General features: G+C 44.3%; 1 long non-coding RNA gene across 1 annotated transcript; it reads left to right on the top strand.

Moving 5' to 3' along the window:
• The first annotated feature begins 22,649 nt into the window (after nucleotides 1-22,649).
• On the top strand, nucleotides 22,650-94,000 carry LOC122807987. The gene is made up of 2 exons (XR_006365751.1): nucleotides 22,650-22,763; nucleotides 93,771-94,000. It is a non-coding gene; the product is annotated as an uncharacterized LOC122807987 (long non-coding RNA).
• The last annotated feature ends 50,179 nt before the right edge of the window (nucleotides 94,001-144,179 follow it).

The following is a 144,179-nucleotide window of genomic DNA, read 5'->3' as shown; positions in this document are numbered from 1 at the left end:
GTGAGATATGTAACCAAGCATTAGTAGGCAATTCTATGCAAATGATTATAAGGATAGTGAATCCCAATCTTTACAGTGTAAGAGTAGAATTAGGGGAGTATTAGAGAAGTACATAGGTGACATCATGAGGGGGGGTATGTATCAAAGACTGTAAGCTTATTGGAGCAGAGTGGCATGTGTTTGCTGTGAGTTACACAGGACTGGAAGAGATGTGTCTACAGTTGTCTGAACTGAAACCCAGAAACCGAAGGCGTACACTGTGGCTACAATAAAAGTTTCTTGCAAAGATGCTTACACTGTGTGCACGCGTGTGCATGCCTGTAAACCCATGTAAGCCTGTATGCGCACTTGTGTAAGCCTGTGTAAGTCTGTGTAAGCCTGTGTGTGCAGATGTGCACCCACCTAAGCCTGTGTAAGCCTGTGAAAGGCTGTGTGTGTGCGTGTGCATTCGTGTGCATGTGTTTGCACTTGTTTGCAAGGCGCCGCCCCATGTGGAAACAGAAAAGGGAAAAGGAAGGAAAGGTAGTAGTAGGAAGTTAACCAAGGAGAACTAGCAGAGCTGCCAGGTGAAATCAATAAGAATCAGCCAATTACACAGGCAGTACACTAGCCCAGCCCAGCACTTAAAACTCTGCAAACAACATTCCCCCATGTTTTACTCAGAAACACTGCAACACTGCAGTATGCAAAGAGAAGTGAAAACTTAAAAAGCTTAACTGAGAAAAAAAATGTTAGGAGCTGTCATTGCTATTATAAGGCAACATGTGCAAGATGCTGAGGGTGGTGCCATTGCGGATGTTGCTGAGCAACACACAGTGAGGATATGGAGAAGAGTTTACAGACCCAGGGTAACCTACCAGGGGCTACATGAGCTGGAGATTGTGGAGCGCTATAGAGTGGACAGAGAGCTCCTGCAGCAAATTGTTGATCTGTGCAGGTCACGTCTCGCACACAGAACCAACAGAGGGGAACCCATCCTAGTGGAAACCAAGGTATGTGTTGGCCTAAGAATGCTAGCAACAGGTACCTACCAGAGACCAACTGGTGATATGATGGGGATTTCACAGGCATCAGCATCCAGGGTACTGCATCAGTTCCTGAATGCCATGTCAGCACATGTCGGTGATCATGTATATTTCCCCAATTCCCACAAGTATTGGCCAGCAATATGCGTCTCTTCCAGCAAATAGTGGAATACCCTGAGGTAGTGGGTGCAATTGACTCCATGCACATACACATCAAAGCACCATCCGGTGAGCAGGGTAGGACCTACACCAACCACAAGGGCTTCCACTCCATCAACTGCCAGGTCATGTGTGATGCCCAGGGCATAATACTGAATGTGTGTGCTGGCTGCCCTGGAAGCTACCACGCTTCCCATATCTGGCATCTGATGCAGCTGTACCAGACATTTGCCAATGGGGACATCCCTGACGGTCACCTAGTGGGGGATGCTGGATATGCACTGGAGCCGTGGCTGATGATACCCATCAGAAATGCACACACACCTGAACAAGAACTCCATAATGAGGCACATGCACAAACACAAAATGTAATCGAGCATGTTTTTGCGATGCTCAAGTCACGGATCCAGTGTCTGGACACATCTAGTGGAGCCTTGCAGTACTCATCAACTACATGTACCCAAATTGTCATGGCATGTGCCATGCTACACAATATGATCCTGCAAAAACAGCTGCAGCAGGAACAGCATGTGGCAGGGCCAAACAGCCCCCCACTATTGGCAAGGCCTGCACAGGCACAGTGTGACACAGAGGAGGAACAACCTGAGCCTGCCCCAGTAGGCAGAAGGAGGCGTGCCCAGTATGCCTTGGCCTTGGCAAAGAGGCAAAGCATAGCACATACACTGGCTCAGTAGGAACCCTGGAAATGATACCTCTGTCTGACTCGCACATAAAATAAAAGGGATGCCTAACTTGACACTACCTGTTTCCAAACATGTATAGGAAATGTAGTATGTGCAGCCGACATAGGCAGCCCTGCAGCACCACCGGAGGCATGATTGCTATGTTTTAAGCAATATAAAGCAGTGCTAAGCAGCATCTAACAATATTTAGTACATGTAAAAAAATTACCCGTGCTAACTAGCGCAATGTTAGGCAACGTTGAGCAATGTTGGCCAAGGTTGTGCAAAGTTGTACAAAGTTGGGAAAAGTCAGGTAAACATGCTCATATTTGCTTTACTGTTCCTTAACCAATCTGTTCTGCCCAGCATGAAAATAAAAAGCAGTGACAGGGCTCGAACGCAGGATACTGTGCACTATAGTCACAGTACTGAACCACTAAGCCATGATAGCATTTCAGTGGCACAGACACAGCAGGACAATTGTACAGTAATGCAAACACAAAGAAATGTTGTATCATGTCCCTAAAGAGGCATATGGGTATCCTCCCCCACAGGCCTATGCAGACAGAGAATATCAGGCCAGGTGGTGTGATGTGGGTTGTGTAGGCTATGAAGTCGCAACCTAATATATGTGACATTGGATGCTAGGATCTGTAGCACAGTAGTATGCCTCAAGCCAGTATGATAGGCAACAGTACAGACTGAAATGGTGTACGGTGCATAGCAGTGCAGGTATAGCAAATGTGTATAAGTGTCAGGTGAAACCCTCATCCTATGTACACCCACAGTAACAATCAAATGTGCCCCTGGGCAGAAATGTACAAAGAATAGCTGTCCTCCCCTGTATGTAGAAATGTTGATAAGTCTATGCAAAGTGTCTCATGGAAGCCCTGCAGGCACAGCATGATCCCTGTTGATCTATGACATAAAGGTGTGCCCTGCTGTAAAGATACAGCTTGACTTTCCATACACATATAGTATAAATGTCTATACCGGGCGTGCTCACACACTCCAACAAATGTAGTGGATTTCATTCAGCATCACACTGAAAGGTCATACTGGGCATGCTCACACATATAAAATGAAGCAAATGTCAGGCAACAACATAGTGAAAGGTCATACTGGGCATTCTCACACACATAAAATGAAGCAAATGTCAGGCAACAGCATACTGAAAGGTCATACTGGGCATGCTCACACACTTATGCCAAATATGGAGGTGATAATAAGGGATCTATGGACAAATGTGGATAGACATTTCTACTTCCAGAAACACATTCACAAAGTTGTCAGAAAATCACGCTATATGTTCACATAAACTGCCAAGGTCTGTGCATGTAGGTCAAAGGAGGTTCCCAGTACTCAGCAGTCATCAGACCCATCAGAGAGTACCACAACACACCTGCAATGAATCAGACTAGGCGTATTCAACAGCCAGAAAGACCACTGAAGTACCCTAACAAGAGGATTACTGGCCTCAAACAGTTGCCCCATGCAACAAGACTGAATGTAACCCAATCTGTACTCTGTTGCATACTGTCTACTCAGGAGATCTCTGCCCAACGGACAGGTCCATGTCATGGCTACACTCAGATCTGTACTGAGATACACCTCAATGGCAGTAAATATACAGACACAACTGATATTGCCAACATCCTGGCAGATAGGACCACTGTTAACTGTACCCCCTCTCACCCATGAAAGAGCACACCTCTATAATGGAAGACTGCAAAGTTGCTGTCATCACGGCTGCACAGGTAAAAAACACTCTCCGAAGCCAGTATCACAGCAGCCATGGGAACAGATAACTCCACAGGCTGTGTTCCACACAAACCACAGAAGGAACAGGCACCACACTGATGTACCATGTGCAGTCATAGCCTCACCTCATGCTTTGTGCCCATTGAATGGTGCACAGTGATGGTTATCCCACTACACAAGGGTGGAGACACCACGGACCCCAGGAAATAGCGCCCCATTAGCCTGATGAGCCCACTCTCCAAGGCCATGGAATGTATCATCATACAACATATAAACAATTACATTTGTAATCCCCAAACCCTGGACCACAACCATGTTGGGTTTGTAAAATGCAGATCATGTCACCTAAACCTGATAGATGACATTGAAGCAGTCAACAGAACCGTCGACAAGGGTAAGGTGGTTCACACAGCCTATGTTGATCCTGCCATGGATTACAACACCACCCCACACTCTGTAAATATAGATAAACCCACTAAACTAGGTATAAATTGCTATGTCACAAGATGGGTTGCCAACAGGCTTACTGATAGAACACACACTGTGAAAGTAGCAGACTCCAAGTATGACTTTGGACCAGTGATGAGTGCAGTACCACAAGGTTCAGTCCTGTGTCTTGTCCTGTTTAGTATCTACTTCCCTGAAGTAAACTTTAACATGAAAAGGCTGTAGCTACAGAAGTTACCAGAGGACTGCAAACTGGGAGCCATAACTGTAAACACTAAAGATGTGGACATCCTACAAAAGGGCCTCACTGAGACAGATGGCTGTTATCAAAGCCATGGGCTCTAGCTCAATGGCAAAAGGTGCATTGTCATCCCCTTTGTTCAAACCTCTGTACCCAAGAACTACAACATATGCAGTAGTATACTTAACAGTGAAAGCGTGACAAGGGACCTTGGGTCACAGGTGTACACTGGACACAAGTGTGATAATCACATCCCCACAGTAGTCAGGAAACCCTGCTATGTGGCACACCTCATCACAAAATGTGTCTCATGCAGGATAGAAGAGGACATTGTTCCCCACTACTCATCACTCAGTAGAACTATAATAGAGTACAACGCCACTTTTGCTATGTACCTCACAAGACAACTACAACAACTGTAAAGCCTGCAGCAATACTTCACAAAGAGCATTACCAGCCAGAAATACATGCCATACACAGACCATCTCAAAATGCTCCATCTGTACTCCCTTGCATATCACCTACTCAGATGTGTTCACTGCCTAACATACAAAGCTATATCAAACGCCGAGCTGTTGGACATGCTCCACGTAAAACACTCACAATCCCCCTGACCTTCGGACCCAAAACCATGAGTGAAATAAAAAAGGAAGAGGTGTACCCATTTACCATATGGATACCCACACCTTCAAGTTAGTGGCACAGCATGAGGCCTTGGAGACTATGCAAGTGCAACTAACATTGGGCAAAGATGCTCATCAGATTGTAACCTGCTACAGATCACCTACCTTGTCACAGGAACCTCACTAAGTATTCCTGAGAACAGTGCAAAATATAGAGGTCCTATCACACACCATTATATGAGGTGATTACAACTACCCAAACAGTGAATGTGAGAATTACTTGTGTACAACATCCTTTGCCCAATGTTTCCTAGAGTTTATAAGCTCTAACACCCTGGAACAGCTGGTCACCATGCCCACTAGAGGTGACACCAAACTGAACATGATCATCACCAACATGGGGTAACAGTGTTCCACAACAGAGATAAAGCCCTCGCTGGTAATATCAGATCATAAAGTAATCACACTGGACATCCACATCGCGCCCCCTCACCCAGTCAATGAAACCACCGTGAAGACATTTTCAAAAGAAAACCACACACATCCCAAGACAAAAGTGGAAAGTTCAAAATACCTCTTGCTGTAGGATAATGGTATACAATCTGCTGAATCAGTTACAAGAGAATCCTATGAGCATCTACAGGGATGCATGGATCGACACATCACAAATAAAACCAAGATGCACTTCTCCAAAAATAAGAAAACAATCCGGTGGTCGTTCCCCATAAACAAGCTAGACAACAGAAGGAGGAAACTAACACCTGATAGAGCCAACTTCACTAAAGGAAAGGCATCACTGATCATTATTAGGAAGAAGCAATGATTGCTCATAAAATAATTCAAGGACACTTTCAAAAGACAAATTTCCAAGGACTGTAAGAATGACAACCACAAAGCCTGTGGTAGCTATACCACACATGTAGGTGTCAACTTCCAAATATGCTGTCAGCTACTGACAAATGGCAAGGAATACACTGAACCAACTTTCATTGTCCACATCCTGGAGGACAAGTTCAGTGCAAATTTCCCCCCATCACCCCCAAAAGGGCCTGTGTCCATCACAGAAGGATGCAGAGCCCCAGACATCATGGACATGCAGGTAAGGACAGCCCTCTCCAAAGCCAAGAACACAGCATCAGTGGGAATGGATGGTATCCCAGGCTGCATCTTACACTAGGCACAAAAGGAACCACACCCTCACCTACATTCACTGGCCAGACTCAATCATACCACAGGGTATGTACCCAAAGAATGGCATACACCAACAGTCATCCAGTCCCACAAAGGGGGTGCCACAACAGAACCTAGAAACCATTGCCCTATATGTCTACTCAGCCTGGTCTACAAAGCTATTGAGTAAAATGTCATGAAACCCATAAACAGTGACATTGGGGACCTCCAGACACTAAACTCTACACACCCCCTCCTTGTTAAAGGCAGACCCTGCCACCTAAACATAGTTGACTTACTACAAACAGTTACCAAGGATATAGATGGAGGTGAAAGTAGTCCACACAGCCCACCTGGACCTCACTAAGGACTTTTTACACCATTCCCCACTCTGTCATCATGGACACACTTACCAGCCTGAACATCAACAGCTATGTCACAGGATGTGTGGCCAAGTGGCTCACAGATCAAATACACATGTTCTGAGTTGCGGGTGCCATGTCCAACTCTAAGATAGTCACAAATGGCATCCCAAAGGTCCTGGCCCTGGGACCCCGCCTGTTCAGTAGACACTGCTCAGAGGTACAGGCAAGCATGGGATGCAAATGGCTGAACAGGTTTGCAGATGACTGCTAACTGTGGTCCATAATCGACTCTATGGCTGACACACACATCCTCCAGAAGGGGATTACAGGGACAGATACCTGGTGTCAAAACAATGCCCCAAGAAGAATGGCAAAGAATGTATAGTCATCCCCTTTGGCTAAAATGAAGTGCAAACAAATTACCACATAGGTGGTACTCCAGTATGCATGGAGAAAGTCATGAAGGCCCTGGGGACACAGTTAGATAGTACACTCTTCTTTGATGATCACATGGCCAACGTGTTTAGACACTCCTTCTATGTAGCCCACCCAATGTCACCTAATGTAACCCACTTTGTCTAGTCTGATGATGTCAACAACCTACAAATATACATGTGGAAAGAAGCACTCACAGTAATGTGTGTAGCATGTCATGTAAATGTGTACTCCTGTAGTATCATAAACCAGTTAGGTAGGGTTTGAATCCTGCACTTGACAAGTGTGTGTCTGTTTGTGTGTGATCTCCTTGGAGAGGAGCAACCCTTTTGGAGAGTACTCATAGACCTTAAAAGTGGTATACTAATCTTTGTCAGGTCTGATGATGTCACCAACCTACAAATATACCTGTGGAAAAAAAGAACTCACAGTAATGTGTATAGCGCATCATGTAAACGCGTACTCCTGTAGTATCATAAACCAGTTAGGTAGAGGTTTGAATCCTGCACTTGACAAGTGTGTCTGTTTGTGTATGATCTCCTGGGAGAGGAGCAGTCTTATTGGAGAGTACTCATACACCTTAAAGGTGGTATACTAATCTTTGTCAGGTCTGATGATGTCACCAATCTACAAATATACCTATGGAAAATAGAACTCACAGTAATGCATAGCGTGTTATGTAAATGCATACTCCTGTAGTATCATAAACCCATTAGATAGAGGTTTGAATCCTGCACTTGACAAGTGTCTGTTTGTGTGTGATCTCCCTGAAGAAGAGCAACCTTTTTGGTGAGTACTCATACACCTTAAAAGTGGTATACTAATCTTTGTCAGGTCTGATGATGTCACCAATCTACAAATATACCTGTGGAAAGTAAAATTTGCAGTAATGTGTATAGCGCGTCATGTAAATGCATACTCCTGTAGTATCATAAACCAGTTAGGTAGAGGTTTGAATCCTGCATTTGACAAGTGTGTGTGTCTGTTTGTGTGTGATCTTCTTGGAGAGGAGCAACCTTTTTGGAGAGTACTCATACACCTTAAAAGTGGTATACTAATCTTTGTCAAGTCTGATGATGTCACCATCCTTCAAACATACCTGTGGAAAAGAGAACTCATAGTAATGTTTATAGCACACCGTGTTAATGTGTACTGCTCTAGTATCATGAAGTAGTTAGTTAGTGGCTTGAATCCTGCACTCGGTGAGTGTGTGTGGTACTGTTGGTCAATGTGTAGTGGGTTTTGCTTTTACTACTATATGACATGTCAGTATGCATTGCACATGTGAGGTAGCTGTGTGGCAAATACATATACGTACATGTTACCTCAATTATTGCATATGTGTGAACCCTGCTGTCTCCAAGGACACAACTGTCATCTTTGCCTGACTGTGCTGCTGCTTCCCAGACATTAGGTCACATCTTTATGTTTGTGACAAGGCAAGCCATTGCAGTGATCCCTGGCCTAGGTCATCCGTGTCACACACACTCATTACGGTTACTATTGTGTGAGTGAGGTTTTATGGCCGAGGTATATGTTAGACCGGTTCTAACGCAGCAAAGTCTGTCAATGATGGCTATTCATTATAGGTGTACAACAACCTTTGTGGATATGCATGCAAACCCCTTATTGCTTATGTGATCCACCGAGGTATTTCAAAAAACCTTAGGAAATGTGGTTATTAAAGGAGAGATGACATAACACTTGGTTGCATGTACACATCAGTACCTGCTCATCAAGTTGGTGGCTACTACCTATGTGGTACTGTGGGGATACTATGTTCTGTAAAGGTGGATGACTATGCTTAGTTTGGATAATAGCTTTACAGCATGGGTTTGACAACAGTTATCTGTCTGTATGGTACCCTTGTGGAGGATGTGTGTGTCATCTGGAGAATGCATTATAGGCCACAGTATGCATTACCAGATGTGGATGGACATATCCCTACTGTGATTGCTTGTACCTAAGAGAGCTATATGCCAGGCAGGAGTGGTCTCAGTAATGGGTGCAGGTGAATACCACTGGTTACTGGCATAGTATAGTACCTGAAGGATGCAAATTTTGCTATGTGTCCTACAGCTGTGTGTCAGTCGTGAAGACATCATCTAATGATTGGTTATGGTCAGGCTGTTGAAGTTATGTATACCACCAGAATGCAGAACAATGACAGATAGTAACAGACTCACCCACAGCACAGTGTCAAACCATGTCATACACACATGTGTTGTCAGGTTCAGAAATGTGTGTAGTACAATGCGTACTGGCCACCAATAGAAACTATGTAGTGTTACTGTGTGATACAAGGCATGTCACCCTGCCCATGTGTCCACTATGCACGTACATGCAGACAGTGCACCTCCACCATGTTCACAGATGTACACCTGTAAATCTGTGCTACACACATCCCACACATACTGTCCACTCTCTAACATATGCTGCCAATACTACACACATTAGCCAAGTGGCATGTGAGTGGACAATACACTATTTTAACTAACACTGGTGTGTACAATACTACAATGACAATCATAGCTTTAATGCATCATGCCTGCACAGCTACATCTTTAAGCATATCATTACACTCTACTGCTGACAACATGGTAACATTGCTGTACTGTTATAAAGTCACCCTGTGCATCAACACCATGGTAGCCTGTTCCTGCATCGATGTTACAGATGATAGGTGGTGGCACAGGTTTCATCCTATGCACAGGGTGTGTTGTTGGTTTGCCAGAGGCCTACAGTGAGCCAGCCAATTGACATGTATGTGTGTGTGTGTGTGTGTGTGTGTGTGTGTGTGTGTGTGTGGGGGGGGGGAGTACTGCTATGGGCCAATGTTGATGTAATGTGTGCAGGTATGTGTTAGCCCTAGGTGACTGGTTCCTGTGTGTGTGTCTGCATGCACACAGTTCCACCATGTGGCTGCCATATATGGATATTTGTGAGACAGCCACAGACTGTACCTGCCAGGCTTTACAAATCACCGTCTCTGGTCACGGATTTGGTACCTGTGCCTGGCAGGGGTGCTACTGACACTATCAGGTACTAAGCCAGACTGGATACTATCCCCAGAGGTAGATGGATGTACACTGGACCCAGGTCCCTGCTGGGATTGTCCAGATCCATGTGCGCGTGGTCTTCTAGGATGGTCTATGGACAGCCCACCCCCAGCATTGCTGGGGCTGGTACTGGCACTACGGGAGTGGCTGTGACTTGAGGGATGTCTGTGGCGACTTCCAGCTGCTGATGTTGCTGGCATACATCCACATTGACGTCTCACCTGTCCTGCACTGTCCTGACACATGGACATGACATTGTGGAGGACATCTAATGCCTCACCCCAACATCTATCCATGACCTCAGTGTAATTATGGATGGCACTTGCTAGGTCACAGATACTGTCAGCTAAAGTGTTGTTATGTGCCCTTAGTCCCTGTCTGGTGTACTGGTCCATATGTACCTGTGCCTCCATGACAGCCTGGAACATGCGTGACGTTGTCAGACCTGTGGCATGTCTGCCAGTGGCATGATGAGCAGCAGTGCTCCGTCAAGAACCCCTGGACATCTGCCTATGTGGTATCCTTCCAGACATCTGGGTATGGCTGCTGTGTTGGGATGCATGTGCCATGGATACCACACAGTCCCGGCCAATGCTTGTTGTATGCTGTCCCTCAGCTAAGGGCATCGGTGATGGATGTATTGGCAGTATGACTGTTTGCATGGATGGTATGGACACTTGTGTACTGTCGATTGGCGGCCCAACGACAGACCCTGGCAAACATGCCTGTGCCTCAACACACCTATCATCATCATCATCATCACTATTTTGCTCAGTTACATTGGTTTGCCTGCTGCATTGAACCAGCCCAAAGTCAGCACCTGTGAGAGGAAGACAGGAAACACACTTTATGACCTGTACATGATGTCTGCACACATGCACACATGAACACATGAACACATGCACACATGCACACATGAACACATGAACACATGAACACATGAACACATGCACACATGAACACATGAACACATGCACACATGCACACATGTACACATGAACACATGAACACATGCACACATGCACACATGAACACATGCACACATGCACACACACATGCACACATAAACACATATACACTCCTCACTACAACAGACACACACAGACACACACACACCACCAGCAATCCAGAACATACTCAATAGCGTGTGATGGTGGGGTACAGTATCACAAGCCAAACATTTATATCAAACATGACAGCATGCAGGACATGTGTTGCTCAACAGCATGCAGTGTGAGTGTAGACAGCCCTTGCTAATAACAGCATACATGGCTTTGATGCATGTGTGTTTTGTTCAGTGATTGGCCTCACCCTGGAACACAATGTGTACATGGACACAATACTGCTGTGCGAGTATTAACGTCTCTGCAATGTCTTGTGCACCATCACTCACAGGTTTACATACCATGGTTGGATGTGTATCAGTGTGTCACATAGATATCCATTTCTGATTAGAGCATCTGTGCCTTTAGAAGACAATTGTGGACACAGGTTTAGCACATGCATGCTATGTATACACACAGGATTAGTGGTGCATGTATACCTGATGGAATACCATTGCTCAACATAGACATTGTACAGTGGTTATGGTGAGTGTAGGATATATTGTGGATGTTCTAGTGCCATGCATGACATGGCATGCTACCACACAACTGCAACATTAAACCTCACACATACACAATGTGTGTCATGTGACCTATACACTCATTAGTATTACAAGACATGTGTGTCACATTGTATAAATGGTGATTGCTATGCAGATTGTGCATTGGTGCATATGTTTGCACACAGACAACATTGAGGTGCATAGCAATTAATGATATGTGTAGCATTGTGGCCACTGTAACTGGATGTGGTGTAGTACCATGTGACATCATCATGCAGCATCATGTGGTCACTCAAGGCTACTAATGTGTGCCAGACCGGCACATAGCATGCTGTACCTGCATGGCTACATTAACCATTTCACGCACAGTTGCTACATGAGTTTGTAAGGGGCACAGTAGGGGGCATTACCTAAGATGAATGTGTTATGTGTTGAAGAGTGTCGCACAACCACATGAGAGGACTCTACCCCTCAGGTATGTTATGTGTGCTGTGTGGATGACATTTGGGATACTGAAGTGTGACCTTACAGCGTGTGTATGAATACACCATGTGTAGCATGTTAACATGTACTGCGTATGACACAGTTGTGTGTGTTGTGTGCATGTGTATCGACTGTGCCTATCCAATGTCCATTACAGTGTTGCCACAATTGTGTGGGATGCTCTGTGTATCGCATGTGTTTGAGTCAGCTACTCACGTTACTGAGGTGTGCATAGTCTCACAGCAAACATGCACAGCATGCATTATGTGCTGGTGCGTGACGTGTACATGGCCTACACCTCACCTATGACATGCACATTTATTTAGCAATAATAAATGTAGAACACACTCACCAGCGTGGGTCTGCTGCCTTGCTGTCACACCAGAGGGACCTACAGTGGCAACAACTGTGGCATTGCTACTGTGTGTTATATTCCAAAATATTATTATTGCACAACACTAGGCACCACATCTTGTAACTACACACTACACATCTCACATAAGCATGATCTACCAATAGAGGTAACAGTATTGTACAGCTATGCCATGTTACCTGCATGCTCCATGTCAACTTGCTGGGTGGCTCCGGTCTCCATGATGATGCATGTCAGTTGTTGTTGCTGTTGTTGGCCAAGAGCCACCTGGCTCAGGAGGAGCTCCTCCACTCTGGTGAGGGGGCATGGATGGCTACCCCACCACCTGTGGCAAACTGTTGTCTACGGATATCAGATGCATGGTGCCGGACATGTCTAATTAAATTACTGCAGTGATGGAGTACCTGCTCATATGTCCAGTTATGCATGCCTATGTCATTTACCCTCCAGACAAGATATTGCCACAGTGCAGTCCACTCATGCTGGTCCTGACTGGTTCTTGAGAACAGCATGGTGTAGTGCTGAACCATGGTGTCCGTTATCACTTCATCCTCTGCTGTGCTGTATGAGGTATTATGATGGTGGGCCATTACCCTGGAAGACAAAGAAGCAATATGTGTGAGCAAGTCGAGTGGCACACTTAATATTCTAAAGTACAGATATCATTTAACTGCCATATATAGCAACCTATTGTCTGTCAAAGGATACACACTTTCAATACGACATATCACTGCTCAACCCACAACTGCCCAACAGTGCCTGGCACACTCCATATATCAAACCATGTTCTGCACAGCAACAAAGATAAACCAGTATGTAAGACTATACAACAGTATATGGCACATTGTATGTGACACAATGCACCACCTAGCCACAGCGGGTATATATCATGCTAATGCATAATGTAACATGTAATCCATTGCAATGATTGTAGGGTCCAGTCACAGTATTACCAGCATACCACACTAGTCATTGATGGCAAACCCCTGCCTAACATATGTGCTCATTTGTCAATATGGGTGGCATTCTGCTGTACTACACTATACATGTTGCTAGATAGACACCTATATCCTGTGACACACATATGACCGAGGCCATGGTACAGGCATACACACACACTCATCAGACATACATACCAGGCACAAAGGTATAGCAACACACATGACCTTTACCTGTGTACTATACAGTACTGTGTGTCAGTAGTTACAAGAACTTATGCCTGAGGTATGTCATCTGGAGCACTACGGGGAACAAACAATACAGTGGTTCCAGGACATGTATACATACACCTTACTGTGCTGTTTAGGCATACAGCTTCAGGTAGTACTACAGTTCATTCAGGGGTTGGATTCACCAGCAGTAATACTCAATAAGCATACATGTACTGCTGTAGCCTACAATAGGACAACCCAGTCGACACCAACACACTACGTCAGACTGTCTGGCATACTGCTTTTTGTGCCTAGCAATAGCATACTCATCTTTTGCTGGGATCACAGCTAGAACACTACATACCATGACAGAAACAGTTTCCCACTTAGCTATCACACATATACAGAACTCGGACAATTTCACCAACACATTCACCATCACACTCAGTCAACCTCACAAAGCAATTATTGCAACAGGTACATGTGGGTGTGTATCAGTTCGAAGGTAGGTTATAGGCTACTGGCTCTAGGACCTATAGATGTCTAGCCATACGCTACCCTGGCCTTTGACACACGGGTGATTTCATTTCAAGTGGCCCTGTCAAGCAGAGCCACAGAGGTGATTCCCAGGGTGTATTTCCCCTCTCACACACAATCATCAGGTTTATATATGATGACTGCTAATCAGGAGCTTCATTTGCTATTGATAGGTGGTGTGTGCCAGGATATGGGATGTCTCTGAGATAGGGATCTATCCATCCAGCATGTGCTGTTTATTGAGGTGACAAGCTTTATGTCCCTAGAGCATGTAGCTCGTAAGGATTGTGATCTGACTACGTGGAGCATGTCCAACAGCTCTGGGTTTCACATAGCTTTGCATGTTAGGCAGAGGTCACCTCTGGGTAGATGGTATGTGACACAGTCTAGCTGTAGTTTTGTGGGACTGTCTGCTTAGGGCATTTGTTTGAGGATGGTATTACCCTTTGTGAGGTATGTCTGTGTCCTTTCCAGTTACTGTAGATGTCTTGTGAGGTACATACCACATGGGGCATTGTACTCTATAATGGGTTTTCTGTGTGTGGAGTACAGGGGAACACTGACCTATACTTCCCTAGATGACACACCTTTTGTGATTATGTGTGCCACATAGACAGGTTACATGACTAGTGTGGCACTGTGACAATCAAAGGGGAGACTACTGTCCACCTGTGTCCCATGGTCTGTTATCACACCTTCAGTGTTAAGTAGACTACCACCTATGTGGTAGTTAATGGGTATTGAGTTTTTGAAAGGAGGGATGCCAATGCAGTGTCAACATTGAGCTTGAGTCCATGGCTTTGTCACCAGGCATCTGTTGCAGTAAATTTGACCCTGTCTCTCTCTCTCTCTCTCTCTCACTCTCTCTCTATATATGTGTGTATGTATATATATATTTATATATATATATATATATATATATATATATATATATATATATATATATATATATATATATATACACACACACACACACACACACACACACACACACACACACACACACACACACACACATACATATGAACATCCATTGGTGTACATATTGATATACATATAGGCACATATACAGTCCACCTTTCATGGTGAGAATATTGAGTATGGGAAGGTTGTGAGGTATACAGTTATGTCATAATATTGCACAGTATTGTGTGGAATGCATTAAAGGTGTTCTCAGCCCATGTAGCTTTAGCAGGCCTCACTGGCTGCAACACTGCAAACCTGATGAATCATACCCACAGCGTTCAACCACCACATGTTATATACCAGCACTGTATGCTGTCTGGTTTGCTGCACACTACAACCTATATAGGAATATGCACATAACAACCTTCAATAACATTTATGTATCCACGTTTCACAAACAGTTGCAGTGTGTCCCTTGCTCTCTGCACATGTACAGATGCTAATGTGTCTGACACAGACAGATCTCTCCGTATGTGTGTGCCATACACACACAAGGACCACACTGTTATAGGTCCATGTACCTCACGGCTGACCTGTTGTGCCTTGCTGCAACATGAACAGGTGTCACATGTGAGCACACAGTAATATTAGAGGGTGTATATATAGCTGCAAATGCTTAATTACCATACTAGCCTGGTACAGCTGTTGACAATGCTAAGCTACACGTTGATATGACTATCATGCATTTGTTACTCTGTCATATCCATGGTTATATAGCTGTATGTGCTACTCCCCCAAACAGACATTTCCCACACTACTGTACAGAACACAGATAACATGGTTCAGATGTTTGACATTTAATGCTGAACTACATATATCACAGTTATGTCCCACTGCACACAGCTACACACTACGTCCATGGCAGTAGTTATGCAAAGTATCTGTGCATAGATACATACTGCTCCCACATGTTGATGTTTCAAAGTATGTAGAGTGGTCTTCAAATACATCTACTACATGCCAGTAAATGCATATCTGTTACATACCTTCATTTTTCACTTAGCTGTCTCTTTGGCTGAATGTAATAAATTTGTTTTATGTTTTATTTTCTTTTTTTTTATTAGTATATATATATATATATATATATATATATATATTTTTTTTTTTTTTTTTTTTTTCCCCCACTGGTGTGGGTGGGGGTGTGAGTCTCTCTCTCACTCTCTGTGTCTCTGTGTGTGTGTGTGTCTCTCTCTCTCTCTCACTGTCTGCAATGGGATGATTGCATGTGTGGCCACAGGTACAGCCTGCTTTTATAGGTATTTGCACATGTGCATGTGATGGCCTCTGCACCAATTGGTGGCCACCATTTGGTAATTGCATGCAGCCTACTGTGTGGTAATTGCAGTACTCTCTGTCATAGCAACCCAATGCTATAAATTGCTATGTCAAGTAGGTGTAGCCCTTTCAGCTTTCCAGAGTGGGGCCCATGCTTATTTGCTGTGGAGACTGTTGTATAAGTCAGAAGGTTGGTATAGTTCTTATATCTGAAGCTAGGGGTGTAGCCAGTGATATAATTGTTGTACTCAGACCTGAATGTTGCCACTTCCACTACACAGTTGTCAGTGTAGAATTGTGAACTGCTATACTGTGAATATTTATTCACTCACTTTTGAACAGTTTGTGCTTTTTTTACTGTTGACATTGGCACAGGCTGCTCAAGAAAACGGTATAAATTTCTATACTGAGTATGCCTACCTGCATCCTTGGTAGACCCTGAACACACAAATTTATTGTACATTTGGGTAGTGGTGCAATAGGACAGAGAGCATTTATGTCTTAAAGTGTGAACTTTATCTTGCTTGACTTAAAGGGTTGTTGTGTACCTGTTAGTTTACCAAAGCAGGTAGTCTGTCTGTGTAGCTCCCAACTGTGGACCTATCCAGATGGTAGCCCAAGGTTAGCCTGTTATTCTTTGTGCACCACACCGGTCTTTTCAGCACTGGAACAATGGCATTGTCACAGTTGGTTGCTACCAGTACATGGCTGCATCCCTTGGCATTTCAGTGTTGTACTCCTACATAAGGGTATGCTTCTGGAACTCTTTCCAAAGCTATTTGCACAGTGTGTAACAGCAGAATAGCTGATAAGCCTGTGTATTTCTGCCTCTGCCAGACCTCTCAAACACTCAGGTACATATTTGAACAGACTCAGGGTAAAGTAGGTCAAAGTGAGGTACACCTTTACAATATTAGTAATATTAGGTTGAGACTTTGAGAGAACCAGAGCATATGGATTAATACACATTTCCTTTAGTACAAGTGGTGTCTAACTCTTACTTTTTGTCACAGTTGGGAAGTATGGCCTCTACCCTAGTCAGATATGGTAGTGTTTGTCCTGCTATAATACTGTGTTGGGGTTGTGAAGTGCTGCTGTAACATTATTTCCTGCTAGAATGGCTGGTTCTCTTTTCACTGTCATGTAATGCAATTCCACAAGAACTGCTGGTAAAGATCCACAGAACAGGATTTGTGTTATGGCATTCACTCATTCTGATGCATGATATATTGATTTCTGCACCAATTTGTTGTATGTTTATCATGGCTTAGTGGTACTTCATGCAGTCGAGTGTGTACAAGGTCTGGGGTACGAGACTGACCAAGGTATTTTATTTTGCTGCTGAGCAGAACAAGGGCCCTGACATATGAGTGACTAAGGCACTTTTAAGCAGTTGTAAGTGGGTTTGTGTGGTTTTGCGTGATGCTTAGCTAAGTGCACATAAGCTTAGCTAAGCACACACTTGCGCAAACATGCTAACTACTGCTTAAAGGTGCTTACTCCCTCTAACCCCCGCACTCATTTCTTTGAAAGAAAAGAAAATGGGGAGATGGGAAACTGTTAAAAAAAGGGGCACAAAGAGGGAAAGACAGTAGGGAAAACAGCTTTGGATGTGTAGGACGGGTGTAGGGAAGGTCCATAGCTGCCCATTTCTTTAACAGCAACAGCTGTGCATATACTAGTAATTTGAATGGAATTTTGAAACCTTCCACCCCTGAGAGAGGGGTGAGGACAACAAAGTATGTTATACTGCCAATTAAATTTCTGTTTGTGTCCAGCGGATATGTGTGCGAACTGGGCAGCTATGTATGGGGCATAATTTTTGTTTGGGTGCAGATTGCTCATTTTTTTTTTTTCTGGTGAGAGTGGAATGTGGGGTAGGGGAAGTAGGTATATTTTGGGAGGTAGGTTGGGGAGGTAAACAGACAAGACAAGACGCATACAGGGATGGAATATGACACATGGGGTGGGTGAACACCATTGACAGGGAAGGGTGTTTGGAAATCGCAAGCCCATGAGCCCAAAGATGGCAACAGTGGAACTGAGATCCTCACCCATGGACAGTCACCACTGCACCTTCACAGCCCGGGGGGGTGGCTGTGCTGGGGGCTGCATAGGAGGGGAAGGCTCACCCGTGAGTTGCGCCACTCTTGCCTCGAGCTGGTGTAGAGGATCAGCGACTGAACGCTGGATCTCTCTACGCACCACAGCCCGGACCGTTCGGAGGGTGATAGGTGGCCCTCCTCCACCCACACTTGCACGGGGGGACATCCACATCCAGGGTTACAATTGAATGTGTGTAAATAAAAATCTAATAAAAACTCAACATTTCCTCTATGTTGTACACCTCAAATAACCCTAATATATTATAATATAAATGAATAAATACATGTATAAATAAACACATAATAGATACAGTATAAAATTCACCAATGTATACATATAAGACATAACGTTAGATTTTATTTACACACATTCAATTGTATTTTAATAATGTATTTTATAGTTATGTATTTATATGTATTATAGTGGGTAATATTTAGGATGATGAATGTTTTATGTGTGGTTATTTGACATTATTAGATGTAAATTGTAAAAATAGTCATTGCTCATGAATTATTCATGAACCCTGGATGTTGATTGGTTCAGTAATTAACTTTGTATTATAAATTTACTATAATTTGGGGCATGCTCTGTCTTGATAAAGTCTCCAAATGGTTGGAGGCAAAAGCGATTGATTTACTGGATGTATCCTATTTTATTTTTATTTGTTAAATTAAAGTTCTCTTTTTTAAGCACTTCTTAGTTGCTTATTTAAAAAAAAAAAAATATATATATATATATATATATATATATATATATATATATATGGGATCCGTACTGATTCCCGAACAACAACATCACCGAATCACTATTGGCCAGGCATACTTATGAGAAAGTGCTTTTCCCCGTAAGTATGCCTGTTGTGGAGATCATACTATGGTGCAGATAAGGGAATATTCCCTTTTCCTCACTGTAGTGTGATCTCGGAGTGAGAATATTAAAGTAGGGGGGTGTGGGGGCTATGGGTTGCAGGGAGGCTTGCCTTCCTACATAAAAGTAGATTTATTTATTTATTTTTTTAATACACTTTAACGAACGCCCTTTTTCGGTGAAAGCGCTTTCGCATGTTCGGTGATTGTGGATTCGGATTATTGAACTTTCATTCAATAGTCCTAGATCTATATATCTATATATATATATATATATATATATATATATATATATATATATATATAGACACAAAACCTGAACCCCATATAAAAAAAATGTCCTCAGCTCACCGATAGATGATTCAATTACAATTAACAGTTTCTTTTGATGCTTTGTATTCTACGCCTGAGGAAGCGGTTTGAATACTGTGAAAGCATATATAATAAAAAAATCAGATTTGGTCCTACTTGGCTTAATTGTCAACTTCTGTTGGTGTTGTGTTACATTGAATCATCTATCGGTTATATATATATATAGATAGATATAGATATATAGAAAATAGGCATACACACACACACACACACACACACACACACACACACACACACACACACACACACACACACACACACACAGACACACACACACACACACACACACACACACACACACACACACACACAAACACACACACACTCGATATATAATTAATTATAGATGTGTAAGGAAGGGTGCAGGATCTCGACCCTGGAGTATGATAAATGATATATCTGGTGCCGGTTTTGGTGAATAAGTTCCATGATGAGTAGAGACATAAAAAGAGTTTCTCTACTTCTAGATATTTAATTTATTAAACAAAAGACCCACATCTCCCGTATGCTTATATTTCTGTGTTGCTGTTTTGTGTACAATTACTAAATGCTTTGATTTCAATAGTGGGATTTTTTTTTTTTGCTTGTCATAAGGCAGCTTATTATTCATAGGTTCATAGGTGTGTACTAGGCTAATGGCCCTGGAGCCTTTGCAAGCCTAGCCCATAGAAGTGCCCTGGCATTGTGAAGTAGTTAGTCTTTGTAAATGGACAAAGTGCAATGATATCAGTTACTTTATTTATTTAATGGAATGATATTATTTGTACCTTTACTCTGTCTTACATAACTAAGTGCAATAGCTGCTTCTTAAGAACGTTCCACAGTTCATTTTACTGGGCTTATTTTTTCACGTGTATGCATTGTTTGCTAGACTGTTTGGAGATTTACTAGTGAACTAGTTAGAGTTTTTTAATGGAAGTAGTGGAGTGAGATCAGGTTACTTTGTCTATCTATCTATCTACCTATCTATCTATTTATTTATTTAGTACATTAATTAGTTACTTGTTCATTCATTTGTTCATGGGGGTGTCTTCAGGCTCTTGAAATGCTGCAATGTCACTGCTGTTGTGAATGAGAGTTCTATGTTTCAATATGGTAGTCTAGTTTCTTTACTTATATGTACTTTTTAAATAACACTGAAATGCATTTGATCTTGCATGTTTGTGTTTTATGTTGAATTTGCAGTTGTTTTGTATATTAATTATTTTTATTCAGTTTCTCTATATGGTTTCTCACTTCTGATTTTCTTGAGTTTGATTTGTCTGTCTTCAGTTTTCATAGTATTATTATTATTATTTTTTATGCATAATTTAGATTATCAGTGTTAGTCTGAAGGTGTTATTTTTTGCTTAAAAGAAGATTTTTATTGGCGGATATTCTATATGTTATCTATTTATTTGTGTTTTGCAACTTTATGGTCATTTTTTGCACTGAAGTAAAGTAGAGAGCTCTCTTATTTTTATTATTTTCATATGGCAATGTGCATTTTTTTCTAGGTTGATTGGTTGATTATGATATTAACACTCAAAAGTTGTTTTCTTCTATTTGTATATGTATTTTATTTTAATTACATATATTTTGCCAAAATGATTTTATTGGGCTTGTTTTACAGTAAAGTCTGAGGGCAATTATCCCATTGTAGTCTATAGCTACATAAATCCAGTTTGGTTTGTTTATTTTTGCTTGAATGTTCAATCACCATCTACCTGTTTTGGATGAAGCAATCAAGAGGTATTTTTTTTAATATTTATAACTTGCATAATTTCTATTCCACCACACACACACACACACACACACACACACACACACACACACACACACACACACACACTTCACTTACTCCTCCCATAAATATACACTTTTTAATAGTGTACACCTGTAATATTTTACTCCTGGATGGTGACTTAAATGCTAGGCATAGCTATGTAGATCATCTTATTTGTTTTACACACACGCGCGCGCGCGCACACACACACACACACACACACACACACACACACACACACACACACACACACACACACACACACACACACACACACACGCACACATGCACACACACTAGTGCTAACAAGCCAGACTGATAGGTTAATTGGCTTATACTTGGCAAGTAATCATTAATAATGAACCAGGTACCTAGCTAAAAGAACATCTTGAATTCTTATGCAATTCAATAGTTTTCATGTCCTTTTGTCTTGAAGATAACCAAAGGGAGAATTTATGACTCCCCATCTAATTATCAAGGTTAACTTTGAGACTGGTGGAGTTGTGCTTTCTATGGTATGTAATCAGAACCTGATCAATGTGCACAGAATTCATCTGTTTGATTACATATCTGATCACCCAGTCTTATTGCCTTGTTGTTGCCATGTGTGATCATAGATACAAGAGTTTGAACAATCACTGATTTTAGGGCGATGCAGAATGTTGAATTGCATGGGATGTTTTATGGCTTAAAAAATAAGACAAAGGTCAGCACAAAGAGATTTACGTGGCTGAAGGTCAACACAAAGAGATGTAACTGAATGAGTACAAGAATGGGACTTGGGGCAAATGATATTTTCAGTTAAACTGCTCTGAAGTCTCTCAGGTTGAGTAATGCATCTAGAAAGGTACACACCAAAAGATAATGGGGGACGTTTGAGTAGAACATGGAATCTTAAAAGTGTTCATCTGTTTTTTTTTTAGTCATGTTACTTCACTTCCAGTATTCCTGTAGATATTTTTTCAAGAAAATGGTTAACCATATCAGTGTGTTTGATTATCATTTTTCTAATAGTAATTATCTACTGAATTGTTTACATATAGCTGGACTTAAATGAAGTGAGTGAACCATAGCGTTTCTGGTTTGTGCAACTTTCATCAATTACTGTTGTTTTTTTTTTTTTTGCAAAATGCTAAGAAAAAATGTAATAATCTGTTTCATTTTGTGTTTTTTCAGGATTTCATACAGGCATTAGCTGCATGGAAATCATACTACTCATACTATTGGATTGGAATTGAGTATAATGCAGGAAAAGGATGGATATGGGATGATGCAACTATTTTTCATCTCAGCATGTAAGTTATTTAACATCCAGTGTTTTCTTTTCTTGTTTATTATCAATAATCTGCTTTATATGTTTTTTTCCTTCTTCAGTACTCTATAGCAGTGGATACTTATGTCCCAATAACAAGGAAATCATTCCTACTGTCTGTTGTAGTTTCTTATTGTGCTGAACCAGGCATGTCAGTACACATTTTCTGTGTCACATGAGTTAGTGTTTGTAACAAGTTGGTGATTTGCAAAAGCTGCTGGTGGACGACATGAGAGTCAATAATGAGCCCGCTACTCCAGCATTCCTGTTTGTCACCCAATCAAAAATCCACTGATATTATAGCATATGTTGTGGTATATTAATGCTCCAAAGTACACAATACCATACAAAATAAACACAGTCTGTTGTAAAGTTAATCAAATATCTATCATGCAGACTCATATCATGTAAACACATGCACACAATGAAATAACTTTCTGTAATGGCAACAAAAGGAAAACACACACACAATACCTTCATTCATGAAAGAAACATACAAAATACCATCTTCATTTCAAAGTCTCAAAGTCTAAATATATTGTTATCCATTGTTAAATTTTACTAATGGTGCAACAATATTCATCACAATGCATTTGGATGGTACCTGTATAATAGGCACTGTAATCAAAGGATTTTTGAAGTTTAAGTTAGGGTTTATCCTCTGGCATTCATGATATCTAGCACAAAAGTTCAGTCTATTTCCTTACTACTGTCTACAAATCTTTGCTAGGATCAGTACTTTAGTCTTGGCCATGCCTAGATGTGTTTGTCTCACCACGAAGTTTCTGAATATTTGGGAGAAATAGCTGATGCACTACTTCCTTTCTGTCCTTATTTTCTCTGTACAATAAATCCGATTATATCTCAAAGAATGGGTATGAAGTTGGAACATGTTTTTTTATTTTCTTTTTCCACAGCTCTGGCCATAGTTCTTTTGCCCAAAGTAACATTTACATATTGTATCTTTTGAAAGTTTATCTAGCTTATCTATATGTCAGCCATCTACTGAGTTTCCTCATAGCCAGACTGTTGTTAGGTAAGTGACTCTGACTCCTCTCCTAACAATACTGGCTCTGGAGTCTCAGTGACTACATTTTTTCTCCTAAGAAAGGCAATTCATAGCAGTAGTCTTTAGCATCATTTTTATATATCTACTTTATGCACTTTTTCTTGCTCTATCCCTTTATAAATTTGATACGTATAACCGTTTTATCTATACGGTTCCTGCATTTTGGCTTAACAAGAATATCATTAGAGCTTTGCTGAATATTTTTTTCTTAGTATACACTTCAGTCTCATTTGTCTCCCCTTCTTTAGGTTGGTCCCTCTGTCTCAGTGTAAGCAGATATTACTCTTTCACTTTATTTTTCTCTCTAGGTCACTTTCCACATGAAAGAGCTATCTGATGAAACATTTTCTTCAGTTTTTTTATTTCTCCTTATTTACAAAAATATTTTCTCTTGAGTCTTTTCCTGCTCATATTTTCTGCCTTGCACTGAAAAAAATGGGTTTATAAGTCTGGCTAGGTAATGTTTTTTCTTCTTTTAATATATTAACAAGGTCATTCTTATTGTTTTTTTTTTTTTAATTCTTTTTATTGATTTTTAATCATATCATAACAAATCATATCCAACAACAAGACAAAAAGATATGTACAAACAGAAATTCCTTTACATACACTAACTATATACAAAGCCCATCTAAGCAGAGCCCCCAAGCAGGAGGTTTGAATGCTGTGTGATTATGTTAGTATAAATTCATACAGCATTTTCCATGCATCCCTCTGTGACGGATTTAGCCTCATGGAATACCACAAATATTTGTGAACAGAAAAATGCTTCCCAGCTATCTGTTTGAGTCCTTCCCATGAAAGAGCCGATCGATCTTTCCAATTTAGGGTGATATAGTATTTTATCAGCATAAAAGACGTTATTAGAAAATGAATATTCTTAATGTCTATGCCTACCGGGGGTATATGAAGGAGGGCGAATTACCATGAGAGCGTAGATTTTTCATAACCCATTTTTTCTAATTTGACTCTGAGGGCACACCAAAGCCTATATGAGCATTTGCAACTCCAAAAGATGTGAATGATATCTGCTTCCATCATAGGGCAAAATTGGCAAAAGGGTGGGACTTCATTGTACATCTTGTTTAGTAAAGCAGGGGTGTAGTATGCGTTATTTACTATCATAAGTTGGGTATACCTGAACTTTAGCAGAGGAATAGCTTTAGAAAATTTTTGAGTGGCTTGGGCAATGGACTTAGAGGAAATTGAGGGGTCTTGTTTTATCCAAAAATCAGAATGGATAGCTTCTTTCGAGCATCTAATTGCTGAGAGTAATTTATAGGAGTGAGAGACCATTTTTTTTTTACGAGTCAGTAGATTCCATAATACCTTACACATCTCTATTTGGGGTTCAGGAATATCAGTATCCCTCCAGAATTTGTTGCAAATGTCCTTTAGTTGTCTAATCATGATGGTGTACTTGATCGGAAGCTTAAACTTGTTTCTGATGGAAGAAATATGCTCAATCCTGCATGAGAAGAAGTCCAGAACCGTTTTAATTTTGACCAGTGGGAATGTATTCAAATTAACCAAATTCTCGTTTAGTTTAATGTTAGGATTAAGGTGTAAAGGCTGGAGAAGGTGAAAAGCAATATGTAGATCTAGAGATTTAAACAAGTTTTGTGTACATTTGATTTGGGACCATAAATCATTTTCAATTTTGTACTTTCTTTTGGCAGATATGTCTAAGAATGGTAGGGCCATGGGATTAATGGAAAGAGTTTTGATATAATTGTGATAGAGTTTGACCCAAGATGGACACCAGGCATTTAATTCCTAGGTCATTCTTATTGTTAAGATTCAACTCTTTGACATTCACTAATGCTTTGAATTCCCTAGGTTTGGAGCTTTATTTATTTATTAAGTTAGTTTATTTATTGCATTTGTTTACTGGGAAAGTCTGTCTGTGCAGGGCAACTCTTTTCAGTGGAGGCCAGTGGAAAAAAGCTGCACACAACATTACAGTGGTTACTTACATTGACAGTAACAAGTATAGTTGCAATGACAACATAGCAAACACTGTAGGAACACTAATACAAATACAAGAGTGATATGAAAATGTACAAAAGTAGTATAGAGAAATAAAATACAAAAATACAATCTAACATTATACACACATGAATTTGTTCTTAGAATTGTGCTAATATTGCAGATATTCAATGCATCTTAACTTCATTCTATTGGATTACACCCTTCAGTGAGTGATTCATTTTTGTTAGTTTTTTTAGTCTCTAGTCACTTCTATTCCTTCTTTTGCAACATGTTCATGTTGCAATAATTTATTATGTATCTTCTTTCTTCTATGGACTCTTTTCTGTAGGTTGCTATGCTATAAGCCTATGTGCTGAGATATCTATCTATCTATTATTATTATTATTATTATTATTATTTTTGAAAATGTGCAAGCTCTGCTTTGCTCTGTATCTTAGCCAAAGGTTGTGTTTTTGGGGGCTTTCTAACACTAGCTGTTGATCATTGTTGGACTTACATGCTCCTATGAACATTTCTGGTTGCATCCTTCAGATTAAGTATTAATATATCCGTAGGTTTGTTTACTTGCAAGTTTCCCACCCAATACTGTTAAGATAGTCTATGAAAAGGAATACATTATTCCAATTGCCAGCAAAAGTCATTAAAGTAAGGAAATCCTTCATTATTACCATATATATTAAATTTGGATTACAGTAAAGGTGATTATCTTTCCAAACAAAGTTTATATTTCTCCTTGAATAATAGGATATGGTTTTCTATCCCTGGGAATACAGACTGTTTTGACTGATTTCATCAATAAGAGTCACATACAAAAAATGTAACTTTATTAACCTTTTCACACTGTTTTAATCCAGTAATCCATGTATTTCCATGCCATTAATTAATACATTGAACTTAATTAATGTTTCTGTAGAATGGCATCCAAAAGGCTGACTGTATTATCCTTGCAAACAATTCATCACATTCCATATGTATGACATCAGTGATAACTTTATTTTCTCTGTTTATAATTTTCACAAGCATAACAGTGTTATCATTGTTAGTACATGACCTACCTATGTGCTTAATTTCCCCATACTTTAAACAAAATATGATTTCAGTTAATACTGCTAGCATACATCATAGATCTGTTTGCATAATTTAACACATGTTTTACACTGGTCTATAATACACAGTTTTGAATATAATTTCATTGCACAGCAATGTTTGTTACACTGCTGCAACATTATATTTGTACATAGGGTGATTTTAAAACACTTACTTTCATAAAGTGCCAGGGAAAGTCCTTCTGAAACATCTATGGCTAAGATTGCTATAATTTTATTGTTACTATTTTGATCTCCAAGATCAGTCCACGATTTAAGTAAGTATTTTAGATGACATAACTGAGATTGTACTATTTTGTTATCCAACTATGAAACCTCTGAGCTTCTATTGCTGAGGTAATACCAGCTTAGTCTAAAAACGCCTTACTTATTCATAGTCCTAATTATCAGTCCCTTCCACATTTGTGAAGGTTTCAGAAGGGTGTCCTGTGCATTTAGCTGAGAATCCAACCTCAGTCCTCTTGCTTCTATCTCTTCTGGTAAGGATACTGCTCAGATGCTACATGGAAAGTTTCAAGATCTTCATCTGTCCAACTATTTTGATATTGAAAATGTATTTGGCATTGACATAACTCTGACAATTGACACTATACCAGGTTCACAAGTCCATAAAAAATAATACCGTTTTACTGTACATTCAAAAAAAAAGTCAGTTGTACAGATACTTCTCATGCAAGCAAGTGTATATCAGGAAAGAAATACAAAATACCATCTTTCTTTCAAAGTTTCTGAGTCCAATACACAAAAGCACACAATTTCTCAAACCAGAGTCAGTAATTTCATTCGGAACAGGGATTAATGCCTGCAGTGCCTACATGTTTCATGCAGTTGTCTCCTCTCTAGTTCTAGATTTTTATTAGGAAAATGTCTATATCTTCTCATGTATAATTCTATATTTATTGCTGTTACTACAGCACACCAACCAGAACTGATGTTCCAGGTGCACAATCTTCCTCAAAAAATGCCATATTTGATATTAATTGGTAGGACTACAACCCTCTTTGTTGCACATCATCTAATTGCACAGTTAGTACCATTATCTTCACAGTGCAGAATCTTCACCACATAATGTGCAATAGCAGCTGTTTAAAGCAACAGCTCAGTGTATAGACTTTTTACACATCATTTACCTAACTTTCAAACAAATGGTTCTATGTAATGTGTTTGCTCACACTTCATTATTTTCTATAATTTTTAAGACATAATTCTAGTGAAAGACATCACACTATGTTACAATGGATCCCCTTCATAATGCTGAGTTACCATTATGTCGATTTTCATAACAGCGAGACTACATTGTTGAATGTTTAAATTCACGAACTCCAGGAACATTGTATTTTCTCACTGGGAAGTAACCACTTGGCACCATGGTGAACTTTGCCCTTTTCTCCACTGTAGTGTGATCTCAGAGTTGGTATATTTAGTTAGGGGAGTGGGGGAAGCAGCCCCCCACTTCAGTGGGTTTAATTTGCTTATGTTTTTAGTTTTATTATTGGTGGCCAAGTTGTTACTTTCCTGGTGAGAAAATATGATGCTCCAGGAGTTGATGATTTTAAACATTCGACAATGTGGTTCCGCTATTATGAAAGTCAACATAATGGTAAGTGGACGTTATGAAGTAAGTGGATGTTATGAAGTAGATCCATTACTATCCATATATATATATATATATATATATATATATATATATATATATATATATATATATATATATACATATATAGACATGAATAATCTCTGACTATATAATTTTGTATTGTCAGTATGAGGATGTTTCATTGCAGTCTGTTTCATTGCAGTAGAGTGTATTGTGCAAGCTGTCAGTCTGTCTTTTTCCCCTTTTCTCCACTGTAGTGTGACTGTGGAATTGGTATATTTCATTTTAATGGGGTGAGGGTGACTTGCCTCCCACATCAGGAGATGCATGAGGGCTTGCCCCCTGCAAAAAAATCTTTTTTTCCCCTGTTTTTATAGTGGTTCTTTATTCACCATTTTCAAAATCATACTTTCAGTAAATGGTGAACCAAAAAAGGTATTGTTGAACTTTCATAGATAAACCACGTGTGTGTGTGTGTGTGTGTGTGTGTGTGTGTGTGTGTGTGTGTGTGTGTGTGTGTGTGTGTGTGTGTGTGTGTGTATGTGTGTGTTTATGTATGTGTCTATGGTGAAGCATTGATCTATACAAGCTTCAAAACATAAGGGAGTAATTCTGGCACATAAAAAACATGCTACAGAAAAAAGAATTAAAGGAACAGAATTGCGATTGGTTAACCAAAACCCTACCACTTACTGCAGATGCACTTTGTCTGAATGGTGGCAGTGCTGTGGACAGAGTTTTTCATAAGTTAAGGTGAAGAATTAGTGTTAGGGTTAGGATAAGTAAGAATAGGCAGGGATAATGTTTAAATAGAATTGTTAGTATATTAGCTTTGTTTCTTGGAATGTAAAAAGTGGTGCAATTTTGAACAAGTTCTGATCATTGCTGGGTATTGTTTCTTAGTTTTCTCACTTGGCTAAAGGTCACCTAATGATCCTTTGCTTTAGAAGCTAGTATAAGCTTGTTGGTTGCTTATCTAGCACTGATAGTAGTTTCTTGATGATACTCTTGACATGAAGAGTTTTACCAGTACTGTAAAATTTAAGAATGTGCTTTTCCTCTTGTAGTGGTTATTAGTGTTGATGGACCAGTAGGGTGGTTTATTATTAACCTTCTCATTATACTTGCATCTGGTATGGATGGCAAAGTCTTCACATTATCAATGTGGAAAAATAACTCCTTTGTAAATCTAGATGCTGTGTCAGTGTCATGGTATTGCTATAAGTGAATATGAAAGCTCATCAGAGAGTTTGATGAGGTTAGTCTGTTTGAAATCTTTAAATTTAAAATGGAGGGCAATGTCTTTAGATACTTTGAAAGTAAATGTTACAAGTTTATTGTCCAACTTAACCAGGGAGGGAGAAACTGTAGAGCTGGTACATAAAGTGGCAATATTTGTGAGGATCAAGTCAGGAATATTTTGTTTGCTAGTAGGTTTGTTAACTATCTGCATCAGTGAATTCTTAATTATTCCTAATAAACTCTGGACATATCTAATGTCATAGGTATAGTTATTCCAGTTTACTGATGGGTATTTGAAATCTATACTTATAATGCAGATTTTGTTAATAGGGATTTCCTAAAGTACAATTTTGAAGTTCATATAATCATTGGTTAATATAGCAATAACCCACGCCTGGGTGTGGGTAATGCTGGATTTACCCACGGTTGGCGTAGTTTGGTCCCGAGGGCGAACAAAGCCAACCGTGGGTAAATCCAGCATTACCACACCCAGAAGTGGTTATTATTATACAATGACATTATTTAAGAAAAAAAATAATTACTTTTCCTAAATAATGGCATTGTATAATGCCTCCTTGCTGCCCTTCCGCAGCTGTCTGGTATTCCGCAGCAGTTCTGATGTACTGCGCATGCGTATGCCTATGCAGTACATCAGAGCTGTGGGCAAAAGCAACGGAGAAAGCAAGATCTCCATTGTTTTTTACTGTTTCGCTATGTTAAATGGGTTTAATATAGTGAGACAGCTTCAAAAAAAGCAACAGAGAATCTCCGTTGCTTATTTTAAAGCTGTCTCACTATGTTAAACCCATTTAACATAGCGAGACAGTTTTGAAAAAAACAACGGAGAAAGCCAGATCTCCGTTGCTTTTTACAAACTGTTTTGTTATGTTAAATGTGTTTAACATAGCGAGACAGCTTTAAAATTAGCAACGGAGATCTCCATTGCTTATTTTAAAGCTGTCTCGCTATGTTAAACTCATTTAACAAAGCGAGACAAGTTTAAAAAAAAAAAGCAACGGAGAAAGCAAGATCTCCTTTGCTTTTTACACACTGTGTCGTGATGTTAAAGGAGTTTAACATAGCGAGAAATCTTTAAAAAAAGCAACGGAGATCTCCGTTGCTTTTTTTAAACCTGTGTCACTATGTTAAACTCCTTTAACATAGCGAGACAGTTAGCAGGATTCACGAAGGCTTGCACGGAGTGTAAGAGACGTGCAACACTCCATGCAAGCCTCGCGATCCAGGAACAGCCCTAAGCTCCGTGTAAGAGACCAGCTAAAATGTCTCTTACACGGACTGGGCGTGGACATGCTAAATACCTCACTTGCATCCGAAAGGTATGCAAATGAGGTATATTAGCGATCCACGAAGCAGAAACCAGTCCGTGTAGGAGACGTTTTAGCTGCAGAAATGTACTCAGCTGACAACTGAGTACAGTTCTGCAAATTCCACAATGGAGCGATGTCACCTCCAAATAAAGGTTGCATATGACTCAGGCAGCATGCCAATGGCCAAATATGTGGCCATTGGCAAGATAACCCGATGCAAAAATATTAAAAATATAATTTTTTTTTCAGCGCAGCCCTGCACAAATGGGCTGCGCTGTATAAAACCACAAAAAAGAAGGTTATAAACCCATAAATGTGGGTTTCATGCAATACATGGAATGACAATGCAGGGACCAGCAGACCAAAACCAACATGGCCACCGTGTAGTGGTTGCTAAGGGGGGAAGCTGAGTCTAAGACATGTAACTAAGCATTAGTAGGCAATCTCATGTAAATGAGGGTTCGGATACTGAATCTCACAGTCACATACCAAATGAGCACAGTCTGAGTAGTGTAAGAGATACAAAAGGGGGAGGAATAGAGTAGGAGATGGGTGACATCACAGGGGGGAATGGTAGAAAGAAATGCAGTTCATTGGAGGCCAGTGTAACATGACAGATGACAGGCACAGATCAAGGAAAGAGGTGTGCCACTAGATAAGTCATGGAAAGTCAAGAAATGGAAGGTGTACACTGTTACCTACACCAAAGTTTCTTGCTGGCCGTGCATGCGCACGTGTGCACACCAGGAAGCGCGAGTAGGACAGGGTGTGCACGTGTAAGGCAGTGTGAGCATGTGGGAGCGTGTTGGGAGATGTTTAACACTGTTTGCGCGGGTGTGCGCGCATGTAAGGCAGTCTGAGTATGTTGGAGGCTGTTGGCAGATGTGTAACAGTGTTTGCGTGGGTGTACGCGCGTGTAAACCCAAATAAGTAGATTCTGAACTGTGTAAGCACGTGTGCGCGCGTGTAAGCCACTGTGAGCGTGTTTCAGATAGTATGCACGTTGCTCCCCCCTGAGGAAACAGAGAGGAAAAAGGAAGCAACAGAATTAATAGGAAGCTAGCAGGGATAACTGCTGAAGCTAGCAGGTGAAAATAATTAGAAGCAGGCAATTACACAGGCAGAATAGTAGCCCAGCCCAGCACTTAAAACTCTGCAAACAGTAGTGCAGGATGTTTCCATTAAGAGACACTGCAAGACAGGAGTAAGCTAATAGAAGTGAAAACTGAAAAAGCTTCACTCAGAGCAGAAATGTTAGGGGCTGCCATAGCTGTCATAACGAGACATAGGCGACTTGCTGAGGGTGGTGACAATGCAGATGGTGCCAGACAACCCACAGTGAGGAGACGGAGAAGAGTGCACAGGCCCAGGGTCACCTACCACGGGTTACATGAGCTGGAGATAGTGGAGCACTATAGAGTGGACAGAGAGCTCCTGCAGCAAATTGTTGAGCTGTGCAGGCCACGCCTCACACACAGAATCAACAGAGGGGAACCCATCCCAGTGGAAACCAAGGTATGTGTTGGCCTAAGAATACTAGCAACAGGTACCTTCCAGAGACCAACTGGCGATATGATGGGGATATCACAGGCATCAGCCTCCAGGGTACTACACCAGCTCCTGGATGCTATGTCAGCACATGTCGGTGATCGTGTATATTTCCCCAATGCCCGTGAGGTATTGGCCAGCAATATGCGTCTCTTCCAGCAAATAGCGGAATACCCTTTGGTACTGGGTGCAATAGACTGCACGCACATACGCATCAAAGCACCAGCTGGTGAGCGGAGTAGGGCCTACATTAACCACAAGGGCTTCCCCTCCATCAACTGCCAGGTTGTGTGTGATGCCCAGGGCATAATAATGAATGTGTGTGCTGGCTGCCCCGGGAGTTATCACGATTCACACATCTGGCATTTGACGCAGCTGTACCAGACATTTGCCAATGGGGACATCTCACACAGACACCTAGTGGGGGATGCAGGTTATGCACTGGAGCCGTGGCTGATGACACCCATCAGAAATGCACACACACCTGAACAGGAATGCCATAATGAGGCACACGCACAAACACGTAATGTAATAGAGCATGTGTTTGGGCTGCTCAAGTCACGGTTCTGGTGTCTGGACAGATCTGGTGGAGCCTTGCAGTACACACCAACTACATGTACCAAAATTATCATGGTATGTGCTATGCTACATAATATGATCTTGCGAAAACAGCTACAGCAGGACCAGCATTGGGCCGGGCCAAACAGCCCCCCACCATTGCCAAGGCCATCACAGGCAGAGCGTGACTCGGAGGAGGAACAACCTGAGCCTGCCCCAGTAGGCAGAAGGAGGCATGCCCAGTATGCCCTGGCCTTGGCAAAGAGGCAACGCATAGCACATACACTGGCTCAGTAGGAACCCTGGGAATGATACCCCTCTCTGACTCACTCATATAGTAATAAGGATGCCTAACATGACACAACCTGCTCTCAAACATGTATAGGGAGTGTAGAATGTGCATCCGACAGAGGCAGCCCTGCAGCACCACCTGAGGCATGATTGCCATGTGTTAAGCAATGTAACACCATCTAGTATATGCAAACATGAAGACCCTGCCTAACATCTCACCCTCACCAAGCATGATGCCACACTATGAAGACAAGAAGATCAAGTACAATAATTGGCTGAAGTAATGCAGTCAGTCAAAGGGGAGCCAATGTGTTACAGGCTAGGAAGATATGCAGAGTTTGACATGATGCACCACCTGCTCGGGGTGGCGTGCACCTATCATGCCATGCCCCATGGATACCGGCAAAGGCTGTCAGTACCCACAGCATGCCCTGAATAGGTAAGTCTCAAAACACAAACCCAACCTCATAGGTTCTACAAGGGATAGGAACCTAGATGTAATACTACCCCATGACAGATGTATAAACAGCAAGATGTGTGCAGTGTAAATGCACACAGTAAGGATAATGTAGATACCAGTCCTGTAATAGAGAACTGGGCAAGGCTCACATCAGCACCCTAACACTACCAGGTCACACCTCATACTGTGGTGTACAGCCGCAAAACATGGAACAAGCTACAAAAGGAGGGTGACTAGCAAGAAATGGCAAGGATAACCACACCCCCATGTTGGTACCACAACAAGAAGCAGCATGGAATATCCATGGTCAAATACCAATGGCTAAAACTGCCTCACAGTATATAGCCTGCTGCAGACCACTGTCCTAATACCAGGAACAGCACCTGGCCTATGTCGGAATACATGAATATATCAAGCCCCCCAAACCACATTATATTGCTCGACTGAAAATACCCAGACATACTAGCACCAACACAGTAGGAGAAAATTACCCAGATTCCATAAACCAAAATGCCCAGGAACAATGTACTATTCCCACAAGAGGGGTAAGCATACTGGATGTGATAATCAGCAACATGTGTACTGGATGGCAAGATGAGAAGTGTACCCCTCACTGGTAAGACCAGACCATAGAGTAATCACACTGGATATACACACCCTGACCCCAGTCCCTGGCCAGAATACCACAGTGAAAAACATGTGTAAAGTATAGGTTGCAGCCCTCAAAACCGATGTTGAATCCACAAAAGGCCCTGTGCAAGTGCAGAATATGGGACACACCACAGAACATGTTATACAGGCATTCCATGAACACAGCCAGGAATGCTTGGAGTATGCAATCACAAATAACAACAACACACAATGCCATACACGCAGGCATCTGGCATGCTGGCCTCCAGCCATTACCAAACCATGCAAGAGAATGAGGAAGTTACCACATGATAGAGCAAACATAAAAGGGAAGTAATCACTGACCAGTAGTATGGCAACAACATATGTCCACACATACAGTCCACTAAGTCCAGCACAACAAGTATAATCTATGAATCCAGAGGCAATGTGATGCCAGTACCAAGTACACAGACAACCACAACACCCCCCAATAAATACAAACATATGTGATAGATGCATACATGTATCCAAACCAGAGGTTGAGCTCCAACAACTCAGTACTGTCAACACTAGTCAGGAGGAGAAGGTAACCACATACACCACAAACCCAGTCCCACATAGACCTACCACAACTGTAAACCAAACACATAAACACAGACAAATATTCCCGGAGGCCTCAATTACAAACACACCACACCAACAGAAGCCTCCAAAGTAGATCATAAGCAACCACAACCTTCAAACATAGCACATGCAATGAATAGTATTCAAAGCTGGTGTGCCAAACAGTCACAGGCCCGAAGGAGAAACAACATGCCTGATACAGTCGTAATAGGTGTCTGTATAGGCAGACACACAGCTGTCCCACTCACCAGACTGAACAAGGGAAAGGGAAGAGTAAGCTGCTTGTAGGTTGCCACAAAATGCCACTTAACACAAGTACACAGGTCACCCCAAAGCAAGCAGAAATATGATGCACTCAATGTCCATGCTGGTGTGAATTACCTGAGATGTACCTCCCTGGTCAACATCAAATGAGACATGGATGGTCCCTCCGAGTATGTACCCCAGGGCGGGATGACACTGGCTGTGTGCAGCATCCAACCCTCACCAAGAATGATGCCACAGTACAAACACAGAATGCTCATGTTTAACAGCTGGCACAGTTACAGCTGTCAGTCCAAGAGGGTGTAATGTGTGTCTGCTTGAGATGTCAAGCATGACAAGTCATGCTTCTGTTACAGGGATGGCTGTCAGCTGTTACCCGTGTGCGTCTGGATACTGAATAAGGCCTATGCCGCCTCCATAGAGCCGTATGTAGGCAAGGCCAAAAAGACTACCCACCACCCTAGAAAACATAAGTGGTAGGAAACATAAGGGTAATGCTGACCAATGCCAGATGTGTAAACTGCAATATGCATGCCCCTGAGGCACTTCCCATTATGGAGAACATTGATGCCTGTCCAGTGACGGAAGCCTGCTGCAGGCCTAGTGATAGCACACCAGGACTACTAGGTTATACCACATACCATGTGTTATGGCCCCAACACCTGCACCAAGACATCAAAGGAGGGGGAGTATACATATGTAGCACAGACACCCATATAGCCAGGTAACTGACAATGCACAAAGCAGCGGACACCACCCATGTGCACATAACTGTAGTCAAAACTGCTGTACAGTCTGCAGCATGCGACAGACCACACTCTCACACACAAGAACCCCACCCAGACATCCGAAGACACTGGACAGTATGAATGTCCCACCAAATACCAGACAAGGTACACAAAGTACCACATAGGCGTCAAACCATTATGTATGCAAGGAGTCATCAGGGACCTAGGGACACAGGTCGACATTAATCTGTCATGTGACAGCCACAATGCCAATATGGCTATGAAGACTGTTGGTACTGGACACCGTATCATGAAAGGATTCATATCAACTTCAACAGAGGTCACTGTGCCGCTGTACTGTTCCCTTATCAGACCCATAATTTAGTACAATGACTCATATGGGATGTACCATACGTGACACCTGCAGCGGTTTGGAAGACCTCATAGTTACCCCACCAACAGGATAAAGGGTGTGAAATATATGTCATATGCTGCCTGGCTGTAGACACCACAGCTGACTGCAGTCACACACTGCCTACACAGAGGCATTGTATGTCTGTTGTACCAGGCCATGTCCAACACAGGAGTAATGGACATGCTACACCACAGGAAATCAAAGCCATTGGAGCTGTGAGAGTCACAGATGTCAACCTCAACACATAATGAAATAAGATGTGCTGGAGGGACAGATACATAACCCATAGGCTCCCCACACCCAGAAACAGGATCCCAATCCATGGTAGGCAGAGCCCCTCACTGGTACCCCTCAACAGGAATATTGCCAAGTGGATGGATGACTGCACATGTATACTGGGGGTCCCCACTGTGTCACGACCAGACAGAGGCACAGTGAAGAACCTCATAAATGGCCATAATTGAACATAGCAAGGGGTGGCGAAAGACACACACACTCTAGCTAGGCTTACTAATGGCCTAGGGTGTCTAGCCTACTATGAACCCATGAACCTATGAAGATACAAAACGTACAGGACACTATGGATAATCACAAGGCATACCCAACTGATGGTAGGAACCATGTTGGGCATCCACAGATATGCTCCGAATCACACAGATATTACAAACAACATACCAAACACACACATGTCGGTAACATACAACCTGTCAGGTGCAGTGCAAACACCCCCCCCCGAGTGCAAAATACCTATCCCAGCAGATGGTCCCCTGACATTGCAGATGCTGAGGTAACAGCCATCATCTGCAAAGCAGAACGCACAGCAGCAAAGGTATGTGATGGTGTCCTGTGCTGAGGCCAACATGGACCCCAAGAGTAATGGAATGCAAAATCACAATACTGGCCAATGTCAGCCTTACCACAGGATATGTACCCAAAGAGCAGTGTACAACAACAGTGGTCCATCACAACAAAGGTGTTGCCTGAATGGATACTCCAAACTACCACCCCAGGATCCTGACAAGCTTGTTCTGCACAGCTATGGAAAGGATCAGTATGTACCGCAGACAGAAGGCTACTGTGGACCTACTGATACTGGACCCTACACACTGTGGCTGTTGTAACTGCAGAACCAGCCCCTAAACATGTCTGACCCATTTGAAGCAGTCATTAAGGTCATTGATGAGGGCTATGTGGTCCACACAGCGTAGCTGGACCGTGCACATGCTTCTAGACAATACCATACGTGTTCAGTATGGATATGTTCACCAGCTTAAATATACACCCCTATGTCAGTAGAGGGGTTGCAAAGCAGACCAAGGACAGAACTGACATGGTCAGACATGCCACATCCATGTCACACTACAAAGCGGATATGAGTGGCATCCCACAAGGCCTGGTCTTGCCCCCCCCACCCCCGTTCTGCATACATGTCCCATAGGTATAGGCCAACATGGAAGGACTGTGACTGAGCATGTATGCAGAGGAGTACAAACAGCCCACCATATCCGACCCCCAGCTGACACAAGCAACCCACAAAAGGGCCACCTACAAACAGACAACTGTAGCCATAGCCATGTCAGCAAGCTAATCGCAGAACTGTGTATAGACAACCACTGTGGATATACAGTAAGTGCCCACAAATTACCAGACAGGTGTTAACCCATGAGGTACCTAACATGTAATGTGAGACCTGGGTACAAAAGGTGATAAATATCCTGCACTGGACAAACATGTGTCTGTAGTGTTTGCAGGAACATGTACCATATACCCACCCAAACATGAAGGCTGGCAGATGTAGATAAGGGGAACTCACTCTGGCTCTGCAGCCATCCTCCATCAGCATCACAACTGACTACAATAGCCCCTGTGGGATATACCACAGCAGACGCCTCCATCAACTGTAAAGTCCACAACAGTACCCCACCAGGGGTAGCAAAGAGCATGAACAGATGCCATGTGTTGCCTGAGTAAACACACTGCAGCCCCACACACCGCCATCCTTCCCAGCTACAGGAAAGCTGTGCCTGATGTATGAAGCCATGTCCAACCTGGAATGAATGAACATGTTGCACCTTGTACAATCTGAATGGCAGTGAGCTATGCACATGAGAGACCTGAACCCCAGCACTGACATACATAGGACAAGCTGTACAGAATGATCCATAACACAGAAGGCACCCCCACACTTCAGTAAACTCCTGGTACAGGTCAGCCAGAGTGCCACATATCAACACCCCTCAAGAAGCATCCTGATGAGGGTATGGGAGATGGTAGGCTACCCTGGGTATTACTGTTATGTCAGAGGTAGACAGAGGCACAGTATACCAACCATGACATATGTAATGGCAAACTCCAGTTACAATGTGTGTTGAAGGACAAACACACCCTGTGACTACCATCAGAAATGGCCTACGGAACATCGCTAGTGTTTGCCAATGTCCACCCATGTTGTGGAATACACTAGCAATGTTGGACGAGCCTGGTGTAGGTAGTCCATATCTGAACATATTGCAACATGGTCATATGTGCACAATTGGCCCCTACACAGTCTGTTGTGCTCACTATGAAGATGTCAAGCAGTGATAGGACTAAAGCCCAGGATACTGTCCACCACAGTGAAAGTACCGAACCAGTACACTATACGGTACTACAGTGTTAGGTCATTATGAAAGTATGTTGAGAACTGTCTGCAAAGTATCCCATGCAATTCCTGCAGGCACAGTATAATCCCTGTTGTGGCAGACACAAAGCAGTTGGCTAGTTAGTACACAACATGACACCCAGCACACAATCATAAACGTGCGATAATGTCGAAGGTCACACACACCCAAATATGTGGTGGACTTCAGAGTGCAACATATGGAAAGCTCACACTGGGCATGCTCGCACACTTTGATAAATGAGGCATATGTCAGACAACATGCCATGGAAAGGCTGAACTGGGCATGCTCACACACTTAGGCCATATCTCCGTGTAGCAGTTGGCCACACATATCTGGTATTTGTACGTGTCAGTCCAGAAACCAACCACAACACAGCAATCAGCCCAGCGCACACAGTAAATGACCACAGAGACATAAGTGATATAGTGGATCGCCGTCATATGCAAACATCTGCCACAGATACACAAGTTGGTCATAGGAACAGGGAATGCTATGGCAATAAAGACCTGCAAACAGTAGAACAGCACAACAAATATTGTGCATCCGACAATTGAACATATGGGTGTAGAGGTCAATACTAGGCTTCTTGCCCCAGGGAATGACAGCTCAGCCACAGTGTGCTTGGCATCTGCATCCCCAGGATAGTAGGCTGCCGTGCCACTGTAAAGTAGGTCACAGAAGGCAACATGTGAGGCTAGTGAGCTGTGCCTCTGTCAAGCAGGGGCACCGTGGAGGTCTCAGGGATTGAATGTGCTAAGCCACAGCCATGTTGTCGGTGTGTGCTGTGAGAGGGTTGCTGAGGATCTCTGACAGTAGGTGTCCATCAATAACAGACTGAGGGGAGCCCTATCTGCATTCTCTGGACGATTCCACTGTCAACACTGTGTTGTAATGAGTATGTGTGAATGAAGTGCCGTGCTGGAACTGTCCACAGATGTCCTCCCTCTGTGGGCTACAGCTCTGCAATGTATTAGGTCACTCTGTCTGTTGAACGGCATATATGGCCGGTGTACAGCTGACAGGTGTCTTGTTGTGGAGCAGTCATGGGTATATGTGGGATAGCATGACCAATGCAAACTGTACACATGCTCATAGGATGCAATTGTCAAGGATTATGCTGAGTGGTCAGTATAGTCCTCCAGCATGGGTCCTCTGAAGTCATCCACCCCAGTCTACAAAAGTGTAGAGTCTGCTTGTGCTAAACACAGTTTGTGTGCAGTGACAACCTTGCCTTGGGGTGGAGATGAGATATGGATGTCCAGGGAAAGGTGGGTATGGTCAGATATCAACAATGGTGGTCTACCTCTGGTGTGGAACAGTGAGTACCCATGTTGCAGATGGACAGGTGCAATATGTATTCACCTATGTGGCTGTGGTGTGTGGTTCTGCCATAGCACATGGACCCACAAATTGTAGTGGCTGTAGGGTAAAGTGGTAGAGGCCTGAGTAGTTCTCACTCACAATATGCCTGTACCTGATGTTAACAACTGGAATGGTGTATGTGAATACCTGCATATCCTGGCACTGTTCCCAGGGAAGCTAAGTGTGTGTCCTGGATGTGGGTGTGGTGTTCTGGACTGGTTGTGTTGTGTGTTACAGGTCCTGTGGTCCCAAAGCATGGTATAGAACATAACCTGCCAGTGCGATGTGCATATCTGACCCTGATGTAGGTGGCTGCAAATGCATATATATGCTATCCCCCACCTGACAGGTAGTACTACATCTACATACCTCTGTGGAAATAAAGATGTCAGCACCCTAGAAATACTACAGGTGCAGAACAGATGCCCAGAAATTCGGATAGTGCGCTCTGCTAATGCGTCTCTCTCAAGTGTCATAATATAGTTAGGTAGGGGTTCGAATCCTGCAAATGCTCAGTGTGTGTGGGTGAGTGGGGTTTGTGTGTGTGAAAGGCTGTGAGAGGAAAATGTCCCTTTTGGCAACTGGGAAAACACACTACAGGATGCACATTCCCCTTACTAAACACTGATGATGTCAGCACCCTATAAGTACAGCAGGAGAAGGGAAACCTCCCAATAATGCGAATAGCATGCTCCGCTAATGCGTCCGTCTCGAGTGTCATAACATAGTTAAGTAGTGGTTTGAATCCTGCAAATGGCAAGTGTGTGTGTTTGGATGAGGGGGGTTAGTGTGTGTGAGGGAAATGACCCTTTTGGCAACTGGGAGAACACACTACAGGATGCACACTCCCCTTTCTAAACACAGATGATGTCAGCACCCTATAAGTACAGCAGGAGAAGAGAAGCCTCCCAGTAATGCGAATAGCGCGCTCTGCTAATGCGTCTGTCTTGAGTGTCATAACATAGTTAGGTAGTGTTTTGAATCCTGCAAATGGCAAGTGTGTGTGTTTGGATGAGGGCGGTTACTGTGTGTGTGCAAATATGTTTGAGGGAAATGTCCCTTTTGGCAACTGGGAGAACACACTACAGGATGCACACTCCCCTTTCTAAACACAGATGATGTCAGCACCCTATAAGTACAGCAGAACTAGAAAAGCCTCCCAGTAATGCGAATAGCGCGCTCTGCTAATGCGTCCGTCTTGAGTGTCATAACATAGTTAGGTAGTGTTTTGAATCCTGCAAAGGGCAAGTGTGTGTGTTTGGATGAGGGGGGTTACTGTGTGTGTGCAAATTTGTGTGAGGGAAATGTCCCTTTTGGCAACTGGGAGAACACACTACAGGATGCACACTCCCCTTTCTAAACACAGATGATGTCAGCACCCTATAAGTACAGCAGGATAAGGGAAGCCTCCCAGTAATGTGAATAACACACTCTGCTAATGCGTCTCTCCCGAGTATCGTAATGTAGTTAGGTAGGAGTTTGAAACCTGTAAATGGCATGTGTGTGTGTTTGGATATGGGGAGTTTGTGTGTGTGCATTTCCATATGAAAAACATGTTAGTTTTGGCAATCAGGAGATCACACTACCTGATGCACATTACCCTTTCAAAATACTGATGTTGTCAGCACCCTATAAATATGGCCAGAGAAGAGGAACTATCTAGTAAACTGAATAGTGCGCTTTGCTAATGCGTCTCTCTCACATGTCATGACTTAGTTAGGTAGGGGAATGAATCCTGCAAATGGCAAGTGTGCATGTGTGTGGGGGTAGTAGGGTGTGTGTAAATGCAAGTGTGAGCGCACAGATCCATTTGGCAAATACTACATACAATACACCAGATGCTGCATACTCCCCCAGTAAACACAGGGGATGTCACCACACTATCAGCACAGCCAAACAGGGCTAGTTGGCTAGTAATGCCAATAGTGTGCTCTGCTACTGTGTCTATTACCATTGTCAGAGTACAGATAGGCATGTTTTGGTAACCCACAACTGTCACGTGTGGTTGTGTCACACAGTATGACCTTGTGTGGGTGTTTGTACATAACAATGCATGCCATTGCCTAAACCAGCAATGGCATTGCACACATGATGTATGTGTGTGACACATACACATAAATACCTGTGACCTGCAGTAGTTACCATGTCTGACACATGCTTCGAGTGAATAAATGGTATTTGCAATGTATACCAATATGACTGTGTCTTACTGTGCAGGGTCCATGCGTGGTATGTCCCTATACAGTGTGGGTGTCTATGGTGAAAGGCCTACAGCAGGGGATACACATCTGGTCTGGGCCATATAGTGTACATGTAGTCGATGTACAGGTGCTGCATGTTCCCACCTGTTGTGGTAGTGGTAACATGTCATTCCACTGCAATTCGGTGACCACATGCTGTGAACCCTTCAACTAGTGTGTTGTAGCTACAGTAATGCTCACACACAATGTTTGGCTGGATGCAGTCCGGCCATATAAACACAGTTCTTGAGACTGTCATATTGCCAGTGTTGTTATGGAGGATATGTGGTCTTCCTGTGTATGGGAGGGTTGTGTGTGCCAGGCTATGAACCAGATGGCAGTCCGACACACTGTCAGCTGCACATGAGTAGGCCCTGATGGTTTGTGCTGTGCCAACAACCTGGAGGTGTGTGTATCGGTGGTACCTTGGGATACCACCCCCCTATCCATGTGTGTTACATGTGTAGGGGACGACAGGCATTGTATGGGGCATAACCTGTCAGTGATGGGTAACACCTGTGAGCCATGAATCATGAATCTGGTACTGCACAGGCATTGCAGTTCACCGTGCTGAGGGCAGTGTCTGGTGCATGCATCTTCCGGTGTACACTGCTGTTGTTGTGTAGCAGCACTGTTAGTGTCATAACCTGTGTGATACCCACGGAGGTCGCTATGTAAACCATGTCCTGCAGCATAAGGCAGTATGTGTGTACCAAGGATCTTTGCCATTATACATCGGGCCATGGGTGTCACGTGCAAGATGACCCTTGCACATCATTGTGGCTTCCCTAGCATGTAAGCACACGTTGACAGCCAGTGGATACCCTATGAATGACAGTGGAGACTGAGCATAATGTAGACATACAACACCCTTCCCACATATAGTGGTAGAATACCTGGTGAGGGTATGTTGGCAACCAACATCAGGCTCATACTGGCCTGTGCCACATGCTGAGAGATCCATTCTATGTTCCCTATCATGTAGTCCAGGGAGGTATGTCTCAGGCAGCCACACTGGCATGGTCAATGAGTGAGTCATATCTGTCCATGCCTCTGACTGACCTGTATGCATGTGTGCTGTGGTGGACCATAGTGCCCCTGAGGCATATCACTGTGACCTTCACCAGATACAGCCTGTTGAGCGGGACCCCAGTGCAGCACACAAGACAGGTACCTGACACATCTGTAGCAGGTGTGTTGTGTAGCCCTAGAGGCTGTGAGTGTGTGGCACAGGGGATGTGCATGCCATGTGTGGCATGTGCTCTGTTCTGACGGAACATATGCCTGTGTGCCAGCTGCGGAGGTGTGTGATGCCCAGACAGGCTGCTATTCTGAGTCCCCATGTATGCCCCAGTGTGTTCAGCATGCTGTCAGTGTGTGTCAATGTCTGACTGGTATTGTAGTCACTGTAATATATTTTATTGATTTATTTATTTATCCTACATTTGTTGACTGGGATAGTCCGACTGGATGCATGTCCATTTCCAGGGGAGGCCCGTGGAGACAAGCTATGAGGGTAGTAGATACAGCATTACATAATACTAGCATTACATATTACAAACAGATTATTTACAGAGATTACATAAGTAAGCAAGTCAAACATGTTCCACAGGTTAATGTTAGACCTGAGCACAAGTAAGGATTAAATTAAAATTACACAGTAAAGTGGTTCACAGATTTTACACATTCGAGTTAGCCAGGCTTGATACATTGACATAGCCAGTTAAGTGACAAATATTGTTTGAGTCTACTGTTAAATTGACCTAAGGTGGACAATAGGGTGATAGCAGCTGGAAGTGAGTTCCAGGATCTACTTACAGGGTTTGCAAAGAGAGAATCACCGGCTGTGTTATTAAACTTGCTAGTCTGAAGTAGTACTTTGTTAGAGGATCAAAGCGGTCTAGGATTGTTATAGGGGGTGATAATATTTGAAGTGCAGGAGTATTGTCTGGATTATAGAGGATTTTATAGGCCATAATCAGTTGGTTATACTGTATTAGGCTGGGTATTGCAAGCCAACCAAGCTGATTTAGATTGATGCAATGATGTGTCCTAAAAGGCAGCCCAGTGGCAAACCTGGCAATGTGGTTGTAGCAAATTGAGTGTTTGTTAAGGACAGTCTTGTTCATATTCGAGAGTAGAGGGATGCATACAGAAGGGTTGAAACAAGGTGTGAGCGAGCTATGGCACCTTTAGCTGGAGGGGCTAGGAAGGCTTTAATTCTGTAAAGTGACCCTAGTTTTCTATTGATGGCTTTGATAATCTGGTTAACATGTAGGTCACATTTCAGATTATTGTCTATGATGACACCTAATAGTTTCGGAGATGGGTCAGGGGAGATTATTGTGCCATCAGTTGATGTTATGGTAATGGTGAAAGTGGTAGACCTACGTGTTGGTGAAATAACAGCAGTTTAGTTTGATTGGAATTTAGGACCAGACGATGTTCAGAAAGCCAGTTTTCTATTGTATTAAAGTTGGTCTGGGTAGCTGACCATAACTCTACTGGAGATGTGGCTGAGCAGATCAGAGTAGAGTATTCAGCATATTGGATACAGCTGACTTTTGGGATGACAGTATAAAGGTTGTTAATGAAGATGGAGAACAGCAAGGGCCCTAGTATAGAGCCTTGTGGTACTCTGAGGGTGTTAGGTAGAAGGTTAGAGAGTTTGTTCTGCCAGAGGCCAGCCTGCTGTCGACCATGCAGGTAGGATTGAAACCATTGGAAGGCTCCAGTATCTAGACAGTCTTTGCAGGGTGTGGAGTACAAGTTGGTGATCAACCATATCGTATGCCTTTGAAATATCCAAAAAGGGGGCTGCGGATATATAATTATTGTTGCAAGTATGGTTTATGGTGTTAGTAAAGGCTAGGAGGCCTGACATAGTGCTGTGATGAGGATGTAAGCCATGCTGAGTGTCTGCCATAATGCGAGTTTGGATTAGTGGTGCATGACTTGTCTATGACGAAAGTTTCCATAATCTTTGCAAGTGGAGAGAGTATAGCTATTGGCCTATAATTGGAGACTTCAGTAGAGCTGCCTCCTTTGTGAAGTGGGATTACATATGACATTTTCCAGATGGTGGGAAAGTTAGATTCTAACATGGTTCCTTTGATTACCTTTGAGACGGGGTAAGCAATAGCATCATCTGGTTTTGATAGGTACTCGACAGGGAGTTGATCAGCAGAAAGTGTAGTGGGTTTCACTGTTTCAATCAAGGTACGGAGAAGTGAAGTGGCGACTGGTTGGCAGCTGGACGCAAGTAGTTTTCTAGGGGTGCTACTTTCAGGACCAGGGGAGCTAGGAGGTAGATGGCTAGCTAGGGCCTGAAATGTCTCAGTAAAGAACTGGTCAAAACTATCAGGAACATCTTCAGGGGTATTATCAATAGTAGCAGCAGGGATTGTGGTTGACGTTTGTCCAAGATGTAGTATATATGACATGCCACATGACAGGGTATGGCATTACTGGGTTCAGAGAGACCAGTCCCCAGATTGGCTGTGTGATGGCATCCCACACATGTGTTGTACGTTCCTGGTCAAGGGTGATGGCTGACTGCATACATGTGGCAGCTGTGACAATGACACATGACTCACACAAACCACAACTGGACCATAGAGGCGATTCACAGGTTACCTTTGCACATGCTACCCTAGTAGTGTGATTGCCATGGTGAGTACCAACACATAGGGCCAATAGGGAACAACATACTGAAGGTGTGTATGTGTGGGTGTACCACTACTGTTTCATAGCACTGACATATATGACTGCACACGTGGGTAAATGCCAGGTAAGACGTGTGCAATGTGTCACAGGCAACGTACATGCATACAGGACAGACAGTGATGTTCTGTCATGTGTAAAGTTGACATACGTATCGTACGCTATGCAGATGTCACTAGAAGTCTACAGAAGCACTGTAACTCTGCATTGCAGGTGTAAGCAGGGTTTCCAGGGGACCCCATGCGAACATGCATGCAAACAAAGCTACAGTAAACAGGGCTGGAAGTAGTGCATTATACAACAAAGAAGGGATAACAATAACAGTAAGTAACAATGCAAATATGTAGGCACTATCAACATGTACCCAGGAATATGCAGCGCAGATGCCCATGGTAGAACCGATATTATGTCATACTTATTTGTGATTTGGATTACGTTGGTACTGCACACATATCTACATGCACCAACATCCACATGGCATAGTCGTTGTGGGCAACTTGACAGCATTACTGTACATGTCCACCATTGCATATCACTACTTGCATTAGCTTTCCCCCTGTGCTACCCATGTATGCGGCTATCTGTTGACAACCTTACCACCGGCATGCAATTATGTGCAGCTGTTATACTTTGGTATGTACTATGGGTGCAGATAACAATTCATAGGTTCATATGTTCATAGGTTGGTACTAGGCTATCAGCCCTAGGGCCTATACAAGCCTAGCCATAACAATTCCCTAGCTATTTCTTCCCACATTATTTACTTTCCTGGACCCCTGTCTAGCAGGACATTCATACAGTTACTGCAGCAGGCATGCTGGGATAAACACACAGTCATAGCAGCACACTGTACTGTTACCAACATGATACTACTAATCCACTTCTATGTAGTCACCCTTTGCATCAGCAACGTGTTTACCTGTTCCCGCAATGATGTTGGAGATTGCAGGAGGTGGCACAGTGTCATCATATGCACAGGGTGTGGATTAGGTATGCCTGAGTCAGCCACTGATACCACCAATTGACATGTGTGTGTATGTGTGTTGGTGAGGGGCAGCAGTACAGGGTGGGGCAGTGTTGGTGCAGTGTGTGCGTGTATGTGGTTGCCCTAGGTGTTAACATTTCGCATGTGTGTATGCACGCACACAGTTCCACCTCATGGCTGCCATATACAGGGGTTTGTGGACAGCCACAGACTGCACCTGGCAGGCCATACAGATCAGTGTCTGTGTGCACGGACACGGTACCTGTGCCTGACAGGGGTACAAAGCCAGACTGGGTACTGTCATCAGAAGCGGGAGTGTGTTGACTGGACACAAGTCCCTGTTGGGACTGTCCAGAGCCACGTGCACGTGGTCTCCTGGGGCGTTCCGATGACAGCACAGACCCAGCATTACTGGGGCTGCTGCTGGCACTATGGGGGTGTGCGCGAGCCTGTTGTCGTCCGCGCTGACTGCCAGCTGCTGCTGCTGCCGGCATACAGCCACGTCAACACCGCAAACGCCCACCATTGCCCTGGCTCCTGGACATCTGGTTGTGGAACTGCTGGAATATGTCCCCACAACGTCTGTCTATGACATCGGTGAAGTTACGGATAGCATCCGCAATGTCACGCATACTGTCTGTCATGGCTGTGCGACATGCTGTCAGCTCCCTCAGACCCTGTCTGGTGTACCTTTCCATACGTGACTGTGCCTGCATGACAGTCCGAAACATAGCTGAGGTTGACAGACCTCTTTGGGCACGTCGGCCAGAGGCAGTACGCCCATGGATGCTCCCATGAGAACCCATGGGAAACTGTCTGTGTGGTACCATCGGAGGACCCTGCCCATGGCTGCTGTGTGGGGACACATGTGCCACAGGTACCACATTATCCTGGTCTATGCCCACTGTATCCTGTCCATCACCTAGGGACAATGGTGACAAAGGATGTACAGGCAGGATGACTGTGTGCAATGATGGGGTTGACAGCTGTGTACTGTCAATTGGCTGACCAATGGCAGACCCTGACACACCTTCCTGTACCATTACACAAATATCATCATTACCAGTAGCCATGGCAGAGGATTCAGGTTCCCTGCTGCAGGTCACCAGAGCAGCCCCAGAACCTGTGGGATGAAGACAGGAAATACATTTTCCAGTCTCCAGACATTGTTACCAGTGATGCACTTATACACACATGCACACATGCACACATGGACACATGCACACATGCACACATGGACACAGGCACACATGCACACATGGACACAGGCACCCATGCAGACATGCACACGTGGACACATGCACACATGCACACAGGCACACAGGCACACATGCACACATGCACACATGCAGACATGCACACATGGACACATGCACACGTGGACACATGCACACATGCACACATGGTCACATGCACACATGGGCACGTGCACACATGCACACATGCACACATGCACATGTGGTCACGTGTACACATGCACACATGCACACATGCACACGTGGATGCAGGAACACAGGCACACATGCACACATGCACACATGCACACGTGGACACATGCACACATGCACAAATGCACACGTGGACACAGGCACACCTGCACACACGCACACATGCACTCATGCACACATGGGCACAGGCACACCTGCACACAGGCACACATGCACACCATGCAGTATACACACAGAGCACTACTGAGTTACACTACTGTTACTAGCATTCTCAGGACTATTATAGGTTATGTTAAACACACTCACCAGCATGGATGGCCTGTCTTGCTGTAACCCTGGAGGGACCTTCAGAAATGATGAGATTAATGTCAGTGGGCACAACTGTGCCATTGATATTGCATATGATACAGTGTACAGAACAGTCAGGTGTACATATGGCATATTACCTGCACGCTCCATGTCGTGCTGCTGTGTGGAACCAGCCTCCATCATAATGCAGGTGTACTGCTGTTGGTGTTCCGGGGCTGGAGCCACAACACTTAGAAGTAGCCCCTCCAGTCTGGTGAGGGGGGATGTGTGGCCACCCCACCTCCTGTGGTGACCTGTTGCCTGTGGATATCTGATGCACGCTGCTGGACACTTCGGATTAAACCACTGCAGTGATGTCGTACCTGCTCATATGTCCTGTTATGCGTGCCAATATCATTTACCCTACGGACAAGGTCTTGCCACAGTGCGGCCCTCTCCTGCTGATTCTGACTGGTGTGGGAAAACAGGATGTCATACTCCCTTACCAGGCTCTGGTGGATCTCCTCATCTTCTGCCACAGAGTAGGCAGGGTTACGCTGTCGCACCATCTCCCTGGAAGAGAACACAAACAGGATATCAGCAGACCATGTCAGCAATATATGGCACACATACTATACATGATACTCATGTGTAGTGATATACTACTACTCCCATATGTTGCATGTTTGTGTGTCATGGTGGATACACAGGTACATGGCCAGATATCAGTGCTCAGCCAACACCTGTGCAACAATACCTGCCACATTCCACACAACATAATAGCATGCCCCATCGGTCAGCACACACTGACAGGTGCAATGCACAACCTCACTCTGGGGGTTCATCCCAAGGTACTGTATGTGGGACACCATCCACTACTGTGATGTGGACAGACATTACTCGGCCTGGATATACATATCCCACCACCACCACCAGCACAGTAGACTACTTTGATATGTATGTGATTAGACAGTTATTCACTTGCTGGGACTGAGATGGTATCCATGCAGCACACTGGGCCAGTGGAAGCCACAAGCCACACTGCTGACCCCTTTGCAAATGCTTACCACGGACATGCCACGGATTGCATGGAACTTGCACACACATTTCTAACCCAGACCCTATGCACAAAGGTTAGGCATCCTGTCCGGTGGACCCCAGACAGGGGCAGATTGTATAACAATAGCAGGAGGCTACTGCAGGACAGAGCACATTCACATTAAGGGAAGGCATCTGTGGTCAGCACTGGTACTACACTATGGTCCATCATAACAATGGCCACGGCCTACTCTGGGAGGGAAATGGACACAAACACTATGGATGACCACAAGGCCTTCTTCACTTATGTTACACATATGGACCACATGCCTCAGATATGCTCTGTGTTAATCCACACCTACTTAACATTCACCAAACACACGGATATTGGCAACAATCTTGCAGACATGTTCGGTGCATGTATCCACCCTCCTTCTCCCCCACCTTTAAAATATTTATCCCAGCTGGATGTAACCTCCCTATCATCTCACATGTCCAGGTGAGGGCCGCCCTCAGCAGAGAAGAACACACAGCATCACTGTGACCTCATGGTACCCCTGGATGTGTGCTACCAGCACTCCGAGAGGACATACAACCGCATATAACACTGATAGTTTATCTTGGCCGTACTACAGGATATGTACCTGGACAGTGGCATACAGCAACAGTGGTCCCACACCACTAAGGGGGCACCTCGACTGACCCTGGGAATTACCACATCATATGCATAACGGGCCTGGTCTGCTAAGCTATGGAATTATGCAGTATGGGATGCATATGCAGTGACATTGGGTACCTGCAGACACTTGTTCCCAGCCAGTGTGCCTTTGGGATGGGCTGATCCTGACTTTTGAACCTGGCTGACCTTTCAAAACAGTCACTACAGCCATTGCTGGGCCAACGCACAGACAACTGCTGCCAGGATCATGGCCTAAGACTGATTGACATGTAATGTATGGTCATCCCCTTTTGCTGGAACTACGTACACACAACATATCACATGGACATACCTATGGATACAGACCTATGACACATTTGGAGAGTTCACAGTATGCACACTATTAACTTGCTACTTTGCATTACCTCTGTTTGTCGCAGCTGGTTGCGTTACCACAGCTTCTGCTTGCTGCTGCTACTGTCAGTGCTGACAGCTTCGGGTGACAGAGTCATAGTGTCTAACTTTTTATTTATTTTTTGCTCTCTCTCGCTCTCTCACTTCTTGCTCTCCCTCTGTCTGCTTACAGACAATGCAATGAATGTATTGCATGTGGGGAGTGTTAGCACTGGATGCTTTTGTAGGTATCTGCATAGGTCCATGTGATGGCCTCTGCACCAATTGTAAGCCAGAATTTGCTAATTGCATACAGCCAGTTGTGTACTGATTGCAGTTCTCACTGTGATTTCAGGTCAGTGCTATAAAAGGGTATGTGGGATAGGCGTTGCCCTTTCAGGTTGTGAGGGCGGGGACCATGCTGGTATGCTGTGGACAGTGTTCTGTGTGTGTAAAGGTTAGTATCTCTCTCATGATTCAGGCTGTGTTGTATATTCACAATTCTACATTCCTCTCTCATGTTCCCTGTAGCAAGTGTGTATGCACATTGACTCCTACAACTATATATAGATATATATTTATATATATATATATATATATATATATATATATATATGTACATATGCATACATTTATATATGTACTTTAACTGACCTTATTATCTACAAGATGCCAACTAGCATGGCTGTTTCTGTTTACACACTACTATTATGAAAATCCAGTAGTTTTGACAGTAATTTTAAATGACATGCTTTGTGTACTACACATCCTATATTCCCTTTACATTCATCCCTACTATTACATGTTATATTTATTTTAGCACAATGTTTTTGTATAAGAGTCATGGCTTAGTGGTAGGTCGTACAGACTAGTGTTTCCAAGGTCCTGGATTCGGGACTGACAGTGGGATTTTATTTTGCTTTTGAACTGAGTACAGGACCTGTCAATCAAAGTGACTAAGGCACTTTTAAGCAGCTGTAACCGGGTTAGCGCTGGTTTGCGCGGAGCTCACGCATGCGCACTGGCGTTTAGCTCCGCGCACACCCGCTTACAACCGCTTAACGGTGCTTACTCTGGTGCACACCCGCGCTATTTTCTTTGAAAGAAAAGAAAATGGGGAGACAGGAAAGTGGTGAAAAAGGGGTCAGAAAGAGGGAAAGACAGTAGGGAAACAAGCTTGGGATGTGCAGGAGGGATGTAGGTAAGGCCCATAGCTGCCCATTTCTTCATCAGCAACAGCTGTCCATATGTATGTAATTTGGTGTGACATTTGAAACCGTCCACCCCTGAGAGAGGTGTCAGGACAACAATAATACTTGTTGTACAGCCAATTGTAATTGATAGGTTCCATGTCCAGCAGACATGTGTGCGGAATGGGCAGCTATGTATGGGGCGTAATTTTTTTGTGGGTACAGAGTGCCCTTTTTTTTTTTTTTCAGGTGAGAGTGGTATGTCAGGTGAAGGAAGTCGGTACAGCTGGGGAGGTAGGTTGGGTAGGTAAACAGACAAGACAAACAAGACGCATACAGGGGCGGTGTATCACACGTGTGAGGGCGTTACACAATTGACGGGGACGGAGGTTTGGATATCCAGAGCCCATGAGCCCACAGATGGCAACAGTGGAACTGATATCCACACCCATAGGCAGTTGCCACTGTTCCTTCACTGCCCAGGATGGTGCTGTGCTGGGGGCTGTGTAGGCAGGGCAACAGGCATGCCCGTTAGTTGCACCACCCATGCCTTGAGCTGGCGTAGGGGCTCGAGAACAGAGTCCCGAATCTCCCTAGGCACCACAGTCCAGACGCTACGGAGGGTGAGTGGTGGTTCTCCTCTGGCCACAGTTGCAGAGGGGGGGGCGAGCCCCATCCCCTGCAGCGCTTCCACCCGCAGGTGGCACAGGGCCACCGGAGGAGGGTACGGACTCGGCACTAGTGCCAGGTGCACTCGCCAGCTGAGGTGGGAGAGGTGGGTCCGCTGGAACCCGCCTTCCCTGTCGTCGTATGTTTTGCATTATGTCATGACAGTTTGGGTTAGTGACATATAATACCATTCACAATTGGTTGTAACAGCATGCATTAGTATTCCCATTAACCAAACACCCAGATATTCACACCATTGAACAGTGTGCATAACACATGCATAATTTGAACAGAAATACACAGTCCAACAACATGCAGGGTTAATTGATGGCAACAGGCCATCAGGTGCGGATGTATGAACAGGGCAGATGCATCAACGGACATGCAAATATATATGACCCAACAGGACAAACATCCAGGGGTGTTTATTGTGATTGCACTTACCATTTTCACGTGGAATGGGTTATATGTGATTATAGGGTGGGGTAAAGAAAGTAATATTAACACCTTCGAATAACAATACATATGCTGTACATTTCTAATAGGTACAGTTATATACACACTACTGTTCTAACTACAGTTTCCTATATGATAACTATTTCAACTTGGTGATAGGACTGTTACTGCAACATCAATATACATTTTAGTGTTCTTCATACACATTCATATCTAGCTTTGTTCAGCTACATCATCCTGCTACATTTGCTTTATATAGCTGTAGACAAGTGTGGATGTTTGGTATATCAGACAATCATCCTATCAGCATATTTCAGACTGAGAGCAACATATCCAGATTTTGGGATACACATTCCAGATGCAGCAACACTTTGAACAGATTTCGCTGTTTGGTTTTGAATCTCACATGCATTTCATTCTGTCTTGACTGCAGTATACTTTATTCAGGGTTATTACTACTGTATTGCTGGATTCATGACACTTTCTCACACTCTCTCACTTGCTTTCATTTTACTATTCAGGATGGTACTTACTTCTAGGCTTTATTGACATGTTTTACCTGTAGTTATTACAATCCTTTCCAGCAGTCTCACTTCTGTCATGTTTCAGTATTTCCACAGGGATATATTTCACACATGTGATTTCATCATCTTCTGCAGCTATACTTTTCAGCCTGCTGCAGGTTGTGTACTATTTTCTTACAGGTAGGGCATTTTTATTTCAGAATATATGTCAGACAGTTTAATTTTTCGGTTTAACTTACAGGCTGAAACACACTTTTGTAATCAAGCAATACTTGCAGACACTTTCACACTGCTACTTGCAGATTTTATTCCTTACTGACTACACTGCACTCTTTTGCTGACTGTCATACTTTTATATTTCTTTACAGTTACTGGTAGTGGATTACTGACCTGCCTGGTGGCGCAACCGCACCAGCCTATCGCCATAGGCTCTGCGGTTCGCAGAACGGACACCTGCAGCTGTAATATAAATGAAGTAATATTGGAATACACATCTCCATAATATTAGCTAGTTTAATTTCTTACATACATAATTAAATGTTACTTACTCAGTAGTGGGGTGTTGGGTGTTTGCCGGGCCTCCTGGATCCAAAGGTTCAGTTGGTCCTGCTTGCGTCTCTTCAGGTCTGCATGGTGGTGACGGACCTGCTCACCAGTCCTTGGAATCCCTGTGGCACTGGTGAGATCATGAGCCAACCGGTCCCACGCCTCGGCCCTGTATGCTCCCCAGAGGACCTGGCCCTGCATGAGTTGGGCCTCATGATTATGGACTAGGAGCCAGACCATGTACCTGGACTCCTCAACACCCCACCTCTGTGCTCAGAAGCAACTACCCTCTCCTACTCCTGTCATTCTGCCTGTAGGTCAGTTCTACAATCGTTTATGTTGTGTATTCCCGCCTATGGGGCTTATATAGTCCGTTTTTCCCGCACATATCTGTGATTGGCCATTTTGGAATTGTATCAACTTCAGTAAACCTGCATTGTCATGCTGTAGTTTGTATTCATTCCTATATATTAGCTATTATTGCATTTCTAGGTACTGCTGTCATGGCTTAGTGGTTCTGTACCTTGACTATGGTGTATAGTATCCTGGGTTCGAACCTGGCCACTGCTTTTTATTTTTCATGACTGTCTAGACATGCTGAGGGGTGTGTCTGTGTAAAGGCAGTTTTGATACGGCTTGCTCAACGTTGCCCGTCGGTTAGCTTGTTTGCGGTGCGCAGCTCCGCGCAAACGGGGTACGCTGCTTTAAGCCTCATTTGGCTATCGGCACACATATTACGCTCAGCTCAGTTAGGGGCACATAGATTTAGCGTGTTAGACTACTGCTCAGCTACGGGCACTCATTTTGCACCAGTTAAACCACTGCTCATCTACGGGCAGATGCACTCACTCTGTTAAACTGTAGCTCAGCTATAAGCACATCTGGCATTTTTTATTCTTTTGTTACCTCACATGTCTTCAATATAAGTGGGCTATTTCATTACATTTTACATAAATTGTGGTTTTATGTGTACATATTTGTCAGGGACTTGTTTCCTGCTTATTTTGAAAAAAAAAATTGGTGTTGTGGGGGCTCGAACCATGAATGGCTGCTCTTCAGCCAACATCTCTACCACTACTCTATTGCTTCCTGGCTTATTTTGCATATTTAGTTCTTATATGCTTTCCCACTGACTGCTAACTGTAGCTGCGCTACAGGCACGCCCGCGCAAACGAGCGCACTCACGGTTAAACATTTTTACAATTTAAAAAAATATATAAAACGTGTTTATTTATATGTTTTCTGTTCATAGTCTGTGGGGGCATGTGTTGTGTTCTGTTTATTCACATTTCCGTGGACTCTGTCGTGGGTGCTTACTTTGGGTACTTTTCCTCTTCTGGGGGCGTGTCCGCTTACAGGGCTCAGCCTACGGACACACCCCCTACTGTCTTACATGGACCGTGTTGGCCTTAAGTGTGATTCAACATGCTCTCATGAATATGCACAGCATGCTGACATCACTCCATTTAACTGCAGCCTCCGTGTATGAGTTATAACTCTTACACGGAGGCTTCATGAATCAAAGTCCGGTTGACCAGACCTTTTTCCATTAGTATAAGTCGATTTACAATGTGCACGCTGGCCAATCAGAGTGCATGTTTTGGAATATTAATGGGGGGTCATGGTATAATATTGGGGTTGTCCTAGAGCAGTATATGAACTGACAGTTATCTTGTTTAGTGTGAGCTATAGTTCTAAAAAATTCAGTTTGTGGATCTAGGAAAGTCTGCCTAGAGGTTATGTAGTCCTTGACTAATTTGGAAACACCATTATAGGTGCCATTAAGTCTGATGACAAGGCAGATGCAAAACCCAAGCTTGGAACAAGTGTTACTATGCATTTTCTTAGTAATTGCACATACATGGATATGTTCCAGATGCAGGAGAGCCTTAAAACTGGTAATACAATCTTAAGTCTTCTGGCACTAAGAAGTTTCACCTTGCTGTGGTTCAATTTAGGGTCTGAAATGTGTTATTTTTGAATCCCTAGCAGATGGACTCTGTCCAAAATGGCACTATGGGGCAGCAAAGGTTATTTTACCAGAATGCAGAAGTCATGGAATGAGAAGTGCAAGTCATCCTGTGCAAAGAAAGTTGGACTATCATTCACTGCATCCTATGCTGACACACACTGTACCCTCTAGACACCAATTATTAACCAGTTACTGAAACCAGTCATCCTTTCTGTATATGATGGTATCATTCTTGCTAAAGGAAGAATTCCACTGAGGAGAAGCGTCTTGCCTGTACTGTCCTCATATATACTGTGTTCCTGCTTGCATCTCCACAGGACCCACAAGGTTTTTTGCATGCCAAGTAATTCACTTTTGCATAGACTACCATGAGTGTGTAGTCAAATTTATCTGATGGAAGGGACTTAAAAGTCTTCATAACATCACAGATACTAGCATACACAAGGCAACTAACTACAATGCTGCTTTTTCCAGCTTTAGGATTCTGAAGTCTGTGCCTAGCAACTTCAGTCACCAACTGCTAAGACATTTCTCTAATTACTCCTGAGGTTTGGAGTGTTAGGTGATTAGTGATTTGATTCTTAGGTTCATAGGTAGGTACTGGGCTATCTGCCTGAAGGCATTTATAAGTCTAGCCAGAATCTGTTGGCTTTTGCTGCCCCCTTGGATCAGTTCCCTGTGCATATGTCCAGCAGAGCCACTGAAGTGATCCTCAGAGTAAACTTTCTGTTTCCCATCCACTCGTCAAGGTTTCTTCTGAAGAGTGTTAGTGAGGAGCTCTGCCTAATCTAGATTGGAATCTTGTTCCAAAGGTTGGGAAGTCTCTGGGATAGGAATCTATTCCTCCAGCACATCCTATTTATTGTTGTGGTGAGGTTTAGATCCCTATAGCGTCTGGCACGAGGGGATAAGGTTTTCTTTAGTTGGAGCATATCCATCAATTCTGGGTTGGACATGACCTTGTATGTCAGGCAGAGATCACCTCTGAATAGGCGGTATGCAACTGAGTACAGCTGGAGTTTCTTCAGTCAAGCTGCATAGGGCATCTGTTTGAGACCAGTGATCCTCTTGATGAGGTACTTCTGTGGTCTTTCCAGCTGTTGCAGGTGTCTTGAAAGGTACATCCCAAATAGGGCATTGTACTCTATGATGGGTCTGATGAGTGATGAGTAGAGGGGCACAATGACCTCTTTTGATCTGGATGCAAACCCTTTTGTGATTAGGTGGGCCACATAGAAGGATTTTCTAACCACTTTGGCAATGTGATTATCAAAGGAGAGATTACTATCTACTTGGGTCCCCAGATCCCTTATTACGTTTTCTGTATTTACGGGGCTACCACCTATGTGGTAGTTTGTGTGTACTTTGTTTTTTCCAAAGGGGATAACTATGCACTTTTTGGCATTTAGCTTGAGGCCATGATTTTGACACCAGGTATCCGTCTCAGTGAAACCCTTTTGGAGGATGTCTGTGTCAGCTGGAGAATCAATTATAGCCCCTAGTTTGCAGTCATCTGTGAACTTGGTCAGCCATAGTCCTCCTGTGCTTGCCTGTACCTCTGAGAAGTATATGCCTAACAGGAGGGGTCCTATGACTGAGCCCTGGGGAATGCCACTTGTAACCAGTTTAGAGTCAGACCTAGCTCCCACAACTCTCACCATGTGGGTTCTGTCCATGAGCCAATTGGCAACCCATCTTGTGACATAGGGGTTTATGTTCAGGCTGGTGAGCTTGTCTATAATATCAGAATGGGGAATGGTGTTGAAGGCCTTTGCAAGGTCTAGGTATGCTGTGTGTACCACCTTTCCCTCGTCTATAGCCTTGGTAACTGTCTCAAAGAAGTCCACCAGGTTTAGGAGGCATGATCTGCCCTTAACAAAGCCAAACTGGGTAGGGTCCAGTGTTTGGAGGCTCCCAATGTCTCTTTTAATGAGTTCCATGATGATGTGCTCCATAGCCTTGCAGATCAAGCTAGTCAGGCTTATAGGGTGATAGTTCCCGGGGCCTGTTGTGGCTCCACATTTGTGGAGCAGAATAACCTTGCTGTGCTCCACTCTATGTGTATGTAGCCTGTTGAGAGGCTGAGTTTGAACAGTGTGTTTTGATGAGGGGTTAGTTTGTCTTTGAGCTCATGTAGGTCACAGCCTGGGACACTGCCCGGTCCCATTGATGCTGTGTTTTTGGCTTTGGAGAGGGCTGTTTTAACCTGAGTGCCTGTGATTTCAGGGGCTGTACATTCTTCTGATATGGTTATGGGCCCTTTTAGGGGTGAGAAGTGGGTGAAGTTTGCACTGAACCTGTCTGCCAGGATGTTGGCAATATCTGTTGGTTCAGTGTATTTTGTACCATTCTGCATTAACTCTGAGCAGATCTGAGCATTGCCACTTAGATTCTTGACATAGCTAAAGAATGCCTTGTGGTTATCTTTGGAGTCCTTGGCAATTTTTCTTTCACAGCTTGCCTTGGATGATTTTATGAGGGATCGCAGTTTCTTGCTGATACTGATCAGGAATGTCTTCCCTTCTTGGGATTTTACTCTTTTCTGTACTAGTTTCCTCCTTCTATTGTATAGCTTGTTTATGCCAGGGGTCCACCAGACTGGTTTCCTTTTCTTGGAGGAGTGAGTCTTGGTTTTGCTTGGGATAGCATGATCCTTGCATTCTTGTAGGTGCCCGTAGAATGCATTAGGAAAGGATTTTGCAGCTTGGACAGTGTTATCCTTTAGCATGGGGGCTTTGAAATGTTCCAACTCATTCTTAAGTAACGTGAAGTTTGCTTTTGAAAAGTTTTTCATGGTGGTTTCCTTGTCCGGGACTGGGGGGGCAGAATGTGGATATCCAAAGTGATTTGTTTATTATCAGATCTAACCAGCAAGGGGTTGACCTCTGGTGTGGAACACTGGTTGCCCATGCTGGTCATGACCAGGTCCAATATGTTGTCACCTTTGGTGGTAGTGTTTACCAGTTGATTAAGGGCATTTGAGTTTATAAATTCTAGGAAATGTTGAGCAAGGGAGTTAGTACTTGAGTAGTTCTCCCAGTTAATGTTTGGGTAGTTGAAATCACCCAATATTAGGGTGTTTGGTAGGACCTTTATGTTTACCAGTGTTTCCAGAAATGCGGAATGGAGGTCCTGGGACATGGTGGGTGATCTGTAGCAAGGTACAATTTGAATTGCAGTTTTGCCCATTGTTAGTTGCACGCAGATGATCTCTGAAGCATCGTGCTGTGCCACTAACCTGGAAGTGTGGGTATCATTGATGAATATGGATACTCCCCTGCCTTTTGTATTTTGGTCCTGGTTCTGTGGCTGAAATGTATGGTATGAGTCTTAGCCTGGTAGTGTTGGGGTACTTTCTGGAGCCTTAAACCAGGTTTCTGTTACTGTACATATATCAATTTTCTCCATACTGAGGAGTGCCTCAAGTGCGTGCATTTAGAGGTTTAGACTTCTGTCACTGAGTAGCATTACCCTCAGATTTTTGTTACTTGTGCTATTTATGGTGGTGAGTTTGTCTTTTGAGCCTTGCATAAAAAATGGGGGTGGCAAGAGCCTTGGCCAGTATTTGAAAGCCTAAAGGTGACAGATGCAAGCCGTCTCAAGCAAAGCAGCATGGCTTGTCGAGCATGTCATCCCAGGTGGACAGACACTGGATCCCCTTTGAATGACACCGGAAACTTAGCCAGTTGTTGAAATTGATAATTTTTTCTTTATACTGTTGTATCATTCTTGTGTGAGCAGGATGCTACTCAGGGTCAGAGTTATACTGGCCTGGGCTACGTGATCAGAGAGCTCTTCCATGTCTCTTTTCATGTAGTCCAGGGAGGTACAGCTTGGGTCAATCACATCAACATGGACAATGACAGAATCGTATTTGTACTTGTTTTGGAGTAAGCTAAGTGCCTGTGTTATGTGGCGGATCCTGGCATCTGACAGGCAGCTAACAGTAACCTTCTCCTTATTCAGCCTAGTGAGTAGGACGTCAGTGTGCCTGAATATAGAGTCACCTATTACTAGTATGTTGGTTATGTTATTTTGCCTTAAGGGCTGTGATTTTGTGGCATGCTGGTTTTGTGAAGTATGTGTTTCATGGTTTATGGTGGGGGGGTGGAGGTTGCTTGGATGTCTGCTTTGAAGGTCTCTGTTGCTTTTGCAGATTTTTATTTAGAGCCTCTGATATGTTTTCATGTATTTATGTGTGTTTTTCGCTGGTGCTAGTTTAATGGTCTATGTGAAACTGGTGGTGTAATGCCAGTATTTCCCTTCACCTCTTGACTGTCTGATCCAGTCTTGGGTTGAGAGAGCTTAGCCTCCAGTTTGGCTGTATAATTGCATCTCTCGCATGTATTAGTGTTTGGTGGTAGGAGGAGAGGGTTTTCTTTGTACATGAGGCAGTTGTAACATTGCCTCAAAATGCCCAGATTCACCAGTTGGACTGGAGAGTACACCTGAAACTGACCTTTGGACATGCCTGGATAGGTGCAATGAACTGTTTTACTGAATAGCTGGTAAGATCGAATAGAGAGCCTTGTCCTTCTGTACAGTATAGGGTGGGTCTAGTGCTAGGGTTTATAAGTGCTTGCTATGAGTTTTGAGCAAGTGCTGGGCTGAGAAATGAATGGCTTGAGTGCTTAAGTTGAAAATTTGTCTAGTTCCAAGGGAAAAAATTGAAAAGGAGACTTTGTGAAGCCAGGAATAGTTATACCAGAGTTAACTGGTGCTGCCCATCACGCAAAACTGGGCAAATGCAGTTTTATAGCAGGGAAATTAAAGAAATAGAAATTAGTCCAAAATGGCCAATAAACTACTAATTTCTGTGCTGAAACCACTCCTCCAGGGACAGATAGGCTGCTCAAAACTCCCCTCTCTCACAGGTGAGCAGAGAAACTTCCTTCTATCCAAGTAAGGTATGGCAAACACAGAGATTTGTAACACAGCCCTGAATTCAGCACTAACCTGAAAATTGGAGTATACTGGCTTAGAAAGGCAGAAAACAAGTATATATTTTTTTTCAGAAAATAAAGCAGATACAATCTAAAAAAAACACTTTAAAAGCACAGAAAAGGATGCTTATTGTTATATATCTCAGTTCAGAGTTGTAGTCAATGCCCCTAGTAATAAAGTAGGAAGAAACACAAATACAGTAAAAGCAGATGAATAAAGTGCAATATATATATATATATATATATATATATATATATATATATATATATATATATAAAACAACAGAAAATGAACAAACTGATTTAAACAAGTTACCAAATTAATCAGAAAAAAAGCTCAAATCTGCATCCTCTTCCAGCAGTCTTCAATCAGACAAGTTCTAACTGCACACTCCCACTACTAGAGTGCAGGGGAACCTTCTCCAAAAAATGATGGCCTGGATCAGTGCTCAAGTTATACAAACAAAGCTAGATTCAGCAGGCCTGAATCTGGTCCTATGCTACAGCAACAAGACGCACCAATTTCAGAAAGAAACAGTTCAAAGAAACAGGCAATATAAATCTGTGACCAGAAATTCCCATCTCAGAAGGGCAGACTCCAGCCTCTCCTCCCACAAGAGTGCAGACCACAAACCGTCTTAATGTAGAATAACTGGCCTGAAGCCCAAGTGCTTAAACCAGAACTAATACACTTTTAGAATAGCAGACACTGAGCCTTCAATCAGCAATTCCCAGCTTAGAAGGATGTAAGTTACCTGTCCTGCCACAACAGTGCAGACCACAAACATTCTTAATGTAAAAACTACTGGTATGAAGCCCAAGTGCTTAAACCAAAAGATTTAGAATAGCAGTTACAGTTTAATCAGGCTACTACCAAGCAGAAATAAATGCATCAGAATAAATAAAATGTAATACTTTTAAGAAGAGGCAAAAGCAAAATAAAGTAGGAGGAAACACAAATACAGTAAAAGCAGATGAATAAAGTGCATTTTTTTTTAGTAAAGTGCAAGGAGAGTGGAAGGAAGAACCTAAGTGGGTTGGCCTTCTGAAATCTTCTCTCTGTATTAAGTAGAGTGAACACTAGACTCGGAATATGATCTCACTGTATTCAGTTAAGTGAGCAAATGAGATGGACTCAGGACGAGTGGTCAAATACAGATTAACAGGAGGGGTGGGCAATTCCAGAGCCACCAACACTAACACCAAAACAAGAACAGGGAGGGTGGGTGGAAACAAACTGCAGAGAGAGACGCAGCACACACACTATTCAGTGAAACGGTACAGAAAAAATGAAAAACAGTACTTTAAACTGCAAATTTGTACTTAACTTCAGCTTCTAATGCAGGGGATTATAGCCAAGCAAGTCTCTCAGAAGTTGAGCATAAAATTATTTCTCAAACTTTGTGGCTAGCACTTAAAGTACAGAGGAGTCCCTCTAGGCTAACAGTTAAATATCAGATAACAAGAAGTGAGAAGACCTGTTCTTGGTAACATTTTGCTGTGTATGAGCATGATGCAAATGTGAGTAGTTGCTGAGACCTAATCTTAGTTCTAAGAGGATTTGGTAATGATTTTTTATATCCTCAAGTGAAACATTTATGTGTGGTTGTGCTTACATTTTAGAAGAGGTACATGCTACTATCTAGCTCTCCCATTTTCTCAAGCTGCTACTTCATCTTGGGTTGTCTTGGCCACAGTTAGAGTAAAAAGGTCACACAGACAAACCAATTAGTAAAAAAACACAACAGAAAACTAGCAGATCTAGAGTTTTCACTGTGTAATACCTTAAACCTCCTGTAATAGAGGCCTATTGGATATATGCAAATGATCCCTTAAGAACATCAAGTGTTTTAACTATACAGCTTGCAAATGTTCATTACTTTTTTTTTTAAGTTTTAATAGACACATTCAGGCTAATAGATCCGAACCCGATTAGCTGTAGGCATATGTGTTTCAGCCTTCTTACATCCTTGTCAGCGCAGCATAAACTGAGTGTTAAGCTATACTTCAGAAATACAGGGTCTTTACACCCAGCTGATGTCCATAACCATTAAGGTATCTGCAAACTATCCCAATAACATGCAAACCAAAGAGTAAAAAGGTCACACAGACAATCCAATTAATACAAAGCTACAATAGAAAAATAGCAAAGATGGAGTTTTCACTGTTTGATACCTTAAACTTCCTGTAATAGAGGTCCGTGGGATATATGCAAATGACCCCTTAAGAATATCAAGTGTTTCAGCTATATGAATATATATATTGGTGGTTGTCTCAAAACAGAAAAGCTTTGAAACTACATATAAGCCCCCCAGCGTATGTGAAACCTCAAACAGCTGCAAGGGCAAAGTATAAATCATTGCATAAGTACACTGGCCCATCAAATAAGTTAGAATAATGGCATTAGATGTGCTTTACTGCAAATTGGAATGCTTATCAAAGCTTAGGTTATTTGTAAAACTGATTAGCTTATGCCATGGATTTTCCCATCATATTTGTCAATAGGAGCCTGTTTTCAACAACTGCCCATGTTAACAGTGGTAGAAGAACCTAAAATATTTTATGTTAGAAAGTGGCAACTTCTCCCGCACAATTTACAAACTCATTATCTGATCATTTTCTTAATTATGTTAGAAAGTACCAATCTCCCTGCAGAATGTACAAACCCATTACTGGAATGTTTCCTTATATATGTTGGAAAATCCCAACCATCCCTCACATTGTAGAAACCCATTATCAGATTGTTTTCTGTCAGGCAAACTGAAAACATGATGGCATCAAAAGAGAAGCACACATGAATGGGACTGAAACCATCTATGCGTAGAATATGCAATAGGCCAATGTATTATCAAGGCATGCCCTCGAAGCAGTGGTAGAAAATATGACTGAAAAAAACAAATTTCAGGGGAATGGAATACATTGCAGCAGGACAAAACACACACACACACACACACACACACACACACACACACACACACACACACACACACACACACACACACACACACACACACACACACACACACACACACACACACACACACACACACACACACATACACAAAACTTTTCTCAAGAATATATTCTCCAGGAAAGGGAAGACATTCCACAGAAGCACTTAAAAAAAACAAGGTGACTGGAAAACACATTTTAAGGAAATGGAACACATTATAACAACAAAACAAAAATAAACCTACTCTTTCCTTTTCTAAAGATATTCTGTAGTCCATGGCAGTAGCAAGTAAAGCCACATAACGCTATATTGAAGGGTATATATATATATACACACACATTTCTGGAAAATGTTAGAAAAGTGCTGAGTTTGACTAAGGTAAAATAGAAAACGTCATACTAAACAACACGAGGGGGCATAAAACCCATCAGCTGCAGTACACATCACTGTATGATTACATTGCGGTATGGACGGTATCACATGCATGTATCATCTCTCCTTGTGGAATGAATAATTGAATGGCACATTACCACAAAATAATGATTCTTTTTTGTCAGACTGATACAACCTAGACTTTCTTGGAAGTGAACCTCTCCCTGCCTAATACATATTTTACATAGCTGTTCATTAACAAGTGGCACCACTTGATAAGGTTGTACCTAAACACACCTTTCAAAGGTTAGAACAATGTGGAAGATTATAAAATAAGAATTGTCTACAATATGTAATAATCACAGACTCACAATCTCACTAACCTTAGGTTTTGACAATGTACACATCCTGTTATAACTATCCACATAGAAGCTGTGACACAGGAAGTATAATGTCACCCTTTGCACGGCTTGGTGTCACACATTGGAAGTCACGTCTGTAGCACAACAGAAACAGAGTTCTTAGTGATTCCAAAGGATTTTCCTCAGTTTGTATCATACTTCAAGAACTGACATTTTTTTGTGCTTATATCAGTACAGAGAATTTGCTCTCTCCAAAAAGTCTTGCAAGTTATAATGAAGATAGATGATTTTTCCTATCATAAAAGCCCTTTTGGCTATGTTTGTGCTATGATAATGTCACAGGGAAAGAAGTGACTTTACCATAGTTCAGTACTGACTTGTGATTAAGCAATACTGGCAAATGAGTATTTGTAAACAGCATACAGCAATAAGGGAATCAAAATACACACATCCTACTCTAGTGATAATTTACACAGTGATAACAAGCTGTAACACACATATACTCTGAATACTCTTATTACCTCTAGGCATTGTATCCTGTACCTGTGTACTGCAAGGTATTTGGATAATTAGAAAATCAGTATGCCTTTACATATTCTACTCAGCTACCTGTTACCATTGCTAAGAACCATGCCGCACTGCACAAACAGACATTCAAAAAATACAGTAAAATAAAACAACAAAGATAGCTAGAACTAATTAATTACATCCAGTTTCTATATTTCGATGTTTGTCAGCTATCAGCTGTGCATGTGTAAGCATAGCTTGGCACTGCTGCACTCCACATCTCACCGTCTAAATGGCCATTCAAAAATAAATAAATAAATACAGTAAAATCCAACACCATAGACAGCTAGAACTATTTAATTATATCTAGTTTCTATATTTTGATGCACAAACAGCCATTCAAAAAAAATACAGTAAAATAAAACAACATAGACAGCTAGAACTAATTAATTACATCCAATTTCTATATTTAGATGTTTGGCAGTTGTCATCTGTGCATGTTTGAGCGCAGTTTGACACTGCTGCACTCTGCGCCAAGCAAACAGCATTTAAAAATAAATAAATAAATGAATGAATAAATAGCCTCTGTACTACTGCTTACACATATTCAATATCCATGTTACTACAATCTCCCTCGGCAGCATGCCATGATTAATATGCATGCGTGCTGCCAAGTGGGAACTGTGGCTATGTACATGGATACATTCTGTGTAGGCTCAACATGGAACCTAGACGGATTTTATTGAATCCTGGAGATAAACTTATTTACAAAATTATAGCTAGTCATGCTGGCATAAGTACCAAAGAGAAATTTACAATTACTTACAGTTATTTACATAACTTCAGCCAATCATGCTAGGACAGATAACAATATGTAATATCCTCACATAGGAATATTTCCCATGGAAGTGACCGCAATGTCAACATTGGTTTACTACTTGTACTGAAGCAATCACATGGACTTCTAGTGTTTTGTTTTTTTATAGCTATATCTTGTTTTTATCTATGAAGTGAAGTCAGTGATCAGTTCATAAGCATAACATATGTTTTGTTGTGTATTTCTTTATGCAGATGAATGTTATGACCTAGATTCCATAATGTCATTATAGTGGTTGTGTGATAAGTTATGGTAGCAAGACTGCAAAATTATTGCTGGTGGCAGTCCTTTCATAATTATTATTTAGCAACTGCATTACATTAATAAAATGTATAAGTTGTATTTCTGACTTCATTCAAATTATGTGAATGTTAGAAAGTGATAGTGTATGTGATGCATGTGGAACAGAGTTCAGTACACGCAAACATAAATGGCAAGTCACTGCTGATATATATTCTACTGATCTAGCTTGCTTATATTTGATGGAAACATTCTAAGAACTGTTGTGCATTCCCATGCTCAACACTGCTCAGCGTACCATGTCCATGACTACCTGAAGTCATTTACCACTAATGAGACCACTTATACCAATAAGACTGAGGTTAACAGAGATCAGCTCAGATGAGTTTTAATTTGTATAAGAAGTGTGTAAATGGGTCATAATTCTCATCCATAGTTATATAGCTACCATATTTAACTGTGCTGAGCCAAGATCTTGACAGTTGATGTGGGAAAGGATGAAATTATTAAAGCAAGCTAACAAATACTTTAAACTTAAGAATTACTGGAAAACTGTGAACATTCATCGCATTGGTTTTGAGGTACAGGACTGTTAATATGCAGCTGCTGTTTGTTGATGTCAGTGACAGGAGTGGTAATGGTGGGAGATGTGAATCTGAAGAGTCATATATTATCTGTACACATGGCTGTGTAATGTGTGCAGGAAAATTAAGGGGAGACATAGTCGAACATTATTCTGTGCTGATCAGGTTATGGCAAATTAATGCTGATATTGGAAATGACAGATGCTTACATCAGTGCTATCTTTTATTAATGATGCTGTAAGGGGTACTGGTGGAAAAGATTACTAGTACGTTGAACAGAAATATGTGTAGAAGTATAACAATTTTATTTATTTATTATGTTAATGTGTGTATGCATTTGCTTTGAACTTATATTTCAGGGTTCTTTCTAAGTTGCAGCAAGCATAGCTTGGCAAGGGGATTTTGGTGTTAAGACTGCAAATGTTTACTAATGCAGTTACTTTAAGGGATGCTTTCAATGCTTTCATACAGGGGTGATGAGTGGATTTCATTTCAGCTTCTGTAAATCAAGTTTCACTAGCAGTACTCCTGTATGTTGTTTCAGATGAATGCATGATGCAGATGCTGGGATCCAGACAGAAGAAAGACAGCTTTAACCTTGAGGAGAATTGTAGCCTCATGGGGATCTCAGGATATTTGATGAACACCTCTTTCGCTGATAGAACTGAGGTGTAGAAACAATTGGCTTTGAATGGGGAGGAACTGCACATTGGCATAGTGCAGTAAAAGGTCCAATGATACAGTAGGATATGTCAAAGCAGAACACAATTTCCCATAGCAGTACCAGTAGTGGAACAGTGCACTTATCCCTTTAATAATAGATGAGGAATATATTTTCTCCAATGGGGAGAAGATTAGGACACAGATATGGATGCCAGAGGCATAATCAGAGATGGGGCAGACAGTGGCAATTACCCACCTCAACAGCAGCCATAGTCATCTTGTCAGGAAAGTTAATACACCCAACTATGACAACTTCACATAATGAAAATTACTGAAGAGGTTTGCTCTTTACATGTGGCATGTGACAATTCTAATCAAGAGTTGAACTCTCAATTTCTGCCCATCAATGATCAGGTGAACCCTCAGTTTCTGCCCATCAGGTAAGGGTTCTGTTTGTCAATGGTAAGTAACATCCACACTCTATTAAACAATATTCATTACTGAGTTCCACGGTCTCAGTAACAATGTCATCAATTACTCTTCCACATGGTCTGCAGCATAAACCAGCAGTTTCACTATATCAGCAAAAGTGGAAGATGTTGATAGCAGAATGGCTGCTGGTATTATAACAATATGTTCTTGGCTGTCACGCACGTTAAAAGTGAAACTTCTGTAATAAAATGCAAAAATGAACACATACATGCACAGTTTTCCAAATAAGTACATTTTCGCACTTCATTACAGAAGTTTCACTTCTAAAGCGTGTGGTGGCCATGCACATTTTTTTAAAATGGGAAATGCCTGTTGAACTTTTAGTGTGTGTGGGGGAAGCGGTTGCTCATTTGCTCTTACTCACTCTTCTGTGTGTGTGTGTGTGTGTGTGTGTGTGTGTGTGTGTGTGTGTGTGTGTGTGTGTGTGTGTGTGTGTGTGTGATTGCTCACAATCATACTTATAGGTTCACAAGTTCATAGGTTGGTACTAGGCTATCGGCCCAAGAGCCTATACAAGCCTAGCCATAACAATTCCCTGGCTATTTCTTCCCACAGTATTTATTTCCCTTGATCTCTGTCAAGCAGAGTGACTGACATGATCCCCAGGGTGTATTTCCTATCTCCCATCCAGTTATCAAGGTTCCTTTTGAAGAGGGCCAAAGAGGCACTCTGCTTGACATGTATGGGCAGTCTATTCCAGAGTCTGGGGAGTCTGTGGGTCAGGAACCTATCCCACCAGCATGTCTTGTTCATTGTGATGACAAGGTTTAGATCCCTGGAGCGGGTGTCTCTGAGGGATTGGGATTTCTTTAAGTGTAGCATGTCCAACAGCTCAGGGTTTGACATGGCCTTGTATGTTAAGCAAATATAGCCTCTGAGTAGACGATATGCGACAGAGTATAGGTGGAGTTTTTTTAGATGGTCAGCATAGGGCATCTGCTTTAGGCCTGTGATTCTTTTAGTGAGGTATTTCTATGGCCTTTCCAGTTGCTGCAGATGTCCAAATGGGGAATTGTATTCTATAATGGGTCTAATGAGGGATGAGTACAGTGGGACAATGACCTCCTATTTTCTGGATGAAAAGCCCTTAGTGATGAGGTATGCTACATAGAAGGATTTCCTGACTGTTGTGGTGATGTGGTTATTGAAGATGAGACCACAGTCCTCCTGTGCCCCTAAGTCTCTTATCACACTTTTGGTGTTTAGTGTACTGCCACCTATGTGGTAATTCATGGGTACATGTTTTTTCCCAAAGGAGATAACTATACATTTCTTGGCATTGAGGTTGAGCCCATGGCTCTGGCACCAAGCATCTGTTTCTGTAAGGCCCTTTTGTAGAATATCCACCTCATTTGGGGATTCAATAATGGCTCCCAGTTTGCAGTTATCTGCAACCTTTGTTAGCCAGAGTCCCTTAGTGTTGGCCTGTACTTCAGAGAAATAGATACCAAACAAGAGTGGTCCCAGGACTGAACCCTGAGGTAATCCACTTGTCACTTGTCTGGAGCTGGATTTGGAGTCGGCTACTTTTGCAGTGTGGGTTCTGTCAGTAAGCCAGTTGGCAACCCATCGAGTGATGTAGGGATTAATGTCCAGCTTAATAAGTTTATCTATGATTCCAGAGTGGGGAATGGTGTCAAAGGCCTTGGCAAGGTCCAGATAGGCTGTGTGGACTACCTTACCCTTGTCCACGGCTCTGGAAACTGATTCAAAGAAATCAACCAGGTTCATGAGACAAGATTGGCCCTTCACAAACCCAAACTGCATGGGGTCCAGAGTTTGAAGGTTGCCAATGTCTTTGTTTATAATTCCATGATAATACGTTCTATGACATTGGAGATCTGGCTCGTCAGACTGATGGGGTGGTAGTTCCCGGGATCCAAGGTGGATCCTCCCTTGTGGAGTGGGATAACTGTAGCTGTGCACCACTCAGTGGGCATGAAGCCTGAGGTGAGGCTATGAATAAACATGACACTTAAGTGAGAAGCCAGTTCATTTTGTAGTTCATGTAGTACACAGCCTAGGATGTCGTCTGGTCCCATGGATGCTGTATTCTTAGCTTTGCAGAGTGTGTTTTTTACCTGTGTGGCCATTATTACCAGAATTTGGCAATCTTTTGGGATTGAGATGGGCCTTTTAGGGGGTGAGAGGGGGGTGAAGTTTGCACTGAATCGATCTGCCAGGATATTGCCAATATCCTTGGAATCAATATATTTAATGCCATTCTGTTGTAGCTCAGAGCAGATCTGAGCATTGCTGCTTAGATTCTTGACATAGCTATAGAATGCCTTGTGGTTGGCTTTGGAATATTTGGCAATTTTATTTCTGTAACTAGCTTTGGAGGACTTTATGAGGCATCTCAGCTACTTACTCATTTTGCTAAGGGAGTTTTTTTGCATCCTGGGATTTTCCTCTTTTATGCAACAGTTACTTCCTTTTGTTGTAAAGTTTGTTTATGGCAAGGTGCCACCAGATTGGCTTCATTTTTTTGGAGGAGAGCATCGTTCTATTGGGAATGGCATGATTCATGCACGAGTGGATGTGCTCATACAGTGCCTTAGTGTAGGATTCAGCAATCGAACTTTCAGTTCCCATCAGCATGGATGTCATGAAGTTTGTCACTGAGTAGCATGAAGTTGGCTTTGGAGAAGTTTTTTACGGAAGTTTCCTTACTGGGGGGTGGGATGTGGCTGTCAAGGGTAATTAACTTATGGTCAGACCTGACCAATGAGGGGGGTGACCATAGGTGTGGAGCATCAATTTCCCATGTTGGTAATGACCAGGTCTAGGATATTGGAACCCCTGGTGGGACTATGGATTAGTTGATCCAGGGCATTGGAATTTATGAATTCCAAGAACCATTGGGCAAAGGTGTTGGTACAGGAGTAGTTTTCCAAGTTAATGGCAGGGTAGTTGAAATCACCCAGTATTAGTGTGTTTGGTTGTATCTTAATATTTTCCAGTATGTTTAGAAAGGTGCAGTGAAAGTCTTAGGGCATGGTGGGGGATCTGTAGCAAGCTACAATTTGGATTGCAGTCTTACCTAGTGTTAGTTGCACCTGGAGAATTTCAAACACATTGTTTTAGGTAACTAGCCTGGTGTTGTGAATATCCTTGGTGAATATGGACACTCCTCCACCTTTAGTATTTTGGTCCTGGTTTGGTGGCCGAAAATGTGATAAGGGTTGTAGCCTATTATTGCACAGGTGCTCTCCAGATCCTTGAACCAGGTCTCAGTTGCTGCACAGATATCGATGTTCTCCATTTTTAGGAGTGCCTTGAGAGTGTGGATTTTGAGGTTTAGACTTCTAGCATTGTGTAGCATTACCTTCAGATTTTGCATGCTTGTACCTGTTACGATGGTTGTTTTGTCCTTTGAACTTTGCCTAAAAAAGGCAATATAGGGGTGGCAAGAGCCTTAGCCAGTAACCTAAAGCCCAGGGGCAACAGGTGCAGACAATTTCTGGCAAAACATTGTGGTCTGTTGATCATGTCATCCCAGGCAGACAGATACTGGATCCCCTTTGAATGACACCAGAAGCTTAGCCAATTGTTGAAGTCAATCATTTTGTCCTTATACTGTGGTATAATTTTGGGCAAAGGCAGGATGCTACTCAGGGCTAGGATCATACTTGCCTGGGCCACATGATCCGAGAGCTCTTCCATGTTTCTTTTCATGTAGTCCAGTGAGGTACATCTCAAGTCATTCACTCCAACATGGGCAATGACAGTCATATTTGTACTTGTTATGAAGTGACTTGAGTGCATGCATTATGTGATAGATCCTGGCACCTGACAGGTAGCTGACCGTAATTTTCTCCTTGTTCAGCCTGGTGAGTGGGACATCAGTGTGCCTGACTATAGAGTCACCTATGATTAAAGTGTTGGGTACATTGTCTTGCCTTAGGGGCTGTTGTTGGGTGGCACACTGGTGTTGTGAGCTATGTGGTTGTGATTAGTGTTTGTTTGTGTTTCAGCTTCGGAGTTCCTTGTTGCTTGGGCAGGTTAATGTTAAGGGCCTCCACATATGTGGGTTTAGTGTTGCTATGTGTGGGTGTTGGTGGTGTGTGTTTAGAAGGGCTATGTGTTGCTTGAGGTGTAGTGCAGGTGTTAACATTCTCCTCTTGATTGTCTAGCACAATCTTCGGTGGAGAGAGCTTTGCTTCCAGTTTGGCTATGTACGTGCATCTCTCGCAGGTTGTAGTGTTAGCTGGTAGGAGGAGAGGGTTGTCTGTGTAGATGAGACAATTGCTGCATTGCCCCAGTATGCCCAGATTCGCTAGGTGGACAGGAGAAATCACTGGAAGCTGATCCTTGGACTTGCCTGGTTTGGTGCTTTTTTCTTTTTTGTAAAGTACAAGAGCTGTTTTCCCTTACCTTAGCAAGGTGCTATGCAATTATAGGCTGTTTAAAAAGGAGAGTTGAGTGCTTGTATCAGTTTAAGACTTCCTAGTGCTTTCCAGCAGGTTTTAAAGCAAGTGCTAGTCACAGGGATGCTTAAAGATAAGATGAAAAAAATGGTTTATCCTAAACATTGCAGTGTGAACTAGAGGAGTTGGATGTGAAAGTAGGCAACTTAAGTTTTACCTTTATAAAATGTTAAGTTTTAGTGGAGCGTCACTATTTTTAAAACATCAAGATAGATTGAAAGGGGGTGGTCACTTTAGTATTCTTGTAGTATGGAATACAGTAGGATGGCCAATAAATTTAAAGACTTAAAGAGTCCTGCATAGCCCAGACACCAATTATCTGAAAGTGCCTTATTAGTTCTCTGCTACAGGATCTATAGCAGTTCTGAGATCATACTGGTGACTTAGAGAATGCTGCTGAATGCCTGCAAACAGTGCAAAACTACCTCTACCTTATTACTCCTGTGCTACAGGATGTGTAAAAGCTGTCAGATGTACTGCAGACTTAGAGAGTCCTGCATAGGACAGGGGCCAATTATGTGAAAGTGCTTCTGTTCTATATGTCTTCATTTTGTGTGTGTGTGTGTGTGTGTGTGTGTGTGTGTGTGTGTGTGTGTGTGTGTGTGTGTGTGTGTGTGTGTGTGTGTTGAATAGTACTGCTAACTTAGAGTCCTGCATAGCCCAGGTGCCAGTTACGTGAAAGTGCTTATGTAATAATTTTTTTTATTTGCTGTAGTTTGAAAAATTATGTTCTTTGTAACCCCAGCATATGAACTAGTTCCCAATCCCCATTTGCTGTGAAAAAAACTGCTTAATTTCTTGTGGGGCTTAGGATTATTTGGACATTTCTCTTGTTCATGTGCATCAGTGCATTGTAATGTATAATGAATAGTCCATTTCCCTACAACATCTCCAAAAGGTAGCCATTACCTTTCTCCTACTGCCCAAAGAAGCCCTGTAATCTGGCTCTGTCCAAAAACTGTGCCCAGTTATAATCAGTCTTGCTCCTAGTTCCCAAGCTCTTTTAATAATTTTCTACCTATCATTAAAATCCAGGCTTTTAAAAATATAACCACAAATGAAGTAATAACATGTGCTCATTCAATGAAAAAGGCTGTTGGTCTATTTAGAACCATACCCAGACAAGATAAGGGAGCTTCCCCTTCACTTTTCTTAGGGACACCAGTTACCCTGAGGTTGTTTCTGCATGGCCAGTGTTGTATATTCTCCATTTTTTTGTTCAGTAAACTGGATATGAAGCTGCATTTCCTGAATGTCCTTGGAATGAGGTGCGATTGTCACCTGCTGCTCCGCAATGTCCACTTGCTGCCGTGAAAGTGTCATTTCAATCTCTGCCAACCTGTGCATCATAGTTCTCAGTTGCAGTTTTAATCTTTTGCACATGATTTCAGAATGTATCGCCTTAAGCTCTTTCATGATGTGACTGCTCCTCCTTCATCATCTTTCTTCTTCTTCCCAGTAACAGACCACTTATTGAAATGAAACTTCTTATTCAGAATCAAGTGTTACGCTATTAGACCACAAGTAGAACTACAAAACCTATGGCCATCTTGTGACACACACTTTGGATAAAATTTAGTGTCTCTAACTTATTTTTTAATCAATTTCTTGCTGACAAGACGTATTTCATCCCAGTCCCTCACACTCAGTGTTCGGAGAGTGTGTGTGTGTGTGTGTGTGTGTGTGTGTGTGTGTGTGTGTGTGTGTGTGTGTGTGTGTGTGTGTGTGTGTGTATGTGCGTGCGTGTGTGTGTGTGTGTGTGTGTGTGTGTGTGTGTGTGTGTGTGTGTGTGTGTGTGTGTGTGTGTGTGTGCGTGTGTGTGTGTGTGTGTGTGTGTGTGTGTGTGTGTGTGTGTGTGTGTGTGTGTGTGTGCGTATGTGAGTGGGATTGCTCGCTCCTTCTAAGAAGTATGGAAGTCAGACTATACTTCCATTTCACTTTTCTGTTACATTCCAAGCTCTCACACCATCCCATAAGAAGTTTCACTTCAATAACATAAAAGTTATATTTATGACACAACCTGAGAACAGTGGTATATAGTCATTAAGTTTAATGGCAGGATAACACGCCACGACAGGTACATAATTCTCCAGAAAAAGACACATGATCACACAGTTAAGTAGATGAGGATATTATATTAGAGGCTATACAGGTAGAGATACCTTGTACCTCAACAACAGTGTTTTCTCAACCCCTCGAACACCTTTAGGATGACAGTATCAGTGTTGAGTATAACACTTGTGCAAAGGGGTGTCAAGACAGACACAGGTTACCTTCAGCCACATGAAAAGCATTAATTACCCAGAGGCAGATATGCTTGGACATTGTTGAGGTTCAGGCCACTGCCACTGCTAGAGATGGTCAGAATATTGTAGGGTGCACATGAGGATTTCTACCAATACAGGGAAATGATAGAGAGTAAGGATACTTTTTTATTTATTTGTTTATTTATTTATTGCAGTTTGATATCTAGGGAAGTCCACGGGGCCAAGAAGAGCCCGTTTTCAGTGGCAGCCCGAGGATAAAAGCTCCAAAGACAGTTACAGGCAATTAATCTATACAATCAATTTTTCACAGAAATACAGCAAACAATACAATGTAAAATCATACAATTGATTTTCAGAGAAATACAGACTATGTTACAATAAAATGAATACGATAACATAGTATTTAATACAGACAAATGAGAATTTTTTTTTTTGAGACAAAGTTCATGTCAGAGAGAAAGTGGGTGCAGTAGGTGACTGCCCTGAAAGGGTATAGTTGAGTTATTGTAGTAGGTATGTGAAGTAGTTGTAGCAGATGTGTTGAAGTGAGTGGCTAGATGGGGAAGTTATGTTGGGGAGTAGGATGGGCATATAAATTTTGTAGTATGATAGGAGGACAAAAGGAATTTAAATTTCTTGTGGTCAGGGATATTGCGAAGAGTGGGCGGGACAGAGTTCCATAGTTTAGAAATGGAGTAGGAAAACAGGAGGTGGCCTGGAGGTTGTGAGACTTTGTAGATTTGTTGGAGATTTTGGTTTTCTGGTTTGAGTAAGCAGGTTGGAATGTATGGGAGTAATTTGGTAGAGAGAGAGGGACAGCTAGAAGGTTTGTAGATGAGCTTGTGGGTATTGGTGAGTTTAAGCAAGGTCAAGTAATTGGGCAGTTCGAGTCATTGTAGGGTATGGAGAGAGTGGCAGTGGTGGGAGGAGTTTTTTGAGTTGGTAACAAATTTGCTTATTTTGTTATAGCATGATTCGAGTTTGGATTGTAGACCAAGTTGGAGATTGTTTAGCAGGGGCCACCATACATAAGAGAGGGGAGGAGGTAGGAGGAAGCTAAGGTTTCTGGTCGTGGGGGGAGGTAGCAATAGTGTCTGTATAGGAGCATGAGTTTTTGGTGGGTTTATTAGATGGTGGATTGAATATGGGTGTCAAATTTAAATGCTCGTCAATGATGGCACCAAAGAGTTTGGTATTAGGAACGATTTTGATTGGGATGTTATTGTTACTAAATATTGAGAAAGAGTTTTTGTTGATTGGATAGTTTCTAGAGGGGTAAAAGATCATCAGTTTGGTTTTATTAGCATTTAGGGCAAGGTGGTTCTTACTTATCCAGGATTCTGTTTTAGAGAAGGCTAACTGTGTTTTTAGAAGGAGGTCAGAGGGCTGAGCAGATGATTGTTGAGTCATCTGCATACTGGATTATTGATGAGTCAGGGATGGCACGATGAAAGTTGTTGATAAATATATTGAAAAGTAGTGGTCCTAGAACTGAACCTTCTGAGACCCCAGTGAGGGGCGCAGAAATGGGGAGGTTGAGGATTTACATTGAATGGCTTGTTGACACTCAGAGAGATAGCTTCAGAACCAAGATAAGTTGGAGGTGGAGATGATGAGATATGTGAGTTCTGTTAAGTGTAGAGGGTGGGAGACAGTGTCAAAACCTTTGGATAGGTCAATGAACAGGGAAGATACAAGTTTACCAGAGTCACGAGCTTGATTTATGGTTTTGAGAAAGGATAGAAGGGCAGTCATGGCACTGTGGCTAGGGCGGAAGCCATGTTGAGTAGGGGTAAGAAGGTTGTTATGAGTCAGATATGACATGAGTTGAGTATGGATACATTTCTTCAGGATTTTTGAAAGTGGGGAAAGGATAGCTATAGATATGAAATTAGAGATGTCTGTATTTTTGCCTCCTTTGTGAAGTGGGATAATGTATGCATGGTGCCAGATGGATTAGATATATGCTTCATTGATGGATCTGTTGATTAAGATAGAGATGGGGAGGGCTATACTGTCAGCAGATAATTTTAGGAAAGTGGCTGGGAGATTGTCATGTGCGGTCCTGCTAGGTTTGAGTTGGAGCAGTAATCTTTTTATAGTACATGTAGGGATGGGTTCAAGGTCAAAAAGGGGTGTGTAAGTAGTTGGTGGGGTTGGGGGGAGTGGAGGGGTTGTTTTTTTTTAGGGGAGAGGAGGACAATTTGGCTATGCAATCTATGAAGAAGGAGTTGAATTGTGTGGCAGTGTCCAGGTCATTAAGGTTAGGGTTGGGGCAGGGGTTCTCTTTGTTACCAGGATGCAAGAGGGAGGGGATTGTGTCCCAGAATTTTCTAGGGTTACTTGAGTGTTTGATTTGAAGTTTGGAGTAGTATAATTTACAATCTCTGGTTATAAGTTTTTTTATGGAATTACAATTTTTTTTGTATAATTTCCAGGTTTTATCTCTTTGTAGCATGGTAAGTTTGGTATCTTAGGGCAGCCAGGTGGAGGCATTGGCTTTGATTCATTTGGTTCTAATAGGGGCATGGCTGTTTAGTGTGTTTATGAATGTGTCATTGAAGTAGGTAGTGGCACTATCAAGGGGCAAGGTTCTTGGGGGGGGGATCTGTGAGTTATAGACATTCGGAGAAAGTTTGAGGGTTGAAGTGGAAGAGATTCCTGAGTTGGAGATAAGGTTGGGATGGGATGTAAGTATCCAGTCAGTGATGGTGCCAGAGGATCCATCTTTGTTAGGCCTGGTAGGGGAGTGTTTCAGCTGGCTGAAATTGAAAAGACTGACTGATTGAGATGGGGCATGTGAATTTATTGAAGCCCAATTTATATTAGTGTTACCTAGGATGTAGGTTTCATTTTTAATGTTGGAGGAAAACCAGGAGAGGATGTCTTCTAGAATTGCAATGTCATTGTCAGGTGGTATATATAGGGTGGCTATACATATGGATTTGTGATTGTTGAGTTTCAGTAGAGCAGCAGTAATTTCAGCATTGCTAATGTTAAGGATAGGATTGTTATATAGGGTGATGGTGTAGGAGGAGGAGTAGATGATAGCTACTCCTTCTCCTTTTTTTGTTAAGTCTATCATTATGAATGACATGGTAGCCTGGTGGAAGAATTTCATTGTCCTTTATGGAGGGTTTAAGCCAGGTTCCTGAGATGACAGTTATGTCAGGATGGTTATGGTAAAGCCAGGCATGGAGGTTATGAATTTTATTTCTAAGGCTTTGGGCATTGAATGTGGCAAGATGAATAGATTTACGGGTGTGAGTCTGTGTGAGTGGGGAGTTAGAAGAAGTTGTTGGGGGTGTGGTTCTGATGTTAGGGTGAATGTCTCCAGATAGTGACAGAAAAGTGTTAGGTGGTCTAGTGTGAATGTGGTGTATGAATGTAGGAACAGAAAATATTTGTTGGAGTGTGGGTGAAGGGGTGTGTAGTGATTATGTAGCATGGGTAGTAGTGTATGTCTGAATGGTAGAGTTGAGTTGAAGGAGTAGATTTCATGTGTTATGGAGATGAAAGGTTGTGTGCAGGCAGGTTGGATGGTGGCTGTGGAGTGTGTAGGGCATGTGTAGTTGGCATGAGGTAGTTGGGTGAGATAACTAAGTGAGGTAAGAATGGTCATTAGTTGTAGTAGATTGTATAGGGGAAGGAGGCATTGGGTAATGATGGGAGGAGAGTTGGAAGGGTAAGTATGTGTGGTGGGAGTGGTGTATTGTAATTGGAGGGTTGGAGAAGTGGGTGAGGCAGTGGCTAGAATAAATCTGCAGAAAGTGGGGGTGGGTGTGAATTGGGGGCAGGGTAGTGGAGCAGAGTGAGCCGCAGGGTGAACGGAGCTGGTTAGAGTACCAGCAGAGGTGAGCAAAACTCTAACAGTGAGTAATGGCTAGTTAATGGTATGATGAAGTAGTTTCATTGAGAAATGTTGCTTTTAATCAAATTAAGTAGACTTTGTGGTTTACAGGTCTAAGTGATGGAAGAGATTCTGAAGATTAATTTACGACTAAATTAATATGGCTTTGTGGTCTGTTACAGCCTGTAAGAAGCTATGTCGAAGCTACTGGATACAGCAGTGGTATAAGGGAGAGATACTATCTGGTTTCCACTAGACTGAATAGGAGCAGGGGATATATAGGGGTATGTGACGGTTAGGAAGGGTGAGTGGAGATATGGGGAGGAATGGATGTCTGCTGCCACCTAGTGGTATAATACAGGTGGTAGACATAGGGAGCAGAGGGGGTATAGGGTCCCTGCAAGTGTGTACGCTACCAGGAAACTCTTAACTGATGGCAGATGGAATACAATTTTTACAGGTAATAACATAGAACATGAAACAAGTAAAACAGATCAAGGAACACTAGCTTACATGTATTTTTGGTGAAATAGTTACAGAGCAGTAAGTTAGGTATTCCATAAATTCTTGGTTCCTAGGTTGAAGGAGTTGGTATAGGATGTAGTTCCTGGATGATAGGGGCTTGTGAGTTGGTTTAAATGAGATACATTTTTGGTGAACTAGTTACAGAGCAGTAAGCTAGGTATTCCTTAACTTCTTGGTTCCTGGGTGGAAGGAGCTGGTATAGGATGTACTTCCTGGATAATCATTCCTCATCATTGTCTGTTCTACTGATTTACTTGCTCTGAATTGATTATCTAGCTAGCTGTTGGATAAAGTAGTATATTTTTTCACTCTAGCAAGCACGTGTTTTTACATCAAGAGTTCAGTGGATCTTCTATCTAGTGCACTGGGAGGTAGCCTGGTCTCTTTAGGTTGGAGAAACACTTGATATTTCTGCATGTAATTTTATTGGCTGGACGGCATATTAATCAGCATATCTAGTTTTTACTGCCTTTATAAATTTTATACAATTGAGTGGCTCTTGGCTCAGATATACAAAGCAAAGTACTTTTATTGAATAATCACACTTTTATAACCTGTTTAAAGTACACTTTCCATTTGTTTGTGGTAGCATTTCATATCTTTTAAGTTTGTTGTGGTAGCATTTCACTCTGGAAACTCTTTTACTGTGCTTTTATATTAGGAGGACTGGGATTATTCATCTAATGGAAGTAGGTGTTTACCTGGTATATCTGAGGTGGGAAGCACACAAAAGGGCTCTAAGTATTTTTTATACACTTATACACTGTCACTGTCACTGTACTTTAGCAGTTTTATAAAAAAACTGTACCATCTGTGCTGCTTTAAGTAGTTAATTACACTCCATTACATTATATCTGTTAGTTATAGGACTGTTGTAGGCAGTTTGTGTGGTCTTGTTACACTTGGGTTCCATACCAACTAGTCTACATTAAGAATGTGTTTTTCTGCACCAGCTGTGACAGAAGTGTGCTGATCTAACTTGTCAGAGTTGGGGATTTCTGGTGGAAGGCTTATTGTGTGCTTTTCTGATTGGTAGATAGCTTAAAACTTGTTTTTCTTTGCTTGTATTTAAGCCTTGTGCTTGTGCAGTGGTGCTCTTTGCACAGAGGTAGTTAGCAGGGCCCTGTACAGATGCAAAAGCCCAGAAGATCCATTTTTCTCTGAACATCTTAGGTTCATAGGTAAGTACTAGGCTATCTGTTCGAGGTCATCTATAAGCCTAGCCAGAATGTGTTGGCTTTTGTCACCCCCTTAGATTAGTTCCCTGTGCCTCTGTCCAGCAGAGCCATTAGCTCCCTGTGCCTCTGTCCAGCAGAGCCACTGCAGTGCAATTTTCCCGGGGTAAATTTTCTGTTTCCCATCCTCTCGTCAAGGTTTCTCATGAAGAGTGTTAGTGAGGGGCTCTGCCTAATGTAGATTGGAATCCTGTTCCAAAGCATGGGGAGTCTCTGGGACAGGAATCTATTCCTCCAGCATGTCCTATTTATCATTGTGGTGAGGTTTAGATCCCTAGAGCGTTTGGCTCTTGGGGATTTGTTTTTTTTTTTAAGGTGGAGCATGTCCATCAATTTTGGGTTTGACATGGCCATGTATGTCAGGCAGAGATCACGTCTGAGTAAGCGGTATGCAACCGAGTACAGCTGGAGTTTCTTCAGTCAGGCTGCATAGGGCATCTGTTTGAGGCCAATAATCCTCTTGTTGAGGTACTTCTGTGGTCTTTCCAGCTGTTGCAGGTGTCTTATAAGATACATCCCAAATGGGGCATTGTACTCTATGATGGGTCTGATGACTGATGAGTAGAGGGGCACAATAACCTCTTTTGTTCTAGATGTGAACCCTTTAGTGATTAGGTGGGCCACATAGAAGGATTTTCTAACCACCTTGGCAATATGATTATCAAAGGAGGGATTACTATCTACATGGGTCCCCAGATCCCTTATTGTATTTTCTGTATTTAGGGGACTACCACATATGTGGTAGTTTGTGGGTACTTTGTTTTTTCCAAAGGGGATGACTATGCACTTTTTGGCATTTAGCTTCAGGCCATGATTTTGACACCAGGTGTCCGTCTCAGTGAGACCCATCTGGAAGATGTCTGTATCAGCTGGAGAGTCAATTATGGCCCCCAGTTTGCAGTCATCTGCAAACTTGGTCAGCCATAGTCCTCCTGTGCTTGCCTGTACCTCTGAGAAGTATATACTGAACAGGAGGGGTCCCAGGATGGAGCCCTGTGGGACGCCACTTGTAACCGGTTTATAGTTGGACCTAGAGCCTGCAACTCTCACCGTGTGGGTTCTAGCCATGAGCCAATTGGCAACCCATCTCATAACGTAGAGGTTTATGTTCAGGCTGGTGAGCTTGTCTATAATGCCAGAATGGGGAATGGTGTAGAAAGCCTTTGTGAGGTCTAGGTAGGCTGTGTGGACCTCATTTCCCTTGTCTAAACCCTTAGTAACTGTCTCAAAGAAGTCCACCAGGATTAGGAGGCATGATCTGCCCTTAACAAAGCCAAACTGGGTAGTATCCAGTGTTTGGAGGTTCTCAATGTCTCTGTTAATGAGTTCCATAATGATGTGCTCCATAGCCTTGCAGATCAGGCTCGTCAGGCTTATAGGGCGATAGTTCCCCAGGGTCCGTTGTGGCACCACCTTTGTGGAGTGGGATAATTGTTGCTGTGCACCAGTCTATGGGTACATAGCCTGTAGAGAAGCTGAGTTTGAACAGTGTGTTTAGGTGTGGGGTTAGTTCATTTTGGAGCTCGTGTAAGACACAGCCTGGGACACCGTTCAGTTCCATTGAAGCTGTGCTTTTGGCTTTGGATAGAGCTCTTTTAATCTGTGTGCCAGTGATTGCTGGGGCTCTACATTCTTCTGGTATGGTTATGGGCCCTTTAGGGGGTGAGAGGGGGGTGAAATTTGCACTAAACCTGTCTGCCAGAATGTTGGCAATATCAGTCGGTTCAGTGTATTTTGTGCCATTCTGCACTAACTCAGAGCACATCTGAGAGTTTCCACTTAGATTCCTGACATAGCTAAAGAAAGCTTTGTGTTTATCTTTGGCGTCCTTGGCAATTTTTCTTTCAAAGCTAGCCATGGATGATTTTATGAGGGATTCTTGCTGATACTGATCAGGGATGTCTTTCCTTCTTGGGATTTTACTCTTTTCTGTACTAGTTTCCTCCTTCTGTTCTATAGCTTATTTATAGCAGTGGTCCACCAGACTGGTTTCCTTTTCTTGGAGGAGTGAGTCTTGGTTTTGCTTGGGATAGCATGATCCATGCATTCTTGCAGGTGCTCATAGGTTCATAAGTAGGTATAAGGCTATTGGCCCTCGGGCCTATACAAGCCTAGCCAAAAAGGTACCTTGGCTTTTGCCACCCAAGAAAATTATTTTCCTGTGCCACTGTCGAGCAGAGCCACAGAGGTGATCCCCAGGGTGAATTTCCTATTTCTCATCCAGTCATCAAACTTTTTCTTGAAGCGTGCTAATGAGGAGCTTTGTTTGATATAGATAGGTAGTTTTTTCCAGAGTATGGAAAGTTTCTGGGACAGGAATCTATCCCTCCAGCATGTTCTGTTTATTGTGGTGACAAGGTTTAGTTCCCTAGACCGTGTAGCTCAGAGGGATTGGGATTTCTTTAAGTGGAGCATGTCCAACATAGCGTGCCTTTGTAAGGGATTCAGCAGTTTGGACTGTGTTGTCCTTTAGCATGGGGGCTGTGAACCCTTCCACCTCGGTCTTAAGTAATGTGAAGTTTGCTTTTGAAAAGTTTTTCATGGTGGTTTCCTTGATTAGGGGTGGGGGCGGCATGTGGATATTCAGAGTGATTAGTCTATGGTCTGATCTAACCAGCAAGGGGTTGACCTCCGATGTATAACACCAGTTGCACATGTTGGTGATGACCAGGTGCAATATGTTGTCACCTCTGGTGGGGGTGTTGACCAGTTGATCCAGGGCATTCGAGTTTATAAATTCTAGGAAGCGCTGGGCAAGAGAGTTAGTACTTGAGTAGTTCTCCCAGTTAATGTTTGGGTAATAGAAATCACCCAATATTAGGGCATTTGGTAGGACCTTCATATTTTCTAGTGTCTCCAGAAATGTGGAATGGGGGTCCTGGGTCATGGTGGGCGATCTGTAGCAAGCTACAATTTGAATTGCAGTTTTGCCCATTGTTAGTTGCACATGGATGATCTCTGAGTCATTGTGCTGTGCTACTAGCCTGGAGTTGTGGGTATCCTTGATGAATATGGATACACCCCCACCTTTTGTGTTTAGGTCCGGGTTCTGTGGCCGAAATGTATGGTATGAGTTATAGCCTGGTAGTGCTGGGGTGCTCTCTGGAACCTTAAACCAGGTTTCTGTTACTGCACAGATATCGATGTTCTCCATACTGAGGAGTGCCTCGAGTGCATGCATTTTGAGGTTTAGACTTCTGGCGTTGAGTAGCATTACCCTCAGTTTTTGGTTACTTGTGCTATTTATGGTGGTGGGTTTGTCTTTTGAGCCTTGCCTAAAAAAGGCACTATGGGGGCAGCAAAAGCCTTGGACAGTATTCGAAAGCCTAAAGGTGACAGGTGGAAGCCATCTCTTGCAAAACAACGTGGCTTGTTGAGCATGTCATCCCAGGTGGACAGATACTGGATCTCCTTTGAATGACACCAGAAACTTTGCCAATTGTTGAAATTTTTTTTCTTTATACTGTGGCATCGTTCTTGGTGAGGGCAGGATGCTACTAAGGGTCAGGGTCATACCGGCCTGGGCTACGTGATCAGAGAGCTCTTCCATGTCTCTTTTCATATAGTCCAGGGAGGTACGTCTCAGGTCATTCACACCAACATGGACAATGACAGAGTCGTATTTGTACTTGTTCTGGAGCGACCTGAGTGCTTGTGTTATGTGTCCGATCCTGGCACCCGATAGGCAGCTAACAGTAACCTTCTCCTTATTCAGCCTAGTGAGTGGGATGCCAGTGTGCCTGACTATAGAGTCACCTATTACTAGTATGTTGGGTATGTTATTTTGCCTTAAGGGCTGTGATTGCATGGCACACTGATTATATGAAGTATGTGTTTCATGGTTTGTGATGGGGTGTGCAGGTTGCTTGGTTGTCTGCTTTTGAGGTCTCTGTTGCTTTTGCAGATTTTTATTTAGAGCCTCTGAGTATGTTTTTGTGTATTTATGTGTGTTATTTGCCGGTGTTGGTTTAGTAGGTCTCTGTGAGACTGGTGGTGTGTTGCATGTATTTTCCTTCTCCTTTTGACTGTCAGTTCCTGTCTTGGGTTGAGAGAGCTTTGCCTCCAGTTTGGCTGTATAATTGCATCTCTCGCATGTATTAGTGTTTGGTGGTAGGAGGAGATAGTTGCCTGTGTACATGAGGCAGTTGTAACATTGTCTCAAAATGCCCAGATTCACCAGTTGGACTGGAGAGTACACTTGAAACTGCCCTTTGGACATGCCTGAATAGGTAAAGTGAGCTGTTTGACTCATTGGCTGGTAGGGACGAATAGAGAGCCTTGTCCTTCTGGACAGTATAGGGGATGTAGTTCTAGGGTTAATTAGTGCTTGCTATGAGTTTTGAGCAAGTGCTGGGGTGTGAAATGAATAGTTAGTGCTTAAGTTGAAAGTTTTTCTAGTTCCAAGGGAAAAATTGAAGAGAAGACTTTGTGGAACCGGGAATAGTTTAACCCTAGCTAACTGGTCCTGCCTGGCCCGCAAAACCACGCAAATGTAGTTTTTATAGCATGGAAATGAAAGAGATAGAAATTAGCCCAAAATGTCCAATAAACTACTAACTTCTGGGCTACAGCAAACAAGGTGCACAAATTTCAGAAAGAAACAGATCAAATAAGCAGGCACAACATGCCTTTAACCAGAAATTCCCAGCTCAGAAGGGCAGAATCTAGCCTCTCATCCCACAAGAGTGCAGACCACAAACCTTCTTAATATAAAATAATTGTCCAGAAGCCCAAGTGCTTAAACCAGAACTAATGCACTTTTAGAATAACAGATACTGAGCCTTCAATCAGCAATTCCCAACTTAGAAGGATGTAAGCTACCTGTCCTGCCACAATGCAGTCCACAAACATTCTTAATGTAAAACAACTGGTCTGAAGCCCAAGTGCTTAAACCAAAAGGCTTAGAATAACATTTACAATTTAATCAGGCTACTACCAAGCAGTAATAACTGCAGCAGAATAATGCAATTGAGTACTTTTAAGAAGAATCACAAGCAAAATAAGGTAATAAAGTGGGAAGAAACAATTACAGTAAAAGCAGATGAATAAAGTGCAATTTTTTTTATAACAATAGAAAACGAGCAAACTGATTTAAACAAATTACCCAATTAACCAGTAAAACAACTCAAGACTGAGCCCTGTTCCAGCAGTCTTAAATCTGACAAGTTCTAACCGCACACTCCTGCCACTAGGGTGCAGGGGAACCTTCTCAAAAAAAAGATGGCCTGGATTAGTGCTCAAGTTATACAAACAAAGCTAGATTCAGCAGGCCTGAATCTAGTCTATGGTACAGCAGGCAAGATACACCAACATCAGAAACACAGTTCAAATAAGCAGGCACAGTAAGCCTTTAACCAGAAATTCCCAGCTCATAAGGGCAGAAACTAGCCTCTCCTCCCATAAGAGTGCAGACCACAAACCTTTTTAATGTAAAATAACTGGCCTGGAGAACAAGTGCTTAAACTAGAACTAATACACTTTTAGAATAACACACTGAGCCTTCAATCTGCAATTCCCAACTTAGAAGGATGTAAGCTACCTGTCCTGCCACAACAATGCAGACCACAAACCTTCTTAATGTAAAAAAAGACTTAGAATAACAGTTACAATTTAATCAGGCTACTACCATGCATTAATAAATGCAGCAGAATAAACACAATTGAGTACTTTTAAGAAGAGGCAAATGCAAAATAAGGTAATAAAGTAGGAAGAAAAACAAATACAGTAAAAGCAGATAAAGTGCACATTTTTTATATATAGCAAGAGAAAACAAGCAAACTGATTTAAACAAATTACCCAATTAACCAGTAATAAAAACGCAGAACTAATCCCTGTTCCAGCAGTCTTCAATCAGACAAGTTCAGGGCCTAAGTGGGTATGCCTACTCAAATGTTCTCTCTGTATTAGGCATGATAAGCTAATGAGACTAGACTAGGATAGAGCTGGGATAGGGCTGAACAGATGGAAATGGTAGGAGTGTCTGAAATCAAAATATGATCTCACTGTACTCGGTTGAGTGAGTAAATGAGATGGGCCTAGGAGGGGTGGTCAATTCCAAAGCAACCAAGATTAATACCACAACAAGAACAGGGAGGATGGGTGGGGAAAACTAACTGCAGACAGAGAGAGAGAGAGTTCACAATTTTCAGTGAACAAATAAATAAGCAGATAAATGCAGTACTATTTTTAACACATTCAATGAAACAATAAGACAGAAAAAATAAAATGCAGTACTATCTTATAACATACTTATCTCAGCTTGTAATATGGTATGGTATGACTCCATCATAGTCCATGTGGGGTGAATGATTTTAGACGTACCTCACTGGAATATATGAAGAGATACATGACTGAGTTCTCAGATTATATGTCACAGGCAGGTATAAGTCTAGCCTTAAGCAGCATTCTACCTTCCCCAAGGATGATGCCACAATACAAACAAAATATACTTGACTTAAACAATTGGCTTAGCTTCTGGTGCCAGTCCAAGGGAATTCACTATCAGTCAGCCTGGAAAGACATGGCTGACAGGCACACTGCTTTACCAGAGGTGGTCTGCACCTATCTCCTCTAGGCTTTTGAAAATTGGCAAAGGCATTAGCCACCTCATTGTGCCTTTTTTAGGCAGAGTCAAAATAACCAAACTCCCAACATAACAAAATCTTCTCTACATAAACTCAAGGTACTGCTGCTTAATGCCTGGAGTCTAAACAAGAAACTGCACTCCCTGGAAACACTCCTTACCTTGGAAGATGCTGACATCTGTCCAGTCACTGAGTCATAGTTCAAAGGCACAGAAAGCACCCCAGCTGTGCAGGGCTACAATGCCTTCCATACATTCAGACCACAAACTGAGAATGAAAGAACCAAAGAAGGAGGTGTATCCATCTTCTTTAAGGATAAGTCAACCTCTACACTAGTCAAACATTATGACTTTCTTGAGCTACTCTATGTCCATTTAACTACAGGAAAAACCCCCTACCACATGATAGCTAGCTATAGGTCTTCCACCATGAAACAGGAAAAGCATACCGCATACCTGGACTTACTTGAGTTATTTGCCATATAGCCCAACACCTTACTCATGGGTGATTTTAATTACCTACCATCAACTGTAAAACATACATGACCACATGCATGCTAGCTCAGAGGTTCTTGGACTTTGTCAATGCAAATACTTTGGGACAGCTAGTCAGCACACTCACAAGAGGCTCAAATGTCCTTGACATAGTAACTCACTAATATGGGACAGCATTGCATCCCCATATGTGATCTCCTCCCTGGTAAGATGGGACCATAAATCAGTCTCATTTGATGAAATTATAAGACCAGATACCCCAACAAGGTCAAAAACGCTTAAGAATTTTTCAAAAGCAGATTACTCTCTACTAAGTGATGGTATATGAAATTTCAAAGCCCCTCAAATGCAGATAACACAGACTGCTATGCAGAGGTATGCACAAATGCACTGTACAACAACTTAAACAGTTGCATGGAATTGACTGTACCTGGCCAGATTAAAGCCAGGTCTTGCCAAATACAGAAGCCACCCTGGTCGACCCCTAGTATAAACAGTCCCTACAACAACAGAAAGAAACTAATGTCCAAGAACTAGAGGGAACTGGTTCAACAGAGGAAGAAATCCCTCTCTATCTTAAACAAACAAATCAGAGATCTTGTTAAATCCTCCAAAGCTAATTATCAAGTATACAAAGCCTCCCTAGCTAAGGATAAACATCAAGGCATTATTTAACTACACCCAAAATCTAATAAGGAATACTCAGCCCTGTGCTGAACTGGTTGTGGATGACACCACCCATACTCAACTGGATGTGATAGCCAACCTGCTAGCTGACAGATTTGGAGCAAATTCACTCTCCTGTACCAACCACTCATCCCCCAAAGTCTACCTGCCACCATTCCTTAGCCTTTTATCTCAAAACAGCAGGTCATCTTGGCATTCTCCAAGGCCAAAACACAGCATCAGTGGGACCAGACAACATCTCAGGTTGCCTTTTAAACAACTTAAAACATAAGCTATCAGACCCATTTTGATCCCTGTTTAACCAGAGCCTGCGGTCTGGCTATGTTCCTGTGAAATGTAAAACTACAATAAGTAATCCCTCTGCACAAAGGGGGACCCTCACCGACCCTGGGAATTAAAGACCCATAAGCTTGACTAGCCTCATCTGCAAAGTCATAGAAAGAATCATTATGGACCTAATTAATAAGGACATAGGTAATCTCTAAACTCTGGACCCAACCCAGTTCAGATTTGTTAAAGATAGATCATGCCTGTTAAACAGGGTTGACTTCTTCAAGAAAGTCACCAAGACCCTGGATGAGGGAAAGACGGCACATACCGCTCAGGAATTCAAGAGAAACTCTTCCAGTTGGGAACTAACCTCTACATTATCAGATGGGTAGCCAACTGGCTCACCAACAGGAAACATACTGTAAAAGTGGGCAACTTCTCGCTAGCAATAGACCAGTCACCAGTGCAGTACCACAGAGTTCTGTGTTGGGCTCCTTTCTGTTCAGAATTTATTTCTCAAAAGTCCAGGCAAACTTGGACAGCTTGTGGCTGACCAAGTTCGCTGACAATTGCAAACTGTGAGCAATCATTGAGTCCCAAAATAATGTTAATATACTGCGGGCAGGGTTAACACAGATGAATGATTGCTGCCAAAGTCATGGATTAAAGTTAAATGGAATGTATTATTAATCCCTTTGGGAAAGCTGATATTCCTGTTAATTACACTATATACAGCACCTCCCTAAGAATAGACCCTGAGGTACCTGTTCTGGGTACTCAGGTTGATAGCAATTTGAACTTTGACCATCACACATCCACAGTAGTAAGGAAACCCTATTATATGCCACATCTTATAATTAAGGACATCACATCTAGATCTAATAATATTATAATTCCATTATACTCTACCCTCATCAGACCAATAACTGAGTACAATGGTCCCTTTTGCATGTACCTCACTAGACACCTGCAACAATTGTATAGACCACAGAGGTTTCTCACCAATAAATTAAGGGTACACAAAACAAGTTTTATGCAGAAATACTGAAAGTCCTGCCACTGTATTTTATCTCCTACAGGTTGTTAAGGAGTGACCTGTGCCTGGCTTAAAGGGGCAGTCTCTAACCCAGCCTTGATGGAAATGCTACACATTTGTAAATCAAACTGCATGAGGGTCACTCACTCCAGGAATCTTAACCTACCAGGGATCTTAACCTAGCCTCTTACATGAACAGGTGATGCTGTAGAGACAGATACATCTCCCAGATACTGCCACTTCTCTGGAATAAACTTCCAATTCATGTGAAACAGAGATGCTCCCTAAACCTCCTCAAACGCAACCTAGATCAATGGATGGGTGACAGCAAATTTACTCCTGGGTCAGCACCCATGTCCCTCCTGGACAGAGGAAGTCAGTATTAACTACCATAGACCCTTACCTCCTCAAACATCACTCACCTAACTACCAATAACTGAGGCAATTCGGGATTAATATGGCTAGGTTTGTAAGGGCTGTAGAACTGTTTACCTAGTAACCTTCTATGAACCTATGAACCTATTAATAAGAAACAGATCATCGGCAGCTCTGCTTCAACCCACTGCATCAACTATCAGACTTCAAACTCCCCAACACTCACATTATCAACCTTCAGGTTCCATGAGCAAAGTCATATGCCACCCTCTCTGACATCTGGAGCTATCATGCACTCCCATTTGTATGCTGTTCAAGATACTTATACAATCTATTAGTAACCCCATCTGAATGCTTAAAGCATATAAATTCTTAGTTTGACTAATATGTATAGGTTCATATGTTCATAGATTAGTACTAAGCTAACTGCCCTTGTGAGCCATTTTAAGCCTAGTCTATTATCCCTTGTGAGATTCAAACTCTGCACTTTGTACTAAAAACATTACACGGGCAAATATTAAAGAGAAGCTTTGTTATAATTGTTTTCTCCCTTATTATCATATAGTAGTTTGTATCCATTTATATGTATGTTTAATCTTTAGATTAATTTGTAGTTACCAAGTATGCAGTCAAGGAGACTATTCAAAACACTTTTCAAGTTCCCCCCCAAAAAAGCAAAGCATGTTTAGTTAAGTAATCTACTCAGAGTTGAATAGTAACAACATGAAGCCTGAGGTCATCAAACTGTGGACCATAAGAAACAGCTTGTGAATAACTCATAGCTTCAGTCTACTGCACTAACTTCCAGACTTCAAAATTTCCCTAAAATTCATGTCGCTAGCTTTCTTAATACTTCATAAGTTCCATATTCTATAATGTTCACTATGAAAGATTTCAGTCATATAACATCTATAATATATCTGAATACTTAAAGCAGATATATTCTTCTTTAATTAAACAGACCCCAAACAAGTAACCTGAAGAAAACAATATTAAGATTGCTGCCATTGGAAACAGCAAAAATCTGACAATACCTCTGGTCATCCTAATATGCTAATAGCCACATTTTGTACATCCCAGGATGACAGTTAAAACAAACAAAAGACTATTCTGGTAACACATTAAAAATTCAAATAAGGATTTTCTATCTAGCAGGAAAATATACTGTTAAATGACAACTCTTTATATTTATCTATCATTCGTACTTCTATCTGTAAGCAAACTTTGTAATACAACTATTTATATTTATCTATCATTCATACTTCTATCTGTAAACAAACTTTGTAATACTGAGTTAATATTGGGAAAGAGTGAGAGAGAAATTGATGAATTGTATGTAGGCATATCGCCTACATATGATTAAGCATTTAAAAGCAAATAAGGCTTACCTGTGTATTTTGCTATTGGATCATGTTTTTTAGAAGTTCAAGCTGTTTTGATTTTCTTATATATATATATATATATATATATATATATATATATATATATATATATATATAGTCTACCTTTATATCCATTGTTTACAATTGTTAAGGATAATTCTTGCTTGGTTGACAAAATCTTCTAGAAATTCTTCTTTATAGAGATACTCTCTTGTCCAGTAGCTTTAGAAACCAACATCCTTCAAGTGGACTGCTGATAAATAGTCCAGAACGATTTTTGAATGATTCATTTTTGACTACTATAATTTGATCCTCAGACAAAATAAATATTCCCTCATTTCTAGCACTGAATATATCAAATTTTATAAAATAATCCTGCCAAAATATCTAATAGTAAAGGGCAGCTACAATCTGCTGGACTCAAGTCACCATCTTGACCACCAAACAAGAAATAGCTTCAGTAATAATGAGTGTGTATTAAAACTGTAGTGGACATGAATCATCATGTATAAACAGTGATCAATAAAATATGGCATTTATTTAAAAACATCATATCAATAAAAAGATTAGAAAACAATTTTTACTCTGTAACACAGAGACTTGCTAAAAGAAACTGATTTTGATATAAATACATTCAAAGTCATGATTTACAATAGATCATCATTTGCATGTCAGTCCCTCAACTAGTCAAACTGTGACTACACTTGTATACGTTCAAATAAAATAAAAAAAAAAAAAATATATATATATATATATATATATATATATATATATGGTATTTGTTTTGCATGTTGTCAGCTGATAAACTCTGGAATAGATTGTGGTGATTGCAAATGCACCTTTGTAAATTTAGAATTAACATTGTTGAATGGCCTGGTATATCTTTGAGCTCCATATTTATTTCACAGATATAAAGTATGTACTTTTATAACTCATTTATAACCCCGAGCCAACAGTTACACTACAAGCCCATGGAACATGTTCAATTATTGTAGCCGATCAAACCAAGCAGCATGTCTTTTCTACTTTGAAATAAACTGGAAAACTGAAAGAAATAAGAGACTGAAAGAGACCATTACAGGGTTCCCCTTAGACAGCACAAGGAGGTCTGGCATGAATCCTGGATCTGGGGTTAGAACCATTAAGAACTGCATCATCCAGTTTAATTGCCTTAGAATATATAACACATATGACAAATATCCTGTCTGGTGAAGCATCAGAGCTATAAGCAATCCTTGTTATGAGAAGTTGTAGTAGAAACTCATAGATACTTCTTATCAGTGGCATGAATAAATGTTCTTAAAAAATAGACTACGTTTTCACATGTAGATGGGTAGAATGATTTATAATGTAAATAGTATCTCTTGGTCTGTCAAAACATTATAACATGGTCATACTATAACAGAAATACCTAGCATGGTATTAGCCTGACCAATAAACATTTTTGGGAATTACTAAATTAAACAAAAAGAAGTGTTGTCCTGCATCAAGAAGGAATCAGTTTCAATTAATAAAACATTGTAGGCAGTTATAACAGGTAATTGCTAAAATATAAAATAAAGCCTTATAGTTTTAGAGAAAAAACAAAGATTGTGCAGCATGAGTTCACTCAGTTTCAGTAAATCTTTTCACTGAATTCTTTCATTTTGAAGTATGTGACTCTGAACAAGCATTTATTTAGGTAATCTTCGGTGGTATCACAAAATGGAACCATTTCTGCCAAATGTACTTCCTCGTTAAAGATAAAATAAAGTAAAATAAGTATGTAGTGATTCTGTCTATAATTAATGTTGTCTTGGTATCAGTTGCATTCTGCATCCCACCTTAATTTCTTAATGTATTAATCCTTTAATATTTATTTTTCAATTCATAGAAGCAAACCATATAATGTACATGGTGGAAATTGTGCTGTCATCTCGTCTTCTACTTATTATGTGCGATGTGGAGAATCTATGAAATGGATTTGTGAAAAGCCGAGCACTTGGATACACATTTAAATGATTCTATCAAGAATAAAGAAGCCATTTTATGTTTATAAACATAATTGTAAATGACCTATTGAAACGGTATAATAAAATGTGAACATAGTTCTGATTATTTAAATGCTGAATCACAAATGTAATATTATTCTTGTGATGATGTTATGTTTTCCACAAACAATTACCACAGGCATTTACCACATATAAATTTAGTATTTAGTGGTGCAACAAAATGCCTAAATCTTGAATTTTAAATCCTCAAACAAAACATTTCTGGACCAGTCTATTAAGCAATACTTTCAATTTATCTGTATAGCTACAAAAGTTGGCCTCAGTACAATATTTACCCTCAGATTAAGAAAGCAACTCCTTACACATACACATGCACACACACACACACACACATGCACAAACACACACACACACACACACACACACACACACACACACACACACACACACACACACACACACAAAGCAACTCCTTATACACACACACACACACACACACACACACACAAAGCAACTCCTTACACACACACACACACACACACACACACACACACACACACACACACACACACACACACACACACACACACACACACACACACACACACACACACACACACACACACACCTTCAAACATCCTCTTCATGTATTGCCAAGCCATTGTCTTTTATTCTGTGATCCTATTTTTAAAACATGCTTCATTTTATAGGACTGGAAAACTTGAATAATCAGCTTTACTCCCAAAATATTTAACTTCGATCCCTTTTAACAAAACTCTCACATGTAAGTAAAATATTAGAAAAACTAAGTTACAATCACATTTTAACATTCATAGAACTGAAATCAATCATGACAAAGGCCCAGCATGGTTTGCCTAAGCACTTTGAGATAAAAACTGCACTACACATGCCATTGTGACCAGTTTATTTATAAAACATGTATGTATTTTACAGCACTAATAATTGAAATTAATTTCTTCTTCTTTTGGCTTTTCCCGGTTAGGGGTCACCACAGCGGATCACCTGTCCGCTCATAATTGGCAGTGGAGTTTTACAGTGTTGAGTTGCCAGCCCGATGCCCAACCTTCCACTGAAGGCACACACATGCACACACTCTCACCTAGGGCCAATTTAGAGTATCCAATCCACCTACAGCATGTCTTTGGGATGTGGGAGGAAACCAGAGCACCAGGAGGAAATCCACGTGACCACAGGGAGGACGTGCAGACTCTGCACAGAAGGCACCCCAGCCAAGGATCGAACTGGAGAGCCTCTAGCTGTGAGGTGGCAACACTAACCGCTGCACCACTGCGGCCACCCAATAATTGAAATTCATTTATATTTTACAAACACAGTAAATATTGAGCATTTAATTAAATTTATTAAAACACCAAAACATTGCAACAATATGGATGTCATTGTCTGCTCACCCTTAAAGGAAAACAAGCAGTGTTACACCCTCCACTCACTTAAACTTAATCCCCAAATTTTGAGATAGTATACTTCGGCTAACCTCACAAGCTAAGAAAGAAAGGGGGAAGAGAAGAGAGGCTTGACCCAAACCCCTCTTCTCCACCCAACAGCCTGTACCCAGGCTATTCCCCATTTCTCTGTCATAACTAATAACATCCTGTAAAGTCAAGGTCACACAAATCCAAACATATGTTACTTAGATGTATTCCATCAGTCCTATACCAAAGTGGATCCCTATTGTTGAAATGTCAATGCTTAATCACCAAAATGCCTAACTCACCTAATACCCTTGACACTCTGTGATTAATAAAATGTCTATCCCTCTCTAACAATATAAAGCTAGCAGCCTGCTTCCACACTAGTCTAGGTATGATCTCAGACAACAATTTCACCATCTTTGGAAAGTGCTGCCTTAATTTAACTAAATCTCTGATAATCAATGCTAACAGTTGCATTTTAGGTATCAACCCAAATCATTACCCCATAAATGAATGACCAAACTCTTCAGACCCCCCAATGTGGGTCCCGACATGAAGCTCGTGAGACATTTCCCTGTGAGCTACATCACAAAAACCAAATGACTGCAGCAGCACTTTGCCATAGAGCAGTGCAGCTGAAAAGCACAGCTGCTGCAGCTGTGCAGTATGAAAAGAAATGTTTTAAATCATGGCGATCCCTAAAGACAGCTACCCCACTGTATTCTAACAGAGACATCCTCGCTAGATGTGTTACACCTTCCTTATTTTCATTCAAGGAATGCATTTATTTTATTAATTATTTATTTTATTAAACAATAATTACTTATTTCAGGATCAAATGGTAATGACCTAAAAGAATCAGAGAGTAATATCCTGCAAATCAATTAAGAGCTTCAGTTTACTCAGTCTTTTTACTGGTTCCATGTCCAAAAACTAATAGTAATCTAATGCTATATATTTTTGGCATAACACACTATTTAGAAACAAATATAATTAACTGACAAATGGAGCGAGAAAATCATCCAAGTATAGACTTATATACCACGGGATATATCTTAATCAAAATTTTTCTTTTACACATCAGACTGAAACAATGATGTCTAAGACTCTTAATAACCTATAATTTAAATACTGATTTCATAGTTACCATTCTCCTGCTGCACAAAGAGTTATAAGAAAATAATGTTTCTCACAAAACTAGAGTAAGCCTTTTTATTTAAGGTTCTGGACAGTGTTCTGACAATCAAATGATTCCACAAATACCAATACAAACTAAGGAAATATATAAACCCACCATTGTCAGCTGCTGTAGAATGCAAGCATCCTACTCTTTAATGAAATATATATATAGACAACTGAGGGGTCCAGCTGCTTGCCCAGCTGCACTGTTTCATTCATTATTTGTTAAAGGGGCATGGCATTTAGATAGAATCAAGACCTGGACTATAGCAAACAGCTTAATAATGGCTTATAGTTTTAGGCCGCTGTGCTTATTGACATTTACATTTTTTTGCATCTAGGTTCATAGGTTAGTACTAAGCTAACTGCCCTTGCGAGCCATTTTAAGCCTAGCTAATTATCCCTTGTGAGACTCAAACCCTGCACCTTGTGTTTGTAAGGCAAACACCTTAACCATTAGGCCACCCTCCCAACCCCATCTTATCTACACAATACAACTACATTAACAATGACTTTTGTCTGTGATGATCAAACTTTGTGTTTGTATGTAAGACACTGTAATCACTGGGTGTAGCAATTTCAATGATCAATTCTAGTTTTGCCTTCTTTTCATGGACTACACCTGTTTTTTTCACATCTATTTTTTGAATTGGTTCCTAATGTGTGATCGCATGTGATATAAACTACATAATTTTATATAATACTTTGTGGCTTATATTTGTAATGCTTCTCAGCTATTTCAGTATTATAATGGTTACACAATTTCCAATGCAGCAGGCTTGCACATTATTATGTCTTTCAGTATACAGGCCTTCTGCCATTAGTGTCACTCACCCAGCAAAAAGATGTGTGATTGTTTCCAGTTCTCTTTTACAGAACCTGCATTTGTCTGTTTTTCCCACATGCTCAATGGACTTTGTAAACCAACATGTGCATAGTCACTATCCTCGGCTGCCATATTAACCTTTCACTTTTGGTTTAAATTCACCTCTGCTTAACCATTCCTGCATCAAATCCTGATCAATTGAAGCTGTTCCAGGAGTTTTCTGCTCCTGCAACTATGTTCATGCCTTTTCCAAGTTTCTTGCCTTCTCATCTTATTCTTCTATATCTTCTTTCTTTTGTTTTTGGCACATTCCTTTATTGCCTGATTTTTGTCTACTTCTGGTTTTGTTTCCATTCCGATTTGATACCGATATGCTTCTGCTAAACTAAGCAAGTAGGTCATCTTAGACTTGTTCTCTTCATGTTTGAGAACTTTCACAATGTTTGGATCTGATGAGGTCAGCAGATATGTATGCAGTTATATGTCTGCAGATCTACACATGTAATCAATTTTGAGGAGATGCATACCTCCTTCAAAGCAAGGAATATATAATCTTGTTATACACAGACTTTTTTATATCATTTGATAAGCATGAAGCATTTTTCTTGTTTTCCTATCTAACTGATCCAATGCCTTTTAGGGCCAGTCATTCACCCCAAAACTGTAAGTTAGAACAGGAACAGCAAATTGGTTTATAGCTTGGACTTTGCTACTAAATGTCAGGACTGTTTCCAGTATTAATTTTTATCTTATAAATTATTGCTTACTGAGTTTTGTTCGTACTTGTTCTTGTTTTATCATCAGTCCTTCATCAATTCCCAGATATTTATACAATTCCTCCTGCTCAAGTTCCTTTTTATCACATTCCTATCCCAGACTGATATTTTCTTGATTCTGCAGCTTTCCTCCATTAAATGTTGCTTTTGCACATTTATCAGGACCAAATTACATTCTTATATCATCTGCGAAAGTTTTGACCACTTGAAGTTGTGCTTTCAGGTCTTCACCTGATGAACTATACCATTTAAAATCATCCACAAAAAGAAAATGAGAAGGCTTTACACTTTGCTGTTTTCTGGGAGACAAAATATAACTATAACCTAATCTGTTAAGTAGACAGCTTAATGGGTTAAGGACAAGACAAAACAGCAACTGTGACAAAGATTCACCATGAAATATCCCCATTTGAATTTCCATACAGTGTTGCAGCAAACTGAGTATGCATACTTGTGCCAGTTGTGCCCTGATTTGATGATCCCTGTTGTGACACATTTGCATATATTCATATTGTAATATATTATGATGATGGTGTTATGTTTGATGCACAGTGTGTACATCTAGTGGGTAACTGCCATTATATGCAATCTGTGCTGATGTGGTGGGGCAACACTTGAACAGCAGTACTCATGTACATGTGATTTATCATGACTCAAAGCTGTGGGTCAGATGCTGCTGTGTTGCCTGGACCTGAGGCTGTGGTCACACCCTACATTGGCTACACCTGTGTCTTCTGCCCCTATGCTCTCCTGTTCATCCTCTGATACCTGTGGGATGTCCTCTTCAGATATCTGGTGGTCTTAGGGTAGTTCACTCACACCTGCAGCTGGAAGACTGCCATGTTGTTTAGCATGGCACATACTGTTATCATCTATGCGTCCTTCTCAGATGTGTATTGTAGTGCACTCCCAGATGTGTCCAGAGATCCAAACATAGCTTTCAGTACACTAAACACACAAACTATGGTGTTTGTGGTTGTTGCATGTGTTCTGTTGTAAACCTCCTGTACAGGGTTGAATGGCTCTCTGTACCAGGTCATTAGCCACAGCTCAAGTGTATAACTGCAGTCACCTGTTGTGAGGAATGAAAACACATTTAATCAAAATGGATATTGTTGTGGGAGGTATCCTTGGCTTACATCCTAGATGTGCTCCTATACTTGCCAGGTAAGATCCCTCAGGTATTTCACCTTGCTGGAATGCAGCCTTCAGCCCACTTTCCCTCATTATGGCAGCATTGTGGAAACATCCAGGGTATGTTGCCATGATATTTATGTTGCCATCTGTGCACACACAACCTGGCAATTGATCGATGACTAGCCCTTCCTGTATATGTATTGACCTACTTCAGGATGTACTGGTGTTAAGTATGTGTGCAATTTATTGCATCAATTAACATATGGGAAGTTTGCAATGTTATAGAACTGGTGCATTACAGTTCTGTGTTGCATAAGAGTGGATAGAAAGTGTATGTAGTCATCCACCTTGCTGCACATTACTTCCAGGAATTTTGCCATGATACTTCTGGCAGCTGTCTGTGACATTCCAGTAGCATCCCCCTTGTGTCTCTGGAATGTTCCAGGTGCAAGTACACCCAGACTGAGACACACTTTGGTTTCAAGTGGGATGGGGTTTTCTAGCATGGTCTGCACAGACGTGTGTGTCTCACATGTTGCAGACAGCCTGCACAGGTTGTCTGTCTAGGTGGTAGCTGTCAATTATTTGCTGGTCTGACAATGGCTATCTTCTAGGGTGCACAGCCAAAGCCTCATTTATGGCTTCTACCACTGCAACCTGTTGTAGTTCATGAATAGGCGGTTACATTTGTATGTACGTTTTTGTGCTTTTGCTATGGAATTTGGCAAACTCTGTAATATTAGCTTTCATTCCTTCGGATCTGTAAAGCATAAGCCAAGGATTACAGAAACAAAGTTGGCATGGCAGTTTGTCACATTTAAGTTGTGTTGTGTGTGTGCATAATGTGTTTTGGAATCGGACAGGCATGGTCGGAATCCGTAATTATACTATGCTGAATAGCTAAGTACTCGGACTGAATTCAGAGTGTCTTCTGAAATCATGTCTACAGCAGGTGCGCAGAAGTCTTCCTTCAGTGTGCTGTGTTGTCTGAAAATAGCTTTCATGAACTTCATGGAATCTGTCTCTATATGTTAAGGTTTAGAAAAAAGGAAATAAATGGCAAAATATATGTTACGAATATGAATGTGTAAATAATGTGTAATATAATGAAAAATGTAAATGAAGCAACCACTACTCTTTAATAAGTGCAACTGGACCTTTTCCATCCTCCTGAGCTACCACCAACTCATGCAAATGGAGTCTCCATTTAGAATCTCATTCAGAAAGATGGCACAATCAGGAGTGCAGCACCCTTTTATGCTCCACCACAATATCAGTTGTGAAAAAAGCAATCTGTCTACCTGTTGTGAGTAAAGAACTTGCAGCCTTCTGCAACAAAATCAAGTATACTACCTGTTGTGCTAATAAGATTATCTACAGTGAAATGCTGTTATTTGTAATAAGTTTAGATCTGGTGCCCCCAATTATTTCCTTTTCAGTGATTTGCATCATTTGTTAGGTTAAACAAAATGTGCTGAGGGTGTTCCTTGAGGTTAACATCATCATTACAATTTTCTCAAAGCAACTCCCAGAATGATTTTTTAGGATTTACAGACAAGTTACAGGAGCATAAAGGATTCATGGATATATTTGGCCGCAGTTCTAATGTGCATGTTACATGGACTAACAAATTCAATGCCTAGTCAGTACTATATATTTATGAAATGCATGGATTATACATAGTGCAGAGATACAAGCAGTCATACTGTTGTATTTGTTTTCACTTAGTCTTACACATCATCGATTAATTATCTGAGGGAGAGGTCATACTACCTGAGTTTGCTGATATTGTTGCCACTCAGTATTACGTGTGCAACTCTGCAGGTATTACTGTGTTTTTTTTCTAGGTGCTACTAGCATCCCATATTAGTATTTGATCCACTTTTCCTGAAAGGGCAGAAAATTCAATTACAATGACTGAAATCTTAAACATTCCTTTGCATCTTCTACAAGCATGCAGCACACAAATTGATAACAATGACCAAGAAAGCAGATTTAACAAATAACATGTACATTAAACTTTTCAGACTTCCTGCTGTGTAGGAAGTACTGCCTTCAGTACTTTTGTCATACACACAAATGAAATATAAATGTACATGAAGGCACTGATGATAAACTCATAAGTCATATGGCCAGTCGGCCAAAAAGTGTATATTGTGTGTTTAACACTGGAGACTGTGACAGTAGTGCAGGAGCTTCCTTGCAGCTAATTTCCTGTACTTAAAGAAACTCATTTGTTGGGTCTCACATTTATTGTAAACCTAGGGGGTCTTCTGCACCAAACCATAATCCCCTCTTAATTTTGAGCAGATATGAGGTGCCAGTACTGCTCCACCACCTGTTTACCTTATTTTATCCCTGCACTGCCTCCTTTGAATATTGATAACTGAGCCTATCTGGTAAAACTGTTGTTAAAGACAGCTCTCCTCATAACTGCTTTTCTCTTACCACATGATATGCAGTTTAATACTATGTAAGAAGCCTTTCTTTTAGTTGTTATACTAAATGCACACCACTATACCTTCCTTACTAAGCAGATTGTCTTGTATACATTTATGGTGTCACTTAATAATGAGGAATAAACTGAGTTGACTCTGTGGCCATAGGTATGTGCACAGCATAAGGAACCATCTTACACTGTAAATTTAAATGATTTTAAATTTGAATCTGTTCATTTGGTATTCTCGAATGAGACACTGCATTATACTAGAAACAGTTAATGTGCAATCATTAACAACTTTGCAGTAGTAATTATGCTCACAGTTTTTTGAAGCACTGACTAAGTATCATGAATGACTGTCAGTCTCATCTCGATTTGATGTCAGTGTGGTATAATGCATAGTATAACTGACTCTGAACTTAAAAGGCATAGGTTTAAGTCCCAGTTAGGAATGGAAGTGATAACTGTAATATTAGTATAATACAGTATAGTATAGTATAGTATAGTATAGTATAGTATAGTATAGTATAGTATAGTATAGTATAGTAAAGTGAGGCATAGTGTAGTACAGTTTAGTCTGTTACATTAAAGAATTGTTACTATCATTAATTGTATAACAGCTTGAAACATAGCAATGTCAGTGACACAACATGTAGCTCATTTGCATATTGTATAGAAGGTTGTGTGTTCTATTCCCCCACTAGGAAGATGGATTACTGACACTGCAGTACACATGGGGGGTGCTGGACTCCTGAGTTAGCTCTTCTTCAGATGTGATATTAAATTGAAGCAGCCCCATCTGCTTGAGTTGATGGCAGCTCAGATGAATATAAAAGATCCCATGATACCTACCGAAAAGAGTAGGGGTCCTTTATTTAACATGACATAAAACATTATTTACAAAATGTATATATTTACATGCACATATGTACACATTTCTATTTTTCTACTATTTATCATTTTCTTACAAAATCCACATTGTTATTCTTCCATATTAACCCCCCACTCCGTCTTCCATAATCTATTTTTTCACACTATATGTCAAAATTTATTTCCCATTAAACAAAATTTCATTGATTCGCCCCGGGATTCATGAACCTTGCGCCAGGCGCACGCATAGCGTAGGCGCCACAACGCCAGATATGGCCGCCGAGCGATTTAGGTACGATCCAATTCCACGTGCACTACCGGCGTGCGCCTGAGTTGCGCCGCCTCCGGCGTAGGTATGTTAAACACCCCATGTGCGGTGTTGCACCATGCAAATGAAGGCATATAGCGATCCACGAAGTGGCGCAGGCATAGCATAAGAACGCAATGTAAACCAAAAAGCGGTTTACATATATCCAAACATGACATAGGAGTAACGGAAGGCTGTCAACGTCAGGTATCATACTGTTGCAATATGCCAATGGCGAAAGACACCGAGAATGTCAAAGAAAACATGCACAAAATGTAAATAATGACATAAATGGTATGTCCGCAGAAACCACAGCAGAACCCCAGGACATGTCCGCTGAAGGTGCGAAACAATGAAATAATACGACAATGTCATAAAAGAGCAGTATAATACACATCAGCTTCACAGCCACAATACACCATAGTATGCATGGAAAGCCGCAACCACAGCGCAAGGGTTGCCAAGGAGTGGCGGCAGTGTTCGGCGCCGTAACTATGTATTAGTAGTCAATGCCATGCAAATGAGGCAGATAATACTGAATCGCAAAACCCCCGCCAGCGTAAGGCTGCACCAAACGGTGCAGTGGTAATACACCGAGGAGTGGCCCAGAGGGAATACATGTCAACCGCAGAGGGGTGTGCCACTGTAGGAGGAAGCACATTGGAGCCCAGCAAACATGGGCTGTACAATGCACATCACAGCAGCAGGACCGGCGTGTGGGGAAATAGTTGCGCTGAGAGTACACAATGCGCGCAGAGATGCATGTGCACAAGGATGACTACGTTCCCCTAACCCAGTCATGTGACGGCCGCCCCGTCAACAACAACGGATACAGGAAGGTGATGCGGAGAATATGAGGAAATGCGGAAGCAGTGTAATTGGAGTCGTAATGAGCAATCAACACCAATCAACCCACGAAGAGCAATTGGCGGCAGCTGACAACTCTGCATGCAGAAACCCGCAAAACGGGAAAGGGGAGGCATATGAATGCAAAGAAAGTAGGGGATGTAGCAGAATTGCAAAGAGTGAAGAACCGATACAGCACAGCCAAGTAGAGAGGTAGCATAACGGCGGTGGCAGACAAAATGCATGATATGCCATGTCCCAGAAACGACACATGACAGGGGTCTGCAGGATGCAATCCAGGAAATAGTATGCGCAACGTGCAGAAACAGTAAGGTAAGGCCTAAAGCTAAACCAATGCAGGCAAGTGTAATGTAACACCAAAGGCAACAGCGTTGCAGTGCCAACGGTAAAACACGGAAGATAATCCACAGATACGGCCGCACAGACACACCCAATGACATCACCGGGTGTACAGCACAACAGTATAAAGTGTGAATGCACACAACACACAGTGCGTATTCCCAAACGCCGCACTTTAGGTGTAAACACACGGGGAACTTTTAAAATGTATATGTTGGGTGCCGCCATGGCCGTGATACATCAGCACGTGTCAGAGACAGACGGAGTTGCGGAGGAGGGTGCCGACAACTACCGTAGGCCTCAGAGGAGAAGGAGAGTGTTCAGACCAAGGGTAACCTACCAGGGGCTACAAGACCTGGAGATAGTAGAGCGTTACAGGGTGGACAGGGACACGTTACAGCAAATAGCGGAGCTGTGCCGGCCACGCCTGAAAACAAGAAACAACAGAGGGGAGCCCATCCCAGTGGACACAAAGGTATGTGTAAGCATGCGAATACTGGCTACAGGTACCTTTCAAAGGCCAACTGTGGATATAATGGGCATCTCACAGGCATCAGCATCCAGGGTACTACACCAGTTTCTGGATGCCATGTTCTTTTATGCCCATGAGTATATATACTTCCCAGATCTCAGGAGGAGTTGGCTAGCAATATGCGCCACTTCCACCATGTGGCACAATACCCGGAGGTACTGGGTGCGATAGACTGTACGCACATACAAATCAAGTCACCACCTGGGGAGCAGGGTAGATGCTACATAAACCGCAAGGGATTCCCCTCCATCAATTGCCAGGTCATGTGCAATGAGCAGGGCATTATCATGGATGTGTGTGCTAGCAGCCCTGGAAGCTACCACGACTCCCATATCTGGCATGCCTCACAGCTGTATCAGGTATTCGCCAGGGGGGACATCACACAAGGACACCTTGTGGGGGATGCTGGCTATGCACTGGAGCCGTGGATGATGACACCCATCAGAAATGCACACACACACATGCAAGAATGCCATAATGAGGCACACGCACAAACCAGAATAATCATAGAGCGTGTATTTGGGATGCTGAAATCACGGTTCCAGTGCTTGGATACATCTGGTGGAGCCCTGCAGTACTCTCCAGGCACATGTGCCCACATATTCATAGTATGTGCCATGCTACATAATATGATCCTGAGGAAACAGCTGCTGCAGGGACATAATGGTGAAGAGCCACAAAGCCCACCACAACTGCCAAGGCAAGCACAGGCACAGAGGGTTCAGCGCCATGAACACACTGTGCCAGCCCCAGTAGGCAGACGGAGGCGTACCCAATATGCCTATGCCCTGGCAAAGAGGAACGTATAGCACATACTCTGACAGCGTAGGCCCCATGGACTGACACCTCCCTACCCGCACACACAGTGAAATGGACGGCACACAAACATGGCCACCCATAATGTGTACCGTATGGGTGGTCCCATGTGTGACTCCAACATAGGCAGCACCCAAACACTGCACACCCAACAGCCAGCGGAGCATGGAACGCCAACACCTTAACCGTACGCGGGTCCTACAGAAGACGGCGTTGCTGTATGCTGCCATGTTTGCCGCAAGGTGTATACATATGTACATATGTGCATACACAGATATGGAGATAGATATCATTACACACATAGAAATATATGTACACATACACATATATAAAGTACAACAGGTAAGACAGGGAATCAGAGGGATGCAAGGTGACAGAGAAGTAAGACGCGATATCTGTACATAGTAAACATAGTGAACAACAACCTGAGTATCCGGGAGGGTTGACAGAAGAGGAAACGCCACCCATGGAAAGGTCAACCTACCTAAATGCATAATCACGAGCCGGGACGATCGCCAGGCCACGGTACAGTAACAGTACATGTGCGGGTAATATTATGAGGATATGAGGGTGGAGGTAGACACCGCCGGTGATGCGGGCAATGCAGGTACTGTGTGCAACCGTCCCTGTGACAGCGGCAGTATGTGTATGTGTGCGGTGAGGGTGTCATGTGTTCTGCTGTGCGAGTGTAATGTGTGTGCCACTGTAAAATGTGTATGTAGGTGCCATGTGACAGGCGGAGTGGAATAACATGTGTAGGCATACAGTATAGGAACCACAGGCGTATGTACAGCAGTACCCCCAAAGTAGTACTGAGAGCCTCTCCCTGGCTAGGCGCGTGGCGACGTAAAACGATGCAAAGCGAAAATGTCCCAGAATGTACCACAGGAATATAGCCAACATGAAATGCAAAGGACGTATGTACAAACCATGACTGTATGTATGACACCGATATGTTAATTGCAAAATGATACGTTGGCAACGTTACACAGCAATAGTCATGTACCGCGGAAATACGCATGTGCTACCCCGGCACCGATTGTGGCTACGTATCGGCCCGTAAACACCGCTGTGTGTTCTATGAGTGTCAAACAAGCAATCGCCACCCGAATAGGTGGCAACCGGTAGCATACAGGCCGTCCCAAGTACAGGACCACAATGACTGTAAATATCCGGGACAAAATGCCAAGGGATAGTCGGCATGTACGAATAACCGCAGATATACTACCGATGTGACGGAGGAATACATGCAGGAAGCACACATGCAGGCGATACCGACACCAGATGGCATCAACACAACCTACACTCCCAGAACAACAGACAGGTAACTGCCAGCTCCCCAGGCAGGGATGGAGCACACACACAAGCATACCGTGTATGTAGAAATGCAAGGCCCACAACCCGTGCCGTCACCCACAACCGATATACCCCATCGCACATATCAAAGGGATACAAGTCGCAATAGCAGCACAAACATACAGGCAGTCAATGACAGCGGCATAACCGCAACATCTCGCGTGGGAAACAGTATCAGCAGATGCATACCTGCATCCGTTGTTTAAAGGAATACAAGAGCTATGTTACACATCCGAATGCAAAACGCCATTGACAGACGCCGCCAGGACAGAGACACCCACATGTCGAACATAATACCATACCCAACACACACAATCCACGGCTAACACCACTGCGAAATGTACCTGACGCCACACATAGCGGCTGCAGTCACACATAACATAACACAATATAGACCATCTCCACGAAGGTAGTGCAAATAACCAATGCCCAGGCGAGGAATGAACCATGCCCTAGTTACGACGCGTACTGTATGAATGGAGTAGATGCACAGGTGATATCGGCACAAGTACACACGGAGGAACAGCTATTGCTGTGATGAACCCCCATGTCGCAGGTGACGACGGATATAAGGATGACTCTACGATATTCAAACTGTATGCTCATACCGAACCACAAATAAAAACGGATCGAGTGAGAGACAACGCTATAGTGAGACTATAACGGAAAATGGAAGGAAACACAGGAAAGGTATGTAGAACCCACGAGATGTACTTGTGTGTAGCATGATGTGTATGAGCTGCACTGTATGTGAACAGTGTTTGTAAGTAAGGATACCTGTCCATAAAGCAGAGAGTGGAGAAAGGTGGTTTTGTAGTGCTATCCTGCTGAGCATACCAATGACTGTGGACACCGTGTGCACAGCAGTGGGACATCATGTACACAGCCAGGATAACCCATGGGCTGCCAGAGGGGGGCATAACACAGAACAATGCCACCACCCACGCCGATGCTGGCAGTGGATGTCCAACAAGGAAGTGCCACAGCAGGGATAGGACATGTATGTATACTGTCACAGCACACATGTGTATGGGGATATACCGTCGATGTCATACGTAATGTGCGCACGACATGCACGTATGCCTCGCAGTAGGGGTTACTATGTCAAGTATGTGTAATGTAAAGCTGTCATGGTGGATATGACAGACATCATACACAGTATCACAGGCATAGCATGCATAATGGAGGTATGGCCTAGTGTTATGTACACTAACAGGATATGTATGGCCTGTACATATGGGACAGAGTAGTAGCAGAATAGCCACCCGAAATGGAAGGAACACCAAGTAACCATGCCCAAACGATCTGTAGCAGGTGCAATGTGTGCAACAATGAAGTCCGGCAGGTCCATGTGTAAACACATGTGCAGTGTACACAGTAGTGTCACCTCCCCATGGTACTGTCCACTGAACAGCAGAGGTGGATGTCAACTGCATGTCTACACAGTACTGCTGCTGTGGTGGTACCATGACTATGTGTCACCCTATCAGTAAGGGAGCTATCACATGAACAGTGCCACAGTGTGTCCCTGTGGGATGTGCACAGGACCTATGTTCCACAGCATGGTGTGTGTTGTGTCTGTGGAAGTAACACAGAAGCCCAGGCCATGCAATGTGGCATGTGCACATATGCAGGAGTGCTCCATTCACCCCGCCCACTGCAATTGCCATGTATGAGTACGACATGCATCACTAATGCGGAGGACATGGCCCATGTCAGAGTAGATGACACCCCTGTGTATGTGGTATGCAGATGAGTACAGATGTGTTCCCCGTCTGTCATCCGCATATGTAAACTGTCTGAGCCTGGCATACATCACAGCATGATAATGCCGTGCCATGTAAAGTCATAGCCGTTGTGGAAGGTACACCACGAATGTGTTACTGTAACCCTGCCCGTGTGTAGATGTGTGTATGGCACAGGTACAAAGGCTACCTATGTACCAGCAACACACACAGTACAGATATGTGTGGCCCTGCAGATATGTACCCATGCCACAGTGGAATATGGCAACCACAGCACCATGTGGGGCATGTGTGTGTACAGCAACCATGTACAATGTGATATGCATGTATGGGGACAGTATCCATGTGATACCCAGTGGATGACTGTTGCTATGCAAAGGTGATGTGCATGCACCATGTGTGATGTAACCTGATGCAATGACATCCACCGCGATGTATCTGCCACACCGACACCTGTGCGGTTGTTATCAGTATGAGCTGGAGGAGCTACAATGGTGCCAGGTAGGTAGATGTGGGATATCTAGGCATGGACAGTACTCTGTGACAGCATGTTGTGTATGTAAGCAAATAGTGAACATGAGGGGCCACATGACTGAGGACTGTGTAATGCCACATGTACCTGACATGTAGTAGGTAGCATGATATGCTTGCACCACTGTGTGTCCTGTCCAGGATTCATATAGCCTAAAATGTAAATAATGACATAAATGGTATGTCCGAGAAACCACAGCAGAACCCCAGGACATGTCCGCTGAAGGTGCGAAACAATGAAATAATATGACAATGTCATAAAAGAGCAGTATAATACACATCAGCTTCACAGGCACAATACACCATAGTATGCATGGAAAGCCGCAACCACAGCGCAAGGGTTGCCAAGGAGTGGCGGCAGTGTTCGGCGCCGTAACTATGTATTAGTAGTCAATGCCATGCAAATGAGGCAGATAATACTGAATCGCAAACCCCGCCAGCGTAAGGCTGCACCAAACGGTGCAGTGGTAATACACCGAGGAGTGGCCCAGAGGAATACATGTCAACCGCAGAGGGTGTGCCACTGTAGGAGGAAGCACATTGGAGCCCAGCAAACATGGGCTGTACAATGCACATCACAGCAGCAGGACCGGTGTGGGGAAATAGTTGCGCTGAGAGTACACAATGCGCACAGAGATGCATGTGCACAAGGATGACTACGTTCCCTAACCCAGTCATGTGACGCCGCCTGTCAACAACAACGGATACAGGAAGGTGATGCGGAGAATATGAGGAAATGCGGAAGCAGTGTAATTGGAGTCGAATGAGCAATCAACACCAATCAACCCACGAAGAGCAATTGGCGGCAGCTGACAACTCTGCATGCAGAAACCCGCAAAGCGGGAAAGGGAGGCATATGAATGCAAAGAAAGTAGGGATGTAGCAGAATTGCAAAGAGTGAAGAACCGATACAGCACAGCCAAGTAGAGAGGTAGCATAACGGCGGTGGCAGACAAAATGCATGATATGCCATGTCCCAGAAACGACACATGACAGGGCTCTGCAGGATGCAATCCAGGAAATAGTATGCGAACGTGCAGAAACAGTAAGGTAAGGCCTAAAGCTAAACCAATGCAGGCAAGTGTAATGTAACACCAAAGGCAACAGCGTTGCAGTGCCAACGGTAAAACACGGAAGATAATCCACAGATACGGCCGCACAGACACACCCAATGACATCACCGGGTGTACAGCACAACAGTATAAAGTGTGAATGCACACAACACACAGCGTATTCCCAAACGCCGCACTTTAGGTGTAAACACACGGGAACTTTTAAAATGTATATGTTGGGTGCCGCCATGGCGTGGATACATCAGCACGTGTCAGAGACAGACGGAGTTGCGGAGGAGGGTGCCGACAACTACCGTAGGCCTCAGAGGAGAAGGAGAGTGTTCAGACCAAGGGTAACCTACCAGGGGCTACAAGACCTGGAGATAGTAGAGCGTTACAGGGTGGACAGGGACACGTTACAGCAAATAGCGGAGCTGTGCCGGCCACGCCTGAAAACAAGAAACAACAGAGGGGAGCCCATCCCAGTGGACACAAAGGTATGTGTAAGCATGCGAATACTGGCTACAGGTACCTTTCAAAGGCCAACTGGGGATATAATGGGCATCTCACAGGCATCAGCATCCAGGGTACTACACCAGTTTCTGGATGCCATGTTACGACATGCCCATGAGTATATATACTTCCCCAGATCTCAGGAGGAGTTGGCTAGCAATATGCGCCACTTCCACCATGTGGCACAATACCCGGAGGTACTGGGTGCGATAGACTGTACGCACATACAAATCAAGTCACCACCTGGGGAGCAGGGTAGATGCTACATAAACCGCAAGGGATTCCCCTCCATCAATTGCCAGGTCATGTGCAATGCGCAGGGCATTATCATGGATGTGTGTGCTAGCAGCCCTGGAAGCTACCACGACTCCCATATCTGGCATGCCTCACAGCTGTATCAGGTATTCGCCAGGGGGGACATCACACAAGGACACCTTGTGGGGGATGCTGGCTATGCACTGGAGCCGTGGATGATGACACCCATCAGAAATGCACACACACACATGCAAGAATGCCATAATGAGGCACACGCACAAACCAGAATAATCATAGAGCGTGTATTTGGGATGCTGAAATCACGGTTCCAGTGCTTGGATACATCTGGTGGAGCCCTGCAGTACTCTCCAGGCACATGTGCCCACATATTCATAGTATGTGCCATGCTACATAATATGATCCTGAGGAAACAGCTGCTGCAGGGACATAATGGTGAAGAGCCACAAAGCCCACCACAACTGCCAAGGCAAGCACAGGCACAGAGGGTTCAGCGCCATGAACACACTGTGCCAGCCCCAGTAGGCAGACGGAGGCGTACCCAATATGCCTATGCCCTGGCAAAGAGGGAACGTATAGCACATACTCTGACAGCGTAGGCCCCATGGACTGACACCTCCCTACCCGCACACACAGTGAAATGGACGGCACACAAACATGGCCACCCATAATGTGTACCGTATGGGTGGTCCCATGTGTGACTCCAACATAGGCAGCACCCAAACACTGCACACCCAACAGCCAGCGGAGCATGGAACGCCAACACCTTAACCGTACGCGGGTCCTACAGAAGACGGCGTTGCTGTATGCTGCCATGTTTGCCGCAAGGTGTATACATATGTACATATGTGCATACACAGATATGGAGATAGATATCATTACACACATAGAAATATATGTACACATACACATATATAAAGTACAACAGGTAAGACAGGGAATCAGAGGGATGCAAGGTGACAGAGAAGTAAGACGCGATATCTGTACATAGTAAACATAGTGAACAACAACCTGAGTATCCGGGAGGGTTGACAGAAGAGGAAACGCCACCCATGGAAAGGTCAACCTACCTAAATGCATAATCACGAGCCGGGACGATCGCCAGGCCACGGTACAGTAACAGTACATGTGCGGGTAATATTATGAGGATATGAGGGTGGAGGTAGACACCGCCGCCGGTGATGCGGGCAATGCAGGTACTGTGTGCAACCGTCCCTGTGACAGCGGCAGTATGTGTATGTGTGCGGTGAGGGTGTCATGTGTTCTGCTGTGCCAGTGTAATGTGTGCCACTGTAAAATGTGTATGTAGGTGCCATGTGACAGGCGGAGTGGAATAACATGTGTAGGCATACAGTATAGGAACCACAGGCGTATGTACAGCAGTACCCCCAAAGTAGTACTGAGAGCCTCTCCCTGGCTAGGCGCGTGGCGACGTAAAACGATGCAAAGCGAAAATGTCCCAGAATGTACCACAGGAATATAGCCAACATGAAATGCAAAGGACGTATGTACAAACCATGACTGTATGTATGACACTGATATGTTAATTGCAAAACGATACGTTCGCAACGTTACACAGCAATAGTCATGTACCGCAGAAATACGCATGTGCTACCCCGGCACCGATCGTGGCTACGTATCGGCCCGTAAACACCACTGTGTGTTCTATGAGTGTCAAACAAGCAATCGCCACCTGAATAGGTAGCAACCGGTAGCATACAGGCCGTCCCAAGTACAGGACCACAATGACTGTAAATATCCGGGACAAAATGCCAAGGGATAGTCGCGCACGTCTGAATAACCGCAGATATACTACCGATGTGACGGAGGAATACATGCAGGAAGCACACATGCAGGCGATACCGACACCAGACGACATCAACACAACCTCCACTCCCAGAACAACAGACAGGTAACTGCCAGCTCCCCAGGCAGGGATGGAGCACACACACAAGCATACCGTATGTAGAAATGCAAGGCCCACAACCCGCACTGGCCACCCACAACCGATATACCCCATCGCACATATCAAAGGGATACAAGTCGCAATAGCAGCACAAACATACAGGCAGTCAATGACAGCGGCATAACCGCAACATCTCGCGTGGGAAACACTATCAGCAGCAGATGCATACCTGCATCCATTGTTTAAAGGAATACAAGAGCTATGTTACACATCCGAATGCAAAACGCCATTGACAGACGCCGCCAGGACAGGGACACCCACATGTCGAACATAATACCATACCCAACACACACAATCCACGGCTAACACCACTGCGAAATGTACCTGACGCCACATAGCGGCTGCAGTCACACATAACATAACACAATATAGACCATCTCCACGAAGGTAGTGCAAATAACCAATGCCCAGGCGAGGAATGAACCATGCCCTAGTTACGACGCGTACTGTATGAATGGAGTAGATGCACAGGTGATATGCGCACAAGTACACACCGAGGAACAGCTATTGGTGTGATGAACCCACATGTCGCAGGTGACGACGGATATAAGGATGACTCCTACGATATTCAAACTGTATGCTCATACCGAACCACAAATAAAAAACGGATCGAGTGAGAGACAACGCTATAGTGAGACTCGCAACGGAAAATGGAAGGAAACACAGGAAAGGTATGTAGAACCCACGAGATGTACTTGTGTGTAACGCATGATGTGTATGACGAAGCTGCACTGTATGTGAACGGTGTTTGTAAGTAAGGATACCTGTCCATAAAGCAGAGAGTGGTGAAAGGTGGTTTTGTAGTGCTATCCTGCTGAGCATACCAATGACTGTGGACACCGTGTGCACAGCAGTGGGACATCATGTACACAGCCAGGATAACCCATGGGCTGCCAGAGGGGGGCATAACACAGAACAATGCCACCACCCACGCCGATGCTGGCAGTGGATGTCCAACAAGGAAGTGCCACAGCAGGGGATAGGACATGTATGTATACTGTCACAGCACACATGTGTATGGGGATATACCGTCGATGTCATACGTAATGTGCGCACGACATGCACGTATGCCTCGCAGTAGGGGTTACTATGTCAAGTATGTGTAATGTAAAGCTGTCATGGTGGATATGACAGACATCATACACAGTATCACAGGCATAGCATGCATAATGGAGGTATGGCCTAGTGTTATGTACACTAACAGGATATGTATGGCCTGTACATATGGGACAGAGTAGTAGCAGAATAGCCACCGAAATGGAAGGAACACCAAGTAACCATGCCCAAACGATCTGTAGCAGGTGCAATGTGTGCAACAATGAAGTCCGGCAGGTCCATGTGTAAACACATGTGCAGTGTACACAGTAGTGTCACCTCCCCATGGTACTGTCCACTGAACAGCAGAGGTGGATGTCAACTGCATGTCTACACAGTACTGCTGCTGTGGTGGTACCATGACTATGTGTCACCCTATCAGTAAGGGAGCTATCACATGAACAGTGCCACAGTGTGTCCCTGTGGGATGTGCACAGGACCTATGTTCCACAGCATGGTGTGTGTTGTGTCTGTGGAAGTAACACAGAAGCCCAGGCCATGCAATGTGGCATGTGTGCACATATGCAGGAGTGCTCCATTCACCCCGCCCACTGCAATTGCCATGTATGAGTACGACATGCATCACTAATGCGGAGGACATGGCCCATGTCAGAGTAGATGACACCCCTGTGTATGTGGTACGCAGATGAGTACAGATGTGTTCCCGCCTGTCATCCGCATATGTAAACTGTCTGAGCCTGGCATACATCACAGCATGATAATGCCGTGCCATGTAAAGTCATAGCCGTTGTGGAAGGTACACCACCAATGTGTTACTGTAACCCTGCCCGTGTGTAGATGTGTGTATGGCACAGGTACAAAGGCTACCTATGTACCAGCAACACACACAGTACAGATATGTGTGGCCCTGCAGATATGTACCCATGCCACAGTGGAATATGGCAACCACAGCACCATGTGGGGCATGTGTGTGTACAGCAACCATGTACAATGTGATATGCATGTATGGGGACAGTATCCATGTGATACCCAGTGGATGACTGTTGCTATGCAAAGGTGATGTGCATGCACCATGTGTGATGTAACCTGATGCAATGACATCCACACGATGTATCTGCCACACCGACACCTGTACGGTTGTTATCAGTATGAGCTGGAGGAGCTACAATGGTGCCAGGTAGGTAGATGTGGGATATCTAGGCATGGACAGTACTCTGTGACAGCATGTTGTGTATGTAAGCAAATAGTGAACATGAGGGGCCACATGACTGAGGACTGTGTAATGCCACATGTACCTGACATGTAGTAGGTAGCATGATATGCTTGCACCACTGTGTGTCCTGTCCAGGATTCATATAGCCTAACATCCTGAGACACAGGGTATGATGTGATGGTGGATGTGTACATTGCCAATACCGAATGTGGAATGGTGCTGAAGGGCAATGCGGGGACAATGTCTGATCTGTTACCCTCTGTACCACACCAACCACCCATGCAATGGTATGACAGGTGGCCAGCATGTGTATGTGGCGTGCTGTGGCACACAGAGGCCCAACAAGGGTGCCAGTAAAGGCATGGAGGTCATCAATGAGTGTGTGAAGCACGGATGTGAGGACGTGCCCCGGTGCCATACTGAATGGTCCAGTCATGGGTGTACGAATGCAGTCCCACACGTGCAATGCAGTACCACCCATGTGTAGTGCGATAGATGCAGTAGTGTGGTGGTCAAGGTACACAACGTCCAAGAACAGGCTAGCAGTTAATTCAGTGGGCTGCTGTGGAGACACATACCAAACAGGTTGGCGGGACATAATACCTAGGGAGATCGGAAGGTGACATTGGGACAGTGTCTTAGGACATAACGTGTGCATGGCAGTACCATGTATGTGTCCACAGGGACACTGCGATGTCCATGTATGGATTGCAACCCTGTAGTGAGTGAGAGTGTATTGTTGGTAGGTACACCATTGCCTGGCATGTTGCCAACAACATCTCATTCGGCAATGCCTGGGTGACTGTTGTACGCTACATCGAATGTGGATGTAGCCAAACAACACAGACATACCACCACACTGCCTGAGGGCCCACACTGCAATGTGCGGCAGTCCAGTGCAGGTAGCTAGCCTTGGAGCATGTGATGGACCACGAGGACCCACCATGACTGTCAAGTGATGCACCCCACACATGTGAATATACTCACCATGCAACAGCCAGCACATGTGCCCATACAGCAGATGTGCATGGAACATGACTACCACCGTGGTGTCTGTGAAAAGGCCAGTACCGCCATGACTCTGTGTGGAATAGCATGGTCTCTACCATTGCGTACATGTTGTGGAAGTGCACTGCGATATGTGTCAGCATAGTCACGTACACTGTCCATCTGCTGGGGTGCCATGCCATTAACCATCCCAGTCAGCAGACGTCAGTAGTACCGGCTGTAGAGCACATGTACCATGTATGCTGCGATGGGTGTGTGTCCAGGGTGTGGCTAGCAGGGCCGTGAAGCATATATGTTCATCTACCAGAGGGGGGATATCCCTAGGTTTAACACATCAGACACATGGAGGTATGGTGCATGCCGAGGGTAGTGTAGGTATGGTATGTGTTGTGTAATGTGTCACCCAGCTAGGTGGAGTGCATGGCCAAGCATGTGTGGGTACATGGGAGTCCATACTAGGGAAGTGTGGGTTGCTGTCAGCACATGGCAGTAGCAGCTGTCCGAGGTGCAATGTACAGTATGACAACACAGCCAGCATGTAACCTGTGGTGTACAGTGTACTCTCTGTTGCGTGTTACAATGTGTCTAGCGGTCACAAACATGGGTATCCGAACATGGAGTACCTACAATGCATTGTGTTTGGAAAATATACAGTATGTGTGTAAAACATTGTGTGATGTGGGATCCCCTCACCTGTGTGTGTTGCAGTCCAGGTATGTGCCTGGGAGGTATGATCCGTGTACAACCTGGACTGGCAGGTGTGCTGTGCAGAGCATGGAGGCAGCTCCCAGGCACCGCAGATAAATGTCAGGCGTGCACTAGTGTGCGTGCCTTGCTTGTGTGCAGCACAGTGGAAGGTGCAAGCATTGTCCCACATTACTGCATGCCATGCCTGCCTGTTACAGCCCTGCTGGAGACAGACATGTGACACCGCCGCAGAGGCAGCATAGCCTGTGAAGATGTACATGTGGGCTCCACACCCTAGGTAGATGTCCGCAGGTCATGTGTGCCACAGTAGTGTGGTCGACCACGACTGTCATACTGGTCAGATACCACATGCCTGCATAAGTACAGTATGAGCATAGTCAACAGTCGCAGTGACAGAGTAGGCCAATGTACAGTATCCCCGTGTGCAGACCACTGCCTACTGTACACCTGGCTAGACACACACCCAGAGGGTGAATATACCTGTGAGCCATCACATGTCCAAGTCCACGTAGCCTGTACAATGCCATCACAGGGTGGTCACAATAACGTGTGGTAAGACAGACACATTGTAGCAGGTGATGTGTCATGTGTGCATATGTTGAGTTGCACAGCCATTCACACATCTGCAACATATCGGTGCATGATGTATAGTGTAACATGATGTGTGGAACTGCACTGTGATCCACAACAGGGTCATCTGAGACAGGTGTGTTGTGAATGGTGTAACCCATGGTCACACGGGATACACACTGGTGCTGTTGGCAGCCATGCTGGTGGCCACCAGTGGTGCCTGCAGTGGTCATACAGACATACTGCACACAGTGTTCTGGCAGGAATGTCCATTGTTGTGGATGATGTGTTGCTATGTGAAGGTAGGTGTGTGTTGTGAATGTTACACATCCAGATGTGACCATCTGGCGCAGTCATGGTCGTTGACAGCATCACACACATCCACAGCGGTCAGAACCCTGTCCCCAGAATGGGTGTCAGCCACCCTCGTACTGTGTGATGTATGTGCAGATGGCAGAACACCTCCCACTGGCTGGATAACAGTGTCAGCTAGGATGGCTATGTGATGGCTGGAATACGCCGTGATAATGTACAATGCTGGTATCCCAATGAAGTACCTGGAATCACACACAGTACGCCATGGCTGCCATGTAAACCCTGTACAACAATGACTGTATGACAGACACAAACAATGCGTAGACATGTTGAACATGCACACATGAGAACACCCAATGAGGTATGTTGCACATATCGATGTACAACTGTCATCTATGGCCATAGCATGGATGCAGACGCACATGCCCCACAGGCAGTACCACGCGATGTAGGTAGGGGGGCATTGCACGTGTACATGTGACAGTTGCTGTACCGCCACATGTCCTGCATAGCTGTCACGTAGGGGTAGCAGTGGTACGTGACTGTTGGACATGCCTGTACATTTGACCATGTCCCACAGGATATGTGTTACTTGTGTACAACATGTGTTGTGCCGTCATCAAGCTGTGAAGTGTACGGCTGCCAGTGTACCTGTGTGACATGTTCTGCGATGGGTGCAAAGGCACGCAGTACTGCATTGCATGCCCACATGCCCCACACAGGTGCATAGCCTGAACATACAATACAAAGAGGGTGTTGGATGATAGCAACTCACAAGAGGAGATGGGTATGGGTGGCAACCCACTACCACCTGTACGGGTACGGTGTGCATGTCTATGACACATTAGCACCCGAGAAGCTAGCGGTACATCAGTACAGAGTTGCATGCATATATGTTCACCAATACCCCTGTGTGTCCCACCAATGGCCCGTGGACAGACAGACACCAACACAATGTGCAGATTTGATATGTGCACAGCACATCACCAATGGCTACTGTACAACAGGCTTACTGTGTAGACATGTGCACAGTCGGTCTGCGCCAGCCACACTCAAACACATTATGTGCCGAACCACACCAATAGTCCGGACCATGCCACAGACAGATGTGCACGCATCTGTGTATGTACATCTGGGAATGTCTCCGGCATAGCTGTATAGCTGTGTCAGTGTTGCGAACAACATACTGAATGGGTTGTATGTGTGAGAGGTGCGTCATACGTGTATGGTCAGATCGACGATACCATCAGTGCCCCTGCTATGTGAACATCCCTGTCCCCATACATGGATACCTATGCTGTGCTCAACACCACATTCCCCGTGGGAGGGATGGCGCTGTGCGGTGCACCAGCAGACATGGGGGTGGCAGCAGGCACTGGATGTAGACATATGTGGTACCCATGTCAGTCCAGGCAACCATCCATGTGCACGGGATAGCAGTGTGTGGGCACATACAGCACTGTGTTGAACAATATCGCAGCACATAGCACCTGTCAGGGTTAATGTGTATGCATGGATGTGTGATACCTGCATGCACCAGACACACCCCCACCAAGCAGCGTGCAGCCTATCTTGCAGAAGGCCAGTGTCCACACCATGATGATAGACATGTGTAATGTCCATATACACATAGCAATGACATATGGAATGGACAGCCACCCTGCCAATATCAGTACCCCCCAGGTGGGTCACATCCCAGTGCCATGTATGTGACATACCCTGCCATACCATGCAGCCCTGCCCAGCAAGGCTGCAGGTGCTATCACAGTCCTACATGGTGCGATGGACAAAAGGCACTTGCACTATCAACCGTCCACAGCAGTAATGTGGCAGTGATGCACCCTGTGGTGTTACAGGTGTTGTGTGTTGCTGTGGACAACGTGCATGCACACATGCTATGCATGACCTTTCCTGCTAATGTCACATGGTTACACATTGTCCCATGTGTATCACATGTGCAACACAGGTGAGCCGTGGCAGGTTGCCCAACACCCGTACAGTGCTGTGTGGATGTACATGGCACAACACATGCATGTACAGGTGTCCATGTGTATGTGTGCAGTGCCACCGCTGACATTCATAATGGCCGCATACGGGATGCCTAGTGACATATACACAGCATCCAGGTGAACAGTAGAACTGTTTTCACATGGGGACCTGTGCCAACTGATATGGACACAGGTGCAGGCAGCTACACATGTCCACAGCAGGCTAACATCAACATGGCGCGTGTACAGTGTGATGAGGTGACACACAGATATGATATGAGACCCACTGCTCAATGGTGTGACGGCAACACGTCGGCTGTGTCACTGCCATGATGCATCGCAGAGATTACTGTACAGATGTTGTACATGTCATAGCAATGTATGTCCAGCAGTATGCCAGTACAGCAGTGTAAATGTGACCTGTCAACATCATTATGTCTTACAGATAATGCCACGTTCCCGGCTGCCTGCCTTCAGCCGACAGGAGGATGAAGTGATTATACCATTGCTCCATGACAACTATGACATACTCTTCAGCCATGTGCCACTATAGGCACAGCAGCATGATGACATGTGGCAGGATTTGCGCAGGAGGGTGAACAACGTGGGTGGCCACAACCGCACCTACCAGCAGATCCGCAGACACTGCACAGACCTAATTCGGCACGCGAAACAGCGTGCCACCGCAATCGCCAGACAACAAGGTGGGACAGGTGGTGGGCCACCAACCCAGCCCCCACTCACACACACGGAGGAGCTCCTGGCCAGTCTGGGGACACCCAGGGAACAACATGCAGAAACCCTCGCTGCCATCGTGGAGGTGGGTGTCTCCCAACCAACGAGCCTGGAGCTGCCTGGTAAGTCAGTCTTGCATGTATGTATGATAACTGACGTAGGTGTGGGTGTCATAGTACAGCACACAATGTAGCAACACATGCCAGGTATATGGCCACACAAGCTGCATACTACAGTATGCTACGTTGTGTTTGCAGACATGTGCATAGCACATGCTAACACACAGGTGCATGATGTGACATGCACAGTGCTTACCATGGCGATAGTAATGGATAATGTGTATACTGTTGTGTCGCCCCTATACAGGTACCTCTGGCATGTCGCACAGACATGGGTCTGTCGCAGGTGAGACTGTTGCTAGTAATAGGCATGATACGGTGTATAGATATTCCCCATGTGTCCAGGTGTGACATGCACACCTGGGTCTGCCCCAGTCACGGTATACAGGTTGCACCACCTGACACACACGCCACCCATGTACAGTAGATACAACCGTTAGTATAGACCGGCATGACACCACATAACCCATCGGTGTGATATGTGCAGTCAGCTATGCATACAATGGTGGAGGTGTTCCACAATGGCTGCATGTGTAGTATGTATCGGTATGCCTTTGCGGTATGCACACAGTACCACATAGTGAGCTGTGATCTGGCCAGCACAAAGGTGTTACCACTGTGACCTATGCCCCTGCATTGGGTGCACACGTTGTGACATGGCACATGACATGTCCCATGCACGTGGTGGTCTGTCCGCAACATTGTCACACCATGACATGACCTACGCATGACATAGCAGACATCCGCAATGTCTGCATAGCCTTCGGGAATGTGACACCTCAGACTAGTACGGGTGTATGACACATGGGCCACCACAGGGATGTGTACACGATGCCCATCACACACAAATGTCCATGAACCAGACAAACATGGCCATGGGTGATACCTACAGGCATGTTGCCACACAGTACATCTGCAGTGGGTAGTCACCGTTGCACCCTGTCCACACATAGTGCGGTCATAGCTGTAGTGGACCCCCTGGACATCTGATGTGGTACACCAGACAAATGGAATGCCTGTCTGCAGCCATTAGAGGTGCCACCAATGTCTACCATATACGTGCTGTGGAACAGCATGACTGAGTTGCAGACATGGCAATGCAATGCGTCCAGGTTACGCGCACAGAAACATACCTGTGTCCTGCTGCCGCAGTGGCACAGTGCCCGTACTCCTCACTGTACAGCTATGTACACAGCTCACACCAACCACACCTGCACAGACATCCTTGTTACACATGCATTCTATCTGTAGCCTGTACACATAACACTGCACTGTGACATCAGTTATGATGTGGTGCATGTGGTGGGACACCATTGTCACATGTCCACATGATACCACACATGTTTGCGGTTTACATGACATAGTGACGCCAGCCATGTGTACTGTTAACCCGCCCGTGGCCACACGGTGTATCACGGTGATGCATGCAAACTACCATGAATGTGTGTACTGCAAGCCTACTAAAAGACACCTGCTTGATGTAGTGTGCACTCCAGGGCAGTATGCATACTACCACTATCAATGTCTGGGCTGCATTCACTGGGCTGTGGTGGGAATGCTGCATGCCACCTGCAATATCACATGCATGATATGTCTGCATGTGTGTGTGTCTGAGTGTATGTCAGCGTGTGTGTGTGTCCGCATGTGTGTGTGTGTGTGTGTGTGTGTGTGTGTGTGTGTCTGTGTGTGTGTCTGCGTGTGTGTGTGTCTGCGTGTGTAATGTAACTTGCGGTATGTCTTTGTATTCACAGGTGCTGTCGGTGCGTTCCCCTCCTGCGGTCCATCTGATGCTAGTGTCCCCACAGATACTAGCGGTGATGACCATGTGCATGAGGCACAGGCAGGGTCGTCACGGGCAGAAGCTGTGCCATTGGATAACATCCCACCCATGTCCCCTTCATCTCCGCACACGGTTCAGATGCTGACACATACCACATCACCGTTGCCCATAGAGGAAGGACAGTCAGCGTCTGTTGGCACCGAGCAGGAATGTGTGGTGGCTGCAGAAGGTGCGGGTACACACCATGCTGCCAGTGTAATGACTGGTGATGTGCCACACAGGCATGTGGCTGGTGCTGCTCGTAGGAGGAGCACTGGTAGACATGCACCTGCCATACAGGGTGCAGCAGCTGGTATCACCAGATGCATGTTTCAGACTGTAATGACGGCACAGGCATGTGCCGAACGGCAGAACAAAGAAGGGTAGAGGCTGCAGAGGGCCGCAATCCGTTCCTTAAATGAGAACATCCAGTCATTGGCGAATGCTCAACAGCAGCTTGCCGATGTTCTGGATAGGAGATTAGGTGAGATGGTTGGAATCCTCGACCGAGGCATGTCAATCCGCGAGCGTGAGCTGTCTGTGCTGGAACACCTGGTAGGGGTGAGGCGTAGGACACGTGGCTGTAGGCCAGCAACACCACCTAGTGCAGGTCGACGTGTGCGTGCCACCTCTCATGCCCACTCACACAGTGCTGGTAGCAGCAGCAGTGCAGCTGGTGCTACACCAACAACACCAGGACACAGCAGGCCACATGGACGTGGCCCTGGATGGTCCCAGCGTGGACACGGTTCCAGCAGACATGTGTCATCGGAGAGTGGCCACTCCATACCTCCACCCAGTAGTGTCCGTGCGACCCCAGGCAGGCACGGGTCACGTGGCCGCAGGCGGACACAGTGAGCCATACAACCTGCACTGTACAGTCTGGGGCTGCCAAGTATACCCTGTGTAGGCATCACAGATGGCTGAACTGTGTACACACATACCCACACACAGCAGACACACCTGTAGGGCTCCACCACATCCACATGCATTCTGCACAGTCATGCCCAGTAAATGCACAGGCCCTTACACACACACATGATGTCATCCATTGGTACAGCCTATGCCCCTGGCACACATATCACCCTGGGCATATGATGAAGCCTCTGCCACAGCACTGTGATCCACACCATCGGTGCACGGTTATGCAAACATATTCTGATGCACAGGGTGGACAAGATAGTGAGAGGTGTATGTGATACCTGTGTCCGCATAGTATGCGATGTGTATGTTGCGGTGGTTGTGTATGACAGGTGACAGGTGCGTATGTGACGTGGGTCGTGCACTGACATCATGCAGCAGACATACCATGTAGTGCAGGTGCAGCATTCATTGTTCTCTGTACACGGTATGCGTGGTGGTTACATGTGTAGCACCATGTTGGTTCAGTTAACCCATATGCCATTATGATGTACTTGCATGTGCCTACTGGGAGCACTGTTATCAGTCCCCCACGAGTAGCTGTGGGGTACCCACAGGCACATCTGGCAATATCAGCATACCACAGGTACCCGCAACCTGCATGGACCCCTATATAGGTACATAGGCGCACATGTACATAACAGGCTATGTGCCCTATGGCATGTGTAAGCCTAGCCAGAGTGTGTGTGGCTGTTAACACCCCTTAGGATGAGGATACCACATCCATCGGTCTGCTGTCCCTCTGTCCAGCAGTGACACAGAGATGATGCTTGGCGCATACCTACGATCACACATCCACACGTCATGATTACTCTTGGACAAAGTCAGTCAGGGGCTCTGCTTCACATGGGCTGGGAATCCTCTCCATGTTGTAGGGGGCCTCTGGACATTGACCCTGTTCCCCCAGCACGTCCTATTCATGTTCGTGTTGAGGTTTCTGACAGTCGCTTCTGTGCCCGTGTTTGCTTGGAGCCTAGGAGGTGGAACATGTCCATGTCACCCAGGTTGGACATGGCCATGTATGTCAGGCACAGATCACCACAGAGCAGACGTGCTGGGAAGGTATACATCCGGAGTCCCCTTGGTCGGGCAGCGTGTGACACATGTCTCAGCACCTTTATCCCTGTGTTGTGGAATGTTTGTGGTCCTTCCGAGTGCTGCAGGTGTCAGGTTAGGTACATCCCAGATGTGGCATTGTACGCAATCATTGGTCTGATGTGTGAAGTGTACAGGGGTACAATGAACTCCCCTGATGTGGATGTGATTCCTTCCTGACCAGGTGGCCACAGTGGAATGTCTTCCCAACCACATTGGCATTGTGTGTGTCAACAGAGGTTACCGACAGGTGTGGTACCCATGTCCCTGAACACGTCCACCATGTTGAATGGATTACCACCTACATGTTACATTGGGGCGAACATGTCTGTCCCACTGGGTAGGTCTGCACCTTCCCTGGCATGTAGCATCAGGCCATGGCTCTGGCACCAGTTATCCATTTCTATGAGGCCCCAGGTGGATGTCCATGTCAGATGGGGTGTTGGGTATGGTGGCCATTGTGCAGTCATCTGCATACCTTGTCTGCCACAATCCCCCTATGTTTGCATGCACATTGGAAGGTTGAATGCCGAACAGGAGGGGGCCCAGGACTGAGCCCTGTGGGCCTCCACTCGAGACCAGCTTGGAGTCTGACATGGCACCAGGAACACAAACCCTGTGGGTGTGACCTCCATCCAGTTGGCAAACCATCGTGTGACATATGTCCCCACATGTACGCTGGCGAGCCTTTCCATGAGTCCCACATGGAGTGTGGTTTGAACGCTCCCGCCAGGTCATGGTAGTCTGTGCAGACCAACGTACCCCCATCAATGGCCTTAGTGACCCCTACAAACAGGTCGAGCAGGTTAGGGAGGCAGGATCTGCCCTTGACTAAGTCGATGTGGGTATGTTCTGGTATTGGCTGTACACCACTGTCTGTATTTATGGGCCCCAGTATGGACCTCCCTGCAGCTTTGCAGACAAGGCATGTCAAGCTGATAGGGCAGGAATGTCTACAGTCCATAAGAGCACTACCCTGGCATAGTGGGACCACAGCTGCCGTATGCCATCCAGCGGGGACCCAGCCCGTAGTAAGCCTAAGATGACACAGTGGCCTTATGTGTGGGGTGAGGGCCTCAATGAGGTTGAGTGGCGCACAGCCAGGGACACCATCTGGGCCCATTGGTGCTGTGTTCACCGCTTAACAGATGTCAGATCACTCCTGGGCATACGAGATGTTTGGGAGGCTAGACTCTGGTGGGATGGATACGTCCCCTCTTGGGGGGGGTAGATGTATGCATGGAACATGTCCGCTGGTTTGTTGACAATGTCTGTGGGTTCAGTGATCATTGTACCATTCTGGAGTAATTCCAGGCATGACTGTGCGCTCCCACCCATGTCCCTACCACAGCTAAGGAAGGCCCTATGGTTGCCTCATGTGCCCTCTGCAGTACCACTCCCACAAGCGGCCTTGGATGATTGTATGTGTGACCGTATGTTAACGCCGGTATTAATGAGTGATGCCTTCCCTGGTACTGATATTGCTCTGTCATGTATTAGCTCCAACTGTTGTTGTACAGTTTGTCAATGGCTGGGGTCCACCAGACCATGCGCCTGCCTTTGGTGGACAAGGTCCTGATGTTATCATGATCGCTTGGTGCAGACATCCCTGGGGGTGCTCAGAGAAGGCATTTGTAAGGGTTTCAGCAGTGTGGCCTGTGTTTACCACTGGCATGGAGGCCTTGTAGGGTACCACACCGGTCGTATGACGTGTGTGGTTCACTGTGGAGAGGTTGTCACTTACGTCTCCCATGCTGGTGTTGGGTGCAGGATGCGGATTACCAGTGGATACACTATACGGTCTGACATCACCATTGAGGGATGTACATCCTGTGTGGAGCATATCCTCCCCATGTGTGATGATCAGAACTGGTATACGTCCCCCCCTAGTGGGTATGGTGCATGGTTGTTCCACAGCTGTCAGGTGTATGAACACCTGGGACCTGTGGCATAGGGTGTTGTGTCCTGGGTAATGTTCTCGGTCTATGTATGGGTGGTTGATGTCACCCAATATGACGGTGTTGTGAGGGCATGCACACCCACCAGTGTCCTCAGGACGGCTGTGCAGGTATCCTGGGATTGGGAGGGTGGTCTGTAGCATGCAACAAACTGTAGGGCGGTCCTAACCATGGTTAATTGCACCTGGATATTCCCCACTGCTACGTGCATCTCTGCCAACATGGAGGTGTGTGTATCCGTCATGGAAATGGGGACTCCCCCTCCCTCTGTGTTATGTCCGGGTTATGGTCCTGAACGCGTGATATAGGGTATGACCCGACAGTGCTGGGGTGCTCTCAGCAGCCCTGACCAATGTTTCAGTCACAGCACTGACATCGATGTCCTCCATACTGAGGAGGGCATTTGAGGGTGTGCAGCTTGGCTGTAGACCACTGGCAGTGAGCTGTATTATCTTGTGTGTTCTCCAGGCTTGTAGTGTGGGGTGGTAGGTTTATCATTCCAGCCGTGCCTGCGGTCAGCACTGTGGGGTTGGCAGGTGCCTTTGCCAAACCCTTGTAGACTAGGGGCGACAGCTGCCAGCCATACCATGCGAAGGGGCATGGCGTGCCAAGCATCTCATCCCAGGTAAATGGAACTGATCCCTCAGACTGACACCGGTAACCAGGACATTATCAAGGGTGACCACATTGAGCCAGTGTAGCGGCATCATACTTGATGAGGGTGGGATACTGCCCAGGGTCAGGGACATGCCAGCCTGGGCTACACAATCTGAGTGGCCCTCTATGTGTCCTGTAATGTATCCCAGGGTGGTATGCCACCAGACGTAGACACCGGCATGGGCAATGACCGCGTCATATCTGCACATGCTGCGAAGTGACCTGAGTGCGTGCATTCTGTGGCGTATTCCAGCGCCCGGCAGGCAGCCTACTGTGATCATTCCCTTGTTCAGTATGGTGGGTGGGATGTCGGTGTGTCTGGCATTGGCGTCACCCATTACAGGTGTGTCTGGCAGTGTGTGCGTCGCCTTTGGGTCTCTGCCGAGTTAGCACACTGACGTTGGGAACCATGTGTTGCATGTCCTATGTCTTGTGGAGGCAGTAGCTTGTGTGTCTGCTTCAGAGGGCTTGTTAGGTTCGTGACATGTCCTACAGTGCCTCCAGGTATGTCTTAGTGTGTTCATGTGTTTGATTAGCATTTGCAATAGTCACATGTGACACTGGGTATGTGGTGTGCATTGTGTCCTTCCCCTCCCGCGTGGTCTTGCCGGTTATGGTTGGGGAGAGCACAGCCCCCTGTCTGGCTATATATTTGCGTCTGTCACATGTATTATGTTCATTGGGGGAGGTGCGGCTTGTCCGTGTCCATGAGGCACCTGTAACAGTGGCCAGGACGCCCAGATTCACCATCTGAACAGGAGAGGTCGCTAGCAATTGACCCGTCGACATGCCAGAGGATGTGAATGCATTTGCTGCATAACCGGGTCAGAAGGCACCTATAGGGAAGTGGGCACACAAGGGGATTCTAGGACAGTGTAGTACTCCATTGAGTATACATGTACTTTATCTGTGTGGGAATACTATGGGAGCAGGTGCAGAGCTTTTGTGATGTAGAGAACAGACAGTCGGGAATGCAAGAAGAGAGGTCATACACATAAACCTGCGGAGCACGGAGCCGGATACAGTGTAACGTTGCTTACACGGTACATGACGCACATGTCCACACATATACTGCACCTGACACCTGTGGTCGGTGCCACAGGCTACGGTGGACAGAGACATCACATACATGGCATGACACAGTACAGGTATGGTGACATTCTGCGGGTGTCGTATGCAGTGTGCTGGCTACTGACCGCAGGTGTCACCTGTCAGCTGTGGTGCACAGTGTTCGACAGTCGGATGCTGTACCGGTATAGGAATATTCCCGCATTCGCGGGGCTCTATGGCACACACACCATTGTGTGCAGATGGGGACACCTGTCTGTGTGGTCGGCACCCTCACAAGACAATGCACCGACGCGCAATGTCACAGGGGGTGGTCTTGCACAGGTGGCCAGTAAGGCTCACAGGTATGGAAATGACAGGGCTGTACAATGCAGCACCACTACGGGATGTTCACCCTGTGTGGTCAGTGTCCAGTCACAACACGATATCTGCATACACCCTCTCAACAGGCAGCAGACATACGCACATGTCAACACACCGACATGGTGGTGGCCACACATGTCTACACCGAGGGATGACGTGTTGCATGTACTACACCATCCACATCAGTGCACCCCACACTGAGGTAGGTACAGAGCTCTACCATGGTGTACAGTGATGTGTGGCACATGGCACATAGTTCCCCCGATCTGTGGCATACATGGGCACACATTCCTGCATACATGTTGGTGCTAGGAATGCCACACCCGCTACATGGGATTTGTGGAGGCGTGCAGCGGTATGTGGTGCATCCTGCGTACTACCACTGTATCCGGCATCTGTGCCAATATCTGCACTTGGGTGGTGGTAGGGGTTACAGTGGCAATGTGACATATGGTTGAACCTGCATGGCCGATGGGTATGCATCATGGCAGCGCTGTCATGTAAAGGCGACATAGCGGACTGTATGCACATGGCAGGGTAGGACGGTGTGTGACACACCTGTGACCAGCACCTGCACACATGCATGTGGACAGGTGTTTAAACAAATGGTGTACACACAGACTGCCATGCGTGCTGTTACTATGCCACCATATGATGGCCCCCATGATGGGTATGCATGTGTGAGGGGGTTGCAACTGTGTTACGGACACCAGACACCGCCCCTGCACGGCTGCACCGTGCACAGTACACGTGTCACATATATCCCCTGTTGCCATGTGTGTATGCATTGCTACGTTGTGACATGTGTGTCAACATGCATGGAACATGGACTGTGGTTTGGTATCACAGCTGTCACAGGCAAACTGTACAAGGGTATGTGTCCGTGTGAACACCGCCACACCTTGTAGGGGGTGCATACCACAGACATGTGTCCACCTTCCCTTCGTGTGTGTATTACCACGTACGCCTGTGTCATGCATGTGGTCCATCACAGGCCTCATATGTGTCCTGCGTGCAGTCCATGCACACAGCCTGGAAACCACATATGTGACATATCCGGACATTGTTTCACTGTGGTACAGCTGCAGTCATGTGTCATACCTGTGTCAGGCCCGTGGCATGTGTGGAGCACACCTGTCCGTGTATACCGGTACGGGTGGACTACAGCACACCTGTGGGATCATTGATAGTGCATGTGTACTCTGCACGACAGACGTACACCACCACATAGTCTTCTGGACATACTTCACATGCAGTTTCTGGACCGTGAGGCATACTGCTGCACCAATAACAAGGTGCTGGCATAGCAGCTACAGTGTTCACCGGTGTACATGTTCAGCCTGCACCCATGGCGCCTGTGCTGTCATCTGTGTGTGTGTGACTGCATGTGTGTCCACCCTGCGCGTGTGTACGGGTTTACCTGGCTGTGACTTGCGGTGTGTGCACTCCGTCTGCATGCCGGACGGCGCGTAGCACATACTATGTGTGTGAGCATGGCCAGGTCGCTGTTGTGTGGCTGGACACACATGACGGTCCACAGTCTGCCTCCCATGCCGTCGCCCCATGTGTATGCATGTCTGCTCTGTGCCGATTCTAAGTGTCTGAGCATGCCCAGTGAGCAGCTGTGTAGATAGACACACAGTACAGTGCACACCGCGCCCGACTGCATTGATACCCCGGGTGCATGCCTGTTTCCCCTTCGAACCTGCCACATCTGTGGCATGGCTGGGTTGCTGTTGTGTGGCTGGACACACACGATGGTCCACAGTCTGCCTCCCATGCCGCCCCATGTGTATGCATGTCTGCTCTGTGCCGGTTCTAAGTGTCTGAGCATGCCCAGTAAGCAGCTGTGTAGATGGACACACAGTACAGTGCACCCCGACCGCGTTGATACCCGTGAGCATGTCTGTCTCCCCTTTGCAACCGCTAGGTGAGAGGCATGGCCAGTACACCTGTTGGGGGTACACACGACAGTCGGCACCGATGTCTGCTACTAGGCGTGTAGCCATGGCCAATGACATCCTGCATAGCCATGGTGACCATCCAGGTGACTCATATGTGGCTGTCATGCCACATTGGCTGCCTACATCCTGCACGCCAGATGCCCTCTCATAGGGTATACTGTCATGTGGTGCATCCCGTATTCATGTCGCGATGTACTGCTCCGTAGCTATTTGGTATTCCCGACTGCAGCACTACCGTGTTACTGTACGGCCACCTTGGGATGGTAACAGGCTGTGTGACTGCGCACTCTGTCTTCATTCCCTATCGGCCGCATTGCCTCTGCAGATGATACCACCCACCTAGGGGTATGCCTCCTGACAGTGCTGTGCTCAGTAATCCCGGTAGCGCGTTCTGTAAATGCTTCATGCTGTAGTGAGTTCATGTAGGTAGGCGAGGTTCGATGCTCGGCCCTTCCCTGTGTGTGTGTGTGTGTGTTTCCAGCTGCCTCTGCAGATGAACATGCTTTTAGACGCTTCGCAACACATACCTTGGCTATTGCCAGCTATTATCTTACGGGTGATGTCACCCGCCTAGAAGTATGCCTCTGACAGCACTGTGCTCAGTAATCTCGGTAGTGCGTTCTGTAAATGCTTCATGCTGTAGTGAGTTCATGTAGGTAGGCGAGGTTCGACTCGGCCCTTCCCTGTGTGTGTGTTTCCAGCTGCCTCTGCAGATGAACATGCTTTTAGACGCTTCGCAACACATACCTTGGCTATTGCCAGCTATTATCTTACGGGTGATGTCACCCGCCTAGAAGTATGCCTCTGACAGCACTGTGCTCAGTAATCTCGGTAGCGCGTTCTGTAAATGCTTCATGCTGTAGTGAGGTCATGTAGGTAGGCGTAGGTTCGACTCCCAGCCCTTCCCTGTGTGTGTGTGTGTGTGTGTGTGTGTGTCTGTTTCTAGCTGCCTCTGCAGATGAACATGCTTTTAGACGCTTCGCAACACATACCTTGGCTATTGCCAGCTATTATCTTACGGGTGATGTCACCTGCCTAGAAGTATGCCTCTGACAGCGCTGTGCTCAGTAATCTTGGTAGCGCATTCTGTAAATGCTTCATGCTGTAGTGAGTTCATGTAGGTAGGCGTAGGTTCGACTCTCGGCCCTTCCCTGTGTGTGTGTGTGTGTTTCCAGCTGCCTCTGCAGATGAACATGCTTTTAGACACTTCGCAACACATACCTTGGCTATTGCCAGCTATTATCTTATGGGTGATGTCACCCACCTAGAAGTATGCCTCTGACAGCGCTGTGCTCAGTAATCTCGGTAGCGCGTTCTGTAAATGCTTCATGCTGTAGTGAGTTCATGTAGGTAGGCATAGGTTCGACTCTCGGCCCTTCCCTGTGTGTGTGTTTCCAGCTGCCTCTGCAGATGAACATGCTTTTAGATGCTTCGCAACACATACCTTGGCTATTGCCAGCTATTATCTTACAGGTGATGTCACCCGCCTAGAAGTATGCCTCTGACAGCGCTGTGCTCAGTAATCTCGGTAGCGCGTTCTGTAAATGCTTCATGCTGTAGTGAGTTCATGTAGGTAGGTGTAGGTTCGACTCTTGGCCCTTCCCTGTGTGTGTGTGTGTGTTTCCAGCTGCCTCTGCAGATGAACAAGCTTTTAGACGCTTCGCAACACATACCTTGGCTATCAGCGGCCATTCCTTTACGGATGTTGTCACCCACCTGTACATGTGCCTCTGACGGTGGTGTGTTCGGTGGTCCACGTAGCGCATTCTATACCTGTGTCATACGTTGTGCGGTTGGGTATGTGGGGTGTGGTCAATCACCATGCCTGCCACATGTGTGTGTGTGTCCATGCTCCCAGCTTCATGGGTTCATAGGGTATGGCTTTGAGGTTTACGCAGAACACTCATATCCTGCCGCCATCCCTGTGTTTGTGGATGGTGAGACGCAGCTCGCGGTACTGCTTGTGTGCCTGCTGTGGTTGGCAACCTCTGTAGCGTGTTCTCCACGTGCACCCTGCTATGGTGTGGTGGGGTGGTGCTGTGTACATTACACTCACGGGCCTGCCACATGTGTCCATCTGTATCTCTGTCATTGTATATCTACGTACCTATGTTGTGCCCCGTACTGCTGCACTAGCATGGACAGCTGTCTTTCCCATGTATCGCATATTTGCATGGCTGACACATATAACTGTGGTACGTTGCATATCCACTCATTGTCCATGCACCGTCCATATTCCAGAACACCCTAAAGACATCTGCTGGATATCGTGGCAGACAGCTATCCTTGCTGTCCTGACACTGTACCCGTTAACGCCATACACCTTGTGTGTACTTGCCTATTTATGGTGTGTGTATGTCTACCTGTGCTGTATGCATGGCCGTGTGTGTGTCCCGCTATAGCCATCTGTGCAGGTGTCGCCACTATGGGTAATCCTTGTGGACCGCTGTTTCATGTGCACGTCTGCACATACCTGCAGACCGTACTACCCCTCCTATGGCAGCGGCCTTAGATCGACTGCTGCCCTAGGCTGTAGGGCTCCATGGCACCCACCACCACAACACATGGTGCCCCCATCTTGGTATACCTACATGACACACCTACTAGACAGGTGGCCCTACTAGTGCGGCCTGGGCAGCTGCAGGATTGGCGTATGCCTACGGCCAGCTATGGGCACATCACAAGGCATACGTCTACATTCGGTGTTTTACGACGTCTAGGTTATAATACCAGAGGGGGGACCTCATCAGCTATGCTATAGAATGCGGATTTAGATGGATTAGTAGGTGGAGGGTTGGCCACACACCAGGGCTGACCGATGGAACACTGATGAGGCCTCTTTTGAGAAGCAGGTGGAGCAAACCCCCGTAACAGGAATGTAGTTTAGGTACAGATGTAGAGTTAACACACATTTGTCCACTCTTTCAGTTCTGTACTGCTGTATTACAGTGATATGCTATGCATATCTTCCATATACATTGTTAGATATTTGATTGATGAGTATTCGGCATAGTACAATATCATATAATACGTGTTAATAGGATGCTTTCTGAGATGTTAACATATGTGTGTGTGGTTAACATTGCGTCTGTGCTTTCTATGCTGTGGTTACATGTTCATTGTTTGCATAGAAAGTAACAAATGGAAGTGTAAGGGGGGATATTTAAAGCCTGGATGCTTCTATGTTATGTGTAAGTCTCACGGAGCCTACGGGTGAAAGCGCTTACATGTCTATGAAGTAACCTTTGTATACCATATGTGACCTGTCGTGGACAAAATGTCTACGTTGACTGTTTCATCTACCTATGTGTGACTTCGTTTGTGTGCCATAAGGTGCCAGCGGGTCTTTGATGTTGATTAGGTGTATTCCATGGTCAATTGACATTAATCCTATTGATTCACTGAAGGATGTTCTTCATTGGTGGGAACGCCATAGTTTGACCATCGTATGGCTTTCTTAGCTGATGTTGATATTGTGCCATTGGTATGTGTTCCACAGGTCACCCATTTGTTCCGCGGTATGGAAGCGTGCGATCCCCATTTTGGTGCTGGTAGATTGAGTGCTGTGTACGCCGGTATTCGCACGGCGATCTGACTTTGTATGTGGAGTCTCTACTGTAGTCCCTATCTGTATTCCCTGTGTTTTGCCTTACTGCAGCTGTGTGATTCCACCAGGTTTGCAGTTATGGGTGCCATCTTGGCCGTACGTTTGTCCATCCATGGGAACTGCCTAATGGACACTGGTATAGGGCTGTACACATTTCACAGCTGTATTTAGCATTCTCCGGTGGATGATTTGCATTATTAGTACGGAGTAACGCATATGCCATACCCACATCCCTCACACGGGGCGGGACAACGGATCATCTGCCAATCAACACCGAGACCCATTTCTGCATACCCACGATCCCATGGCTGCAACCCTCGACAGTAGCCATTGCACATCCTCCATGTGTGCGGGAATGGGATGTGGACGCACTTCTATGGACTGGACAATCTGGGGATTTCTGTGCATATCACCTGCATTTCATGGACAGTTGTCATCAACCTTGAACACGCTGGTGGTGCATATATGTAACTGTGCCGTAGTCACGGCTGTCACTTCATCTGGGTCTCCCGATCGCAGCAGGTTGACATTGCGTATGGATAAATTTTTGGGTCCTACAATGGACACCAATGTGCATATGTAAAGTGTAGAACTTATTGGACTGTGTCCATCTGGCCAGTGGGTTTGACTGCTGCTGTATGTTCAGCAATCACGGATGTCTGTTTGAGTACCCATGTTATGTAGTGCTACGTAAACCGGGTTTTCCGCCACTGAACCCAAATGGTGTAATTCCAATGATGCAGGCTAACAATTGCTTTAACTAATCCGCAGATATCCCATTGGGACATTCCCGCCTCTGTATTGCCAAATTAACACGAACAAAACATGTAGATCCTATTAATTCATTGAAGGATGTTCTTTATATGTGGGTACGCCATAGCTTGACCATCCTATAACCTTCCTAGTTGACGTTGTTGGTGTGCCATTAGTATGTGTTCCGCAGGTCGCCCATTTGTTCCGCGGTATGGAAGCGAGTGATCCCCATTCTCTTGCTGGCAGATTGAGTGCTGTATGCGCGGTATTCGCACGGCGGTCTGACTTTGTATGTGGAGTCTCTACTGTAGTCCCTATCTGTATTCCCTGTGTTTTGCCTTACTACAGCTGTATGATTCCAACAGGTTTGCAGTTATGGGTGCCATCTTGGCCGTACGTTTGTCCATCCTTGGGAAATGCCTACTGGACACTGGTATAGGGCTGTACCCATTTCACAGTTGCATTTAGCATTTTCCGGTGGATGATTGTCATTATTGGTGGGGGGTAAGGCATGTGCTATACCCACATCCCTCCCACGGGGGGGGACAACGTATTATCTGCCAAACAACACCGAGCCCCATTTCTGCATACCCACGATCCCATGGCTGCAGCCCTCGACGGTACCCATTATACATTCTTCATGTGTGCGGGACCGAGATGTGGACGCACATCTATGGACACGGCCATATGGGTATTTCTGCTCATAAGTTCTGCATTTCATGGACACCTGTCATCAACCTTAAACACGCTGGTGGTGCATATCTCTAACAGTGCCGTAGTCATGGCTGTTACACCTTCAGCGTCGCTTCCTCCATCATGTTTATCTTGCATAGGGCTAAATTTTTGGGTCCTACAATGGACACCAATGTGCATATGTAAAGTGTAGAACCTGTTGGACTGTGTCCATCTGGCCAGTGGGTTTGACTGCTGCTGTATGTTCCCCAATCGCGGGTGTGTGTTTGACTACACATATTATGTAGTGCTACGACATCCAGGTCTTTCAAACCTGAAACCGAATGGTGTACATCCAAAGATGCAGGTTAGCAACTGCTTTACATAATCCTCAGAAGTCACAATATGAAATATCCTCCACTGTATTGTCAAAATAACACCACCATGACATGTGGATCCTATTAATTCATTGAAGGATGTTCTTTATATGTGGGTACGCCATAGCTTGACCATCCTATAACCTTCCTAGTTTACGTTGGTGGTGTGCCATTAGTATGTGTTCCGCAGATCGCCCATTTGTTCCACAGTATGGAAGCGAGTGAGCCCCATTTTCTTGCTGGCAGATTGAGTGCTGTCTACGCCAGTATTCGCACGCCGGTCTGGCTTTGTATGGGGGGTGTGTACTGTGGTCCCTATCTGTATTTTCTGTGTTATGCCTTACTGCAGCTGTGGAATTACACCGGGTTTGCAGTTATGGGTGACCATCTTGGTCGTACGTTTGTCCGTCCATGGGAAATGCCTACTGGACACTGGTATAGGGCTGTACACATTTCACAGCTGCATTTAGCATTCTCCGGTGGATGATTTGCATTATTAGTGGGGAGTAACGCATGTGCTATACCCACATCCCTCCCACGGGGCGGGACGACGGATTATCTGCCAATCAACACCGAGCCCCATTTCTGCATACCCACGATCCCATGTCTGCAACCCTCGACGGTACCCATTGCACATCCTTCATGTGTGCAGGAATGGGATGTGGACGCACGTCTATGGACTCGGCAACCTGGGGAGTCCTATTCATATGTCCTGCATTTCATGGACACTTGTCATCAACCTTGAACACGCTGGTGGTGCACATATCTAGCTGTGCCGTAGTCACGGCTGTCAGTTCTTCTGGGTCTCTCGATCGCCGCCGGTTCACATTGCGTACGGATAAATTTTTGGGTCCTACAATGGACACCAATGTGCATATGTAAAGTGTAGAACTTATTGGACTGTGTCCATCTGGCCAGTGGGTTTGACTTCTGCTGTATGTTCAGCAATCATGGATGTCTGTTTGAGTACCCATATTATGTAGTGCTACGTAAACTGGGATTTCCGCCACTGAACCCAAATGGTGTAATTCCAATGATGCAGGCTAACAATTGCTTTAACTAATCCACAGATATCTCATTGGGACATTCCCGCCTCTGTATTGTCAAATTAACACGAACAAAACATGTAGATCCTATTAATTCATTGAAGGATGTTCTTTATATGTGGGTACGCCATAGCTTAACCATCCTATAACCTTCCTAGTTGACGTTGTTGGTGTGCCATTAGTATGTGTTCCGCAGGTCGCCCATTTGTTCCGTGGTATGGAAGCGAGTGATCCCCATTCTCTTGCTGGCAGATTGAGTGCTGTGTATGCCGGTATTCGCACGGCGGTCTGACTTTGTATGTGTAGTCTCTACTGTAGTCCCTATCTGTATTCCCTGTGTTATGCCTTACTACAGCTGTGTGATTCCACCAGGTTTGCAGTTATGGGTGCCATCTTGGCGACGTTTGTCCATCCATGGGAACTGCCTAATGGACACTGGTATAGGGCTGTACACATTTCACAGCTGCATTTAGCATTCTCCAGTGGATGATTTGCATTATTAGTGTGGAGTAACGCATATGCCATACCCACATCCCTCACAATGGGCGGGACAACGGATCATCTGCCAATCAACTCCGACACCCATTTCTGCATACCCACGATCCCATGGCTGCAACCCTCGACAGTACCCATTGCACATCCTCCATGTATGCGGGAATGGGATGTGGACGCACATCTATGGACTCGACAATCTGGGGATTTCTGTGCATATGTCCTGCATTTCATGGACAGTTGTCATCAACCTTGAACACGCTGGTGGTGCATATATGTAGCTGTGCCGTAGTCACGGCTGTCACTTCATCTGGGTCTCGATCGCAGCCGGTTGACATTGGCACGGATAAATTTTTGGGTCCTACAATGGACACCAATGTGCATATGTAAAGTGTAGAACATGTTGGACTGTGTCCATCTGGCCAGTGGTTTTGACCGCTGCTGTATGTTCCCAATCGCGGATGTCTGTTTGACTACACATATTATGTTGTGCTACGAAACCCATGTTTTACTACGATTAACCCAAATGGTGTTAATGTAATGCTGCAGGTTGGCAACTGCTTTAAGTAATCCTCAGAAGGCCCAGTAGGACATATACGCCACTGTATTGTCAATATAACACAGCCAGAACATGTAGACCCTATTGATTCATTGAAGGATGTTCTTTATAAGCGGGAACGCCAGTGTTTAAACATCCTATGACCTTCCTAGTTGACGTTGTTGGTGTGCCATTGGTATGTGTTCCACTGGTCGCCCATTTGTTCCGCAGTATGGCAGCGAGTAATCCCCATGTTGTTGCTGGCAGATTGAGTGCTGTGTACGCCGGTATTCGCATGGCGGTCTGGATTTCTATGGGTAGTGTCTGCTGTAGTTGCCATCTGCATTTCCTGTGTTATGCCTTACTGCAGCTGTGTAATTCCACCAGGCTTGCAGGTATGGGTGCCATCCTGGTCGTAGGCTTGTCCATCCATGGGGATTGCCTACTGGACACTGTTATGGCCTGTACACATTCCACACCTGCATTTAGCATTATCCGGTGGATGCTTTGCATTATTAGTGGGGAGTAGGTCATGTGCTACACCCACATCACTCCCACGGGGCGTGACAACGGCTTATCTGCCAAACAACACCGAGCCCCATTTCTGCATACCCAAGATCCCATGGCTGCAACCCTCGACAGTACCCATTACACATCCTTCATGTGTGCGGGACTGGGATGTGGACGCATGTATGGACACGCCGATCTGGGGATTTCTGTTCATATGTCCTGCATTTCATGGACACCTGTCATCAACCTTAAACATGCTGGTGGTGCATATGTCTAACTGTGCCAAAGTCACGGCTATCGCATCATCTGGTGGTCGGAAACAGCTGGATGGAATTCTGTTAGGAGTAATTTTTGGGTCCTACAATGGACACCAATGTGCATATGTAAAGTTAGATGTTGCTGGACTGTGTCCAACTGGCCAGTGGTTTTGACTGCTGCTGTATGTTCCCCAATCGCGGATGTCTGTTTGACTACCCATTCTACGTGGTGCTACGTAAACCAGGTGTTTTAGAACTGTGAACAAATGGTGTACATCCAAAGATGCAGGTTAGCAACTGCTTTAAATAAACCTCAGACGTCCCAATAGGACATATCCATCACTGTATTTTCAACATAACACCACCAGAACATGTTGATCCCCTATGTATTCATTGAAGCATGTTTTCTTTATAGGTGGGAATGCCATAGTTTACATATCCTAGTTGACTTTGTTGGTGTGCCATTAGTATGTGTTCCACAGGTCGCCCATCTGTTCCGCAGTATGGTAGCGAGTGCTCCCCATTTTGTTGCTGGCAGATTGAGTGCTGTGTACGCCGGTGTTCGCACGGCGGTCCAACTTTGTATGGGGAATGTCAACTGTAGTCCCTATGTGTATTTCCTGTGTTATGCCTTACTGCGACTGTGTAATTCCACCGGGTTTGCAGTTATGGGTGCCATCTTGGTCGTATGCTTGTCCATCCATGAGAATTGCCTACTGGACACTGGTATAGGGCTGTACACATTTCACACCTGCATTTAGCATTCTCCGGTGGATGCTTTGCATTATTAGTGGGGAGTAAGGCAGGTGCCACGCCCACATCCCTCCCACGGGGCGGGACAATGGATTATCTGCCAAACGACACCGAGCCCTGTTTCTACATACCCAGGATCCCTTGGCTGCAACAGTCGACAGTACCCATTACACATCCTTCATGTGTGCGGGACTGGGATGTGGACGCACTTCTATGGACTCGGAACTCTGGGGATTTCTGTGCATATGTGCTGCATTTCATGGACAGTTGTCATCAACATTGAACACGCTGGTGGTGCATATGTCTAGCTGTGCCGTGGTCATGACTGTCGCTTCTCCTGGTTGGACGATGAAGGCTGGCAGGTATTCCGTACTTTTGGGTCCTACAATGGACACCAATGTGCATATGTAAAGTGTAGAGCTTGTCGGACTGTGTCCATGTGGCCAGTGGTTTTGACTGCTGCTGTGTGTTCACCAATCGCAGATGTCTGCTTGACTACCCATAGTGTGTAGTGCTACGGAAACCATGTTTTCCAAAACTGGAACCAAATGGTGTACATCCAATGATGCAGGTTAACAACCGCTTTAATTAATCCCCAGAGGTCCCAGTAGGGAAGTATCGCCACTTTATTGTCGGAATGACACCACGATACCAGGTAAATCACGGGCACTTTGGCCCGGTCTTACTGGCCATTTGCAAGTGTAATTAGCAGACACATGTCAATACATGTATAATAATACATATTGTAATACCGACGTTAATCTATGTTATTTGGACAATGGCTTATGCTATTGACATACGTTGCTGTGGGTGTTGCCGGTTACCATACACATGGCTTTCTCAAAGGCCGAATTCACAATTCTGAACACTACTGTGGTCTCCTTTAAGGACCCTGAGCCAGTGGTCAACAGTACTCAAGCCACTGCATCATTTATATATGCCTTCTACCGGTACCTACAGGACTGCATGGATCAGGCATTCCCTTACCCAACTGTGGTTCATTGTACCAATGCCAAGCATCCAGTGTGGTGTACCCCAGCCATACACAAGCTGTACAATGAGAGGAGGTGGCTACTACAAGGCAGAGCAGACACCTTGTGAGGTATGACACCCTTGCTCATTATATGTGAAGAGTTACAGGCTGTCATGACATGGTCTGGGGCAGGTTCCACAGATATATCTCCATGGACTCGGCAGACAATCATACAGCCTTCATTTGCTATGCTGGACACCTGGGAGGTAACTCACACATATGCTCTGACTGGGTTCACAATGATGTGGAGTTTACTGAACATACACACATTGCCAACATACGGGCTGACAGGTTCGGTGAAGACATCTCCACCCCCTCCCCCCCACATGGAGAGATGTCTGTACCAGCGGTTTGTGGTCCCCGAATGTTCTGTAACGCATGGGTGGGACATGCTCTCTCCAGGGTAGTGAACACAGCATCCATGGGACCAGCTGGTGTCCCGACTGTGTACTCCGCGATCTCATTGAGGAATTAGACCCACAGTTAGGACAGCTGTTTATTCTTAGCCTCACCTCGGGTAACGTACCCAAGTTGTGTCGCACGGCGACTGTAGTCCCACTTCACAGGGCCAGTGCCTCCACTGACCCTGGTTATTACTGTCCCATTACCATGAGAAGACTTATCTGCAAAGACATGGGGAGGGATCATACTGCAGCCCGTAGATGATGACATAGGGGACCTGCATACTTTGCATCCAACCCAGTTTGGCTTGGTCAGGGGCGGTTCATGCGTTTAAATCCTGGTTGATGTTTTAGGGACAGACACTGAGGCCACTGATGGGGGTCTTGCAGTCCATACAGCCTACCTCGACCTGGCAAAGGCCTTCAACACAATACCCCCCTCAGGTATCATTGATAAACCCATCGGCTTGGATGTGAACATGTACATCGCAGGATGGGTTGCAAACTGGCTAGGTGACACGACCCACGCGGTCATAGTTGCTGGAAGCATGTCGGACTTACTGCCTGTCACAGGCAGTGTCCCACGGGGCTCTGCCCTGGGTCCACTCTTTTTCTACATCTACATTTCCACAGTACAAGCACACACAGGGGTGTTATGGCTGACATTGTTTGTAGATGACTGTGAACCGGGTGCCATAGTGGGATGGACATCTGACACAGATATCCTTCAAAGGGGCCTCCCAGATATGTATATCTGCTGTCAGGGACATGGCCTACAGCTAAATGCCAGGTAATGCATAGTCATACCTGTCGGGAAGAACAAGGTCACCCCTGTCCGGCATATGGGTGGCAGTCCACTGAGCACGGGGGTAATTACCAGGGATCTGGGGACCCAGGTTGTTGGTCACCATTCGTTCGACACACACGTTGCTATCATGGTTCAGTAGAACTTCTACATTGCCCACCTGATCGTGCAGGGATTCACATCTAGATCAGGGTAGGTCATCGTCTCCTTGTACTCATTACGTGTTACACCTATGATTGAGTACATTGCCCCATTCGGAGGGTATCTGACCCGACACCTACAGCAGCTGGGAAGGCCCCATAGGTTAATCGTCAGACAGATGCAGGGTGTCAGGGATTTGTGTTATGCTGCCCCACTGTTAGGACTCCTGCTCCATTCAGTCACATACCTCTTGTTCAGTGTTGACCTGTGCCTGACATACGAGGCCATGTCGACCCATATTTGATGACTATGCTTCACCTACTGGATCTACATCCCTCGGAACCACAAGGGCAGGTGACGTGAACCTTGACACAGTCATTAATAGGATGTGTTGGAGTGACACATCGTCACCCAGACACTCACTATGCTGTGGATCTACATCACAGTACATGTGAGGCAGAGAACCTTGCTAGCCTTGTTCGGGGGGATCTTGTCTGTTGGATGGGGGATTGCAGATATACCCCAGGGATTACATCATTGTCACTGCTTGACAGAGGTACAGCAATATAATAGGCATTTTATCTCCGGACCGGAGGGTTGGCAAAGGAATCCTAACTATGGCCTAGGGTTATGGCTGACCTTGGGTAGATAGCCTACTCTGTACCTATGGACCTATGAACCTATGTTCATAGTTTGTCCAATTCACACTTGTCTATCCCCTATCCTCTTTCTCATGTGTATATTTCTGTGGCACGTGATTGACCTCTGTATTACCTGCAGGTATGCTGTCTACAGTGCACATACGTCACGGTTGATTACAGTGTATCTGTGTCCCTACCTCTGTGATACTGAGGACTACCACACATCCTTCACAGCATTACATGCATATGTCCATTCTATTATTCTTTAGCCTATGGGGGGGTGTTAAGGCAACGGTTACACGTGTCCCTGTTTGTGCGCATCATGGTGGTCTTTGACCAGCCTCCGTTGTGGTCGTGGGATGGACGGTAGTGTTGGTGTGTGTTTGGCATGTGTTTTCACTGCCGGTATATCTGTGGGAGGTGGGGTTGGCACATGTTCCTCTTTGCTGGGGGCCCCATCCTGGAGTTTTGTGTCATGCATCTACACTTGGCACGTGCCATATGTCCTGTGCTATTCCCACAGTCGTGTATGCCTTCGTGCATTACTACTGCGTGTTACTGGCTGTTTGTATGTGGTACACATGGCTATTATGGCGGTTGGCTTGGCCTATTCCCATGCTATGACATACCCATCCATCTGGGCATATGCATGTTATTCCGTCCTTTGCATTGGCCATGGGTGTTTGGCTGTCCGGCAATGCTACTGTCAACATGTGATGTCCCACCTTCCCCTTCTGTGCCTGTGGCACCCTGTTAGGGCGTCCTGTTTGGTAGGCAGATGTTCCGCTATATGTGTTGTGTTTGACATGTCTGCATAGCTAATCATCGGTACGGTGGTTGAACATACCGCCTTGTCCAGATGTGTACAGTTATGTGCACCATGGTGTGTGCACGCCTATGGGGTTTGGACAGGTCCATACCACATGCGGGATGTACACATTCTGCTGACACATTCACATGCAGCCATTTGCATATCTGTACCTGAGGTGGGTTGTTAACATGTGGGGTACATATTTGCCCGCGTGGCACTGCCTAAAACAATACTTCTTACCACATTTCAGGTATGCCCATTGTGTGTAGGTGTGTAGCTGCGCAAGGCTGCTAGCTGGGTTGGGTGCACGGTCGTACATGGGTGCGGGATACATGCTATGATGGGGCTATTGTGTATTACATTTGCATGAATGAGTTCTGCTTCTGGATATTACGCTTAGACATACGCCGTCCTATGTGTATGCGACGAGCACGTTGCTGGGTGTGGTACATGTTGCTATGCACATGTTTGCCTGTGTTTAGGGTATCTTGTTTCCTTCTTGTTGTTATATCGACACGGCTAATCAGCTGTGTACTCTCACTACTGCTGGTGACCATGCCCATGTCGCTACTTCCATGTCGGTGCGGCACGCTGACATGCTGCTGTACACCTTCATTGGGTATGCCCACTGACAGTGCATTGCGGGACGGACACGGTATTACGCGTATCCTTTGTTCCTTGGACGGGTACACTTAGGGCTTCGTGGGTTGATGTTTGGTTCTCCGTTTTGTTGGGACGGGTACTATGTTGCATAGTCTGCGTACGTTTCATTCTCCACGGGCCCTGGCTGGTGCGGTTACTATTACGGGCGGCCTGTGGAAGTCAGCACTTTAGGTTGCTCATCGCCTGCCGGTTGGCCACGCCTCCGGATGCATCCTACTTGGGCTCGCTCACGTCCCTACGCACGTGTCTGTGGTTGCG

Source organism: Protopterus annectens, chromosome 8.part0 (assembly GCF_019279795.1).
Source record: "Protopterus annectens isolate FY-2018-M chromosome 8.part0, PAN1.0, whole genome shotgun sequence".
NCBI classification, from domain to species: Eukaryota; Metazoa; Chordata; order Ceratodontiformes; family Protopteridae; genus Protopterus; species Protopterus annectens.
Note: the sequence above shows the minus strand (reverse complement) of the source record. Positions and strands in the feature narration are given on the sequence as shown.